The sequence below is a fragment of the Hyaloscypha bicolor genome (genome assembly GCF_002865645.1).
Source record: "Hyaloscypha bicolor E unplaced genomic scaffold K444scaffold_61, whole genome shotgun sequence".
NCBI classification, from domain to species: domain Eukaryota; kingdom Fungi; phylum Ascomycota; class Leotiomycetes; order Helotiales; family Hyaloscyphaceae; genus Hyaloscypha; species Hyaloscypha bicolor.
In genome coordinates this window covers 286,569-419,597 of record NW_020194563.1, presented here as the reverse complement: position 1 = coordinate 419,597, position 133,029 = coordinate 286,569, and the positions used below count along the sequence as shown (strand labels likewise).

General features: G+C 43.8%; 41 protein-coding genes across 41 annotated transcripts in view; 16 read left to right on the top strand and 25 right to left on the bottom strand.

Annotated features, from left to right (window-relative positions):
• Positions 1-1,237, bottom strand: part of K444DRAFT_629582 (uncharacterized protein) — a gene marked incomplete at both ends in the record, with an annotated part of 1,926 nt that extends 689 nt beyond the window's left edge. Inside the window, one exon of the mRNA XM_024883073.1 lies at positions 1-1,237. This exon is cut by the window's left edge and continues 689 nt beyond it. Within this exon, the coding sequence (XP_024737068.1) occupies positions 1-1,237 (1,237 nt within the window).
• A 1,859-nt stretch (positions 1,238-3,096) lies between these two features.
• On the top strand, positions 3,097-4,077 carry K444DRAFT_629581 (uncharacterized protein; the record flags this gene model as incomplete). The annotated part of the gene is made up of 1 exon (XM_024883072.1): positions 3,097-4,077. The coding sequence occupies one exon, from the start codon at positions 3,097-3,099 to the stop codon at positions 4,075-4,077; it is 981 nt and encodes a 326-aa protein (XP_024737067.1).
• A 1,847-nt stretch (positions 4,078-5,924) lies between these two features.
• K444DRAFT_528766 (Metallo-hydrolase/oxidoreductase) lies at positions 5,925-6,779 on the top strand (the record flags this gene model as incomplete). Its single annotated transcript, XM_024874751.1, has 1 exon — positions 5,925-6,779. The coding sequence occupies one exon, from the start codon at positions 5,925-5,927 to the stop codon at positions 6,777-6,779; it is 855 nt and encodes a 284-aa protein (XP_024737066.1).
• A 526-nt stretch (positions 6,780-7,305) lies between these two features.
• On the bottom strand, positions 7,306-7,760 carry K444DRAFT_652738 (uncharacterized protein; the record flags this gene model as incomplete). Its single annotated transcript, XM_024885826.1, has 2 exons — positions 7,622-7,760; positions 7,306-7,571 (listed from the first exon to the last, which is right to left on the bottom strand). Exons 1-2 carry the CDS (start codon positions 7,653-7,655, stop codon positions 7,306-7,308), a joined length of 300 nt encoding a protein of 99 aa, XP_024737065.1. The 5' UTR covers positions 7,656-7,760.
• A 1,131-nt stretch (positions 7,761-8,891) lies between these two features.
• On the bottom strand, positions 8,892-9,481 carry K444DRAFT_643130 (uncharacterized protein; the record flags this gene model as incomplete). The annotated part of the gene is made up of 2 exons (XM_024884825.1): positions 8,892-9,032; positions 9,077-9,481. The coding sequence occupies 2 exons, from the start codon at positions 9,479-9,481 to the stop codon at positions 8,892-8,894; spliced, it is 546 nt and encodes a 181-aa protein (XP_024737064.1).
• A 10,254-nt stretch (positions 9,482-19,735) lies between these two features.
• Positions 19,736-24,045, top strand: K444DRAFT_663375 (uncharacterized protein). Its single transcript, XM_024886823.1, has 3 exons — positions 19,736-20,265; positions 20,317-22,241; positions 22,287-24,045. The coding sequence occupies exons 1-3, from the start codon at positions 19,791-19,793 to the stop codon at positions 23,862-23,864; spliced, it is 3,978 nt and encodes a 1,325-aa protein (XP_024737063.1). The 5' UTR covers positions 19,736-19,790; the 3' UTR covers positions 23,865-24,045.
• Positions 24,046-24,368: 323 nt separating this feature from the next.
• K444DRAFT_643126 (alcohol dehydrogenase 1) lies at positions 24,369-25,792 on the bottom strand (the record flags this gene model as incomplete). The annotated part of the gene is made up of 7 exons (XM_024884823.1): positions 24,369-24,399; positions 24,450-24,534; positions 24,587-24,723; positions 24,770-24,833; positions 24,880-25,248; positions 25,299-25,620; positions 25,685-25,792. The coding sequence occupies 7 exons, from the start codon at positions 25,790-25,792 to the stop codon at positions 24,369-24,371; spliced, it is 1,116 nt and encodes a 371-aa protein (XP_024737062.1).
• A 2,970-nt stretch (positions 25,793-28,762) lies between these two features.
• Positions 28,763-29,649, bottom strand: K444DRAFT_398255 (uncharacterized protein). The gene is made up of 2 exons (XM_024872500.1): positions 29,172-29,649; positions 28,763-29,118 (listed from the first exon to the last, which is right to left on the bottom strand). Exons 1-2 carry the CDS (start codon positions 29,423-29,425, stop codon positions 28,881-28,883), a joined length of 492 nt encoding a protein of 163 aa, XP_024737061.1. The 5' UTR covers positions 29,426-29,649; the 3' UTR covers positions 28,763-28,880.
• Positions 29,650-31,109: 1,460 nt separating this feature from the next.
• Positions 31,110-32,788, top strand: K444DRAFT_663374 (uncharacterized protein; the record flags this gene model as incomplete). Its single annotated transcript, XM_024886822.1, has 3 exons — positions 31,110-31,614; positions 31,666-31,746; positions 31,796-32,788. The coding sequence occupies 3 exons, from the start codon at positions 31,110-31,112 to the stop codon at positions 32,773-32,775; spliced, it is 1,566 nt and encodes a 521-aa protein (XP_024737060.1). The 3' UTR covers positions 32,776-32,788.
• Positions 32,789-32,977: 189 nt separating this feature from the next.
• On the bottom strand, positions 32,978-34,514 carry K444DRAFT_561321 (uncharacterized protein). The gene is made up of 2 exons (XM_024876932.1): positions 34,173-34,514; positions 32,978-34,055 (listed from the first exon to the last, which is right to left on the bottom strand). The coding sequence occupies exons 1-2, from the start codon at positions 34,429-34,431 to the stop codon at positions 33,103-33,105; spliced, it is 1,212 nt and encodes a 403-aa protein (XP_024737059.1). The 5' UTR covers positions 34,432-34,514; the 3' UTR covers positions 32,978-33,102.
• A 415-nt stretch (positions 34,515-34,929) lies between these two features.
• K444DRAFT_589330 (NFX1-type zinc finger-containing protein 1) lies at positions 34,930-43,132 on the top strand. Its single transcript, XM_024878100.1, has 8 exons — positions 34,930-36,706; positions 36,773-38,209; positions 38,259-38,595; positions 38,647-39,419; positions 39,467-40,369; positions 40,427-41,194; positions 41,254-43,014; positions 43,061-43,132. The coding sequence occupies exons 1-7, from the start codon at positions 34,939-34,941 to the stop codon at positions 42,669-42,671; spliced, it is 7,404 nt and encodes a 2,467-aa protein (XP_024737058.1). The 5' UTR covers positions 34,930-34,938; the 3' UTR covers positions 42,672-43,014; positions 43,061-43,132.
• Positions 43,133-43,199: 67 nt separating this feature from the next.
• K444DRAFT_398226 (uncharacterized protein) lies at positions 43,200-44,666 on the top strand. The gene has a single exon (XM_024872498.1). It carries the CDS (start codon positions 43,636-43,638, stop codon positions 44,599-44,601), a length of 966 nt encoding a protein of 321 aa, XP_024737057.1. The 5' UTR covers positions 43,200-43,635; the 3' UTR covers positions 44,602-44,666.
• Positions 44,667-44,732: 66 nt separating this feature from the next.
• K444DRAFT_643123 (carboxylesteras-like protein) lies at positions 44,733-46,447 on the bottom strand (the record flags this gene model as incomplete). The annotated part of the gene is made up of 3 exons (XM_024884822.1): positions 44,733-45,967; positions 46,037-46,292; positions 46,430-46,447. The coding sequence occupies 3 exons, from the start codon at positions 46,445-46,447 to the stop codon at positions 44,733-44,735; spliced, it is 1,509 nt and encodes a 502-aa protein (XP_024737056.1).
• A 216-nt stretch (positions 46,448-46,663) lies between these two features.
• On the bottom strand, positions 46,664-48,406 carry K444DRAFT_528813 (amidase; the record flags this gene model as incomplete). Its single annotated transcript, XM_024874756.1, has 3 exons — positions 46,664-46,782; positions 46,830-46,968; positions 47,018-48,406. 3 exons carry the CDS (start codon positions 48,404-48,406, stop codon positions 46,664-46,666), a joined length of 1,647 nt encoding a protein of 548 aa, XP_024737055.1.
• A 200-nt stretch (positions 48,407-48,606) lies between these two features.
• Positions 48,607-50,159, bottom strand: K444DRAFT_398192 (uncharacterized protein). The gene is made up of 2 exons (XM_024872496.1): positions 49,511-50,159; positions 48,607-49,465 (listed from the first exon to the last, which is right to left on the bottom strand). Exons 1-2 carry the CDS (start codon positions 49,915-49,917, stop codon positions 48,793-48,795), a joined length of 1,080 nt encoding a protein of 359 aa, XP_024737054.1. The 5' UTR covers positions 49,918-50,159; the 3' UTR covers positions 48,607-48,792.
• Positions 50,160-50,401: 242 nt separating this feature from the next.
• Positions 50,402-51,564, bottom strand: K444DRAFT_528706 (uncharacterized protein; the record flags this gene model as incomplete). Its single annotated transcript, XM_024874747.1, has 2 exons — positions 50,402-50,440; positions 50,488-51,564. 2 exons carry the CDS (start codon positions 51,562-51,564, stop codon positions 50,402-50,404), a joined length of 1,116 nt encoding a protein of 371 aa, XP_024737053.1.
• Positions 51,565-52,663: 1,099 nt separating this feature from the next.
• K444DRAFT_589316 (uncharacterized protein) lies at positions 52,664-55,298 on the top strand. Its single transcript, XM_024878099.1, has 6 exons — positions 52,664-53,331; positions 53,382-53,532; positions 53,584-53,782; positions 53,829-53,897; positions 53,956-54,122; positions 54,187-55,298. Exons 1-6 carry the CDS (start codon positions 52,830-52,832, stop codon positions 54,839-54,841), a joined length of 1,743 nt encoding a protein of 580 aa, XP_024737052.1. The 5' UTR covers positions 52,664-52,829; the 3' UTR covers positions 54,842-55,298.
• On the bottom strand, positions 54,953-56,109 carry K444DRAFT_528689 (aromatic compound dioxygenase; the record flags this gene model as incomplete). Its single annotated transcript, XM_024874745.1, has 2 exons — positions 54,953-55,827; positions 55,875-56,109. The coding sequence occupies 2 exons, from the start codon at positions 56,107-56,109 to the stop codon at positions 54,953-54,955; spliced, it is 1,110 nt and encodes a 369-aa protein (XP_024737051.1).
• A 977-nt stretch (positions 56,110-57,086) lies between these two features.
• K444DRAFT_612780 (uncharacterized protein) lies at positions 57,087-58,979 on the bottom strand. The gene is made up of 5 exons (XM_024880209.1): positions 58,638-58,979; positions 57,426-58,589; positions 57,287-57,379; positions 57,227-57,233; positions 57,087-57,167 (listed from the first exon to the last, which is right to left on the bottom strand). Exons 1-2 carry the CDS (start codon positions 58,934-58,936, stop codon positions 57,545-57,547), a joined length of 1,344 nt encoding a protein of 447 aa, XP_024737050.1. The 5' UTR covers positions 58,937-58,979; the 3' UTR covers positions 57,087-57,167; positions 57,227-57,233; positions 57,287-57,379; positions 57,426-57,544.
• A 3,327-nt stretch (positions 58,980-62,306) lies between these two features.
• On the bottom strand, positions 62,307-62,972 carry K444DRAFT_497157 (uncharacterized protein; the record flags this gene model as incomplete). The annotated part of the gene is made up of 1 exon (XM_024873297.1): positions 62,307-62,972. A coding segment is annotated over one exon (666 nt), but the record flags the coding sequence as incomplete, so codon positions are not given.
• Positions 62,973-66,367: 3,395 nt separating this feature from the next.
• K444DRAFT_589304 (kinase-like protein) lies at positions 66,368-68,595 on the bottom strand (the record flags this gene model as incomplete). The annotated part of the gene is made up of 2 exons (XM_024878098.1): positions 67,681-68,595; positions 66,368-67,630 (listed from the first exon to the last, which is right to left on the bottom strand). The coding sequence occupies exons 1-2, from the start codon at positions 68,215-68,217 to the stop codon at positions 66,368-66,370; spliced, it is 1,800 nt and encodes a 599-aa protein (XP_024737048.1). The 5' UTR covers positions 68,218-68,595.
• A 663-nt stretch (positions 68,596-69,258) lies between these two features.
• K444DRAFT_528636 (uncharacterized protein) lies at positions 69,259-71,281 on the bottom strand (the record flags this gene model as incomplete). The annotated part of the gene is made up of 7 exons (XM_024874742.1): positions 69,259-69,612; positions 69,667-69,747; positions 69,825-69,887; positions 69,940-70,253; positions 70,329-70,686; positions 70,732-70,974; positions 71,081-71,281. 7 exons carry the CDS (start codon positions 71,279-71,281, stop codon positions 69,259-69,261), a joined length of 1,614 nt encoding a protein of 537 aa, XP_024737047.1.
• A 273-nt stretch (positions 71,282-71,554) lies between these two features.
• K444DRAFT_612776 (uncharacterized protein) lies at positions 71,555-72,472 on the bottom strand. Its single transcript, XM_024880208.1, has 3 exons — positions 72,215-72,472; positions 72,100-72,162; positions 71,555-72,043 (listed from the first exon to the last, which is right to left on the bottom strand). Exons 1-3 carry the CDS (start codon positions 72,347-72,349, stop codon positions 72,005-72,007), a joined length of 237 nt encoding a protein of 78 aa, XP_024737046.1. The 5' UTR covers positions 72,350-72,472; the 3' UTR covers positions 71,555-72,004.
• Positions 72,473-72,734: 262 nt separating this feature from the next.
• Positions 72,735-73,541, top strand: K444DRAFT_612774 (uncharacterized protein). Its single transcript, XM_024880207.1, has 2 exons — positions 72,735-73,174; positions 73,222-73,541. The coding sequence occupies exons 1-2, from the start codon at positions 73,062-73,064 to the stop codon at positions 73,451-73,453; spliced, it is 345 nt and encodes a 114-aa protein (XP_024737045.1). The 5' UTR covers positions 72,735-73,061; the 3' UTR covers positions 73,454-73,541.
• On the bottom strand, positions 73,530-74,775 carry K444DRAFT_722048 (uncharacterized protein; the record flags this gene model as incomplete). Its single annotated transcript, XM_024888544.1, has 2 exons — positions 73,530-74,584; positions 74,636-74,775. 2 exons carry the CDS (start codon positions 74,773-74,775, stop codon positions 73,891-73,893), a joined length of 834 nt encoding a protein of 277 aa, XP_024737044.1. The 3' UTR covers positions 73,530-73,890.
• A 2,047-nt stretch (positions 74,776-76,822) lies between these two features.
• K444DRAFT_629562 (acyl-CoA N-acyltransferase) lies at positions 76,823-78,317 on the top strand (the record flags this gene model as incomplete). Its single annotated transcript, XM_024883071.1, has 4 exons — positions 76,823-76,870; positions 76,906-77,118; positions 77,531-78,092; positions 78,148-78,317. 4 exons carry the CDS (start codon positions 76,823-76,825, stop codon positions 78,315-78,317), a joined length of 993 nt encoding a protein of 330 aa, XP_024737043.1.
• A 782-nt stretch (positions 78,318-79,099) lies between these two features.
• K444DRAFT_722036 (uncharacterized protein) lies at positions 79,100-80,648 on the bottom strand (the record flags this gene model as incomplete). The annotated part of the gene is made up of 3 exons (XM_024888543.1): positions 79,100-79,527; positions 80,097-80,419; positions 80,597-80,648. 3 exons carry the CDS (start codon positions 80,646-80,648, stop codon positions 79,108-79,110), a joined length of 795 nt encoding a protein of 264 aa, XP_024737042.1. The 3' UTR covers positions 79,100-79,107.
• Positions 80,649-81,564: 916 nt separating this feature from the next.
• Positions 81,565-83,599, bottom strand: K444DRAFT_663361 (mitochondrial outer membrane protein-like protein; the record flags this gene model as incomplete). The annotated part of the gene is made up of 4 exons (XM_024886821.1): positions 81,565-83,104; positions 83,152-83,338; positions 83,384-83,497; positions 83,570-83,599. 4 exons carry the CDS (start codon positions 83,597-83,599, stop codon positions 81,915-81,917), a joined length of 1,521 nt encoding a protein of 506 aa, XP_024737041.1. The 3' UTR covers positions 81,565-81,914.
• A 335-nt stretch (positions 83,600-83,934) lies between these two features.
• On the top strand, positions 83,935-84,858 carry K444DRAFT_528824 (putative ubiquitin-conjugating enzyme E2; the record flags this gene model as incomplete). The annotated part of the gene is made up of 3 exons (XM_024874757.1): positions 83,935-83,961; positions 84,012-84,091; positions 84,147-84,858. The coding sequence occupies 3 exons, from the start codon at positions 83,935-83,937 to the stop codon at positions 84,856-84,858; spliced, it is 819 nt and encodes a 272-aa protein (XP_024737040.1).
• Positions 84,859-85,559: 701 nt separating this feature from the next.
• On the bottom strand, positions 85,560-86,890 carry K444DRAFT_629558 (uncharacterized protein; the record flags this gene model as incomplete). The annotated part of the gene is made up of 4 exons (XM_024883070.1): positions 85,560-85,921; positions 85,951-86,434; positions 86,499-86,800; positions 86,866-86,890. 4 exons carry the CDS (start codon positions 86,888-86,890, stop codon positions 85,560-85,562), a joined length of 1,173 nt encoding a protein of 390 aa, XP_024737039.1.
• A 965-nt stretch (positions 86,891-87,855) lies between these two features.
• Positions 87,856-88,802, top strand: K444DRAFT_397865 (uncharacterized protein). The gene is made up of 2 exons (XM_024872495.1): positions 87,856-88,135; positions 88,197-88,802. The coding sequence occupies exons 1-2, from the start codon at positions 88,053-88,055 to the stop codon at positions 88,573-88,575; spliced, it is 462 nt and encodes a 153-aa protein (XP_024737038.1). The 5' UTR covers positions 87,856-88,052; the 3' UTR covers positions 88,576-88,802.
• Positions 88,803-89,028: 226 nt separating this feature from the next.
• K444DRAFT_528674 (uncharacterized protein) lies at positions 89,029-90,424 on the top strand (the record flags this gene model as incomplete). The annotated part of the gene is made up of 3 exons (XM_024874744.1): positions 89,029-89,497; positions 89,549-90,278; positions 90,328-90,424. The coding sequence occupies 3 exons, from the start codon at positions 89,029-89,031 to the stop codon at positions 90,422-90,424; spliced, it is 1,296 nt and encodes a 431-aa protein (XP_024737037.1).
• Positions 90,425-91,148: 724 nt separating this feature from the next.
• K444DRAFT_612768 (glycoside hydrolase family 76 protein) lies at positions 91,149-93,009 on the top strand. Its single transcript, XM_024880206.1, has one exon. The coding sequence runs from the start codon at positions 91,176-91,178 to the stop codon at positions 92,604-92,606; it is 1,431 nt and encodes a 476-aa protein (XP_024737036.1). The 5' UTR covers positions 91,149-91,175; the 3' UTR covers positions 92,607-93,009.
• Positions 93,010-95,794: 2,785 nt separating this feature from the next.
• K444DRAFT_397690 (uncharacterized protein) lies at positions 95,795-97,611 on the top strand. The gene is made up of 3 exons (XM_024872494.1): positions 95,795-96,009; positions 96,062-97,178; positions 97,236-97,611. The coding sequence occupies exons 1-3, from the start codon at positions 95,983-95,985 to the stop codon at positions 97,565-97,567; spliced, it is 1,476 nt and encodes a 491-aa protein (XP_024737035.1). The 5' UTR covers positions 95,795-95,982; the 3' UTR covers positions 97,568-97,611.
• Positions 97,612-98,409: 798 nt separating this feature from the next.
• K444DRAFT_589282 (uncharacterized protein) lies at positions 98,410-99,905 on the bottom strand. Its single transcript, XM_024878097.1, has 3 exons — positions 99,579-99,905; positions 99,187-99,523; positions 98,410-98,868 (listed from the first exon to the last, which is right to left on the bottom strand). Exons 1-3 carry the CDS (start codon positions 99,724-99,726, stop codon positions 98,424-98,426), a joined length of 930 nt encoding a protein of 309 aa, XP_024737034.1. The 5' UTR covers positions 99,727-99,905; the 3' UTR covers positions 98,410-98,423.
• A 2,506-nt stretch (positions 99,906-102,411) lies between these two features.
• Positions 102,412-103,045, top strand: K444DRAFT_722019 (uncharacterized protein; the record flags this gene model as incomplete). Its single annotated transcript, XM_024888542.1, has 1 exon — positions 102,412-103,045. The coding sequence occupies exon 1, from the start codon at positions 102,428-102,430 to the stop codon at positions 103,043-103,045; it is 618 nt and encodes a 205-aa protein (XP_024737033.1). The 5' UTR covers positions 102,412-102,427.
• A 1,024-nt stretch (positions 103,046-104,069) lies between these two features.
• Positions 104,070-104,873, bottom strand: K444DRAFT_643110 (uncharacterized protein; the record flags this gene model as incomplete). Its single annotated transcript, XM_024884821.1, has 2 exons — positions 104,070-104,212; positions 104,330-104,873. The coding sequence occupies 2 exons, from the start codon at positions 104,871-104,873 to the stop codon at positions 104,070-104,072; spliced, it is 687 nt and encodes a 228-aa protein (XP_024737032.1).
• Positions 104,874-107,193: 2,320 nt separating this feature from the next.
• Positions 107,194-108,087, bottom strand: K444DRAFT_643127 (uncharacterized protein; the record flags this gene model as incomplete). Its single annotated transcript, XM_024884824.1, has 1 exon — positions 107,194-108,087. One exon carries the CDS (start codon positions 108,085-108,087, stop codon positions 107,194-107,196), a length of 894 nt encoding a protein of 297 aa, XP_024737031.1.
• A 2,346-nt stretch (positions 108,088-110,433) lies between these two features.
• On the top strand, positions 110,434-111,490 carry K444DRAFT_629550 (uncharacterized protein; the record flags this gene model as incomplete). Its single annotated transcript, XM_024883069.1, has 4 exons — positions 110,434-110,786; positions 110,865-111,153; positions 111,345-111,362; positions 111,413-111,490. 4 exons carry the CDS (start codon positions 110,434-110,436, stop codon positions 111,488-111,490), a joined length of 738 nt encoding a protein of 245 aa, XP_024737030.1.
• A 635-nt stretch (positions 111,491-112,125) lies between these two features.
• K444DRAFT_663353 (uncharacterized protein) lies at positions 112,126-113,268 on the bottom strand. The gene is made up of 2 exons (XM_024886820.1): positions 112,794-113,268; positions 112,126-112,731 (listed from the first exon to the last, which is right to left on the bottom strand). The coding sequence occupies exons 1-2, from the start codon at positions 113,232-113,234 to the stop codon at positions 112,372-112,374; spliced, it is 801 nt and encodes a 266-aa protein (XP_024737029.1). The 5' UTR covers positions 113,235-113,268; the 3' UTR covers positions 112,126-112,371.
• Positions 113,269-115,475: 2,207 nt separating this feature from the next.
• Positions 115,476-117,175, bottom strand: K444DRAFT_589280 (uncharacterized protein). The gene is made up of 2 exons (XM_024878096.1): positions 116,443-117,175; positions 115,476-116,391 (listed from the first exon to the last, which is right to left on the bottom strand). Exons 1-2 carry the CDS (start codon positions 117,167-117,169, stop codon positions 115,538-115,540), a joined length of 1,581 nt encoding a protein of 526 aa, XP_024737028.1. The 5' UTR covers positions 117,170-117,175; the 3' UTR covers positions 115,476-115,537.
• Between the last annotated feature and the right edge of the window lie 15,854 nt (positions 117,176-133,029).

Sequence of the window (133,029 nt, the reverse complement as noted above, 5' to 3'; positions counted from 1 at the left end):
AAGCCACCGTCACCCATCCCACCAACTGCCCAACCAGATATTTGGCATAGAACCACTTGAACGCAATAGTCCTGGTATCAAGAGTAGGCTGATGGCTGCGCGCTACCACTACTCTATCCTTGAGCCCAGTATCGAGCCCGATATCAGTGAGCCAGCACTCCCACTCCAGGGCATTAGAATAACGCTCTCGCAATGGGACTCGAATTCGCGAGAGCCTGAAGACACCCTTGATTTGCTGCGTAATTAGACCTGCGTTTGCACTGGCAACTGCACAATTGCCGATCACTGCAATAAGGAGAAGCCAAGAGAACATTGCACCGTATGCCAGACCGTGTGCAGTCGAGGAATCTCCCATCTTCTGATAAGACTCGTAGAAAATCTGGGCAGTCGTGGCAAAATGGACGACAACGGGTAGTGCGATGGCGGTGATGAATGTCCGTCGTGCTTCCAAGATCGTACGGATCGCTTTACGGATCTTTACTGAAAAGGAGCTATCAAAGTACGTAGAAGGTGTTGGCGCTCGGCTAGACATAGTTGAGTCTCTATTTATACCTTCGAGAGCCTGAAAAGCGGTCTCTATGGCATTGCCCAAAGTCGTATGAGATCCTGATATTCTGATCCTTCCAGAAGCCGTGTACAAGAAGTTCAAAGGATCGATATTCCCTTGCATGAGATATCTGGCAAGAAGCGAAAGCTCTCGCAGTGTTGCTTCGTCATCGACATGGTCTAGAAATTGCATGTTGTCTTTTGATTCTAACAAAGCCTTCTTCAGATCAACCAGCGTGCGATCAAGAGGACTTGGAGATGGAGCTGAGTTTCCATCTCTTGAGGTCAAAACATCGACAGCTGTCATGAGAGCCTCGATGATGAGTTGCTTCGTCAGCGCAGTTCCCAAATACTTGTTCATTGCTGTCTGGCCAGCCATGACCACCACACCCAGCATTTCCTTGTCATACCAGTCAGCGACCTCGTCACCTGTAGAGTGTTTATCGACCCCTGTGGTGCCTAGGTTCGTCAATCGCTGGATAATCCACCAATCCATATTCAGCTGTGCAATGGAGCCCCAGACAGCGCTCGCAGGATCTCCGAGAATGTTCAACCATTCAAGTAACCTCTTAGTGAAGTCATGCTGCTTGAGAAGGTCATCTGCCCTGTCTTCGGGAATAGCCCCATCCTCCCCAGCTCCAACAAATATCTTCTTCGAAACGTAATCCAGCACCATTTGTAGAATGCCCATTTCAACAGCTTCCTCTTCACTGTCGCCAATGGGACAGAGGAAAAGAAGCGTAGCATATGGCACGAATCATTGTGCCAACGGATGTAGCCATTCTTCCAACCCATTTTCTGCAAAGCCAGGACAATGCTCCAGACACCATGCCAAGTTCGCCTGCACGCGGGGAAAGGGAGGATCATGATTCCATGGTTCAGAAACACCGGCTGCACAGACAGTCCATGGTGAATCATCGTACTCCACGATGAACTGCCGAGCGCGTGTCATGCAACAAGTTGCTGCGTTGAAGGCATGAGCGGGAGAGACGAGGCTCGCGATGATCGTTGGCCTAGTGAGATGTCGAATCAAAATTGATATTGAGGATGTGGGAAATATGCGGGAAGGAGCTGTTGAGTCATCGGTATCAGGCTTAAGTGCCTCGCCCACTTGATTTGGAGCAACTTCTGTCATCGTTAGTAGTAGCTCGAGCTAAAATGTAACATTAAGACAATTTGTGATGATGAGAGACGTGTTCGTAACGATATACCCAGCACACCTCAACCCCAACTCTAGCGCCCAATGCAGACATCGCTCTCCGAGACCGGAACTATCTCTATCATCCCCTCTCCCTTTTCAGCTCATTCTGCCACCATCAGAGCGGAACTCCCTTTCCCTCCCAGCAAAATTACCTCAACACTGCGACAGGAGGCACTGGAACAAATTGCAAGACACCACTTGAACAATAAGAATGGCAAGAGAATGCCTGCGGCTTCGGCCCGTCCGTGCATGCTTGAGCGAGGTTTTGCAGCGAATCATACATTCCAATTCTCGATCTAAGACTTCTGATTCGCTCAAATTTTGCGGTACAATTTATCATGGAAGTGCCCACCTAGCCGCAGCTGAACAGATTGCAAGTGATTACAGTGAAACCTCGATATAAGGATACCGAAATTGTTCCCAAAAACTAAGGATATACCGAGGTATCCTTATAACGAGGTGTGGCACACAGCAAAATTAATCCCTGCGGGGCCAGCAGATGTATCCTTATGTCGAGGATATCCTTATATTGAGTATCCTTATAGCGAGGTTTCACTGTACTGATATCTTCACCAACCAAAAACGCCTCATGTGCGTGTCATTCAGACACAGCAGCCACCTCGGCCCAAAATATCAACATCAGCAGGTGCGTCTTTCCGTGATCAAATGTACCGCAAAATTGTAGCTAATTAGAGGCTTTAAATTAACAATTCTAACAATATGATTTGTAGATAGAGCTCGCCTAAACGTGCACAGGCAGGGCGCACCTGGCAGCAGCTGAACGGATATAGACATGGGTTTGGGGAAGATTGCCGATACCTGCCAAATGGGGATCCCGCGCACTGTTGACCGACGCCACAAGGCTGTATTGACAAGGGAGGAGCGGCCCGCGCCATGCAATTGTGGGGTGGTCTAGCCCACAGCTGAACTTAAGCGAGCCCCTTGGGGGAGGAAGACCAAGCGAAGAGCGCCTCATTGCGGTTCGAGGGTAAAAGCAGCAACTCGGCGTACTGAGCGTGCTTAGAAAGTCCCGTATTTAATGTGCTGTTCACGCATTTATGGGGATAATGGATCTGCCAATGGCACTCTGCTCGATATTATTGGCTTGGGTACGGTGTCCGGAATATAAGCTTTTGAGGCGGAAATGTCACGGAGACAGTTCAAAGTCCGATTCGCGGAGCGACAAGCGATAGTAAATTGACGTGACAGCTTTATCAGACACCGCGAAGCCTTTGAGAAGGCGTCCAAACCCCAATCTATCTCTACCCGCAAATAATTTGTCTCTCCCTCTCCTTTCCAAAATAGCAAAAGGTTACGGCCAATTCTCCCTCTTGTAAAATATTTCAACCATGGCAGCATATTTTAAGCTCTGGATCATCAGCAGCTTGCTCGGGCTCACTTCATCAGACCTCCAAGCCAAACGCTCCCCTTCCTTCGAACGAAAAATCGGAGCAGCACCAACTCCCACAATAGACCTCTCTTTAATGCCCGCCTGCGTCCAAGGAAGCTGTATCAGCCCATCTGCGAAACCAATAAACTGCCCAACAGTTCCAGCACCCTGTCCCTCAGACGCAACGAACACAACTTGCGTGACCTACCCACAGGACTGTTACTGCAAACAGACAATTCCCTTAGCCTGCGCCTGGTCGTGTAGCTGGTGGAACTGGCTCCTTGCAGAAGACTGGTTTGCGCGTCCCGATGTTTGCGCCTCTGCACCGAATATCACTTTCGACGCTCTCCCACCGTGCGCGAAAGACTGTATATGGCAGAGTAGTTTTGACTACGGCTGTATCACGCATACGAAGAACTGTTTCTGTACGCACGGCTCGCTGTACGGATGCGATCGGAAATGCAAAGCTGTTGCAGATAATGGTCCCGGTGGTAAAGTGGCGAGCTGGTTTGCGGAGCAGTGCAGTGTTACTATAGAAGTGGCGAATAATGCGTTGATGGGGAGTTCGTTTGAAGAAGCGAGAGATCCGCCGTGGAAGAAGTTGAAGGGACATAAGTTGAGGTGGTATGAGATTATGGCACTTACGGTTGCAGCTGCGACGAGTGTTATGTTGGTTGCGGTTTGGGGGCTGTTAAATGTCGAGAAGGCTGCGAAAGAGAGGAATAGGCCGAGGAGGACAAGGGGTACTACCAGCAACCAGAATTCTAAGGTGGTTTTTGAAAAGATGCCAGGAGATCGCGGCCCTGCTGAGGATCCCAAGAACTTGAAAGACAAGCTCAAAAAAATTGATAGGGGGTTAAGATCGCGAATTGAGCGAGTAATAAAAGAGGATCCGGGCCAAAATCAACAAGGAAACACACCTACAGATGGAGAAAAATAAGGACCTTTGAATATCGACGTATTTTCTGTTTATTTCGGAGAGACTATATAGCGAAAAGTAATTATGGGGCAATATATAACTATAATATTAACCTTTCAAGCAATGCAACCATTTTCAAAGCCAGAATTTGATTTCTATTCTACTTGTGACGGCTGGCGTAAGGGCATGATCTGCCAAGGACAGGATATCGGAAACAGGCACAAAACGAAGCTAAGCCGGAATTGCTTGGGCGGAACAATACTAAAGGTCGAGGCATCCTCCCTACTTTGTTCTACAGCTTAGTATTTTCCAATACATGAGATTCTTTGAACTTTGAGCCTCCGACTATTGCATTGATCCCGCCGTCACACTACTTTCTTATATTTATTCTATTATTCTTCTTTTAGTAATTCCAAGAAACGAAAAGATTTTATTTCTTAATTCCTCTATTTACTAACTCCCTAACCTCTAGTCCCGAATTCCCGGAACTTCTTCCGACTATACTAAAAGTTATAATATAACTCTATTATTTTGCCCACGCGCTATTGACGCTTCAAAAATTCGGCTATTACTTCCTATTAAATTCTACTTCAACTACAACAAGACTCACAAGGCATGGCATTTAAGTAGGGCCAATATTATCTCATTGATATAAATACGAAGTTGCATGATACTTTATCCTTGTTCGACTTCTTCAGTATAGTAACCGAAGTTGAACAGCCTAGTTGTCTCACTTAAAGAGATACACGTGACTAATTACATGGCTTGTAATTGTCTCGGGTTTAGAAAGAATCTAAAATATATTGGCTCTTCTATTCTTGTTGCATAGATGAAGAAATTTCCATTTGTGTGCTAACGAACGAAGAGAACTGCTAGTAGACCGTTTTAAGATCAGCCCGCCATAGGCTACTTCCCTCCGACTAATTTAAATCCACACACCCCTCAAAACAAAACTCCTCTCTCCCCTACCTCCTTCCTCACTCTCAGGCATTAACATATCCAACCTAACTTCATACTCTCCCTCCGGCAGCGGCTAAACATATCCTCACTATTTCATCCCAGACTCTGTAGCAGGCATTGCGAAGTACTTAAAATGATGTCGAGATGTCTGAGAGAAGAGATGAGGTACAGACAATGCAAATTCTTTTCCGGATGTTCCCATTCATATTTGACTGTGTATACCTGCCAAGATACAACGATACAAAGTTGGGTGGTCATAGAGCCTGAGCCCAGGATCTTCCTCCTTTAAACTTCGACTGTTCCAAAAATCAAGCGATGTTTTTTGCAACTTGCAAAGTCAAGGAATATATACTCGTTGATCTTTCTGCGTGTTTCTAATTAAATTTGACGTTCTCTTGATTTCACGGATAAGGATCCTATCGGTCCCGAATAGTCGGATCACTAATCAGAACTAGTGACAGACAACACAAGTTCCAAGCTATAGTAATCATGAGTATTGGACCGAGGGGTACTATTCTTGTTACTTATTAACCATGCACTCTGATCTCACCCCCCAGTGGAATATTCAATTGTTGCCATGGGATATAAGGACCGGCCTGGCGCGAACGCAGAGACAAGTAAGCTGCTTTCGATTTAGTGAGATGTAATTCCACGGGAAAGGGACGAGAGACTGTTGGTATGGCACTTCCTTCTTGACTCTGTTATTAACAACTGGCCACATGCACTGGTCCCTGGTTGTAAGCAGTGGATTTAATTCGGGGGGGTGGATCGCTTAATTTAGCGTCGATATTAGGCCTGAACGTGAAGGCATCGGCACGTGCGAGCTGAATCAAAGCCTCACCTCGGCCAAAGAAACTTCTTCTCAACTCCCTCATCATCCTTCATCAACGATCTCAATACCATCAATCATGCCTATCTCCATCAGCATTATCCAGACAGGCAAGATAAAGTGTCGCCCCTCAATGCTCCAGCAACCAGCAGACCGACCAATCTGGCTTCGTCGCCTGCACGTCCTCACAGACCGGTCCTGGGCTGAACCCATCCCAGTCCAAGTCTTCCTTATCTCCCACCCTGAAGGCTACATTCTTTTCGATACCGGATTATCTCCTCACACCAAAGACAGAGATTACTTTCCCTCATGGATGCCCACATTTCATCTCACGAGCAAATTCGATATCAATGAAAGCCAGGGGATCGGCGTTCAGCTGCAGGAAAAGGGCATCGAACCAAAAGATTTGAAAGCAGTCGTTATATCACATCTCCATTACGACCACAGCGGAGGCCTTCCTGATCTCATCGACGCCCCGATTTTCTTGCTCGAAGGCGATTACGAAGCATTCAAAGAGCCAGTTCACGCCACGTTCGAAGGAGCAACCCCGCGTCAATGGCCAAAGAACTTCCACCCTTCTTTCCTAAAAGAAAGCAATTCACATATCGGGCCGTTCGAGCAAAGCTACCCTATCACTGCTGATGGGAGAGTAGTAGCTGTTCAAACTCCAGGACATGTACCTAGCCACTGTTCGCTCGTGGTTTTCGCCGAGGATGCGACATACTTCCTGACTGGCGATGCGACGTATAGCCAAGAATATCTGGATAACGAGCTTACCGATGGTGTAAATGAGACTCCGATGCAGGCTATCGAGACACTCAAGAAGATCAAGGAGCTTGCGAGGCAAATGCCACTCGTCATTCTTCCGGCACATGATAAGAACAGTCCCAAGCGATTGCAAGAGAGGGTTGCCTATAAGCCAACGGCAATTTGAGATAATCTAGCTTGGAGATGATTGTTCAAGTCAGAATCGCTGGTAGCTGGGGACAACTTTGGTCTAAACGAGTCCTGCTTAAAAAATCTCAGTCATCCAAGTATATGCCACCGCCCGCAAATGAACGTCGGTGTAGTATTTTGTCGGCTCCTCGATACGGTTCCCTTCGAAGCATTATTCTTCCTAAAAGAGAGTGTGTTGTTGAGGCTGCAGTGCAACAGCTCGATCAATTTTCTCATTCTGCCCTAGTCAATTCTCCGCTGTGCACAACTTGGCAAATTCTCTGATTCTCGACCATGTCCATCTCGGCTTTTGGCTTGGAGTGCAACAACTAGAGAGCACCTACAACAACCCCCACGTTAGCTCATTTGGTAAAGAGGACATTATTTGTGGAAGGTCATTTGGATTGCAGATGATCCTCTCGCCCATCTAAAAACAGGAGCCAGTTATCCTCCAAGCTTCCCAACAACACAACCGTCTTTAATCCCCAAACTCCATCCCGCCTCCCCCATGCATCTTTTCGAATTTAAAAACCTTGCTTCTTCACCTGCGCCTTGGCGGCAGCGATGGTTGCAGCGGCATTGGGGTCAACAAATCCACATCCAGTCTTGCCGGCTTGTAGGGCGGCGGCCTCAGCAGAGCATACACCGACAGTTGGGTTGCCGGCGCAGCAGGCGGAGCTGCAATCTGCATTTGAGGTGCACCCTCCGGTGATGAATTGTTGACCATTGGCTTGGCCCACGTTCTTTGCACCAGCATTGTTCGGGGTGACGGCGAATGCGGTCAACGCAACTGGGTGCGCAAGTCAGTACAGCAGTAATGATAATAGAGACCGGACTTACAAGCAAGCGCAGTGAGGATAGAAATGCGAACCATAACTACGGTTGTGAGGGAATGAATGAACGAATGTATATTAAAAATGATAGTATAAGACGACTCCGGGTCGCCTGGTAATGACAGAAGATGATGATTTGGTAGAGGATGTTCGATAAACTCCCGGATCTGGGAGGCTCTTAAATACGCATCTTCTGCACCTCTCATCTGACTATGACCCCAACCTGTTTCATTCAAGCATTACTTCCATAACATCAAACGTCAATCTTCAGACCATTGACAGATTTTCGGCGTTGGAAACGGGAAGGAAGTCCTGGTGTCAGATAATTTCGGCGATCACTTGATTCACTTCTCGGCAGATTCTGCCGGTGTTATCACCGTTTGATCAGCCCCCGGAGCCGGATTCTGCCTCTCTCGGGTAAATGAAACGCCATCTGAGCGACATCATGCATGTTACCAGATCTAGTAACTTCTGACATGCACGATTTTGGACGATCTGACCAGCTAACCGGTACTCCCACCCTGATTACTTGCAATTGTGGGTCCTCTTGACCGGAGTGTTTTGTATGGTAGAATGTCTGTGCTCTGTGGACCCACTGTTAGAAGTAATAAAGGGGGGTAGTAATCCTTCCCTACTACAGCCATTGACTGGGTTTGAGAATAGGCCCTGGCACAGCGCCTCCACTCGGGCTTCAGTGTGAAATAGCTCTCAACATCCAATGATGAAGAAACTAGATGCCACCGTACACAGTTACACCACTAAATTTGATTCCAGGAGGATGTGGGAGGGAAAAGCTAGAATGTCATGCCCCCATCCTGGTCCCAACTCGAATTTCGAGCCGGAGACAAGCCTTGAAAGTACGAGCGTTGAGAAAGTTGCTGCGCTTGTGGACTGGATGGTGTGCAATGCAGATCGAGAACGATCGACAGTTTTCACAGTAAAGGTCCACATCGAAGTCAAGTGGATGGTGAAGAGAGAACACTGGAATCCTGTGACTTCAGCTACATTGAACTTGATGCGACTATAAGTTGCATACAGAACCTTGGAAAGGCTTTCAAGACGGTAAGCTGCAAGTGGGATAACGAGACGATCCAAAAGTAGAACAGAAAGAAAATTCAACGGCTAGCGCAATAAGAAAGAAACTCCGATATAAGATCTGTTCAGTTTGGTTGTCACGTACTCGAATATCGTCAGGTTGAACCGCCAGTCACAATATACGACAGCTTCAAGCTTCCCTTTGCAAGATTAATCAACTACTCTAACGCATTATTCCCCCTTCAAATTCTCGATTTTGCTACTAATGCAGAATTTACAGCTGCAGCACTCACGACAGCACTTGGGGACCCCGGAATAACCATATCAACACAACTCTCATAAGTCTGGTCAGCCGCTGTCCCGAACCAAAACCATTGCAATACCTAAATTATCAGCAGAGCTCCTCAGAAGATCCAGAGACACTCACACAAGTTCCAGCAACCGAACAGGTGCTTCCCAAAGTCGTGGGAATAGTAACATTGAAATTAGTGTTATTCGCAGGCAGGGCTGGCAAAGACTCATCGGCGTAGCTGACGAAGCTGATCAACGGATTTCCAATGGCAGTATTCGTTTTTGTATCGACGACACTGACGTTCATCGGCCCCTCGTGAGGGATTGGAATGCTCGCAAGCATGTTGACAACCTGTCCAGGCTGGAAAGTTTGGACATTCGCGGTGTTGTCAGCAAACTGCAGGCCTTTGCACATGAAAACATTGCAGGCCGTGCTGTTGAAATTTGGAATTGCCGCCGCTGTTTCCGGCATTCCTTCGACATGACTTGTGTTGTCGGCAGTAACAAGGGCGGCAACTGAGGAGCCACATGCGGATATCATAGCCGGTCCAACAGCACGAACTGGGGGTGAAGTGATTATTCCGTGCCCGAGGACGGTGCTGGCAAAGAGAAGAGCATAAAAGGAGAGCATAGTGAGTTTATTAGTGAAGGTAGTGACCGGCACGAATTGAGAAATCAAGAGTGAAATGTTTGACAGGACGGAAAACGGATTACTCACACACTTATAGGAGAATGTAAGATTATCACCCCAAAAAAAACGCTGCCGCACCTGCGCCCCAGATGCGGCTAGCGCGCACATCCCTCACCGCCCGAGTAAAGCGTGCGCCCGATCGCAAGGCCCCTTTAATTAATTATTATGATAATAACGAGCATTTGTCTTATAGAAAAAATTAGTAGAGTTATAGTATAATATACTAATAGTAGCTTCTCGTTCTCCGTTCAAGGAAATACCTCGTTACAGGCAAGCTATCTCAAATAATAATAATAAACTACTACTTACCCCGCTATTAAAAACATTACCGCTAGCGGTAGCGTTTTTTTTGCCCTATAAAGACCGAACTTTTAATATTCGCGAGGTAAAATAAACACTACCGCTTGCGGCAGCGTTTTCAAGAAAATTACCCCTTATTTAGAAAATTTGGGTAGTAGGAAAGGGCTAACTAATAAGAATCCCGTATACTTAATTAATTACTTACTAATTAATTACTTATTAAGTAGCTTCCTTACTTCCGTTACTAGTAATCTTTATATAGCCTTTCTAAATATATTCTTTTACCTAGTAAAGAATATGGCTATTCGCGTATAGTATCTCCTAGTAAGGAATATATGGCCATTCCCAAATAGCCTATACTAGTAGGAAATATATGACCATTTTTTAAATAAGCTATGCTAGTGGGAAATATATAGCTATTCCCAAATAGCCTATACTAGTAAGGAATATGGCCATTCTCTAAATAAGCTATACTAGTGAGAAATATGGCTATTCTTTAAATAAGCTATACTAATGGGAAATATATAGCTATTCCCAAATAGCCTATACTAGTGGGAAATATATGGCTATTCCTAAATAGGATATGCTAGTAATATAATGGCGGGATTAATATAATAGTTAAAGGCTTAAAGTTTAAAGAATCTCATGTATTAGAAAATACTAAGCTATGGAATAAAGTAGGGAGAATGCCTTGACCTTTAGTATTATTCCGTCTAAGTAATTCTGGCTTAGCTTTATTTTGTACCTATTTCTAATATCCTATCCTTGGCAGATTATGCCCTTACGTCAGCCATTATATTACCCCCTCCTCCCCCCCCCTAAAGAGAAGTCTAAATGCCCTCATTTAGGGAATTATTTAGCCATAATATAGAAAAGAAAGAAAAAAAAGGGAAATAATAGCTATTAATCCTATTCCGTCTAATTCCCATAGCTTATTTATAATTAAAGTATGGTCTTAACTCTGCTAGAATAACCTAGTTCCTAGTATATTCTGGCTAGTCCTTAGTATCTATTACTTGTATTATGCCTATACCTATATTAATAATATAGTCTGGGAATACCATATAGGCTATGGCTAATATTAGGACTATTATTATCGGGCGGTCTTTAAATAGGGGTAATAGATTAAGTCTATCCGTTAATATAGGCTTTAATATAGTAGCTTGCTTGCCTTTCTTTTTAGTTAGGATAGTGGTATTTGGCTTAATTATACCGTTTTTGAGCTATTTAATTAATTTCTAGGCCTTCTTAAGCTTAATATATATATCCTCAAGTTATTTCTTTATAGTAAAGACTTATATATTAAGGGCAATTACTTGAGCTACTTTATTATTAAATCCTTGGGCCTTAAGCTATATAATTTTAGTTTTATAAAAGCTTCTAAAGGGTTTTCCGACTTCTTAAATAGTATTATTTACTAATTTATTAATATCTATAGGATATTACTTCTTTAATTTAGTATTTAGGATTATTTTCTAGCTCTTGGTTTTAGACTAGTACTTTATATAATAACTAGTATTTAGTACCGCGTATTTTCTAGTTATAATAGGTATCTTAATACTAGTTTAGTTACCTTTATTATAGTTAAAGTCTTCTTTATTACTAGAAGTCTCTTTATTCTTAGTTTTTTTATTATTGGAATTCTTATTATTATCTAATACCTTATACTTCTTAGATAAGCTAGCCTTACTCTTTTTAACTTTCTTAGTATTTAGCTTTATAAGGTTAATAAGAAAGCCCTTATTAGTACTATTTATTCCGTTTATTAAATTATTAGGCTTATTATTACTAGTAACTAAAACTTTTATTTTATTATTCTTAGAATCTTTTACTAAGATATTCTCTATAGTAATTTCAGGTATATTTTTAAGAATAATATAGGCTATATTCTATATATTAACCTATTCTTAGGTAAGGAAATTACTATTTTCGTTTATAAAAGTAATTTAGCTAGTAATTATATTAATAATAGTAATAGCTACTAAACTTAAGATACTATTACTATTACTTAAATTATTTAGGATCTAGTAAGCTACCTTATTTAGTCCGGCTATAGATAATATATTACCGGAATTTCTTATCTATTTCGTCTTTATTAATGGTTCTATTAAGGTAGTAATAGTAATATAAATAGTTAAGGTTATAAAGGTTAAAGTAATTAAGAAGATTTCGAACTAATATAGGCAAGTATTTATCTTTAGCTTAGCTTTAAGAATTTACTTTTTTTATTTTTTATAATTTGCTTAGATAATAGAATATAATCTAGTATAGTAAAAGAAGATATTTTGCCTAGATTTCTAGAAAAGAAAATAGATACTAATATAATAAAATAAAGAAAATATATTAGAATTTAGATAAAACCCGGGAAATATCTAGGTTTTTCTTTTTTTTCTCTAGTTATAAAGACTTTATTATTAAGGTTTATTATTATCTAAGTAATTTTTATTAAACTTATTTTCTTTAGTATATTAAATCTATTTATTTAGCTAAATAAAAGATCCTGCTTTACCGGGATTCTATTTATAGAATTTATATAGTTTAAGTACTAAGTTCTTAAAGTTTAATATAAGGTACTATTTATTATTTATATCTTATTTCTTCTATTTAATTTTATAATAAAGCTTATTATAAAGTACCTTGGAAAAAAGAATCTTTTTAATTTCCTATTTAAGTTTATTATTAACTTTAGTAGAACTAGGCTCTTTATTAGTTTAGCCGGATAATAGATTAGTAGAATTCTTATAAAGCCTATTTATATAGAAAATTAGTTAAATCCTATATAATAGGAAAAAGTCTAATTAATATAAATAGCTAATTATTTTATTAATCTTAAATAGTCTAGTAAAAAAATAATCCAATTTATTAAATAAATAGTCTATTTTCTATATCTTTTTAATTATATAAACTATATTTCCTAGATTAAAGTCTAGTTCTTACTATTTCTTATTAGCTTACTTGGCTTAATATTCCTGAATTATTATTATATATTCTCGGGTATAATTAATAGTAATATTAATTCTTTTAGCCTACTATTATACTTCTTTCTAATTAAGTTTCTTTTTTAGTATTTTAAACTCTATTATTAATAGTATTTAATTAAAGTTTAGCCTAAATTTATATTTATAATTAATTATTAAGGGAAAAAAGCCAGTTAATTTATATAAGTAGGTAGTACCTATAATATTAAATACTAGAAATAAATTTACTTAATTATCCTAGAAATAATTAATAAAGAAGTAAAGTTAAATATTAATAATCTAGTTAATAATTTCTATTTATTTATTAGTTTAAATATATTCTATAGTTAAGAGCTTTAGCTTAGTTTTAGTTAATCTTAATAATTTATTTATAAAGTCTGAAATGAATTAGGATTTTTAGTTACTTATAATAATAAGGGAAGATTCTCGGAATTACTAGATATAATAATAAAATAGGCTAGTAATAATTCTAGCTATAGTATTTTTAGTTATTAGTAAGCTTATATATTATTTAGATAATTAATTAATTATAATAAATATATTATTATATTTTTTACTTATAAAACCGGAAATATAAAAGTCTATAAATAAATTATCCCATATTCTTAAAAGAACTAGTAATAGATATAATAGGCCTAGTATTTTATTTCTTAGCTTATAAGATCTTTAATATTTATAATAGTTTACTATAAAGTAATTAGTATTTATAGAGAGAATAGATTACTAGTAAAGTCTCTAAACTAGGATTTTTATTTTATTTTAACCGGGATATATAATAGTTATTATATTATAAATTTATTATAAGAGCCTAGTTTATAAATTATTATATTTATCTAATATAATAAGTTTTTTATTATAAAATATATAGCTATTTAATATTTCCTATAAATCTATATTCTTCCGGACTTTCTTATATTTATTTTCTAGAGCTAGATTTATCTAATTAGCTTATAGGACTTTAACTATAACTAATAGCTTATTTATTTCTTTTATCTTAATAAAAATATAAACTATATCTTTTATTTTAGTAAAAGCAAGAATTAGATCTAATAAAATAACTTATCTAGTTCTCTTAACTTTCTTAGTCTATTTCTGGGTTAATATAAGCTTGTTTTTTCGGAATAAAATATTAGTAATAATATTATCTTTATCTAGCTAATAGGTAATCTAGTAATAAAATTATAATAAGAAATTCATTTATTAGATTTATTATTTATTTAAGGGCCTCTTAATACTAAAATATTCGAGAGCTTTATAGTTAGTAATAATTAGAAAATTAGGTAAGCTAATTAGTTCTATTTATTATTTCCGGAATTTTTAGATAATAATAAGAAGTTCCTTATTATGAATTTCGTAATAGTTTTCGGCTCTTTAAAAAGCTTTAGAATAGAATAAAACTAGGTATTATTATTTATTCTCTAAACTTTTTTAAGAAAATATACCTATAATAGCTAGGTTTAAATAATTAGTTTCTAGGCGAGTTTTCCTATTATATTTAAAATAAAAAAGTATAAAGGTAAAGAAAAATAAATTCTTAAGCTAATTAAAAGCATCTAGCTAGATTTTATTAAATATAAATTTTAGTAAAATATTTTTTTTGATTAGATAGTTTAGGAAATAGGAAATATATCTATAGACTTAAATAAATTTATAATAGAAGTTATAGAAGCCTAAAAATAACTATATTTTCTTTTTTATTATAAATTAATACTAGTTTTGGATAATAAAGATTTTAGTAAAATCTATTTATATATTCTAATCCGAAATAATAAATCCTAAGAATATTATCTTAGAAATTTCAAATTCGTATTTATAAATATTAATTTATAATCCGGTATTCCAGAGCTTTTATAGGACTATTCTAATATACTATTAATACTTTTTCTTATTTTTAGAAAATATTAGTATATTATTAATATAGGCTAAATAAAAGTCATCTAAATAGTTTATTAGAATAGTATTAATATATTACTAGAAAGTTACTAGTTTATTATAGAATTCAAATAATAGAACTACTAGTTTAAAGAATCTATATCTTATTCTAAAAACTACTTATATTATAGAAGCTAGTTCTATATAAATTCGATTAAAAATATATTAAATATCTAATTTAGTAAATACTAATAATTTAATTAATTAATTAAAAGTCTTAATAATAAATAATAAAAGATAGTAATTCTTTTTTATTATAGTATTTAGCTATTAATAGTTAATATAAAATTATAGGCTATTATCTTTCTTTTTAATAAATAAAACTAGTAATAAAAAGAGAAATTCGAATAGCTTAATAAAATACTTTTTTATTTTTTCGAATTTACTAAAGCTTATCTTATAGAAATAGGCTATTCTTATTAAGGAATCTGGTTTATTAAAGTAAAGCTTATAATTAAAAGATTAAGACTAGGGAAGCTTATTTATTACTTTTTTAAAAAATATCTTAACTATATTATATAGTTATATAGGAAGAAATATCCGGAGCTCTTAAAGTTCTTTAGAATTAAAAAATAGTATATTACTAAGGGTATTAGGTTCATTTATATCTAGGGAATATATTAGATTACTAATTTAAGTATAATATCTAGCGAGCTATAGTATTAGTTATTTAATTATTACGGGTAATAATAGATATTTCTTTAATTTATAATTCTATTTCTTAAATATATAATTAATCTCATTAATAATAACTAATCTAATTAAGTTACTAGAGTTTTTAGTATTTAATTAGAAAGCAGCCATTTTAATAAAATAGTAAAAATAGTCTAGTAACTTAACTATTTTGAGAATATTAAGGTCTAGCTTTTCTTTTCTTATTTAGTATTCGGCTTTCCTTATAAAAAGGTCTTATAAAAAAATAAGAAGTATATTCTTTTACTTTTTGAGTCTAGTTTTACTAGTTCTTTTTAGAATTCTAATTAGAATATTTTCGGAATAGTTATCTTTTTAATATTTCTTATTAAAATATTAGATTTTCTAAATAAGATCTAGCTAATTTGTCTTATAATTCTCTAACTAATAAAGTTAATTCTATTAATAGTCTAATAAAATATTATATTTTACTAGTTATTTCCTTTCTAGAATTATATTATAAGAGCCGAGGTTAGTAATAAGCAGGTATTATTAAGTTTAAAAGTACTAATTAATAGCTAGATCTATAATAACTAAATATTAAATAGCTTTACTAGATTATTTATTAAAACCTTATAAGGAAATAGAGGTTTTAAGTTTATATAAGGGTATTTATAATACTTTTATTAAGAGGCAAATATACTTTTAATTAATTAGAATATATATATTTATTCTAGTATTTACTAAATACTAGAAAGTTATAGTTTTACCTTTCTAGTATATTTAATAATTAATAAGGAACTAGTTCCTACTAATTAGCTAAATAAGATCTATAAGTTCTTAATAAAGTTTTTATTTTAGAAAAGCTACTTTTATATCTAGAGCTAAACTTTTCCTAACTTATTAATATTATATTTCTTATTAAATAATAAATAGAAGTCGGTATTTTTATTATTTATCTTTAAATAATTAGCTCTCTCTAAATAATTCTCTTTAATAAATATAATCTTATTAAAATTAGAATAAATACTTTTTATATATTTAGGCTTTTTATAACTATAATAATAAAGGCTCTCTAGCTAGTCTAATTTCTTCTCAAATTCTTAGTAAATTACTTTCTTTAGTTATAAAAATACTAGCTACTAAAATTAATTTATTAGATATAGGATTACTATAGCTTCTTAGATTCCAATAGGCTTTCTAGCCCAAGGTAATATTTAGTAATAAGTAATTTCTACTAGTTATTTCTTCTAGAATTACTAATTTTTAATTAAGAGAAACTTATTCTCTTATTCTATATATTACTTAGTAAGGTTTCTAGAAATATTAAACTTCTTATTACTTAAGCTCTTAAGTAATTCGAGGTTTATTTTATCTATTAAGTTATTATATTAGTTATCTAGTAACTTCTCTAGTTTTATTATTAAGTAAGTAAACTTTACTTAGAATACTAGGAATAACTTATTTCCTTATTTCAGGTACTAGTATACTTCTTTTATTTTCTAGTATTTTATTTCTTTACTTTTACTATAAGCTTACTAGAAAATCTTAAAAATCTATTTAGTAATTAAAATCTGTCTAACTAATCCAGGTTCTAGTTAATTATAAATAAAGTTACGAGTATTTCCGGTAACTAGTTATATTATATAAGTAATCTTTAATAATTTACTATTAAATTCAGAGGAGTTCTATATTAGTTTATTTCTTATATTAAATATCTAGTTATTAATCTAGTAATTATTCTTATTTATAAATAAGGCAGAATCCTTAATTCTAATAAGCTATAATTAATTACTATAAATAGAAAGCGAGAGAAAGCCTTAGTATTAGCTCCTAAATAGTTCTTCTAATAGGGATCTATAATATTCCTAAATATTTACTTACTTAAATCTTTATTTTATTATTTTTTCTTATATTAGTTTTTTTCTTATATAAAGTTAACTAGTAATTACCTTTAGCTTATTAACTTTCTTAGTAAGTTAGTTAATATATAAGTAGAATTTCTAGTAGTATTTTGCTTATTTATTAGCTATAAAATAGTATTTATTAATAAGGTTATCCCATATAAGTAATCTTTACTAGACCTTATTTATTTTCGGAATATTTATATTAATTTTGAGTTTCAAGTTAGCTAGTTATTTCTTAATATCTTTTTCCGAAATAGTATTATAATAGCTTTTCTAGTAATATAGGTTTATAATATTAAAGTTTGGCTTCTCTATTTTATTATATTAGGGCCTCTTATCTAATATACCTATAGTAGTAGTACTTAGCTCCGGGCTATTTATAATAGCTTTAGAAAAGATATTAGCTATAGAGGTAAATACTAAGTAAGTTCTTCTTATTTAATATTAGTAAACTATAACCGATTATTATCTTATCTAGTTTTAAGTTAGTAGACTAAAACTAACTATTATCTTTTCTTATTTTAAATTAGTAGACTATTACTAATTCTTCCTATATTAGGGAAAAGGGCTAGTTCTTTTACTCTTATTAGTATTAAGGAAATATTATCTACTCTAGTTAAGAATTAGGCTCCGAGATTAACCGGGTTATAAAAGACAATATCTTTCTTCTTTTATATTAGTAAAGGACTAATTACTAGGAGAGAAATATTATTTACTCTAGTTAAGGGTCAGGCTCCAAAATTAACTAGGTTATAGAGGATATTATACTTCTAGTTAAGCTCTCTAGTTCTTTATAGTTCAAGGAGATTATTAAATATTAAAAGCGGTATTCTGTCTTTGCTTTCTAAGAATAAATACGGGTCCTTTGCTAGTAGTATTATATTGCCTCTATAGGCCGAGTCAAGTAAGCTTAGTATTATGTAATGGCGGGATTAATATAATAGTCAAAGGCTCAAAGTTTAAAGAATCTTATATATTAGAAAATACTAAGCTATGGAACAAAGTAGGGAGAATGCCTCGACCTTTAGTATTATTCCGTCCAAGTAATTCTGGCTTAGCTTCGTTTTGTGCCTGTTTCCGATATCCTATCCTTGGCAGATCATGCCCTTACGCCAGCCGTCACAAGTGGGGAATATAGCCATTCCCAAATAGCCTATACCAGTAAGGAATATGGCCATTCTCCAAATAAGCTATGCCAGTGGGGAATATGGCCATTCTTCAAATAAGCTATGCCAGTGGGGAATATATGGCCATTCCCAAATGGCCTATGCCAGTGAGGAATATAGCTATTCGCGTGTGGCACATGCAGGTCACGTGCACCGGCAGAAAAAAACGCTGCGTCCTGGCAGCGTTTATTTTCGGAATGAATGTGCCGTTTCATTCCCACCGCAATCATCAGGCCATGCATAAAAGTAATACTAAATTGATGGTGCCAAGGAACATTACCTTCGCAATCTGATCGTCTGAGTGGCTCATTAAGAAAAAACTCCATTGTAAAAAGCTTGACCCTCGGGATGAGACAGCCATTATTCAATGGTGGCGCGCCAAGACGTGTCAGTCCCACACTAGGCACCCTTCAAACAGGTCCGAAAAACAAGATTTTTTAGAGGATTCGAAGGGGATGAAATACAGTATAAAGAAATTGAACTCCAAGCTCTCGAAATCTTCCGGTGACTGGTACAAGTTAGGAGGAAACCTGGCAAAGAGCCAGAAATTGACACGTGACTTTTTCATTTCTTCTCGATTGAGATTTGGCAAGAAGGAAGATAGTGTCTTCAAATTTGTTCCTATTCGTAGAACTTCTGAATTTAGTGCTGGGTTGCAGTTTATATGTCCTCTACAGCAGGTCCAGAACGGACAGGGAGGAGTCATATCACATGACCGTCACGTGTCTACCAGGCAGCCATTAATGTTGAAACATAGTTCTCCCACCCAGCTCAAGTCTACCACGTTTTCATTTGTCATCGGGCAACTGCTATTGTATAGTAATGAATATTGCGTGTCGGCATAAATACTACCTAGCATGTCTCTTTCTGTTTACAGACCAACATAGCTCATGATGGCTAGGAGAAAACAGTAGGCATGTCTCGTAGTTTATTAAAGCATGCGGTTTCTCGCCAGACAATGAGTTTCTCCCGTCGAAATACCAAATCAACAAGCCTGGCGACTCCCAAAGCTTGAAAACGGTATCTATGTGGCTTATGCATACTCGCTTAGCACTCCAATTGGCCCCTGAATTGGCACTGAAGGTTGCGAAAGCCTTGCACTTTGCCTTGAAAAGGTGGCTTGCTCAGCCTCATTTGCTTCGGTGAACCTCAAATACCCCAACGTTCTCTCACTGCCTGATTTCACCCAAAGATCATTTATATTCATTCCATCACTAGATATTGCAATTACTCGTGCGCGAACATGGGTTTCACAGCGAGCCAAGCGAAGCAACTAGCCGAGCTGAGCAGGCGCCATCTTAATGCTCATGAAACCCATCTTGCTTCGGTCACCAGGACAAAGTATCGGCCCAACCATGGCGATGCTGTGTTGGTGCAATTCATGCCCGGTGGTGAACATTCTGATATTGCACGCGACGCAGGAGATGAGCCTGGAAATTCCATCGAATTCGACGAGGAATTGAAGTCAATACAAGACTCAAAACTAGCCTCAATGGAAGCCTCAGCACAAGCTTCCTTCAATACGGAAGATAGGAAATTGGATTATAGCAAGGCCAAGAAGATTTCGCTGAGAGTTACGGACCATTCCACCAATACGACAGACTCATACGATATCAGTCAGGCAATTCCAGACGAAGGAGCCACCGAAATGCAGGCAAGAACTTCGTGTAAGAATTGCGTGCGACTAAAACACAGGTGTGACCAGACTTTGCCCAAGTGTAAGTCGCATCATCAAGAAAGTTCCTCTTCAAGAAGATAACCTGTAACAGGTTTGAGATGCGTCAAGTATGGGCGTGTCTGTGGGGGGTACGGTCCTAACAGCACGAACTGGTGGGGAGCAGATGGAGACAATCCAGAAACTTTGGGACCAGACAACGAGATTGCCGAGCACAGCCAAGGACCTACACCCATCTCATCAACCTCCTTTCGTCCAAGTAAATGGGAATGGGACGCTGCAGTAGAGACTGACTCACTGGTCGACATGCAGACGAGCACGTTCAGAAATGTGTACTACAATACAGCTCATTATAACAATCCCGATTTCCAGCCAGAGGAGTGGACCCCAGAGCTGGAGGATACTGAAATAAGAAAAGGCAGAAAGAAAACAAATACGCCCTTGCCATTCGCCTTTCCAATATCACCAACGCCAAAGATATACCGATCAAATGTTGATGGTCAAATTGGCGGGACATCAGATGCTCCTGTGGTCCAAGGAGCCAATTTGGGAGATCGGTTTGAGTTTGAGGAGATGTCTTCAGAGCTAGATGGGCCACTACCGGAGTTCACGTCGCCGTGGGAAACTCAAGGCATCGAGGAACACACTGCCGAAGATGTAGGTGAAGATGCCATGTACAGTGAAGATGTATCTGTGGGCGTCAGAGGTCGAGCAGCGCCCCCGGGCGGTTGTCACAGCTGCAATCGCCAGGAAAGTTTTGAATGGAGACGAGGTCCAGACGGTAATCGTACCCTCTGCCAAGAGTGCGGAGCCCATTATGAGCACTTTATGAGCAAACACATCCCCAAGCCGGTTTCCCGATGCTCTTCAATTGATTCCATCGCCGACAGCCTCTGGTCTTCGATGACGGGTTCGTCCATGTCGTCAGTAGCTGGATCTCAAGCAACGAGTGAGCGTCTTGTCGCGCTCCTTCTGGCCGATAGCATCTTGAAAGACATGTTTGCTGAAGCGCTGGAGGTCTTTGACCGTGATAAGTTCGAGCGCAACCTGCGGCGGTTGTTAAAGGATTTTGCAAGTGAACTGCGAAAAGAAGCGGGAACAGCATCGCAACGACAGGCGGCCCAGTTTGTTCGCCTTCGGGCGAGAAACTCGGCATATATGATTTGCAACAGTATCTTCAAACAGGGAAAGCCGAGACCGAAAATTGTGGTGGAGCAGGAAGACTCAGAAGAGACAGATTCAGATGACAATGATGATGATCTGGACGATATGCGCCCACTTGAACTGTTTATTAAAACGTCAGAGTCGATTTCACAACTGCGGGAAAACCTCCGAAACTTTATTCATCCACTTGACCACCAAGCAGAACAGGAGCAACGAACGAGGGAGAAAGAAGTTGGTCTAGAGCAAATCAAACTTGAGTCGTCCGAAGAAAAGAGAGACTCCCAAGCCGACCACCAAAGATTGATTGAACATAGTAGCCTAGACGCAAAGTTCAGCTCAAAGGTTGGCGATCTGTCCGTCGAAGGTGATCTTAGAGATGAAGTTAGTCCCCAAGGCACAGAAGAAAGAGTAGCAGCTCAAATAGAAAATATGACGAACCAGGTTGAAGACAGATTTGCGAATTCGCAAGGTCAATCGAACCACGAAGTGTCTGAACTTGAGGACCACTCTAGAAAGGCAATTTCGAGATCTTCATCATTGGGCTCCGTTGCTGACAGTACATTCTCGGAGGCGAGAGGATCGATCGCGCGCTCTGGGCACACCACGGGTGCAACAGCTGATGATGATGACGAGATGATCGAACTGGGCAACGGCGAATCTGATAGTGATGGCGAGCACTTGTTATCAGAAAATGAATCCAGAGAACAGACTGAAGACACCTCAGAGTTCAGTCCTGCGAAAAGTCCGCAAAAGTCCTGGACCTGGGTCGAGTCGTTCCAAATCGTGATTGGCAAATTCTTCGTGCTGAACAAGACAACAATTCCCAAGGGGAAAAAGAGAATTGAATGGACATGTGTAAGTTCCACTGCTTGACTCGTAGAATGGGGCTGAAAGTTGTAGCAATGCGGCCATGAAGTTTGGGATGACTTCAAAGAAATCGTTCCTGGAGCTGCTCAGCAATACCGGAACCTGCTCGACAGCGGCAAGCCCGCGAGGAACCATAAACGAGGGCCCCGGTTGTCTCTACAGACCTGGAGTGGCGACTTGCCCTTCGCTGCACAGACAGCGGTATTAATAGTATGTACTGGCCTCTCCTGGTTGACTAGTCACGGTGGCGAGTTTGCAAAGGCAAGGAAGGCGCAGTGGTCCCTTAACGCGATATTCACCATGTTGCTTCTCGACTGCGCCCCAATGGTGCTGCTTTTCTGGTTCTGCTTCCTGGAGCGGAGGAGAGTCCCGAGTAGTCGTGGCGAGGTTCTGGAACATCCCGCCGGTGTCAAGAGTGAACCACAGGAGCTTTTGAATGAATGCTCTTCGACTTTGGCCACAGCTCAGCCCCCGAAAAAGACCACAAGAGAAGATGTAGCAGCATGGCTATTTTTTGGCCTCGGTTTATGCGGAGTCTTGATTTCGCTATTCCCGGTGTTGGTTACAGTATGCCAGCTGTGGATGACCTTGGGCTTTGACCTCGGGCGAGGCTACATCACACCACAGAACGAACTGGTCCTGCGAGCTGTCAAAATGTGGCTTAATCTGATGATTACCGTCTATGGACTAGTTGCGATTTTGGGTATTCTATGCGCATGGACTAAAACCCCAATTCGATTGCCTATTGTCGTATCAGCTTTAGGCAGGAAGGCTTGGACAAGCAGCACCGCGACCTTTGGAAAACTCACCCGGTCCCTATCAAGCGGCCTGGGGAGCATCAAAAGCGCGCTGTCATTCAGTTCATTCGGCTCACCCAGATCCACAAGTATCGATCTTGAACGACAGCCGCGAGCCTTCGACGTCGAAGCAGCTACCCAGACGGCCACGCCAGCTGGGCCACCGCGAGAGCTCCTGTTCCTCCTCCTCTGCTACAGCGAAGGCCGCTACGCAACTAGACTCATGCAGCTGGACTTGGCAACGTTGAATGCGACATCTGACCGGGCATTATTCCAGATCCTCCAGGACAACTACTACTCCATGCGCGGACGATGGCTTTCCAAGTTCTCAATCCGAACGCTCGCTTCAATCAAATTTGTGAACTTCGAAATGTATCCTAGCGAGCCAGAAACCGTCGATGTGAGAAAGGTTGACGATATCCCACCTCCAGAGAACGAGCAGTACAGATACGCTCCAGTTCCTATCGATGTAATACCACCTGTCGGCGACAACCACCTCATGCACTTCTTCCACAATCCAACCTGCGCAGCAAATAACCCCATATACCTCCCACGTTTCCCGAAGAAGCTAAAAGAGAAACTCCTCTGCAATGGCGGCATCAATCCAGGCTGGGGCTTGCAGTTCGTTGAATATTGGGATATGAGTCGACTGTGGCTGCCAGCTTTGCTCGTCTTCGGGTTAGGGAGTCTGGTATTTGGCATAACTTGGGCGGTGATGCAGCGTAGTATTCAGGACGCCTTTTCGGTGGCAGGGTATATCGTTGCGTTTGCGACGTTGAGCTTAGGGAGTTTACAAGCGAGTTTGGTTATGTGAACATGACGATGAAATGGGGCGGGCCCTTAATTTAATTTTATTCGATTCTCTATGTATATACTTCTTGGTACCTGCTCCCCGGAAAGCAGGGTTGCTATGCTCTAGCCCCGGCGCTTGCAATAGGCCTGTAATTGGTTGCTATTCTTTTATGAGTTTAATTAAGTATAATAATAGTCTTGCCTTTTAAGAATATAATTTCTTTAATTCTTAAATCCCTTCATAATGCTTTATATATATACTTCTTGAAGACCTCTAAATACTTTATAAGTTTTTATTAAAAGTATTTAAGAAAATCGAAATATCTATAAAGTATTCAAGTTTTATTAAATGCTTTTTATAAAGAACTAGTTTAGGCCGATTTTAAAGCTATTTTTATTAAGACCGGTCTCATATAAGCCAAATTATTAAGAATTAAAGATAAAAAGTACTTGAAAACTAAATTAATTTATAATTTCATGCTTACAAAATCCTTCCAATTCAATGCACTCCCCGAATTTCGGGATATTATGGCCTGTTGAAATCAACAACAATACGACTGTAGTAGAAATTAGCCAATTTGTGGTACAATACCAGCAAGAGACCTACCCCGCAACTTGGCCATTCCTTAGTTTCTGAACAGACTCATTGAATTGGGAGAGTCCAACAACGGTCGGCTCAAGCTTCAAGAGTCCTGGATAACATGTCAGCTATATCTCACTTGTAATCTTCGTTCCGCGACTGACCTCTCCTTGCAAAGTCCAAGGTCTCATCAACATCACCCAATCCTGCAACTAAAGTTCCTTTCACAGACTGATTTTTGAATACCAGAGCAGAAGGATTAACATCAAGGTTAAATCTGCCGGCTGGTGGAAGACCGATACTTGCAAGAGTCAACAACTGCCTAAATTGATTTCTCATCGACTGACCACATGACTTGACCCCCAATCCGGCCACCAAGATACCCCAGAGCTGCTGGGTACGACTGGACAGCTAGATTTCGTCAGCTAACTGTGTTCGAACTAGGAGAAAACCCCACCCGTGACAAAAACGGCATGCGCTCCTCCATTCGTCAACCTGACGACCTCTGCAGCTGTGTCTTTGGTTTCTTTAAAGTCAACAAAATGCTCAGCGCCGTACTTTTCACCCAAAGCCTTCCTCTCAGCTCCGGTGTCAACAATAGCTACTCTCAATCCCATGGCTACAGCCAACTGAACTCCCTGAATTCCGACTCCTCCCCCTCCACCAGGGAACACTGCCCACTGTCCGGGCCTCAACCCTGACTCTTTGATCGAGCTGTAAGCTGTGGACGCAGAACACATAATCGGACCGGCAACATAGTCTGAAACTCCATCTGGAATCAAGGAAGTGTACCTCTCAGGAGAGACAACGTACTCCTTGTATGAACCTGTTCTTTTTCAGCTCGGAGCGTTTTCTGATCGGAGACTAAACACATACCATCAGCCATCAATCCAGTGAAAATAACACCCTGGCAATAAGTCTCCTTTCCTCCTCTGCAGGCGTCGCAAGTATGGCAAACATCGACAATGGGCTTGAAGCCAGCTCTCTGGCCAACCTTCAAGTGCTTCACTCGCTCTCCCACCTGAACAATCACACCAGCGCCTTCGTGGCCTGCACATCGAGTTCCAAATTGAGACATTGGTGGTAATGCCCAGTCATTCATCATGAAATGGATGTCGCTCATGCAGAGTCCGGTTGCATTAAGCTTGATCAGGACATCCTCAGGACCCGGGGTTGGGACAGGGACATCTTGAACCTCCTGGAGTGAAGTCAATCATTGTACAAGGAAGAACGGATGGAGTCTGGGCGAGGCCAAGGCATACAACGCGGAAGTCAGGTCCCTCATTCACAACAACTCCAGCCTTGCATTGCTTCGGGACATGGAAGGACGGAAGAGTGTGCGTTGCGGTCTCGGTTGCTGTGTAAGACATGATGAAGGGCGAATCCTGATTTGGAGATTAATGAACAGCTCGATGGATGAAGGAACTACATAATTTATACTTACCAGTGAAAGTTTGCTACTCCGCATTAAGATGGTCCTAGTAATCCCCGCACTTGGGTAGCATTCGATAGTCGGTTGGAAACCTTGCCTTCCGGAAAGTGACCAATCACACGAAAGTAAAAGGGTGTCTGATGAAGCCATCTTCAGTCGAGAGCCACATTTGCTAGCATACGAGTGGTTATAAAAGGCGCCTTGGAAAGGAGAGACGATCTAGCAGACTTTAGTTGTTTGCTTGAGTGCGGGGTAGATCCGCAGAACCGAATGAATACGCAAGCTACTCAACTAGCTTTCGTACTACATGACATGCATCCATAATGATCTGCCGTCTCTCACTTGCCGGGAGCTACTTAGATCATGCAGAATACATTCATAATTGAAAATAATCAGGTCATTTATAGGGCCGTGGGTCAAGCTTTACTCTTGGACTGATTTCACGTCAGAGAGTTAGTCGTTTGTAACCTCGGGCCACCACATCAATGCTAGGATTATAAGCCCCCTGTCTTAGCAAAGTCGTACTAGTCCTGCCACTCCAAGTGAAAAGAACGAATTCGTGGTTGTCGTCATGAGGGGGGGTCGTCTGGGCGAGAGGCGGACCGAGGAAAGAGGAAAAGGGGGCGGGGTAATAGATCCGCTTAAAACACGTGAGTGCTGAGGCCAACACGGGGGTTGCTGATCTCGAACGCATCCAATATTTTCGCATCCTTTCTTTCCTCTTCACTCTCCTCGGGAAATTTGTCAAATGAATACACGGGCGTCTGTGCGGCAAAGGACCGAACTCAAAGCGGAGAGGAAGGTGGATGCATGCCAAGTTATTGTTCCTCATTGGCGCTGGGAGATGGCAATCTTTAAAAACATAGCAGTAACGTTATGCAACATATTTAAACGAGTCACGGATAAAGTACTGTGCAGTAGAGTAAACAGTGCGACTCCGACCTCCAATGAAATGGTTGGAGCCAACTCTGAAAACACGAATATCAATTCGAAATAATGGAACACGCCTGGGGCATGAAGCCTGCCCCAGGAATGCTTCATCACACTCCGTGTTGAGCCATTTAGCAAATATGCCCACGCAGATGCGGATTTGGTGATTTGAAGAGCGTAGAGGGCTGGGAGTCTAAGAAGTGGACAAGGCATGTGTACTCCGTACAACAGTGGCCCCTTTGACCTCACAAATTTATCACACTGCTCATTGCCAAATCTCCCAATTACTCTATCAACGCTAACATTTGCTATGCTAACTTGCCGGATAATGAATTAAAACAGATTAACTTGACCAGAATCATGTGAGTCATTCGCGATAGACCCATTCCCATCAAAAGAGATTTGCACCATGATTGGTGGTTTCACATGCAGGGATAGATCCATTTTCTGTTTGCGGCGGCTCTTGCAGGTTGCTTCCTGGGCTCTTGTTGGCTCAGTTATGTGCTAGCGGGTAAGAAAATGATTTTCTTAATAGGGAGTAGCTAGCCTTCATCCAATACAATCCGAGCGAGTGACTCCATATCTATGAAAGCATGACACAACGCATCACACAAGACTGCATATGTCGAGACAACGATATTAACGCTGAATAACATAGCATCATAAACAGACTTCTCCGTCCAACTACTAACATTATCAAGTGAAGTAAATGGCTTGATCCTTACCAAAGATATTTGAGACTGCAGAACGGAAAGCTGCTGCAAGCAGAGAGCCACAATTGGAGTTAAGAACCATATGAGCTAATTTGGTTAGTTACGACTAGTGTTTATGGGAAAGACACTACCTTTCCAGGCTTCGAAACTTCTAGTTCCTTCTTGATACGGAGCACCGCTCTATCGGACAGAGTTTGTCCAGATTATGCCAAATATAGGGAGAGGTAAATGGTCAGAGAATTATTCTGGCTTACATATGCGTTTTGTCGCTTCCAGTATCCATCTAAGAGCGTGTTATTATTTATTGCCATGGTAGTGCGCAAAGAGGTAAACATACTGCGATGATGACATTTCTTTTCAAACTCTCTTCTAGCATTTCCTTCTGATAGGCTCTTGAATGAACAAGTACACCCTGCTTACTCCTTTTTAAGGCGACGGTTGCAGTTGCGGAAGCCATGTCACGTCTAAGGGAATCAGTAGGCTTGCGAAGTAAACGGAAGATCAAGTTTGGTTTTCTATGAACCAAATTATTTGTAATATGAGTTCGAAGTGTGGTAATAGTATTGAGCACGTGCAATTCCAGAGAGGTTCTTACCTATTAACAATAATAAGCAAAGTCAATTCAATGATGCCAGGTAAGGCCGCGAGAGTTAACAAATGTGATATGATGTAATACCTCAAGTTACAGATTAATATTGTTGACTTGCACCCTAGTTTTGGCAGCAGGATCGGTCCACCGTGGCGTCTTTTCTGGACGAGGTGAAATAGTGGTAAATTCATGCATGCTGCTAGAGAGTCAACCTTCGAGAAACACAATGCTACAAAGCCAACAAACACAGCCAGATACTGCAAGGCTCGCCATTCGCACTCCGCCACACGAGAGCATGTCAGCCTCGTAAATGCAAGAGGCCTCATGCAGCAGCGTGTCCTGCCTGCAGGAGGCCGAACAAATGCAGTCGGCCTCACCCCCGCTCTTGACACGTGTTAGCGAGAATATCCTCCTCGTTGACAGATTGGGGTGCGATTTCCACGCCACTTTGAGAGAATCGGATACACTGGCTGTCTCGGAAATCTACTCCGTGAGTCTAACAATTTTCACATTTCCGGTGACTCCTAGCGAAATAAAGCAGAAGCTAGTCATCCCATAAAATTTAACCAATAATGCAGTATCACTAGAAACATGATATCCAGCACGTTGCATTCGATGGAATCCAGCAATTAGAAACCCAAAAGTAATATAAGGAAAACCAGAATATAAGAAAGGCATAAACTGGATGTGAGCTAAACATTAATAAAAGAAAATCCGCTACCGCGATCCTGAATTCCTGAAAAGACCAATGGAAAGACCAATGGAAAGACAAACGAAAATAATAATGGGATCTCTTAGGTCCTGTCTCGATATTCTCCATGCTTTGCGTTTCGTTGATGCCGTTTCAAATTGTCGCTCCTGAACTTCCGCCTACAATCCTCACATTCTTTCAAGTTTTCTGGTATATTTTGTGACTGCGCATATGACGGATGATAGACCAAGAGGTGTCGGTCCAAGTCTTTCTTCTGAGCTGTTTCAAAATTCCAGCAGATTTCGCAACTTAAAGGCTTTGTATGGATGCGTATGTGTTTACTGTAAATGGTAAGTTGCATTCAATTTTCTGAGAAATTTAAAAGGAAACTAACGTCAATTCGTATTGTTTCGAGAATCCCCTTTCGCAATATTCACACGGAAAATCTGCACTTGAAAGTCTGTCTTCTTGCTGTGGAGTATTTTCGAGTGGGCCAGGGTCTCCGACGTCATAACTCAATGCCGTTGATGGGGTAGAAGAGAATGGATATGACATTGTGTTTTGATCCTGAAAGTTTTGGTCATGGCTACCTCCAAATGACTGGTCAACATAGGTTCCAGGGCCTGGGTTACTTTGGTATGAGTCCATACTAAAGCTTGTGGAGTAGTCTTGGACCTGGTGTCCATATCCGGTCGGTGCAATGCTTGCAATGTTTGAGCCCTACAGGCCCTGATTCTGGTAACTCGAGGAGACGTTTGTCCCCGGGGTATCCAAATTGCTGCTGTTGTACTGACTGTCATTGGGGGTGTAGATGTTGGAACCCATGGAAGGCGTGGAAATGGAATTTCCGGAGTAAGACGATTGTCCAGGATATTCTGTGGCTGCCATATCGTTGTACCCAGTGTAGCCTTGATAGTTTGGTTGAAGATCCGAAGGAAAATCTGACTCGTCACCTGGGTAATTGGGGGTGAAGGACCATCCTGAGCCCGAATTCGAATGAGACATGATACTTCTTTCGATCGAGTACAACCAAAGAGAAGCTGGGGGGTGCAAAAATCCACACCGCTGGATATACCGTGCTACAACGAGCCAGGGATATGAACCGTGGGTTGCACAATGAGGGCTTTTGTGAGTTAGAATCCCAGCATCCATGATACACGAGTTGTAAATGAACTTACTGATATCCAGTGCCACCTCAATGTCCAGCACCTCTTAGTTACACCACCATCTCTTCTCTGCTCACTACTCCTAATCCGCCGAACTGACCCAATTGAGAATGTGAGTTTTACTGATAGAGCAACTACTGTTGCTAGTCCGTTCTCGCGATAAGCTTCGGTTCCGAACCTGGAGGTTGCACTAGAGGCAAAGGACGGGATTGAATTTGGCACGGCAAACCTTGGTAAAATTCAACTTCAAACCAGGTGCTGGTACAGTTTTGCTCTCAGGGTAAGAAAAGGGTTAATATCCCCATGTCACAATCTCACTTTACATAATCGTGGTGTGATAGTTTACACAACCTCGCATGCATTTTGTCGTGTAGCCCGCCTATTGCATCTTGCCGAAGTCAACTTGTGAGGCCAACTGCAGAGTGGCGCTCAATCTGCCTGGCGGCCTGTTGGAGGCCTACCGGAGGCCTACTGGAACCGGTCCCGAGGCCAACTGTGTTGCAAGGCCGACTGAGTCCACGAAATCAGAAGAAACTGCCTTACGCATGATATATTTCTCATTATGCAAGTCTGGCTAGAATTTCCCTGCTATTTTGAGTTCACTCACCGGGGCAGGTTGGCTGTGTATACGTGGTTCGTTTGAAGGCATTCCTAACTTCAGCCCGCACACTCGGTGAGGAACATATGCATGCGTAAACTGCCCTGATTGGCCGCCTCACTCCCATATAAAATTTTGTCATCGTATTCCGGCACGGTGCAGTTGGAGATCTGCGCTCGTTAGTTTCCATGCATGGGCCGTCTCAGTTCCGTTGGCTTTCGCAGAAGATGACAAGTATCCGGTTATGGAATCGCGAGTCAAAGCACTTCAAGAAGTGTGCGGATGCAGACAGAACTCTGTGGAGCCTGTTGAGCCTTTCGTCAGCTTCATATATTTACAAAGGCCCCGTCAATATTCTTTTCACCCAACCCCTCGATTCTCGGAACCTAACTATATAGCAGCTATAGCAGCTCCCTCGCTCAATCTTTCGAAAATCACCTTCTCATAAACAATTAAACAGATATCCCTATCAACTCACCCATTACTTGGAAGACACAACCTCTTACAAGTTAGTAAAGAGAATGGCCTGACTGTTTGTTACGATTAGGGCTAACATGTGGTCCATAGGATGAATGCAAATCCTCGTGTCCCTGTTCAGCTCAGCTATAGTCTTACCAATAGATTCTACGGGCCCATCATCCTTCTTTCCGCACTCAATGATGCATGCATTGGCAATCTCCCTGTAAATTTTCCCGATCTATCCTTGGATGCAGAACAATCTCCTGAACGCGCCTTCCACGATTTCGTGAACAAGTTCGCCCAGTTGTGTGATACTGAGCGGGGTGGGAACACAATTACTGCCTTGACTGTGTTACAATATCCAGACCACATTCAGTATCGATTCACTTCAAATCAACGAGACAGGGAGGAACTTGATCGCACTCAGATTTTCATTGTTTCTATTCTTAACGCTCTGGGCAAGGCAGAAAGGCGTGACTTGCTGAGTATAACCTCAAACATATTACGGAAATCGATATCTTTCACCAGACCTCGGGTCCAGTATTACGTGAACGCGCTGAAGGGACAAGTGGCCTCTTGCATCAGCGGGTGTCAGACAGAAAACACGGATGAATGTAAGTGCAACGACATCAATCTGATTTCAAAAATCCTTACTTCTTCCTCAGCTAGATTAGTACTCAGAGAGCTTCAGAGCTTGCAAGAAAAATTGCTCTTCTCCAACTCTGCGGGGCTGAAAGATGATGATTGTGAGTGCTTCGACTCTATTTTAATGTTCTATACTGAGTGGTCGATTAGTTTCTCAGCACTGCGAAAGCTTACTGAAACATATTGACCGCCTCTACAAGTCTGAGATTGAGGTCCTTATTCGCCGTAGAGCCAGAGAGGGTAGAATGAATAGATCTGAGTGCTGGAGCGAACTTCGGCATCTCGCGGGGCGGCTACTTTCTTATCTACGAGCTGCCAAAACTCTTGTATCGACGAGCAAGCTATGGCCCGAACTCTTCGACAACTACACGGTCCGTTACATTGCCTCGAGTGTCCCCGGGAGATATATATTCAAAGGCAAACACTCTCCAGAGAAAATGTCAGCGCATCGTATCATCGGGTGCATGACCTCTGACGCGCGGAAGCTAGAGGAGTACAGAGAACATGCACAAGAACTACAGAAGTTTGAACTGGATAAATCCATCCGAGCCAAGACCAGCAAACAGAAGTTTCGACCTATTGTACACGCCGAGGTCCTTCTCCTGGACTGGCTTGAGAGTGATGACGGTACTCGCCCCTCCAGGTTCTTCAATGGTTACAAATACATCGGCTGCAGCAAACCTACTTGCCGATTGTGCGAACACTACTTTTCGGTTCATGCAAGTGGTGTTGAAATTCGGTCACCACATCGGAATCTTTACCCGAATTGGAGGATGCCGGATGTCTACGAAGGCAATGGTCCACAGGCTAAGAAAGATACGGAGAAACTAATGGGCAAGATCTTGGAACTAGTTAGAAAGGACACTTTCAGAGTATTGGTTGAGAAAGTGCCAGAAGGAAAGCGTCACGATTCAAATACAGATCCGACCTATCTGATCGCCAGTATCTCTGCTGGAAGGACTGAAAATATAGAGCATTTGGAGGAAAGTTTGAAGAGTCTTGATTTGAGCTCTTCTGGCTATGAGGCGCTAGATAGCCCTACAAAGCCCGAGTGTTTTGGTGAGAGTGAGGAATTAACGTCTAAGAGCGATGATGGTGATGCTGATGATGATGGCGCTGTGAAGCTTTAGCAAATTATTTGGCTCCGTAAAAGTGCTTCCAAGTCTGATTATTTCCCAAGCGTGCCCCATTTCTTAGCCTGAACCATCCGTTTCAATTTCGGGGATTGAATTGACTACCATATAAACTAACCATCTTCAAATTCTAGAGCTTGACACTGCAAATGCTGTTGCAATTTCCCGTCGTGGTACTCACACAGGCATATCAACACAACTGCCATGTTCTATTATATCAGACTACTACATTTATTTTTCAAATCTCATCACCCGCTATTATAGATTACTCAAGGGAAACAACATAGATAAAACCTCAACATTCTATCACTAAAGTTGGAATGACTATATAACATCAGACGGAAGGGCTTTCCTTCCTTCTCCAATCTGCTTTGTGATGCGTAGTAGTCCTTCACCATCCCAGCTAACTTCGCATTGCTGATCCTTAGAGTCGCGAACGACATCCACAATCCGCTTGACGATGGCGTGGAGCCGTGCTAACAGATCTGAATTGCGACTCTCCCAGTCAAGAACCTGTCGTCCGACGTCCTCAACTTTGGGGTTCTCGAAGACTCCATATTTGTGATAAGCGATGAGAAACTTCGAAGTTTGATTGACCCAAAGTCTCGGAAGGATTTCGTCCATGTCAAATTGTCTGTAGCTCGCTCGTGTTTTCAGATCAAAGATCAGACTTTGTGGGATCTTCCTGCCCTGCAATCTAACTTCTAGCTTCTGGCCTGCATCGACAACGCTTTGACCCAGAGCAACACTTCCCAGTGCATCTTCCAGGTTTTGTGGCTCTGTAGCCTGGGCCATTTTCAAAAGGTCCAATCCGGGATCTTTCACATAGCCATCGGTTTCCGAGCGGACGAGGAACTTCAACCCACCGAAATCGTAGAGTACAAGCCGTTGGTGAGAACACGAATTCCGAACATCTGAGTCCCAGGCTGTATATGCCTCTGGGAATGTGTGGCCATAACCTTGGAGGCCCGTGATCAACTCCGTCGGGGGGTTTTCCCTGCGGACGAAGAGCACGGTGTCTCCGACAACATCGACATCAAATCGAAAGGGCTTGGATTGAGAGCCAGCGAATCTCAGCAGATTCCCTATCGTGCTGCCGCATCCAACAACATCCACAGATTGCAGGTGGAATTGTGGTTCCATGGCTTTCAAGGCGCGGAAAGCTGGCTCGAGAGGATACAAGGCGTGTCGAGCCGCGTTGACATCTCGGAATACATCTCCGCTGTCTGGCTTCAGCTTCGTATCTTCTACTGGCGGGGCCCACGCCGGTGGGGAACCTACATTGTTCGATGGATTAGCCAGGGAGGCGGCTCGTGGGTAAGAGGAGAGGGCAGAACGGTGGAGGAAGGCAACACAAGTTCAGATACAGATACAGATGCGGAAACAGTACTGACCTGGCACAAGAATAATGGGGGATTTTCCTTGAAGCCAGTTGTAGGAGGCAATATACTCCGCGTCTTGAATTGTGGGAGCATCTTCCTCCACCAGCACGGCCCTGCTGCTGATGCTGTCAATCGTGGGACCGAACGGCGGGGGCGGCGGCGGCGGAGTTTCGGCTCGGCTTCGGACAGTCGAAGTCAGGTTCCGAGTAAGGTCAGGACGCCGGGAGCCTCTGCTCCCGAATCCTCGCGACATTCCGCGGCGGGAAGACATTCTGAAATTGCAGGTGAAGGTAAAGGCGAAGTTGAATTGAAGTTGACGATGACTGTTTGGCTGAAAGCAACACGGCCGTACACCTATGCGCAGTTTCTGTCCACGATTTGATCACAGCCCAGCACCCAGCACCCAGGCTGCAACCATTTCGACCATTTCGGCCATTTCGACCATTCGACCATTCGACCATTCGACCATTCGACCATTCGACCATTCGACCATTCGACCATTCGACCATTCCGACCACTCGGCCACGTCGGCCACTTCCTCAGCCACCCACCAGATGCAGTAGTGCAGTAGGCCTCAAGCATGTACCGCCTTGGACGCAGCTTCATGTACGGCAGCCAGCCAGTTCAACCGCCATTGATAGGCTGCCAGCCAACAGTCACATGCAACTCATTCCGAGCCTGGAAAGATGAACGGCAACAACCAGCGAGATGAGGCTCTCACTATCGACACCGCCAGCGAGAGTCTGCCACGCCAGGTGAGAGCCCCCCTGCGTGCAGCATGCAGTCACAGAGCCTGAGAGAATCGGCTCGAACTGCCTTGGTCTCTCACTCGGTGTGGCCAGGTAAACTTGTTTCTACCTGGATGGAAAGACAGAGAGGGGATCGGTACCGCCCAAGTGGTCGAGTAGCAACGACGTTGATGTTTTTCCGAGTCCCATTCAAATCCGCAAGTTTCGAGAACCGAAGGCCGCTCTGCATCAAGATACAAAGTTACAAAGATACAAAGCCAAGATTTTGGTCCTTCCGACTCCTTCGCACTTTAACCCCAACCTCTCTCTCACTTGAAGCAATGGCAGCACCAAGTTCGGACGTCCAACGGATCGCAAAGCTCTCATTGTACTTCAACAAGGTCACACACGGCCAGAGAGATTTATCCTCATCTCGTGATGGGAAACTGTTCCTCGAGGCTCTGTGTGCTCAACCAGACCCACCTGCATGCGCCCACAAACTCATCTCAGCTCCGTCCGGGCTTTCTTCCTTACAGGCATCTGTGAGATTAGACACATCAGTATCCTTTGTCAACAGTCATGCTACACCACTGCTTCAATACCTGCAAAGCCCAGCTCTCAAGTCCATTGGATCTGGTTCCGTTCTCACTCAGTTGCTACTTCCTCTGGTTGATCCGCCATTCTTCTGGGAGACTTTCACCAAGTTGTTTATTGGCGGACTTCTGATTCCGGAAGCATGTCACGCCTTTGCATGGTTACTGCTAGAGCTTGTATCTCAACCTGGCAAGGAATCCTCGCCTTACGTGGCATTGGCTGACTCCCCGCCCATCCTCGACTTGATTCTAAACTCTCCAGATGGACAAACTCGAATCCTGGGTCAAAAAATCAAACACGCCTTGCCTTTAGATTCGTCAGAGCTTCATATCGATGCAGAAACAAGACCTGGCGGCAGACATGATAATGACCACTCTAGCCACCGGGAGATCTCTATCATGCCCACCGCAGATGAACTACTTTCTAAGGACCGACCATTCTTCCGCACCGCAGATTTCATCGAAGACCGTGAACTTGAGGCCTCCCGAGCTGCTATCCATATCGACAATCAGTTTCGTCTTCTTCGTGAAGATATGCTAGGTGAAATTCGAGAAGAGTTAAAAGTTCTCACTGGCACAAAGCCAGGGCGTCACAGAGGTATCACCATAAATGATCTATCGATCTCTGGAGCGAACATGGGAACCGACCGTAAACGTTTGCCATTGGGCATTGTCTTCAAGATTAAGGAAGAACTCCCACAGCTGAAGAAAATCCAGTCCAACCAGAAAAGGCAGTTTCTGAACGATAATCGCCATATTTTGCGTCAAGGGAGCATGGCTTGTCTTCTCATAGACAATGAACTGGTGGCGTTCCCAACCATCCATCGAGATGAGGAAGAGCTCTCTAAGATTCCAGCCACGATAACGCTACAATTTAATGACGACGCAAGAATGTCGAAGGCTCTGGCTAAGACGAAAATTTCCAACAACATCCAGTTGGTCCAATTGGATGCCGCAATTTTTGCGTTTGAGCCGTTTTTGAGACGGCTGCAAGACATTATTGATTTGCCATTGAAGGAAGAGATCCTTCACTGGGAAGAAGGCAAAGATATTGAAGGACCCTCTTTTCAGCCAACAAAAGTCGTTAGAGAGCTGAAAGAGAAGTCAGGGAAAGACTTGAAGAACTTTTTAGGATTGGAGAAATCCGTCACCTTGGATAAATCACAGATGAAGTCTCTTTGTACATGCTTGACGCAACGAGTAAGCTTGGTGCAAGGTCCACCAGGTCAGTCCTCAATTTTTAACAACCCCACCCGCTCCCCTAACATTTGATCCGCGCTAACTAAAATAGGGACTGGAAAATCATTCATTGGCGCTCTCGTAGCAAAGATCCTGTATGATTCTACATCCCAGGCGATTCTTGTTGTCTGTTTCACAAATCATGCCCTTGACCAATTTCTTGAGGACCTGATGGATATTGGTATTCCATCATCCGATATGATCCGTCTGGGAGGCAAATCTACCGATCGAACAAAGCCGCTAATGGTGCGAGAGCAAACAGGCGTAAAGCTCACTCCAAACCATTGGACTCGAATCGATAAGCTCAAGCAACGACTCCAGCATCACGAGACAAGGATTCGAGATCTACTTAAACGCTTCCAGAACTCAAACATGCAGAAAAATCAACTCATGGATTATCTCGAGTTTCTGTTCGAAGAGCCGCCTTTCTTCGAATCATTCACTATTCCGAATGGCGGCGAGGATGGCATGATTAGGATTGGGAAGAGGGGGAAGGAGATGAGCCCCTTCTACCTACTCGACCGGTGGATAACAGGCAAGACCGATTCAGGATCACTTCAACACGTTCAACCGAAAGGCGCAGCTGAAGTCTGGAGGATGTCGCCTGAAGCAAGGCTGGCTGCTCTTGAACGATGGCAAAAAGCGATTGAAGACGATCTAATCAATGAAATTCGGGACACTGGAAAACAATTCAATGCTGACCAGGGTGAGCTAGATCGCATCTTTGGCGAAAGAGATGGAAGCATCATTAAGGCAAAGAGAATCATTGCATGCACAACCAACGGCGCTGCCAAATACTCGGCAGCAATTCAAGCCGCTTCCCCAGGAGTTGTACTTGTCGAAGAGGCTGGTGAGATATTGGAAGCCCATATTTTGACCTCTCTAGGACCCCATACTCAGCAATTAATCATGATCGGAGATCACAAGCAGCTTCGACCAAAGTGTTCATACGAGCTGAGCGTGGAGCAGGGGGATGGTTTCGACCTGAATCGGTCCCTTTTTGAACGTCTCGTCTTGAAAGGCTTCCCACACACCACCCTTACACAACAACACAGGATGAGGCCGGAAATCTCTTCGCTCATTCGTCACTTGACATATCCGGAACTCACCGACGCAAACTCAACGCTGAATCGAGCGGATCTTCGCGGTTTCCGTGACAATGTTGTCTTCGTCACCCATTCCTATCCGGAGCTTGAACTGAGCAATTCCCACGAGTTGCACGATGGTCGAACATCTTCCAAACAAAACGAGTTTGAGGGCCAGATGATACTGAAATGCGTTCGATATCTGGCACAACAAGGCTATGGATCCGACAAATTAGTCGTGATCACGCCGTACCTCGGGCAACTGAAGCTACTCAGAGACCGATTGGCTAGTGAAAATGATCCTATTCTCAACGACCTCGACAAATGGGACTTGGTGCGAGCTGGTCTGTTGACAGACCTCGGTTCGAAGACTTCAAAGCCTTCCCTACGGATATCAACGATAGGAAAGTTTGTTGCAATCATCCAAGATTATCGTATTAATTTTTGGGTCAGATAACTACCAAGGAGAAGAGAGCGACATCGTCCTGGTCTCAATGACGCGAAGTAATAAATCACATAACATCGGTTTCATGGCGGCGCCTGAGCGAATTAACGTCCTGCTTTCTCGGGCTCGCGATGGTCTGATCATGATTGGAAACTCCGACACCTTTTTGAATGCACATAAAGGCAAGGAAGTGTGGCGGAAGCTCTTCGATCTTCTGAAAGAGAACAACCATGTCTATGAAGGCTTTCCGATCAAGTGTGAAAAACACCCCGATCGAACTGGATTGCTATCTTCCCCCGAAGATTTCGAGAGAGAGTGTCCCGACGGTGGATGTAAAGAACCATGGTATGTGGATAACTAAAATCTATCAACAAGAATAAATCTGACATTCTCAAGTGGTGTTTTACTCAAATGCGACTTGCACAAATGCCCAAGCAGTTGCCATCAGCTTTTTGATCACTCGAAAGTTCCCTGCAAATTTATTATAACACGAAAGTGCTCCAATGGCCACAATCAACAGTGGCAATGCCATGCTGGAGCCCCACCGGTGTGTGCCAAGTGCGAAAATGACAGAAAGCAGGCAGTGAAGAAAGCTCAACGCGACCTCGCTACAAAAATAAAGAGAGAAGCAAAAGTGCTGGCGCACCTCAACGAATTAGCAAAGCTCGATGAACAAATGGCCCAATTTACCCAGAGGATGGAGGACTTGCGTCTTGACAATGAACAACAGGCCGTCCTTGCGCAAAAAAGAAAGGATTTTGAGGCTACCAAGGAGCGTGCGAACAAGACACAGAACCCACTTCCAGGGGATCCTCTGGGTATCTACCATGATGACTGTCCTAAACCCCGAAGCCAACCAGTCAAAAAGGTCCCAAATACATCAACCAAACCCTTCAAGTCAGCCCCTAATCAACAGTCCAATCTTCGAAAGCATATCAAGGCCGCGGTGGAGCACAACAAATCACGATCAAAGGCTGACTGGCAACGGCAGAAAGACCAAGAAAATGCGAGCAATCCTGCCATTGATGATATTATGGAGATGATTGGTCTGGAAGATGTCAAAAGTCAAGTTTTGCGGATCAAGGCGAAGGTCGATACCTCCGTCCGCCAGGACACCGACCTCAAGAAGGAACGTCTCGGGCTTGTGCTATTGGGAAATCCAGGCACTGGTACGTCACTCGTTCGATCTAGAGAATAAATTGCTAACATCTTGCGGGCAAAACTACAGTTGCACGACACTATGCGAAGGTTTTGACATCCCTGAAGGTCCTTCCTGGGGATGGATTCATCGAGACAACTGGATCGCGTCTCGGGCATGGTGGAGTCGCTGAGGTCAAAGCCCACCTCCAGGAGCTTGAAAAGACTGAAGGTGGAGTATATTTCATTGATGAGGCATACCAACTCACAGAAGGACACACCTTCGGTGGGAAAACTGTGCTCGACTTTCTCCTCGCAGAGATTGAAAACCTGACCGGAAAGGTGGTCTTTGTCTTCGCTGGGTATCGGAAGGAAATGGAAAAGTTCTTCGAGCATAATCCAGGTCTTCCAAGTCGCATTCCATATACTCTCCATTTCGAGGACTACACGGACGGAGAACTTCTGGAGATGCTTGAGTTCCGCATGAATCAATTCTACAAGTCTGGAATTGATGTTGAGGATGGGTTTGATGGGCTTTATATGAAGATTGCTGTTGGACGTTTGGGGAGAGGTCGAGGACGGGACGGCTTTGGTAATGCTCGGGCACTTGAAAACATGTTTTCCAGGATTCGGGAAAGACAATCTGATCGACTTACCAAAGAGAGAAGACTTGGGCTGTTTCCTGACGATTACGTCATGACGAAAGAAGACCTCATCGGACCAGATCCGTCAAAGGCCATCTTAACAAGCGATGCCTATGCCAAACTCCAACAACTCATTGGTTTAAAAGATGTCAAGAATTCAATCGACTATATGACCAGCCTCATCAAAACAAATTATGAGAGGGAGCTGAAGGAGCAGCAACCAATTGACGTTTCACTTAATCGTGTATTTCTCGGCTCTCCAGGCACCGGCAAGACAACAGTTGCCAAGTTGTATGGGAGGATACTGGCTGATATTGGAATGCTCAGCAACGGTGAAGGTAAGTTGTCTCTGAAACCCGGCCTCTGCGCAACTGGCTAACACATAACGTCCAAAGTGGTCACCAAGAACCCCGCAGACTTCATTGGCAACGTTATTGGAGCATCTGAAGCGAATACGAAAGCCATCTTGGCTACAACAGTCGGCAAGGTCTTGATTATCGACGAAGCATACATGCTCTACTCTAGTTCTAGTTCTGGGGGTGGAACCGGAGTCGATATATACAAAACAGCCGTCATCGACACGATAGTTGCGGAAGTTCAGAGTGTGCCTGGCGACGATCGGTGTGTTCTTCTACTTGGATACGAAGAGCAGATGAGCGACATGTTTCAGAACGTCAATCCAGGCCTTGGCCGGCGATTCCAATTCTCGACCCCCATCCGTTTCAAAGATTTCAATGATCAGGAATTGGAACAAATCCTTCGCTACAAGCTCAAAGCCAAGCATTTATCGGCTACTGAACCGGCTGTGTCTACAGCTATTGGTGTGCTAAGCCGCCTTAGGAATGGCCTTAACTTTGGAAATGGAGGGGAAGTGGAAAATCAGATTGAACATGCTCAAGCCAACTACCAGGCTCGACAACTAGGTTTACCTGCTGAGCAACAGTCAACCGACTTTCTTTTCGAGCCTCAAGACTTCGACTTGGATTATAATCGGGCATCTAGTGCTGAAACCAATCTGCAAGAGCTATTCGCGGGAGTGATTGGCTGTGAAGAGATCGTCAGTAAACTAAGTGAGTTATTGACACTTGCCAAGACGATGCGAGCTCGCGGCCTGGATCCACTTAGACAGATACCTACGAACTACATTTTCAAAGGGCCTCCAGGTAAGTGCAACCTTCCCATATCCTTTTGCTCCCTGTTACGCGCTGATACCCGTCTCTAGGAACAGGGAAGACAACCACTGCTCGCAAATTTGGTCAAGTTTACTATGATCTCGGATTACTATCCCAAGTCGAGGTGGTTGAATGCTCTGCAGGTGATCTTACTGGCGAATACGTTGGTCAAACTTCTCCGAAAACAATTCGACAGCTCGAGCGAGCCCTGGGCAAAGTCCTGTTCATTGATGAAGCCTACAAGCTAGCACAAGGGCCATACGGTCACGAGGCGATTAACGAAGTTGTCGATGCAATTACCAAGCCCCGATTTGCAGGGAAACTAGTCATTATTCTTGCAGGCTATAGCAACGACATGAATAGGCTGCTTCAAATCAACGAGGGCTTAAGCAGTCGTTTTGCAGACGAAGTCGTGTTCTCGTCTCTGACCGCCAGTCACTGTCTGCAGCTGCTCGAGAAAAAACTTAATCAAAGCACGATTGCATTCCCTTCAATGCATGAACCTGCTATGCATGCTCACCTTCTCAGTCAGGTACAGGAGTTGTCCAAACTACCAGCCTGGGGAAATGCGAGGGATGTCGAGACGCTGGCAAAGTCCATGGTGCGCAAGGCATTTGCCCACGCCGGGAACGGGGTTGATGCCATTATTCTGAATGCTGAGGATGCCAAGGACTGCCTCGAGATCATGCTTGAGAAATGCCGCGGGAGAACCAGTGATGAGCTCACATCTCAACCGTCGTTCCCTGGCCAAGCCCAAGCATCGAGAGACCCTCCCTCGGTCCCGCAAGTCACCTCTAGCGCTTCCACTGCCACGGAAACTGGTACCGAACTAGATATTCGCGAGGATATGGCGCAAACCCCGAGCCCCTCAGACGAACACATCAGGGATCCAGGAGTCTCTGATGCCGTTTGGCATAGGTTACAATTCTATAAGAAACTCGCTGAGCACAGAGCTGGACAGGCCAAGCAAGCCATTCGCAAGCATGAAGAAGCACATCTTCTGGCCGAGAAAGAAGAGAGGAAAGCCAAGGAGAACACCGCCGCTCTTCTTGAGCTCGAAGCAAAAAATCAAACCAAAGCTGATGAGCTCTTACTAAAACGAGAGGAAGCTCGCATTCGTGAGATCGAAGCAGAAACCGGAGAAGCACAAGAAGAAAGCAGAAGAGTTGTAGCTGCTCTACTTGAAAGGCAGGCTAGGATTGTAGCTGAAGCTTATGAGCTTCTCCGCAAGCGCGAGCAAGCTCGTATCCGTGAAGCAGAAGCAAAAGCTGAGAGGGAAAGAGCTCATAGAGAGATGGAAAGGACGAGACTGGAGGAGATGGCGAGGAGAAAAAAAGAGGAACGGGTCCAGGCAAAGCTGCGGGAGATGGGAATTTGTCCAATGGGTTACAGGTGGATTAAACAAAGTGGCGGTTATCGATGTTCTGCTGGCGGGCATTGGGTTAGTGACGCGAGTTTGGGTCTTTGAAATATTCGCACTCAGACCAAGAAGGTGTGCGTGGGGTCAACAAAAATTGCATTTATTCGCCTTATCATTATATCTTCCACGTTGTGCAATTATTTCCTACCTCGAACACGGCAGCAGTCTTCTTTCGTATTTCACCGATGCTTGTAAGCGGATTACACTTCCTCAGCACCAAATCTTTCTCGTGATCCACATCAAACATAGCTAAATCGGTGACGGTAGTGTAAAGACCCCTCGCTCACGTGATTGGAAGATCGCATTTCTTCTTGCTCTTCGACTTCCCATATTTATCAACGCGGGTTTGGACAACGAGCACTTTCGTCTTTTCAAGATTGGAAACGAGGTTCTGTCATAGGTTAGAGCTTACCCCCAATTTAGAAGCGAAGTCTTACCATTGCTCCTCCCATCCCTTTCACCATCTTCGCTGGGATCATAAAATTTGCCATATTACTATACTGACTGCGCTCGAGGGCCTGCTCAGGTCAACATGAAGTATTTTGTGTAATTGAACTTGCGTACCCCCAAGACTGATAAGTCCAAGTGTCCTCCCCGAATCTGCCTAAGCTCTCATTACTTCTAAGTATGCTCACACCCGGAAGTGCTGCAACCGTTCCCTTTCAGCATTGATCCAATCCGAATCTTCTCGGTCCTTCTCTGGGTATGTTCCGCAGCCAGTCATTCCATTTTCACTTTGCATGCTCAAGATTGTGATAGGCCCAAAGTCCCATGGTTGCTTATACCAGCCGCAAAGGAGGGCATTTCACGTGATGTGCAGCTGACATCGATGCCCCTTTACGTGTGTGTCGCTTATGTGCGGACCGGGATTAAGATCCTTCTCCCATAGTTGCACAGTAGGCAGCAACCATAAAGGCAAGTGAAGCCCCCCCTCCCTAGAACCTTGAACCGTGCACACTCGATCCTCAGAAATCCCATCACACCACTTCAAACAAACAGAGAGCTCGGCATCATGACAACACGAACATTGACTGCGATCGAGAAGACGATATCACTCCCCGCCCCAGATGGCAGAGTTTACGACTTTACAAAGACCGCAGAGGAAGCTCCTCACACCGTACAGATCAGCGTTCCACCAAACAGCTCCTTCAAGGGGCCTTTGCCGTACTGGAATGAACAATTCAAGCTCCTCTTCACCTGTATCAGTGGCAGAGTCCATACATTCTGGGGAACAGGCCCGTACAGCAATGTAGACAGTTTCTTTGGTGCAGGGAGTAGTGAAACGTACGACGCTTTCACGCTACACTTTTGGCAACGGCCAGAACAGTGGCAGACGAACAAATCATATTCCCACTCTGGCCCACAAAACCACCAAGGGGATGAGCATGAGCATCTCTCGGGCTTGGATCGCGACTTGGAAAAGGGCATCGACCAGCAAGGAGTTACTGATCCGCAAGATATTCTCACCGTCGCTATATCCCCGAGCCCAAATTACTGGGACCAAGCACACTGTCGCCGGCATGAGCTTCTCCACCGAAACTGGGCGTCAATGGAGCTAGATGCGGCGCTCTACCCCTCCCTACCAACGACACCACTCCTCATACGTCTCCTGTTCAAATTACCACGCTTCCTGTTTCCTGATCTCCTGCGCAACTGGTTGATAGCCTACTTCCTCTCTATCCAAATGCTCGTCTTGTTTTCGGTGTTTGACCACCATCCCAATCTCGGAGCCTGGCCACTGATGAGTCTCTACGCTTTGATAAAATTTCCTCGATACTTTGGTCCTTGGCCGCCACAGATCCCGCAGTGGGTGTGTCGTTGTCAGTGGGCCAGTATGCTCTTTGTTAGTCATTGGAAGGTGTGGTTATGGTCAGGAATCGGAACACGGGTGTTGGGGATGCAGGCAGTCTATGAGGAGTACACGCCGGAGAGATTGAGAGATGCTCTAGATTTAATACCTGGTGAGCCATCTCCCTAGAGATTTAATTATCAGAAAGCCAGGGATGTGTCGTCTGAAGGATCTCAGCAATTCGCGAAGTGTGCGTAATGGGAAATAGTATTTCTTTCAAGCCAACCCATTTCCATTTGGATAATCGTGACGCACTGATATTAAAGTTTTGATCGTGGCTTTCTGTTCCTTGTTATCCGTTTCGTCAAATCCCACAGCGGAAGCTTGCTGTCCCAGGCCTCGTCATCCTTGATTTCGATCTCTCCCTCGGATGTAAGATATCGAACTTGTTGCACAAACGAGGTCCCCCAGTTGACCTTTTCACCTCGAATGAAAGATGCAACTGGCTTCAACCACTCTCGAATGAGAATCTTCTCCCTGTTTGTGAGTGTGTCTCCATTCCCAAATAGCCAGATGGAGAGATCCGTGCCATGCGTAGCACCAAATTCTGGCGGCTGTCTCTTATCAACACTTTTCGTGCGCCAGTCGATTCTGTATCTGAGGATATGAGAAAGCGTAAGAGCCGGCATAAGAGATTGGATGAGGCCTCGCATCGTAGAATGTATTTGCATGTCCGCGTATAGCTTGCCGAATATTGTTTTCCATTCTTCCTCTGTCCTGGCAGCTGGGGTCCGGTACGGCAAACAGATCGCGGTCGCAATGTCGCGTGGATAATCCCAAGAGAGCCGATTGACCAAGCTCTGGTAAGAATTTGGGGGGAATACATTTTCATAGCCATGGAACTCTTGCGTTAGATCCCCAATGATCGTTTGAATGTTGAGCTCGTGTAGACGTTGTCCGAATTTGCCACTGAAAATATTCTCAAACAAATCCTCAGACACGAAGTTTCCATCGAGGATCGGTCGAAAGAACTTCTGTTTCATCGACCCAACAGCATCCACCAACTCGTCAGATGTCTTCTCCCGAAGAGCCTCGAGCTTTGCAGAATCGCCCCACGATGCTCGGATTTGCAGAACCGAAAGTAGATCATCAAATTGGTCCTGAACTTCCGGCAATCGCTTAGGCTCAACACCACAACCGTTAGACCATTGAAAGACTCTTCGGATGATCTGATTATTCGAGTTTGGGCCGATATCATATGCAAGTTGGTGAAATGTGGCGTACGAGCCGGCCGAGAGTCCCCCAACCGTGATATTGTTCTTGTCACCTCTAAAATGCTCGATATTCTCATACGTCCACTCGAGAGCTAGGCGTTGGTCCCAGAAGCCAAAGTTTGCTGCCAGCGGGGAGTTCTCCCAAAGTTCTCTCGAAGCCAGAAATCCAAAAATGCCGAGGCGGTAACCCGGCACCACAAATATACATTTCACATCAGTGTCTGCTAACAGTGCGGAAGGATCGTCATAATTGTTCGATCCAAATTGCAAGAATCCGCCATCTAAATATTGTTAGCTTGGAATATCAACATGGAAAGGGAGCTCACGTATGTAAAAGATGACAGGCCAACCACTGGGTGGCGGTGTTCCGATTGGTGCATAAATATTAGATTGAAGACAATCTTCGTCGTGTGTGACACCAGACACGCGAGGTTGAGGACAAACTCCACCACGTCTGATGTATCCTTTTGCACCATAAGAGAATGTCGGAGGCAGAGGGTCTGGTTTGCGCCACCTTCGATTCCCGGTGGGAGGAAGTGCATACGGCACGGCAGAGAATCGATGGCATTTGGGAGTCTTGGTTGGAGAATCTAGCAGTGTCGAGCCCTGAAGGGTTCCTTTACCAGGAATTGAGACCCACGTTACAAAGAAGGAGGGTTGGGCGTATATGGAAGGGTTACACGATCAGGATAAGAATGGGACGTCGCCTCTCAGCGGGTGTGTGGAAGGTGGGCCCGAGGCACGTGACAGAGGTGGATCATTTCAGACACTTTCTATATTGATATCTCATCGAGCTGTAGCGCATTTAAAGTATCCCCTTCCACTATCTCCCAGATTCTGAAATAGTGAAAAAACCGAAACTCTCTGATGCAGCTTAATGTGCAGCCTCAGCTTGAGACATTAGATTCCTCTCCTGCTAAATTAAAAAGTCCAATACATCAATCAACCATGACCTTGTTCATCCGAAACAATGACTGCTATTCTCTGAGAGATTTAGCGATGACGGCCAGCATCGCCACAACTTTTTCTTCTTCCAAGCGGCGCCCGATGACCACTAGGCCAACTGGCGCGTTTTCGTGTTCCTGAGGACCGCCATCTCCACAGTTGTTAGTTTTATCTCAAGCAGGTTTCCAAGTGCCTTACAATGATCCATCACTTTCTTGTCTAAATCCGAGATTGGTTTCCAGTCCCCTGGAACAATATCCATCTCCAAATCAACCTTGGTAACAGGAAACACACCCGTAGTTAGATCAAGTAGAGGAGACAGAGCTCCCCAATGATGCTGCTGCAATTAGACTCTCGCTCTTCCATTCACATACAATTCAACTCACAGGATACCCCGCATTATGTTTAATGGCCGGAAACGGCGTACTCGGCATGATGAGCCCATCAATCGGTCTCCCCGTTCCCGTAACGCTCTTCGTCCCTTCCCACCTCTCGTGCCAAGCCGTCGCGAGAACTGCCCTTTTCTGTTGGTTCTGCCAAGTTTCAAAGACTGTGGGCTTTGGCTTTGCGTCCATCCAATCGATCCATTTCTTCATCTCTGGATGGAAGGGCTCGCCTGAGGCATGGATATCTTGCTTGAAATCCTCGCCGGCATCTGCAGACCACATGTTCGTGATGATTTCCTGGGCTTCGATGTGTTCGTAGGGAATGTAGTTGATCACTTCGTGTCCAGCCGCAAGTAGAGCCTTCTTCGTCATCTCCATCGCGCGGCGGAGAGGTGGAGTCGGCGTCACGGTGCCATCTCCCATGCCGAAACCAAAGCACAATCGCTTAGGAAGTGATTCCTCTTCTATCCTCCATGGAATGGGTAGGCACTGAGGATCGTAACGCCATGGTTGTTCTGCTGTGAGAGAAGAAAAGAAAAGCAGAATGTCGGATGGCGATCTACACATCGGCCCCGCACATGACCGAACGGCTTCTTGACCCATGTATGTGTTCGCTACACGCTGATAGCTCACACGGCTGTGAGATGGTCGCAAACCGTAGAGGCCGGTGAAGGAGCAAGGGTGCCGGATGCTGCCTCCGATGTCTGTCCCCACGCCTAAGAAGCTGCCTCGGAAGCTGACGAGTGCGGACTCTCCGCCTGAGGAGCCTCCTGATGTGAGCTTACGGTTCCGAGGATTACACGTTGTGCCGAATACATTGTTGACAGTCTCGCCGCGCATCAAGGTCGCTGGAACATTCGTCTTGGCATATAGAATCGCACCTGCGTTCAGAAGCAGGGTGACGAGTGTGGATTCTTCTGACACCGGCTTGTTGGCTCTCGATATGTAGCCGATGGTGGTATCCAAGCCCTTGATGTTGAACTGATCTTTCAAACTTATGGGTAGGCCATGCAGTGTGCCGATTGTTTTTCCTTCTCTCGCAAAGTAGGCGTCCAACTCTTCAGCACGCTGGATGGCTTCATCGAAGCAGATCTCAGTGATACAATTGACCAACTGCTGAGCAACGGAAGCTCTCTTGCAAATCGCTTCCACAACATCCTTTGCTTTCCATTCTCCACTCGCGATCTTTGTCACCACTTCAGTGGCTGTGGACTCTGTGATGATGAGCTCCTGAGCTGTGAAGAATCCTGATGTCTCTGGCCAATCCTGCACATCTTCACAATCCTCATATGGTTTGAAGCTTGGTGGTATCCTCCACTTTTCAGGAATCTTCTGTGCTCGTTCGTCCCGTTTCTGGGCCGCGATTTGTTGCCAAGGTGGGGTTGCCATTTTGTTGGAGGAGTTGACGACTTGGACCGGAATCTTCAAAACAGCCGAATCAACGGCAGGGTAATTGAATTCGAACAACAGCAAAAAGAAGATCAAGACGAAATAGCGAATAAATGGATTGCACGCCACTCGGCTTCGTAGCATGATTCCGATAGCCCAAAAGTGGGGTGCATACATCTGCGGGTCACTAAAATTGTCAGTAGCTTAAGTGAAAGTAGCTAGATTCTTTGGTATCATTTCCAACACTCCGAGCGAATAAATAATACAGCTGAAGAGGATATCTCAAAAACCCTGCTCTAGGACATCCCTCAAATGCCGGGAACGCCTGCTCCGTGACACCAAGAAAACAATATGTACAGTCATGAAAGAGGCACCTTCGGTCGATCCTAAGGTGACTTCAGGTCCTTCGGCAGGTCTGGTAGTTGTTTCGTCTTCGTGACTGGTAATGGCGCAGCTTCCATCTCATACACAGTCCTCGGTCTCGGAGCTTCCAGTTCTACCTGAACCTTCTTGTGATTAAGCCCTTCCTTGCCCGAGTAAAATACAGTGTCTGGAGAGCTCCTCTCGTTCCTATCCATGTACATCATCGGCATCGGAGAACCAGCAAGGCGAATGTGCGAGTTGTAGAACGAGAATTGCATTCTCCTGTCTGTGAGTCGCTTATGTCTGTGGTTCAGTACGAACACAACGAGTGCGACGAGGAGGAGCACAGTCATGATGCATCCGAGGACCAAGCCGGCAACTTCTCCATGTGTCATTCCTCCTGAGCGCGTATTGGACTCTTCAAATGTTGTAGATGTTTTTGTCGAGGTTTCAGAAGCTTGCGATGATCGTGTTGTGCTTGCTAACACAGCAACCCCTAGCGCAAACCCTTCATATGGGTATGCGAATGCTTGATCTGAAGTACCGGTCGCTGTGAATATAGAGGAGGCTTTAATGGCTGATTCATCATATGATGTTATTTGGATCGGTACATTGTATATATTTGTGAAGCATGTTCCACCGAAAGCTGGTCGGTCAGAAGGAGCATTTGACGCTGGAGCGAGGCCATCCCAACCACTGCAATACTGTTAGATTATTCGAGAAGATGGTGCAAGAACAAACCTCGGACAACAGGCAATGTAATTAGAAGTGTACGGGCCTTGGGTCTCGTATCCATCGGGGCACACCAAAGGCCGAAAAGGGGCTTGAGAAATGCCACCCGTTTGAAGAAGGAAACTGGACATAAATTGGTCCGGGTAACATGATGATATAGTAGTTCCTGGCACGGGAAGAGGTGCATTCAACCATATTCTAAACCCGTCATTCTCCAGCATTGTCAGTCCTCCGATTGATTGCGCGCATTGTGTAGGTGCTGTAAATGTTGTGGTGATGGCAAAGGAGGGGAGAGTTGCACTCGCAGTTGTTAAAGCCGCTGGCGACATTGTGTATAACCTTTGAATGGGATGATTGTAGAACTTTAAGCTGGTCACAAGGGAGAGATTGGAAATTTCGAGGGATTGGGAGGACATGGCTTGGAGCTAGACTTCGAAGGAACCATCGGAGGTGAACTGCACCCGGCGCCTAACTCATCTGCAGCATTTCATGCATCCAAGCAATGGCCTTGAAACTTGGCTTGGCTGAGCATGAAAGGATGGCAGTGCGTTGTGAACATGTTCAAGCGTTCAAGCCTTGTAAGTAAGGGGGTGGCAAGAAGTAAGCGCGCGTCTCAGGTTCGATGCGTCCACTCAGAAAAACATTGATAAATGGCGGGGTTACTGCCGAGCCTCTTCATTCCATAAATGCTCGCGCAGGTTTCCAAGCGTCACTCGCGCCTAATCCTGCTTGCTGACACACAACGCGTGTGAGCCTGTTGAAGCGAATTCAGAGTTGTTCGGGCTGTATGATCGTCGGCCAGCATCTCCTCAAATGCACTCAGCTCGGGATCTGGTTCGACGGCAATCTCCCCAGCACGTTTTTGAGTTCCTCGGGCGCTCGTAAAATCCGACGGCACGGTCACCATCCCTTCTTCATCGCAAGCTGGAATTTTGCGGCCTGCATCTGTCAGCTTGATTCATGCCCAGCGACAGGGCTACACATACCCAAGTACTGAACTCATCATTTTGACCCTCCCAATTCTTGACCAGTAACTCAGTGACCGCGAATCCCGTGAAGAAACATTGATCCATCCGTTTGTCAATCTCCTCGGCGTCCAGCTCGTAAAATGCACTCGCCAATTCGTCCGTGATATCAGGAATCTTATTCATGACGTCTAACACCTCGTCCAAACGATTGGCAATTCCAGGATCTTCAGCCGATTTCTCATTAAGCTCTGGTGGTAATTCAGGGTGGGGAAGTGGAGGCAATGTTTTGAATCGGCGTTTGGTGGCAGCTTGGTACATCAGAATAAGGAGCCGTAATCGTTTGATCGAAGACTCGAGCCTCGGGCGAATACTTTCCGGGTCATCGGGTGGAATGTGTCGTTGAGAACCAAAAATATTGTCCACCTCAGCTTGTGCAGCATCCTCCACCCCATCAACAGCTTCCTCGTCTTCCCCATCACTGTCCTCCTCTGCCCATTCTTGTAGCTCCTCCAACGCATCCTTCAAGAGATCTCGATATCCCTCTGCCTTTTGAATGACCAGCCCTGCCACACCTAGCTTCTTCAACTCAATTATACCGTCGCAAGCCTCCCATATCGTTCCTGTAACTGCCAGAATCCCCTTCCCCTTCTCGGGGCCAGTCCCATTCTTCGCATCGTCGTTCAATATCTCCCCATCAAGGGGAATAGCTTGAACTAGTGTCCCCAAGTCCGCTAAAACTTTTTTCGTCCTATATTGCAGCTCCGTGCTCATTACCTTTGTATATCTATCGGCCGTACACAGTTCAGTAGCGGATGCTAGACCGGGCAGCGGCCCATCTACCAATTCGCGCAGGACAGTGGAGATCGCGGAGGCAGTGAATGGCTTGTTGAGAATAAGGAGGGAGAGCTTGGTCGTATGCGCGCGTATAAGGGAAGCAGCATCGTATGCAAGGTCGAGGGCGTTGACGTCGTTCTGACTCTTTGATTGAGCTGCTGGAGCTGTAGGTTGGAGCTGTGCGATCAGCGTGCGCGCGGTAGAGACAGCCACCTCAAGAGCCGCAAGGCCCTGCTCTTCCTTGGTACTGGTTCCAGCCATCCTGGGGAAGGGGGCAAAAGGGGGCGGTCGATGAAGTTGGAAGAGGATGATGCTGCGCCAAAAATATTTTGGCGGGGAATTTTCCCCCAATTGAACCGAACAGACCATCATCAATAGAACTAACCCCCGTCTTCACCATCAAACCACGAAGTAAGTTTTCTTCAAGACAACGTCATATGAGGAGTCTCAGTCGCCCAAAATCTTTTCAAGTTACAAACTGGATGTTGATTCTTACCCTTCCTTCGCCACAAGCGCATCAGGCTCCTGCTTTGGCAGATCCCCTAAGAGGGCCTGTTCCTCCTCTCCTGCCGAACTTCCAACCCTCCTCGGTCGAGGATTGCCATTATTGCCGCTGAAATAATTCCAGGTAGCATCTTGATGAGGCTAGATCGTGCCATCACTCATCATCCCCATCATTATATTGACGGCAGCTCCGCCTAGAAATCCTTCGTGCAGTCAAATTTCAAAGCTCACACACTTGAAATGGTTACTTAGGACAGTTTAGTACTGGATGAATAGACGGCTTTCCGTGGCGATACCGAACCCGGATTCCCACAGTATGAAGGGCAAGTCATGCCCGATTTGCTCGTAGACTTCGTCGGCGCGAGATGTTTTGAAAGTGCTCTGCCTGGGATTGGTGTATCGTGAGAGCAAGTCCAGATCTCATGTCAGCGAAATGATCTGCATTGTAGATTCCATGTCGAAGTACTCTGAATCCCATCCATTGTTATCATATGCTTTCACTTGTTTTTGATTGGTTGTGGTTCCCCCTTGAAAGTCAAGCCTTGGGGGCTGCATTTCGGCTGCGTAAACGTATTCGCCCCCGCGTTTTCGGCGAATAACGACAAACGAGCATGAATAAATAAGCTTATGGCTGATAAGAGGATAGTTCCTCGCAGATCATATATATTTGTCTGGCCAATTGAATCCCGAGCGACTGTCGGCCGCATATCAAGGCAGGCTGTGCCGCTTCCTTCACGTTGTGATGCTGACACAGCCACCATCAGCAATTGCAACGCAGAGTCGATCCTTTATTGGTCAACCCGTGTGCAATGCCATCTCAAATCGATTCTTATACTTCTCAATCATCCTATATCTCCAAAGGTCTTGAGGCTCCTGAATCTACCTACTCAGATGCTCTTTTTCGTTTTGCTAATTATCCTCGTTTTGGTTTGTTCCCTACTATCCCACCATTTCTTGTCTCCTCAAACCCCGCGCCTTAATCGCCTTCTCAAACGGCCTTTAAAAGGCTCGTCGGTTATAGAATGAGTCGTCACGAGGAACGTAGACGCTCGTCTGTCTTGAAATTGTCTGCGAATCCTTTGGTCGTTCGCGAGACAAGCATATCGGCCGCACTCGGGAGCCAGACAAAAAATGTGTTCGGGTTGAAAACCAGAGATGTTGAAGGTCAAGAAAACTATCTCCCGGTCGAGGGGCTAGACTATACCGGACTCCCCGAGTTCCAGAGGCACACGGAAACTACGAATATCGAGCTCTTCTATGACCTCTTCTTCGTTGCGAACCTCACCACCTTCTCTGGTATTCACGAGATCAACGATCGGAAAACGCTCACTTCATACATCGGCTTCTTCTGTGTTCTGTGGTTCACTTGGTGTCAAGTCAGTTTGTTCGATGTCAGATTTGTTGCAGACAGTGTTCTCGAGCGGGCGGCCAAAGGCGTGCATCTTGGGGTAATGGTTGGATTGGCGATCGTTGCGCCAAATTTTCAGCCAGAGGATCAACAGAAGCAAGTCTTCCAAACAATGTGTAAGTTATCGTTGATTAATATGCTTCGTAGTGGCTAACTTCCAAGGCAGCCTTAATTTTGATGGTATCGAGGATAGTGCTAGGACTTCAGTACCTCCTTGTTATGTGGCACGTTAGGAAATATCAGAACACCAAAGTCCCGTTCCTTCTGATTGCGGCGTCAAACTTTGTTGCAGCAGCAGTCTATCTAGGAGTCACGTTGTTTGTCACCATTATCCTTATTCCTCTTTCAACCTGCTCATATGCCTCTAGTGCTTTCGGAGATAAAAATAGTACAGCTTATCGAAGCTTCTACGTGATTGCTATTTTTGAAATCGCTACAAATATTATGGTTTCGTCCAACTGGAAGGCTGTCACATTCAAAGGCACACACCTGGTGCAGCGAATGAGCTTGCTCACACTCATTATTCTCGGCGAAGGCGTCATGACCACTGTGCAAAAGATAACCACGGCACGTCGATTTCCCTTCTCCTGAAGCCAGATCTAACATGCTGCAGATCGTCTACAATGAGCATGCGTGGGATGGTCCAACTATTGGAACCATCATTGCCGCTATATCCATCGTTGTGAGCCTCTCTTCATTCCTTGATATCCAATCATCATCTCTCGCTCATCAAAATAAAGTACCTTCTCTACATGCTCTACTTCGATGCCCTGCCCGACTACCACTTTGGCTCCATTCGCCAACAGTTCTGGGCATTCCTCCACTTCCCATTCCATCTATTCCTAGTTTTGTTGGTGGAAGGAATAGCCCAATTCGTAATCTGGTTCAAAATGAACGAAGTAGCTACGTACGCCTAAAGCCCCCGCGCTCTGGAGCCCACTCATTACAGCTGCTAATCTCGTATTACTCAGTTCATTACTCGTCTTCCTCGACATCCCCGAGATTCAGGACGGCCTCGAAACCAACAACTGGGGCGCGTTAGCTTCCGCAATCAACGACACCGTACAACAGATTTTTGATTCCTACCCCCCAACTGACTTCAACACCTACGAGATGATCAACAGCTCTCTAACCACCCTGCAAGAGAGTACAACTAAACAACAAGCTGAAGACACCCTCCTCGAGCTCATCTATGGCGTCATCCACTCCATTTACCAAACCTACGGGTTTGCAGCCCCCGAGTCAAACGCTGGGAGTACAACTCTAACCGCCGCGGACGAGCTGCAAAACGATTACAACGTCATTGGGCTCGTGTTCGTATATTTCTTTGTCGCTGCGGGACTGACCTTGATGTTGATGGGCGTGTTAAACTTGTTGACTCTGCCAAGAAGCTGCTTCAGTAAACAAGGACTGAGGAGCCCAGGATTATGGGCGAGGCACGGGATTTTCTTTGTCGTGGGGGCTGCAATTGCGGGGTTGGCGGGGCTGATCAACGGGGAAGCGGGGTATAATTTGAGTATCAGTCCTTGGTTGTTGCCCGTTGTTGTATTGGGGCTTGTTATTGTATTGGTGGCACAGTATGTTCGGTGGCCTCAAAAGACGCTAACGGGTGAGGGAAAGGAATGAAGTTGCTCAAGCACCGCAGTTTTGTAGCAATCGTAACCACAAATCCTCCATTTTATATATACGGTAAAGACTGACTACCTGCCACCAATCCCTTTACTCCTCCTTCACCACCTAAGAAGGCGGCACACCACTTGGCATAGCCCCACCACCAGTGCTATTCCCGCCGGGTCCTCCGCTGCCTGATGAAGAATCCTCGACACCGCCCTCAGCATACAAACTGGCAGCAGGAGTAACTGTAAACTCATTCGTCAAATCAATACCAAAAGCAACCCATCCAAAAATACCACTGCTAACATCGTCACCAAGAAGCGAGTATTCTACAACTGGGTCGGAGCTTGCAGCTTCCTCGGAGAATATCGAGTCATCCGCATTTTCTGTTGCGGTCTGGGTGTTGGTGCTGTATGGAGAAGTAGCTTCAACTTGCGTAATCAAGTCTTGATCAAAGAACAGCTGGCCCACATGGCTGACGTAGCCACCTCCATAAGTACCATTCGCATAGGTGGTGCCGTTGAAGTGAGTCAGGACGTGGATATGCGTTGCTCTACCAGTGTAGTGACCTGGGAACAGGGTCGCGAATTTCGCCACACCGTCCGCATCAGTGGGCTGCAAACCGCGAAGGAAGGTGTTGTTGATGTTCGTTGCGTCGGATGAGTCGCCATTCCCGGATGCAATGATGCCAGAGTAGACTCCTGTGGAGTTACAGTGCCAGATTTCGATCATTGCGTTAGGCACTGGGTCGCAGGTCTCCATGTCGATGACTTGGGTATCAAGGATAAGCTCCACGCCTTCTTGACCTTCGGTGACGTTGTCGCGGACGTATTCGCCGGAGACGTAGTAAGGACCTTGGGTCACTTCAGGGCTCAAAACGCAAGAATTGTTGCCGGCGAAGAGGATTGCCTCGTCGGTTGCGCTGGTGTAACTCTCGGATGACAAGTGAGTGGTGTTCAGGACTGTGTCGAAATCACGAGCCTTGAGGAAAGGTGCATCTAAAATATGTTAGAGCGAGGCCTTGTGTGCAAGGCTGTTGACTTACTAGCAGGAATGCTCCTCTTCTTGCGTGCAGTCTTTGCCATGGAGGCACGCCGAGCAATGCTCCTCGTGTCCATGCCACGAGCCTTCATCTTTGCAGCGCAGTGGCTGAGATCACGCTTGCTGGTTTGCATAAAGGCGGCTCGTTCAACCATCTCTGCTCGGATATCATGCCCTGGATGAGCAACGACATTGTTTGCAAGAAAAGCCGCCGCAATGAGGGAAGTGATGAGCTTCATATTGAACTTGACTTTCAAACGAGGAAATTGGAGAATTGGGTGTTGACAGGAAATGAAGGAGACGAGGAAGATTAGATGAAAAGATGGTGGTGGTGAAAAAAGACCATTATGCTGCCGGAGAGTGTGAATATATACACAATTGAATGCAAACATACACTGCCAGCGGACCTGCCAAGAGTGAAGGTCGTGGACTACACGTACTCTCGTCCACCTTCAAGCACCTTCCAGGCGTGTGCTAAATTGTTGTTGCCCACGAGCAATGGCAAAGGTGACGTCTCGTCCGAAGTTGAAGGGTGGATGGATCTCTTCTCCTCCACATCCCGAAATATGACAATTCCCAACACTCCCATTGGACCAGAAAGGAGAAAACGAAATAATGATCGACTGACTGGTGATGACTATCGCAGATAATAATTATACATTGGTCTGTGCGTTCGTCCGACGCGCAGTACTTGCGCCTTCAACTCTATGGCTGTTAAAGATGTTAGGGGAGTGGGGTTGTGGACTTGACGCGCGTTGGGAGTGGACTTAGGTCTTGGCGGAGGAAAACCACAATGAAAGGGTATAACCCCTGGATCCCCATCGCAATGCATTATGAATTGATGTTTCAACTTGGAGATCATTGTTGGGAGGGGCAAAGTCCACAAATAGAGACTTGGCACGACTGGCTGCGGCTTGGCCTCCATGATTGAGCCTCGATTCGAAAAGTTCCGCCACATCTCTCGTCAGGACATGATTGCTGATTAGAGCAACTGAAAAAATGTTGATCTCTGAATCCTCACGAGATGAGTATTTATGGATAGTTTCCGCGAATTTCTTCACATAACTCTTCCTTGCCTTACCGACTTCCATCGACCCAGTGCCATCTAGAGTATCTTGGGATTCTACACCCTGAACCCCCTAGGATCGTTTCTCGAATCCTCTCCAGTTCTGAAGCCTCACGACCATGGAGCGGAGTCGTTGATCTTCGGAGGAGGGCATGTATTGAGTGGGGTGTTACACTGGCAGGGTTGGTTTCTAGTATAGCTCTCTAGTTCGACGACCACTATTTGCGCACCCTGTAAAACTCGTCAGCTCTAGATCGGAGATTATTTCAAGCACGCTGGGCACTCCGTACAATCGCACTAAGGCTCGTCAGCACTCAGCACCTACAACCATCGATTGCATGGCGACCTGCAGTAGTCAAGGTGGATCCTTCGTTGTGGACCGTACAGTATCCTCCCCCGCAAACTTTGCACATCAGCTGAGTGCGTTTGATGCATTCGAAGCACTATAATGGTCAGCGTCATCGGGCAGAAGACTTTCGAGCACCTCACAATCAGACCGCATTCAAAACAGCTTCGAACGACGCCGAACTAGGATAGTCAGCTGGGCCAACAAACTCGAGACGGAAAGAAATCGAAGCTATCCTATACGTTTCCTCTGTGAAGTTTGATCAACCCCACATGCCATTACTGCCAGCTCCAGGCATCATTTCCGCGACGAGGCAATTGTCAACACAAAGACCCATATGTACCTTGAGGTGTTTCTCGGGGTGGCCACCTATCGACGGACCACCATTTCCCCATTGATGTGGTGAGCCTGCTCCTTGGCCAGGTTCCGGAATTTCATAGCAATCTTCACACCACCACTTGTTACAGCTTTCACAAAAGCGATTGCGGAGACAATCAATACATCGTAGTAAAAGCTTGCCCCCAGAAGCCATAAATGGTGCTTTCGCTGCTTTCGCTGTTGAGGAGTGCAGTGGAGGAGGGGCAAGCATCGGAAATCGTTCCAGAGGCGATGATCCAAATCTTGACATACCCTCTGGGGCTCTGCCGCAATTGAAACAACCTCCGATGGAATGAGTTGCAACTCGAGGAGTAAGGTGATACCTTGGCTTCTGATACCAAGGGCCAGACCTCTCACTGCTCGGTAGGAGAGAATGACGAGGGCCATGGCATAGAACGACATCAAAACTGATGATACCTTGACAAGCAAGAATCGTGTTATCCCAATCTGTTGTCGGGGACTTTGCCAGCACTCTCCCAGTTGAGTACCACTTGTCACCGCTGTGTGCCATTTCCTCCGCCAAGGTATCTCCAGACTTCTGGTTCCATTGTGCTCCGATCTGTGCTCCCTGAGAATGTACCAATACTCCATGTGAAGGTGTAGTATCGGTGCAGGAAATGCTACGGTCGGATCGTGGGAGTGGAGTCGTATCTTTGGAACCAAAGAAGTACAGGCCTTTGAGTTTCGGCGTGCCAGCAGGCCGAGAAGGGCGCACAGAATATCTCAATGCCTGTTGCAACTTTCGTGGATGGAGGTTTTGGACCTCGCGTATAGATAGTATTCGCACATTGAAATGGTCTTGGGTTATAATATCGGATATCAAATCGGAGGTGACAGACAACCCATCGAGGATGAGGGTTTGGACGTCTTGTAGGATGTGCCTCTTTCGTAGAGTGTTAAATATATATAGAAGAGGTCCGCCATAGAAGCTAGGATTGGATTAACATGCGCTGTTTGGGATCAAGGACGCAACCGACTCGTCTTCTGTGACATTCTCGTCCAGCTGGACGTTTCTCCACACTTCGCCCCCATTATCGATGTTGGCGATATCAAACTGTGCTGATTTAACGTTGCTCAGATCGAGATGTCGAAATACATTGGGGGTGCGATGCACCAGGTCCTTAAAGGACTTCGAGGTGGCCCCAAGTGCAAGAAGAGATGAGACCGGAAGATACGCAACTATCTGATCGAGGACAAGAGAGTTGGAGAGAGGATGCAGAAGCGATGCTGGAAGATAAGAAGAGTGAGATGGCGCACTTGGCCCAGCTTCCATCATTCTGCTCAGCGCCTGTGGTTGGAGCTGTAGACGTGTGTGAGGCTGTTGGGGAGGTTGATGAGAGTGAGTCAACATAATGGCTATCCGTCCCAAAAGGGAAAGCCGAAAGCGGTGAACGCTCCCTGTTCTGCCGTCACCTGAGATTCGTCAATCTAAGCTTATTTCTTATCGATCTTATCTCGAGTTGCTGCCTTAACTTTCGGGCTGCCATTTCGTCGATGCTTCTCGAAATTCTGACAAACCTCCTCATCACCATTCACCACGACATCTCCGGATATTTGCCTCACGTGTTCCTATTTCTCGTAATGTTTCTAGTATTAACGGCATATCAAGAGTCTTTCTTTACAGCATAATGGCAGCGCCAGAGATATCCCTTTCATGGACCGGCGTCTTCAAGGTGGCGCCGAGGTCCAAGACTTTACCTGGAGACAAGATCCTCCTTCCTCAGTCTGCCCTCGAGCAACTATTGGCAGCATCGACAGTAACGACAACATCGAATCGCCCACCCAACGCCCTCCCCTTCGACCCCTTCAACCCCTACTCCCTCGCCGCAGCACGAGCTGAACAATCCGAATGGCGAGATACGCAACAGCAACTACCACATCCTCTCACATTCCGCCTGGTAAATACGAAGAATGGTTGTGTGGTACATGCGGGCATACGAGAGTTCTCTGCAGAGGAGGGAGAAGTGGAACTAAGTCCGTTTCTTCTGGAAGCGCTGGGTGTATCACCTCCACCCTCAAGATCTAAAGCCTCATCTATACACTCGACTAACAGTTCACCTGATGCGCCGATCGATCTCACAGATGATGAAACACAAGAAGAAGTTGCTCGGATTACAATACACGCAAAGCAATTACCGAAAGGGACATATGTTCGATTACGGCCACTGGAAGCTGGATACAACCCTGATGATTGGAAGTCATTGCTGGAACGCCATCTGAGGGAGAACTTTACAACTTTGACGAATGGAGAAATCTTGACAGTTCGGGGCCTGAAGGGGGAAGAGTTCCGGTTCTTGATCGACAAGTTTAGCCCCGAAGGAGATGGAATCTGTGTGGTGGATACCGACCTGGAGGTGGATATTGAAGCTTTGAACGAAGAGCAGGCCCGGGAGACAGTGAAGCAGATATTGGCGAAATCACAAAACGCCCCAGGAACAGCGGAGGGAAGTTCTGTAGGTGGAGATCTCGATATTTGGAAGCCCTCGACTGGCCAGGTTCTGGATGGAGATTACGTTGATTTCCGGTTACCGTCGTGGGACCGGTCACAAGGTATTGACATCGAGTTGACTACCGAAGATGGAGAAGATGTAGAGCTATTCATCAGCCCATACTCGCCACATCAACGGTCTCGACCACGAGAAGATGAGCATATCTGGGGCGATTTCAGCAACGCGAATACAAAGCATATCAAGATCCAGCCTTCAAATGTGGAACTAGAAAATTCAGAAGCTCTGTTTATTTCAGTCCACTCCCGAGAAGTCGCAGAATTCGAAGCTCCCACATTACACAAATTTTCCCTCCGATTCAAGTCACTTCAAAAGGGGTTTGTGAATGGGTCATCGAAGAAACCCTTGGTGATTGATGAAGATGCTGAGATGCACGGCCCTGATGAGGAGCAGTGTAAAAACTGTCATCAATGGGTACCTAAACGGACTATGATGCTCCACGAGAATTTCTGTTTGAGAAACAACATTCTCTGCCCACAGTGCGAGAACGTCTTCCAGAAGAAGTCCCAGGAATGGCAAGGTCACTGGCACTGCCCCCACGATTCAGCGCACGGCAACACGTCAGCCAGCAAAACAAAACACGACGAAATCTCCCACACTCCTATGCAATGTCCCAACTGCCCTGTTCTAGCAGTGAATCTACGAGATCTAGCAGCACACCGAGCCTCCATCTGCCCTGGAAAGCTGATCCTATGCCAATTCTGCCACCTCGAAGTCCCTCAAGAAGGCGATCCTTTCGACCCCTCCCCGGAAGCGCTGATCTCCGGCCTGACAGCCCACGAACTCGCAGATGGAGCAAGAACCACAGAATGTCATCTCTGCTCTAAGATTGTGCGACTCCGCGACATGGCCACTCACCTAAAACACCACGAGCTCGAAAAAGTCTCGCGTCCCAAGCCGGAGGTCTGTAGGAACGTGAATTGTGGCCGCACACTTCACGGCGTAGGGAAGAACGGCGAAATCGGAGCTGGAAGCAGAATGGGACAGGGACCAGGAAATGACCTCGGTCTCTGCAGCATCTGCTACGGCCCTCTTTACGTCAACGTCTACGATCCCGACGGCAAAGCCATGAAACGGCGAGTCGAAAGACGGTATCTTTCCCAGCTGATATCCGGATGTGGAAAAGCATGGTGCAAGAACGAGTACTGTAAGACGGCAAAGGCGAAAGCTGGGAAGGCCGGGGTTGCAATGACTGCTCAGACTGCGTTGCCGATGGTGAAGCCACTTATGGATAAAATCAGCAACAAGACTGCACCGATGTACTTTTGCGTCGATGAAGGGAGCCAGAAGAGAAGGATGCTTGCGGAGATGCTTGCTGGCGAGGGTGTATTTGATTTTGAGTGGTGTGCGGCGGCATTTGAGGCCGAGGGGAGTAATTTGGAGGGCGCGAGGACTTGGCTGCAGAACTGGGCACCGATGAGATGATTGCACTGTGTATTATTATTATTTCATGAGCATGGCGCTGGTGTTGCATAGTTGCATTTAAGACAGGTAATACCAAATAGATTGCGATGCCAAAAAGGCCGCAGATTCTCACCTGTGTTTACGTTCCGTTGATCGTCCAATAAATAGGAGGTTCGAGCTGCATTACGTGGGCATAGTGAATCGCGCACACAGGAAAACCAAAGCGGCTCCGTTAACACAAGTAAACTTCGTACCGAGTAATAAATATCAGACCCGCCCTTTTCTGTATCCACAAACTGTTGGAATCTCTTCTATTATCTTGTCTTTTTTGTCCAGTCTAATGTTCTTGAATTCTTACTCTCCACGAGAAATCTGTTGCCACAACTTGCTAATCAACTCTCCCCCCTTTCACCTCGCTTAGCAGTTCGCTAATTTTACTCTACCCGGCTACGTGGCCTTCTTTTATTCTGAAGCCTACATTGACTTTTAAGCTGACCACAATTCATTTATATGCCTCGACCTGAATGATTGCGGCCATAAGCTGCCCCGAGCGCCCCGCGCGCAGAAGTATTATGCTAAGAATCCGGGGACCACTTCCGGTCGATCCCTTGCAGAAAATTCATTTGCACAGACATACAGTGCTTGCGCATCGAGAGGGAAGCTGGAAGGTAATGCTTTCAATGGTATGTTGGTATCTATTACAAGATGATTCGAAATTCAAAGTTTAGCCCTGGTTTGCTTGTCCTGGTGCCGTTGCGAACTATGATACATGGCCATTGGAAACGGCTTATCCTCCGCATCCCAGAATCCATTATCACCACCTATCACACGTTTTCGAAGTCCCTGCACAAAACGTCTGGATAATGATTCGGCTTCATTCCATCCTGCACTGCGTTTAGGCCATTTGACTCGGAGCGCATCAAAATCGTCTCCGATGAAATAATTAAGGGACCCAGTTGCGAAAAAGAGTTGATATGCCTCCAGCGTTAGAAACGGACAGTATACAAGTGTCGACTCGTTTATATATTGCGCTGCTTCCCCCAATTCAGTAGCCGAGGGCGTGGAAAGGATGTTTACTCCTAGGCTTTGCAGGAATGCTTCATCAACCTTGGAAAATGATGGATCCTGAGCGTAGAGCATGATTTTGGGTTCACGCTGTCGAAGTTGCTCGCCTATAGCGAGAAATATTGTTAATTGTTTTATCCTTCGTGCTTGGTCTACGGATTTTAGGCTGCCCATGCCAAGGGAAACTATTCTTGTGACTGTAGGGTTGTTTTTCGATACAAGGAGGTGGCTTATTGAGAGGGAGAGATCTGAATCAATGTAGCGAGTTCTGGTTTCGTTGTATAGAGTGTGCAGTTGCCGATGCTCCCGGGATGAAGATGCTTTGGTTTTGGAGGTCCGTGTTGATTGGGTGGGTCGCTCGGCTTGGACTGCGTGAGGCATCGCTAGCAGTAATGGTTGATGAAAGTGGTGTGGTCTTCCATCTTGAGAACCGCCCGACAGCTTATAATTATACTCCTTCACAAAGGATTCTACTATGTGCGATTCCTTTTCGTACAATGACGTATCTTTCTCTTGTTGCTATTCTGGTTCCCTGCTGTTTTGTCTAATCATGACTCCGGCCACAGGGGATTACAAATGCGTTGTGCTTAGAAATTCAACGTCAGGGGTCCGCATGCGAAGTAAGCGACCACCTCCACGGACGTACCACAGAGACGTACTTTCCTTTCAACGTATCAATGGTACTATCAAGCAGATGAGATGAATTCTGCGATCGCTACAGATTGGAAGATCTTATATTTCGTGAATATCTTCCTAACACCATGCAAGTAAATATAAATCACGTGACCTCCGCTGAAACATCGCCATATACAAAGAGGATAATATGAGACCAGCTTACAAGTCCCGTTTAATGGAATGCGCGAGATACTCCAGGCTTGAGTGCAAGGAGTGAGACATCGGGTCGGAATTTGGCGCATTCCACACGGAAACATGCTTCTTGTATATTTACAATTGTTCATGCCTTGAAGCAACGAACTCCTTCTCTACACGACCCACTTCCCATATATACTGTAAGTTCAGGATTCACGACCTTGGCACTCTAGAGTCTATCTACTACTGTTAATGCCTGCAGTTCATTTGATACTCACTGCAGGAGTCCTCCCGGTATGTTTCTTGAATCAATTCTTCTTGAGTGAGGACGTTGATGGAGTTCAAAATGCACAGGATCTCCAGAAACCACCCCAAAATACTACATTGCATTAATCTTCAACGTTAGGAAGTCTTTGGGGATGGGATTTGGGCCAGAAACTAAGGGTACATCGTCAAAGGAACCCACCTCAAATGACACTACTTCAGCAAAATCCCCTTCCAAAAATCCACACTCAGTCGGGCAGGTACTTAACCGTTCGGAGCTAACGGTCAAAGAGCAGGGTATCATCTCAAGGCAACAATGTGACCCATTGTCTGAAGAGCACCAGACATGGCACGAAAAAATTCGCAAGATAATATTTGAGAAGCTCAAGACGATTGACTTTCGATATAACGGTTTCGAGAAATTTGATAATGCGAGACAAGTTCAGTACAAGGACTACAAGAAGATAATATTTTCTTTAACGCTGTGGGATATGGCTAGGTTTCGGTTCCCTGTCGTTCCAAAAGACTACATGTCAATGAACACCATGTCGTCGGCGGTCACGGATAACTATATCCGACTTAATTCGTGAGTACGACAATCAAGTCAGAAGATCTGCCCGAAACCGTGAAAGTGCCGGAGAAGCTACAACACATCGCCTGAAGAGCGGCCACCCCGGAGCAGACAACTACAATAGCTGTGCCGTGATTCTCGACTCATCCACCCTAGATGATGAGCTCCAGGACGAAAACAGTTTTGACGATAAGGTAGATGTGCTCGCAAATTCTTTCGATGAGATGAATATGACCAGGGAAGACTTCGTGAATCTTGACTGCCTCATCATACCATATCTCGTTCAAGAATCTCATTTCGCGCTATTAGGATTTGCTCCCAAGCAGAATTTTACGTTTGCCATTGACTCTGGGAACCGGAACTGGGGCTTGAAAGATGCATTACTGCATCCAATATTGCTTCATTTTGCACCATCGGGATACAAAAAGTAGGATAAGAAAGTAAAGGAAAGCAAGTCTATTTACTATACCTCAGACGAGGAAAAAGATGAAGAGGATAGAGGGGAAGATGATGGGGGGCCAACGGATGAAGGGGGAAAGGACAGAGTGGGAGAGGACAAAGGAGGAGAGGGTGGCGAGGACGAAGACTCATTCCAGACGAAAAATGATTGGGCAGATGAGGAGTGGGACTTCTTTTCGCAATGTCAACGTCGAATTAAGAAAGAAGATGGCAGTCCAGATGCAGCTACATCTGGGGCATGTTCACTTTGACGAATGCGTTTTGTCTGGCATTCGGGTGCGATTTGATGTGTTTTGGACGGGAAGACATTGATACTCTCAAAAGACCTAGGATTGCTGCAGTGCTTAACAATGAGGGTTTCTCGGGAGAGTTCCCGTACGGCATGTTTGATCTGCCAGACAGTCGAGCTGATCGATTTGGTCTTCCATGGCCGCGTTGCCCTGACAGTAGAGAGGACAATTCAACCAGCTCCAAAACTTCCGGCTCCAATTACACTGCCGCCAGAGCTACCCGCCCCAAGATACCACGAGTGCCGAATGATGAGTCTGACGGCGGGGAGGAAGCTTATGCATTTCACCCAAAGGGAGGTATAACCTTGAGTCTTTGATAAGGGTAAAATACGAGATGCTGCAGCAGCTCTTGCCTGCGAAAAGCTGTGCCCCCCCAGGAGCAATTCAGCCTCGACATGTTCGAACAAAGGGGTCTCTTGTATTCCGCTCCAAAAATGGTCAACTACGATCCAAATAGGGACTACCCTGAGCTTAAGGAGGCCTGGAGGCTTGCCGTAGGTTTCCACTCCAGGGATGGGAAAAGCTGCGCAAGCAACCAAAACAAATATTTCAAAAATAGATGCTGAATGAGATGGGAGCCTTCATGTCATTGGCGCGTGGCGATCCTCTCAATCCGGCAGAATTCATGGGATAAGGATTTGACAAGTGGAAGAGGGAGCAAGTTGCGAACTTGTACAAGAAGCGGATGATTGAGCTGTCGGGGGCTGAGCCGGAAGCAAATGTCTGACCAAACTGTCAAGAAGCTACAAGAAGTAGAGAAAGGGGAGGCAGGATGCTATATTTTTGTGGCTGCTAAGGACGTGGGCGGAGTGGGAAGTGACGGCAAAGATTTGAAGCGGTGCAAAAGGAAGTGTTTCTTGGAGGATTATATTACAGCAATTTATTACTTCTGGATCGTTCGTTCTTCTTGACTTCCCACCCCCAAAGTCTTCATATTTGGTCTTTCACATCCTTTTATTCCTATGTTGATCTCCCTTCGAGGCTCGCATTCTTGGCTGCATAGCTGGCAGCTCAAGCCCAACAGATGCCAACAGTTTGGGCTTATAAATCCACTACGAGTATCTTTTGCTTTGCAAAAGATAGAGTTGGGCTAGGTAGACTTTGATTCATCTCCTTTCGGACTCTCGTTCTGGGCTCATGAGTTGGCAAGGTTAGGGGAAGACCAACTTCGGAAAGCGAGCTGAGGAGTGTTAGTTAAAGCATGTATCAAATTCAAAGTGGTCAGAAAACATACCGATGCAGGATCAACTCTGTGTTGAAGTGCTGTGATTCCTCATAGAAAACTGATAGGCTCTAGTAGGAATCAATAGTGTCGCCATTGGACTCTCTGTCATGATTCAGCCATGCGCAGTTTGTTGGCGCTGAGGCAGTGGCCAAGTAGTTGTCTTGCCAACATTCTTGGCCTTGAAGCTTGGAGTTCCCAAGTTTCTCAACACCAAATCTCTTGGAATCTCAGTATTGTGAACCTTAAACTGCGTCTTCGAGAAGCTAGGTTTCTCTTGCTCTAAGAAGGTTACTGAATTTCGCTTCCCATCTGCCTTTGGAGGGTCGAGATGAGGAGCCGAGTTCGAGCGCCCACTGACTGGCTTTCGGGGAACAGGTTTTAAACAGTACTCGGAATTCGTCTCCGCTTGGTTGAGCAGTTTTTGAAACCGGATGCATAGCCAATTTGCCTTGCTGCGCTTTTCGCTCTCGATGACAAGAAGCTCCGACATTGTCAAGTCCAGAAGATCATGAATGAGTTTGGAACAGTTCTTGTCAGAATGTAACTGCTCGCTCCACGCTGAAACTTGTTCGCGGACAGTTGCCTTTGGCATTCCTTCTTCCGTGGTAATAGTAAAAAAATTGTCGTCATTGATCCCAGTGTCTGTGGCGTATCGTCCTCGAAAATCAGCAAACCCATCGATCGCCGCAGATCCGCGCAAGAGCCAGGTGATGAATTCCAGATAGATGCACCCCAGGCTCCAGATATCGTATGCTCGCGATACAGGGAGCTTCATCTTGCACTCGGGTGGCTCGTATGTTGGGGAAGATTTAACTGTCTCTGGGTTAACACCTGATCGGGAGTCTCGGCCGTGAAAACGTCCCAGCCCGAAATCGGCAATCTGCAAGACGCCCATATGGTGCGGGTAAGGGGAGTAGTGATCTTCGGCAAACCAAAGAACATTTTCGGGTTTGATATCGCCGTGACGTCCGAACCATTGTTCCCCCTTTTCGACTTTGAGTTGCCCCAAGCCTTTTCCTTTCCCCAATCGGATGTCAATAGTTCCCGCGCCAGGAACAGACAATGGAACTGTGACTCGAAAATCATGTATGAGTTGAAGTCCCTTGGCAATGCCGCTCATCTGCTTCAAGGACCAAAGCACCGTATCTCCATCGAAGCTGGGGAACGGGTGGTCTTCCCAGTACTTGCGCAGATTGGCGTTTGCGTAGGGAAACATCAAGTGATATTTCTTGCCCATCTCATAGGTTGTCAAAAGCTTAATGAGATGAGGGTGGTTCTTGGGACCGAGGGCTTTTAAAATGGTGGATTCTTTCCGAAATTCCGTCTCGTCAGAAGAGAAAAGCTGTTTCACGGCCACCAAAGGCCCATTTTCCTGCTTTTATTAAATCATGAACTTAAACAAGGAACCTGCATGCGATTTCATACCTGTGCTGTGCTTTTCCAGAAGTTATGATGGGCTGGATGAATGCGAACCGGATAAACCTCACTATAACCTCCTTGCTTCGTGCCCAGAGACGCCTCATTAGCATCGAGGGGAACAAAGGGCAAAACCGCCTTCTCGTCCAACGAATAATGCTCCCCGTACTCGAATACCGGGGAAGTCATCCACCATTGAACGCGATCGAAGTTCTCTCGATATTTGGGTCTCCAAGTTGTCATTGTCTGGACATGTTTCCCGCACCGTAGATACAGAGGTGCATTGCGATCGTTCGGCTTTCTAACAAGAGGCAGGTCTTTGTCGGTGATCCCCTCGTTTAGCAAAGCACAAATGTCGGCACCGCGCTTGATATAGGCAAGTGTTGCGTACAAACAACGGGCATGTTGACAAGCTTTCTTGGCAAAGTCCGCCGCCTCCTTCTCACCAATATCGCCGTTGTGTGCCTGTATATCGCCCGCAATCGTCGACTCGGTGATCAGCCTTTCTTGCACATCTTTCGGAACGATAAATGAGTGAGCGCGCATGGGACATTCCAGCCGCGTACTATCCAATTGTTCCTTCAGCCAGTGCCCCGATTTTGACTCTCCACTATCTGACCGGCTCAGGTTTGAAGAAGAAGACTCTCCGGAGTTCCGTCGCGAGTGGTGTGGGGTTGCCAATGACTTGGTCGGAGTTGTTTCGGTGACGCCGTCATGAACAGGTTCAGATTGGGGGATTGCCAGAATTAAATTTTGTGCAGCTTCTTTATTTGACAGATTGAGATCAACTGTCGATTTTCGAATTACGATTGAAGGGACAGCTTCCGAAAGAGGCGGCCGCGTTGCTTCAGTGGGGCCTGCGGGCTCAGCAGCTACAGGATGCTCATAGTGAGGTGCCTGCAGCCTCGGCGGAACGTCTTGAGTCTGAAGAACTATTAGAAGGTCCAATCTTTTCCAGTCGATGCGCTTTACTTACTGTAGACTGTGCGACTGACTCTTCTTCGGTGCTAGCCTCCGCACTGTTGTCTTTGGAACGTTTGAGGTGCAATAATAACTTTGCGAAGCAATTGACGATGGAAGTCATTGCAGATCGAGAATCAGTGCCTGGGTTAATCAGGCCATGTGGCGATTGAGAGGGCCATTGGGTATATAGGAGACCCAACAGGACAACAATACATGCAGGCGCGCCAGGTTCTCGGAGGAGAAACACACCAACAAAGATAATTGTGTGGTCAGCACGAGGCTCGAAGAAAGAAAGAGGGAGGGGAGGGCGTATGTGGACACAGCCTCAGCGCATAAGCATTCAGATCGGGACTAATTATTCAGCCCTGCCGCCCCAACTCACTACCTCAGCCTATCTGATTATTGGAGACTGCAAGTAAGCGCTGAAGTTCCCTATTGGAGTCGCATATGGCGGGGCTGAGTTAATGGTGTGGGTGGGCATTGCGCCCGCCGAATTTGAAAGCCCGCGGGAACGCCTGCACAGTGTTATTATGCATGGTCCCGTTCTTCCCCTTCCTGAAAGACCAAGCCATCGCACAAGCCGGGCTAACAACAAACATGGCAGAAAACAAGGCTGACATTAATCTACTCGGCTTTCACTGTGGTTGCATCAGAAGACCAGGTGGGAACATTCGCTGCGTGACGAAAGGTGGTTGCTCGGGAGCTTTGCGTTGGAAATGATAGCCCGCTTTCGAGATCCTTCTGCTTTTTCTTCGCTGAGACGATGGAGCGGAAACTGTGTGCCCGCTGCAGTGTAACAATACCCGGTTGCTCTGGGTCGACTGTTGGTTCGACTTTGGTGAAGTGCACCCAACCCCACCAGAGCAGGATAGTGAAGAAGGTCATGGGAACTGAGATTGCCGCGAGAAGCCAAACTTTGTTTGAGACTCGCATCCGTCCATCTGAACCCGTTTGAACGAATTGGGTCGAGAAGAAATTCTTTGGTGTTTCTTCAGCTTCAGGTTTTGAGGGAAAGTAATTCGAGGGACTCACTGCAACAATCGTTGTTGGGAGATATATTAGTGTGATCACAGTCAAAATCTTCACCGCTGCAGCATCCTTTGTGCTCCTCTCCTGGGTTATATTAGCGTTGAGGAATGAAATTCACAAGGAGTGCTTGCCGTGAATTGACACATTGATCTGCTCTCTACTTGGGTTTCCGTGGCTAAGCCTTTCAATGCAACATTCTCTTCGTAGCTAAGTAGATCAGAGAGCTACGAGAATTGGTCAAGTCTGAAGATTCCAAGCGGGAAGGGTACGTCTTACCAACTGTGCTGTTGCTTTTGCTTTGTCTTTCAGATTCTTGGCTCTTTCAATATGCATCGTAACTTCTCCGATGTATTCATTCAATTCTCCCAAAATAGCCTCCATTTCATGCCCCTCCTCGCCTCTGTGGTCAGACGACAAGAGATGTGCTCTGCATTGGTTACGGACTCCTGTAATTGAATCCAACACGCCCGGGAGAATGACTTGAAGATCGAGGATGTAATCTTCTATTATCTTCAGCTCCTGTCTATCCTCGAAGTCGATCTTGAAGTCTGTTAGTGGAGAAAAGTTGACTTTGTCAACGCCGACAGTAGCTAGGACGATTTCGTCAGACTATTAGATGAACCAAAATCAGTCACTCATTTATCTTCAAGCGCCGTTGTATTAACTTGCCTGGTGCTTTAGGCGTTGCTCCAAGTAAGCCATATAATCCATCCACCCTCTCAAGCTATCCGCAACTAGAATCCTATGTGTGTTCCAAACAGAGAGTAGGGCTTCTCCAGCTGATGTGGTTTGCTTAAGGCATTCCGCAAATTGAAGGTCAACGTTCTCAGAGGGTGAAATGAGTAGAAACGTTGATCTACACTCCACTGGACTGGTTTTGTTCTGCTCTTGTTGAAGGGTCTCGCAGACATTAGTCTTGGGTTCAAGTCTATAATAGACTCCTGTCTGGCGGATTGACCACGGAGAGTCTCCCTCCGCAACCTCCCGATTTTTTAGTTCTACCCGACGGAGCATGTAGGAAAACTCTGGTTAATCTTAGATCTTGCTCCGCTGAGTTTTTGACCAAACGAAATTGAACCGACCTTGAATGATGCTATTCGACTTTGGATTTCTGCTCTGTCGCTGGCCAAACCTGGGAAACTCAAACTCGTTCTCTTCCGATTTACGTCCGAACGTGAACATGTATCTCCAGAATGGAGGCATTATCTCGTACGTCGACATAAAGCTTTCGAATATTTCACGAGAAGTGTTCAAGGTTGTCCAGGATCGGTCTTGGTTAATTGTGAAGATTTGGGACACATCTTTACTTTCCTATTTCAAGATGTTAGTAATGAACTTCACAACTAGTCCTCACGGTAATCACTTCACGAGTCCGATGGAATCGGAAAGAGCGGACACAATGGGGGAGACTTCTCACATTTCGGAGCCTCTTAATATCGGAAAGATTCAAGACTTTTCTGTCCTTCTCAAATGGTTTCGCATTTGCCTCCTGGGAATTGAGGATTCTCGTGACTGTCAATGGGGCCTGCCCGGGCTTTTCTTTGAAGAGATCATGAGCTTTCTCATCAACCTTCATTCGAATAGTTCTCATGTCATCGAGACTCGAAAAGGAAATCATTTCGATGTAATTGGTGGTCGTCGAGAGGTAGTTGAGATCCGGCTCTAGGGTGCGTGGTGGACTTAGTCTCTTGATCCGGTCGATGCCGAACGTAGTTGCTGATTGAATCCTTGAGTTCTGCATTGATGATATCTTCGAAGTGAGGCATCCATGCATTGCACGAGGCCGAGGTGCAGCAGTGTTCGTGTTCTTCGATTGGACGTGAGCTGCGAGCCAGCGAGTCTGCCTCGTTGCACTGCCCCGCCAGCCTCCTGCAGCCAGTCGCCAGGGCTGTGCAAATGAGACATTACACCAAATTGATTGAAGGCGAATGAAAACCAAACCTGGTGACAGGATTTTGATTCTGTTGGAATCCATGATAAGAACTGGAGAATCAACATGCAATCCGAACTGTGGTGGTTCGCACTGAGGGTTCATGGGAACAGCCTCATCACAGAATGTAAGAGGAGGCTACAGCCTTGGGGTTCCGCTGAAGCTCAAGTGATCAGAATGAAGTTACTGCAAACGAAGTGAAGCATTCGAAACATTTAAGCGCTCGTAAAGGAGGGCCAGGTTCTTTTCCAGCACCAACAGCTGTACCAGACTCCAACGCTCCACCCAGAATGCAACCTGTTAACAAATGCTCGCTGACCAGACAAAAAAATATGCCATGCTCCCCCAGTACGCCTCTCTAACCAAGTCCTTGGTGAATCGTGGATGCTTTTCCTGGTGATCTCATTTATATTACCGTCTTCTGTACGCTCGGCAGTCCTGTATCTGGACCTGAACAGGTAGTCAGTACATTGCTTGATGGAAGTATATGGCCTTGGACTGGGTACCTCCGTGAGAGTTGCGTTACGAACATGCTCTGAGGGGTATATCTTGTACCGGTTGAGCCTGAGCTGTATTTGAGATGTCAGCAAGTGTCCATAAAGAAGGGATCAACTGGTTTACCTCAACCCGGAAGTTGTTCTTGCCTTCTTCAGACGTGCCATAGACATTCTTTAGCAGAGCCATCAGCTTCTGCTGATCCAGGTATTGCCCCTCAATAACCTGTACGGGTGTTGCTGGCAATGCGTTGTTACACATAGCGGGGGCAGTTTGAGAAAGGGTGATCGGGATGAGAAAGGGCTAGGGTTGTCTGCCTGAAATACTGAAACTCGGAGAACTGAATGTATGAGGGATATCTTTGAATTGGGATGTAAGAAATTGGTCTTCAGGCTAAGTGGCAATATTGAAAGCTGAAATTTAAGAAGGGTGTGCCCCCATATTACTTTCTCGAACACACCCCGGACTCCGGCGCGTGTACGGCAACGAACGGACTCACTTCAACCGGGGGTCGGACCGCTTGGGACCCAAGGCATCCTGCAAAATGGAGACAATGATTAGCCTGTACGTTTCAAGCGTGATCTCAACCTTATGCCAGTAGTGTGCCTGTTTAGATGAGTTGGATTTCGCCCCTTGTGTCCGACCTCCCCTTGCTCATTTTTGCCCCTCAAAGGAGAAACCAGGCAGCCTATTAAAACCGAACGAAAGAACGCCAAGAAGACAGGAAAATGCCGGGAAAACTCGAACCGAAAGCAAACTATCAATGTAGATAGGCAGACGAGGCAGATTTTTCAGCTCGGGGTGCCCAAACGGCTGGGTCGTGGAGTGGGGGGGGATCGGCCTGACTCAGCCACAACACAAACCCGATCCTCCCTTTTACGATTTCTCACCAACGCACTTATCGACAAGAATCAATCTCTTCCTGGGTCACGGACGAGAGGTTAGCGAAGATATCATAAAAACTGTCAGAGGGATGGACATCGTAACGGACTTGAGTCAAAAGTCGTGGAGCAGAGACAATGAATCTTCCCCGTCGGACCTGTCCGCCCAGTCAGTCACTTTCGCGCTCAAGAATGCCTTGCCAATGTCAGGGTCCACATTAGCACTGTCCCACTTACGCTGACCTCGCATAGTTGTGATTGCCCAGGAAAAAGCCTCGCTAGAAGTTCCTTCAGCGCTGGACCAATGTCATACCGAGAATCAATGATTTGGGTCATGTTTGGTCTCGTTGAATCGGTGATCGAACTGTTGGTGCCCGAGGTCAGTATTCACGACAGGAAAGCCTTTGTGAATCAAATCGGGTGGTTTGAGAAACACATGAGAGTCTGCTCATGTGAGTCAGATACAGCAAAAGTGAGGCTGTAGATATTCTCGTTTCATTTTCGATCGATCTTGGTGTAACTATGTCACCCCATTCAAGGTAGTATGGCAAAATATCACGTGTTTCAGAAAGCTCCTCTATTCAATTACAATTGAGTCTACCATCTCACTTAAGTGGGCTGAGTTAGCTGGAAGTATCAAGTCTCCACGTGTTTTGAAATCTCAAATTGCAAACTTTCAGCCATAATGCGTTGGTAATTGAAGCATGCAGGTATCTTGCCGATATCTGCAGGTAGATGACAAGGCAGTTTCGAAAGTCTGCACCTCATCATCTGCCTCATAGTCATTAGAACATGGCGCCCGTAAGTCAAAACAAGTGAGGCAGTCAAGTCATGGGATAGTAATGCTGGTTGACAGTTGTGGGCAGAATTTTATACTCCGAAAGGGGGGGAAGGGGTGAGGTCACGTGAGATGACAGAAAGTCAAGCAGCCGGAAAGCCGGGAATCTGGTTAAATCGGCGGTCACTGTTCACTGCCGGACTATTGGGTGATATAATTTTATTACGAACATATATTTGCAAAACTGGACACGCCAGTGGAGTGAAAATTTTACGGTCCAGCGGACTGCAAGCCGGTGAGTATTCAGAGCGTCCAGCCCTATCAGTCTTCACATGGCCAAAAACAACACCCAAAAATAACAATCCAACACTTGGAAAATTCTTCCACCCGCTACTCTTGGTAGATGTTGTTGGGGTCGCCGATGCTATACTAGACGCCCCCAATGTGCCACTTGTCCCCGAGACATTCGTCACAGAACCCGCGCTCGCTCCTAGTGTTGTAGCGCCAGCACCAGTCCAACTTGTCACTGTGGTATTGGCGGTTGTCACACCGCCTTCATACAAACTCCAAGTAAACACAGCTCCACTAATAGGTGTCGCTAGACCTCCAGGATTGTTCGTCAATGGATTAGTTCGGTTCTTGGGAATCGTGGCAGCATTGAAGAACTGGTCATTTGATCCAGAGCCCGGGGAGATTGTGAAGTTGTAAGGGGCGGACGAGCAGCTAGGTTTAGGTCCTAGCGACGAAGTGCATTCTGCTGAGATAAGATGATTGTATCCGAGGACTGGGAAGAAGTAAATATCTGCAGGGTTTGTCGCGGGGCAAGTGTTGATGAATCTGAAGATAAAGTAAGTACTTGCAGATTAGAAGAATAACGAAAAAGCTTACGTGGACATTGCACTGCTATCAGCGCAGCAGCGGCATATCTTCTCCTCATTTTCACAGTTTGACTGGCAAGTTTCTGCAGCCTTGAAGCCGTCGATGGCCTTTGTACCTTGAAACTGCTCTCCGGCACCAGGACGATTCATATTCAAACGATCCGCGAATATGAAACCGATGTTGCAAGAGCAGGATCTAGAGGCACCAACGGGTGCTGGAATATAGGGAGGGAGTTGGTCGGCGATTGGACAATTTCTCATAGCTCTAATGGCTAAGTGTTGGTACTCGCAGCTGTACACCTCGGTTTGTCAGATATCGACATGGGAAAAGGACAAGATACTCACTCGATTCCAGCAGTGATTAAGGGCACAGTTAATCCATTCCGTGTAAGCGATACAGGTCGTAATCTTAGCACAGGTCTCGTCGGGGGTGAAGCAATCATCAGCATCCGTGCAAATTCCGTTTGTACAATATTTCTTGAAGATGGATATCGCATCCGAGTTTGCTTTATTCCAGCATGAGTCATATCCAGTAGGGTCCACACAAACACTGGAATTAAATGCAAAAGCAGACACAGCGCTGCGGAAGGCAAATTGGAGCGCAAGGGCGCGGAGCAGAATTGTTCTGAACATCTTCAGAAGTTCTATGTGAGAATCTGGGTGAGGATTCGGGTCTGAAATTGTCTCTTGGTTCAAGTATACAGCAATAGCTCTCGTGCAGTATAACACTGATGTACTCCTCCAGCTACCAGTTCAGCAAGGAGATAAGCTTGTTGAAGATGTAATGCCATGCCTTCATCACACGAGAGTACGCGGCCCACAGTCTCAAAGCGGGAACTTGGTTTTGTACTAATCTGTGACACATGCAATCACTCGGCGGTGTTTGAAAGGTAGGAGATTCTCAGACTTGATAAGAAGACAAGCTCTTTTTCATCGCCATACTACTTCCCTTTCGCATATCTTAAAATATAATCACCAAATTCGACCTTAGTCTCGTACTAAGTTTCCCCTTCTTCCGCTCTTAACGTGCTTAGGTCGGGGTATGAGCTATTTCATTTCCTCCATTGGATTGCCTGTTTGTATTTCTTCGTTGGAACTTCCGTCTTCCCAGAGAGCCTCCCCTTACCGAACTAGTACCGGCCTTTATCATCATGGACGTCATGTCAAAACACGCCTAGTTGATGGTAGGGCTGCACAGTGGCCACAGTTCATGTGCACATATGTCACAATAGAGTCCTCCTTGGTCGAGCAAAATCGGGACCAACAGAGGTGGCACTATTGCAAATCTGGCTTGTCTTTAAGCTATAAAATTCAGTCTTCGATGTATGGACGTTTTTGAATTTCCGAGTCAAGTGTTTGCATTAAAACAGGTCTATTGGTAGAGTGATATTACAACCCTCTTCACAATTTGAGAAAAACCCGGAGTCTCTGGGCGCCCTCTACGCTCGCAGCCAAGATGGGCAACAGCAGCCGGCGAGGGACACTCTTAAATCGAACTGTTCGTGAATCATTAGCGCTCGGCTATGGACGCAGGTGTGGGAAGACATAGTAATCACTACTTTGGTTGAACTCATTACTAGTTTCCCTCAAATCTGTGAAGCTTTGTATTAGTATTTGGTCTCCCTAAATAAAGAATAACTAAGGGGTAGTAGAAAAGGAGACTTACCCGATATATCTTCTGCTTGATCTCTCCTTTAATCTTCTCACCAGTCGCTCTCTCGTGTACTGGTCGGAAGCCTTTCTAGTATGTCCCGAGAGTGTTGGCTGACCAGACACCGCGAACTATCCCTCCTCCCTTGCCTCGACGTTAATTGAGCAACCAGTCGAAGGACGTGTGAATGATACGGCGCGAGGTGTCCCTCATGGTTTGTTCGAGATCCTTGTGTATGTATATACAATATCTAGAAGCTAGTTAGATTAATCTAATATAGGGGCGACTGCGGATAGGTAGAAGCATGCAACACTTACTAAGAAAATATCTCTTCAATGAAGTCCAGGAGGGGGCTATTATCGCTATAATCCTCTGCCATGTATAAAAATAAATATATTAATAGCGTAGGCTTTTGTTTCCCTGCTCTAACGAACTTCCTCTTTCTTTCTTCGGATAGTGTTCGTAGACGCCAACATCGAGAAGAATCTTGGCGCTGGCAAGTGCCCATTGCCATATTTCGAGGCCGTGAAGGCGAATGTGGATTATATGACTGCAACAGGGCTTGCAGTCAATAGTGTGCTCTCTAGGGAAGAGGTTGGTATTGTTATGAAGCTGCTTGCGGAGCCCAGGGAGCAAGCTACGACTGCCGCGGAGCAAAGGGATACCCGGGTGATCCTCCGGTTCTTGCCGTGAAGAAACACTTTGAGAAGAAGATTCTTGGTAACCTCCCGATCAGTGTTATCAGAACCAATACGCCGAGGGATTTCCAGAGGTTGTATGATGCTGGAGTTACACTGGGGAATGGGACTGAGGAGGGGAGAGAGAAGTCTCGGGAATTCCTTGTAAGTTTCGCTATGGATGATCAGAAGAACCAAGAGGAGATTCTCACCTTACCAACTGTTAATCATTATGTTAGAGCGACGAGAGGGCATAATGGTGCAGGTGGTGCAGCCTGACCTCATTCATTGCTGAGAAGGTACGATGGGTTCTGGATCGTGTAGGATGATGTGGAAAGGGAACGTTTCATGAAAGAAATTTCGAATCTCTAGAATTATAGGTTGTCTATAATATCTTCCATGTATATTTGGATATTTTTCTGAATCAATTCTACCTCTATCGTCATGTCTGACTGGGTCATCGTCGGCCTAGCAGCCACGTGACTACGGGTTGACAATTTCCCGAACTCTTTTCTCCACACCCATCTCTACCTCCTTCGCCCCAACATCATAAAATCTTAATATCTCTGCTTTGAAGATGGCAACCACTCTTATAACTCCCACAGCCACACCACCAGACCCCTCACAGAGCTTCAAAATCTCACAACTCACCAACCCCGAAGAAGTCCTGACTCACCTCCCCCAACTTTGTCAAATATTGCAAGACTGTGTCGATGAAGGCTCTTCTATTGGTTTCCTGTCTCCACTATCGATTGAGAATGCAGAGATATACTGGAAACAGGTCTCCGAGCTCATAACGAAAGGGAATCTTCACCTCTTCATCCTGACTTCTGAGCCCTCGTTCCAGAACAACGTTTCATCTCCTGTTGAGTCACCTTCAACATCGGCAACACAGCCAACACTATTTGGAACAGTACAACTTGTTACGATACCCAAAGTCACGCACTTCCATCGGGCCGAGGTCATCAAACTGCTCGTCTCACCATCAGCACGACGGCTAGGTATCGCGAGGAAATTAATGAAGCATGTTGAGGATTTTGCGAGAGGTACAGGGAGGGATATGCTGACACTTGATACGGCGACAGAGAGTCCTGCTGTGGCGATGTATAGAAGGCTGGGCTGGGAGGAGTGGGGGACGTGTAAGGACTATGCATCGTGGCCCGATGGAAGCAGGTGTGATGCTACTTTCTTCAGGGGGGAGTTGTGAATGGGAATCTTTAAAGTTGCAAGATAGAAGAGTGGAGAAGGATCAAGAAATTTCTCAGGTGTGGGTAGACGTCTCCCTCAATGCGTCTCGAGCAGCAAGCTACTCAATCCACATGCCCACGACTCCAACTCCAATCCGAGCTCAACCCTACGTTTAGAGAGAGCAATAAATTTCAACGGCGCCTGCCTGAACAAAACATCCGCATTCATAGTACAAAGCACAAAACTCCAAACGCAGTCTATACCTCCCAATGGCCTGACCCCGCTGCCTGCGGCTCCTCTCTGAAGGTTTTATCAAACGGGACTCTAAGCGGAGTTCTTGAGACTTGGAAATACTCAAATAAGTCAAGAGTTCAGGGACTGGCGTTTGGTGCCCAAGGGAAGAATTTGCATTCTGCTGATCTGAGTGGTGATGGGGGTTGGACTCATGAGATGGGCAGTGATGGGGAGGTGCCTGCTGTTGCTACGCTCCCGATGTAGACACGGCGGCGGCGAAGACTCAGGTCAATTCCTATTCTTTGATTCCAACTGGTAGGTTACAGTCTTTCCAGAATGGAGAAGGTAGATTGGTGCTGATAATAAGGTTCAAGGGGCGAATACGATAAAGTACTGGTCCGCCGAAGTGATGCTCCCTCAGCTGAAAAGTATCTATGGGTCACAGCACGAGTAAAAACGAAAAGCAACCTAATTAAATATATTTCTTACTTTAGGTTAAATGACACTGGTGCTATTCAACGGAAGCTGTTTATGGTTCATGTGGCTGCTGTTTCTCCTTCCTCATTCGATGATCAGTACGTTGCTTTGGCGGACACAGGGCATGTACAGAATTGGCAGATGAAGAATGGGACCCTTTTGTACAAGAATCCAGCGACTTACTGCAATATACATGCCTCATTCTCATCTCCGCTTAAATGTTTCTCAAACAGTAAACACTCGCTTCGCCACCCCCTATTTCCTCAACCTCGGAAACAACGCGAACGCATTCTCGTACGTAATTTTCTTCCCAACCTGCTCACTACTATGCCCCTCCAACTGCTCAGTATAATATTTAATCGCCTCGTTCGGCGAATTTGGAAAATCACTACCAAACAGCACATGTCCCTTCTTCGCAAACTTGAGCAACAAATCCAGCACTCCCGAATTCGAAGACAGCACTGTATCAAAGTAAAACAATTTAGCCAATTCAATGATCTCGCTCGTAATTTTGTTGACAACAAAAGGCGTATGAGGTAGCATTCCTGCGACGCGGTCGTTGAGATATGGGAGTGTGCCGCCAGCATGCGAGAGGATGATTTCGCAATCCTGGGCTAGGGAGAGTATGTCGGAGAGGAGCATGTCGATTGCTGTACGGCCGGTCTCGTGCGGACACTCGAACATGGGTTGTGGGAGGTGGCCAATCAGTGTGTCAAATGATTAGATTAGATTAGATTAATGGCCATTAATCTAATCTAATCACGAAATATACTCATTAATCATATTCTATTCACGTATTAATTAGATTAATCATGATTAATCTGATTAATCCGATTAATACACACGTGATCCTACACGTGACCGTGCTAGCCTAATCTGGTAACGCTCCTGCCCGCTCTAGCTCTAGCGCTACACTAATCAGGGGCGGTAACGCTTAGTAAGCGACCCGAAGCTAAATTAAAAAAGGGGGAATGTAGGAGAATAACTAGTTTATTATTATTAAAAGCTAGTATATAGCTACTATTATATAAGCCCTAGCTTAGTTTAACTAGGGCTACCTGATAGGTGCCTTAGTTATTTAATACTTAGTAAGTAAACCGTGATTTACTATAGTCACGTGACAGATTAATCAGATTAATTATTCTAATCTAATCAAAAAAAATCCGAATTACATTAATCATAATCTAATCACATTAATTGATTAATTGATTGATTAATTTGATTAATGTGATTAATCCTTTGACACACTGTGGCCAATTATGAGGTGGGTGTCGACGGGGTGGGTTGGTAGGGTGGATGAAAACTACGGCTTTGTGGCGATTCGGCTCTTGCCAGATGGGACGAAAGTATTCATGCGTTAGATAGTGGTTGTCATCTCCGTAGCGGGCAAAGAGGATAATGTTGTCTGCTTTCAAGGTATCAAGAGCGTATGCTATTTCTTCCAGGGTTTCTTTTGTGTCGAGTAGGTTGGGCAGAAAGGCGGAGAATTCGTACGAGGTAGGATGTTGGTCGGGAAGAGACGCCGCGGCCTTATTGCACCGGCATGCAAGTGCGCTGCTTTGGGGTCCTTCTCAATGCATGCCCTCATGGTTGTCATTGTGAGAGACGCCAATGCTTCTCGACAGTTCTTGATCTGCTCAGAATGTCCATTGTGGCACAAACCAGCCTGGTGGGTCTCCGCCAGCACGCTGAAGAGCTGTTTTCTGTCAGCTTATGAGTTGGAAAGATCTGTCTTTGAACTTACCTTCTGTAAACTTCCGGGTAGAAGTGGTGACGGACGCGGTTTTGTTAGACATGAGTAGGTCTTGATAGGCGATCAGATAAGAAGTCGATACTATCGTTTTGAAAATTCGTGTTTAAATAAACCCTGCTTTTTGACAAGAATTAGAAGGATATATCTCTGTGCCTTCTACTTCAACCGATCGCTCACAGCCTCCATCGATGCCGATGCAAGCGGCGACGAAGTGGTGAATGATCTCCTCCAGCACTCGGTTCAGCGTCCGATCCGTCCGGGCCGTCCTCGGTATCCAACGGTCCGGGTTTTCAGCAGAGACATGACTCCTCCAGTGAACTCTGAGTGGTGGGGATGTTGGTTGGAAATCTTGTTTGGCGATCATTCAAGAAACCTCCCTAACAAACATCGCTGGATTCGCCACCTTAATACTACCTGATTGCTTAAATATATTCTAGTCCAACCACGAATATTCTGATTCGCGAAGGGCGCCCTTCGCGAATAGAACCTGCCAGTCAAGAAGGAGTACGCTAATGTGAGGCCATTCGCGAAGGGCCTATGCCAGTCGGAATGCCTTTACTATCCTACTTAGTCTAATTAGTACGTAAACCACGAAGTGGCAGTAAAGCGTTCCTAATACTTTCCATCTCCCATATTGATTGCAAGCTTGATTTTTCCATCCCTTGCTATTTTCCTGGCGTTACTGTCCAGTTTTGCATACCAAATACACTTCACTATGTCGTTAGTTTAGCCTGAAGGGGGTGCTTCTCTTTTAGTTACATTAGAGCCAGCTGAGAGTAGCCTCATATTCGCCATTGGCATATGCTACTCAGGAATAGACTAGATTTCTTTACTAGAGAAGCAGATGCTATTCGTGAATAGCATATGCCAACCGGGAATAATAGAGCATTCTTAATTGGCATATGCCCCTCGCGAAGGGGTCCATTCCTAACTGGACTAGAACAAATATAACGCTATACCACCAGTACCACCGTGTCGGTATCAACAAGACCGATACCGAGGCATTGCTTCCTTATCCACCGAAAATCTTCAATCCAGCGATCAACAGAAGACTTGCCAATTCCAATCTTCCAGGTGCTTGGCATTTCACTTCCTCAGACTTTCGGGAGAGTAGGCTTTTCTTTCACTCCAATTTCGGAACAGCTTGAACTTTTCAAGGCCGCGTCACCATATATCCCTGACACATACTTCCTAGGCTACCTAGAACTTCTAAAGTTGTGTTGTTAATTGATATCTCTACTCTTCTCATCATGCGTGAATCGTACAATGTACATATATACACTTCACACCTTTTGCCCTCCATTTTCATCTACAGGAAATTAATCCCCACCCCAAACTGCAGCCCCTTCCTACCCTCCTCTCCCCTCCTCATCACAAGCGGCAAGCTAAAGTTCAACTCAAATCTAGCCACCGGATGTGCGTACACAATACCCACTCCAGCCGCCATACTGGGTATTCCCTCACCTAGCTGTGCAACCGTGCTATAAACGCTGTCGCTCGTGGTCTTCTTATCCTTGAAAGCCAACAACCTTCCTGCATTTGCGAAAAGCTGGAAGCGGAGAGGGGTATCTTTTCCAATTCTCGGGAACGGAATTAAAAGGTTTGCAGATCCCGCAGCGTAGACATCGCCTCCCACAGCATCGGGTCCGTCCCGAGGCCCTAGACCGGAAATCTTGAAACCACGAACATCTGTGGGTCCACCAAGCTGGAATCGGTCGTTGATCCGACTATGCTTCGTTTCTGATCCAAAACCCACAGCAAGAGGATATAACATTCCGGCTCTTAGACCCGCCGTGAAGCTCACCCCACTATCGCCTTTGATTCCAGGGATGGGAATCGGTACCGCGCCAGAAGTTTCCACTTCACTCTTCCAGAATGCAACATCTCCCTGTAACGGGCCCCAACCAGCAATCTCTGAGACCGTTTTTAGAAAATAGCCACGGTTGGGCAGAAGTGGGTGGTTTCTTCGATCTGCAAGCCAGGTATGTGTAATGCTGCTCTTCACTGTGTCTCCCGCATCATGCCGAACAGTCGGTGATGCATTTCCTTCTAATCCAGTGATCTGTCTCCAAACGCCGGTATATCCTACTTGATGCCTCGTTCCCGATTTCGTCGCCCAGCTAAATTTTGCGCCTGCTCCTTTCAGCACTTCTTCGTGACTTGCCCAAGGTTTCAGCGTGCTGCTGGCCAGCACATCGATCGTTGCTCTTGTATCTGGATCACTAAGGACTGGGGCGTCGAATGTTGCCTGGTATGCTGATCTTGTACGAGTTCCAGCCGATGCATTTAGAGTGAGCGATTCCGCGCCTCCGAAGATGTTCCGCCATGTAAGGTTTCCGTATGCTGAGCCCTCCACATTGCCTAGATCTGTGCCGGTTTTCAAGGATATCCGGCCGCGCTCTCGAGCTTGGAGAAAGATGTCGATGTCGGTAACTGTGGAGTTAGGGTCGGTAGGAGAGGGACGGTCGATGAAGGTGTGGATTCCGGGGTGGTAGATATCTGGGACCGTTAGATGGAGCTGGCCTGGTAGGAAGCGGGGGAAGTACCAAATCTTTGGAGCTTGCTTGCTACGCTGCCAACTTCGTTCAATGCCTCTGTTAATGTGTATGGTCTATCTCTATTCGCACTGAGGAGGGGATTGATGAGTCGGTCGAGGAATGAACGCCGAGTGTGGGCGCCACCAATAAATCGGATGGAGGAGATGGTGACTGGGAGTGTTGAATTGATGCCAATCTGCTGCTTTTAGCACAACTTTGTTTCTAAAAGAAGAAAACATACCAGCTCCGCCAGTCTCTGCTGCGCTTTTGCATCGTGAGCAGCCTCTCGTTCAGCAAGCTCTTTCGCTTTCTCTTCCACCTTCTTCGGATCGACTTTACGGAGACTCTCGAAGAGCTGTACGTGTAGAAATTAGCCATTGATCTCCCGTCAGCCCGGATATCCTAATTATGAAATAATGAGACTCACCTCGTCTCCGGAATCCACGGGATCGGCCATGGTGAGCTCGTTGTCATCGATCTCGTGAATCTGTCGAGCGGCTTCCCAAATGGGCTGAGAAATTCGCTGATGCCTGATGAGCTTTTAAGGCTGCCACTTTTATCGTGGCTCAGCCTTTGGGGCTTGACCGAATCATCGACCAAGGACATTCAATTTCCTACAAGTCCACAGCGCACGACAGCAAAATCTTCAATCTCGGGGCCTCTTTTCTTCGTACATTCATTCAATATCTTCCTGTACTCTGTCGACGACTTCGCGCGCCGCAACCACGCCACAACCACGATCTCTACATCAAACACTTCGATAATCATTGTAGCCTTGGCCACGACTTCACGATGGCTAGTCGAGCTGCCAACAAGCGGGTACGTTCTTCTGGCCCCTAAAGAACGAAGAAGATACTGACAGGAAGCAGTTAACCCGCGAATACAAAACCATCTCCGAGAATCCGCCACCATACATCATCGCCCACCCCTCTGAGTCCAACATCCTCGAGTGCGTCCTCCCTCTTCTGCCCCCTCCCTCAAGCCAACTAACACTTCTTCCCTAGATGGCACTACATCCTCACCGGACCCCCAGACACTCCATACCACAACGGCCAATACTGGGGCACCCTGATCTTCCCTCCAAACTACCCCTTTGCTCCCCCCGCAATCCGAATGCACACCCCCTCCGGCCGTTTCCAGCCCTCAACCCGACTCTGCCTCTCAATCTCCGACTTCCACCCCAAGTCCTTCAACCCTGCATGGGAAGTCTCCACGATCCTAATCGGCCTGCTCTCCTTCATGACGAGCGAAGAGATGACGACCGGATCCGTCGGTGCTTCCGAGGCCGAGCGAAAGTGGGCTGCTGGTCGAACAAGGTGGTGGAACTCGACGGGTGGGGGCAGCTATAAGGATGGCAAGACGGTGCAGAAGGGGAATGTGAAGGCTGGGGATGGAGGCGCGAAGTTTAGGGCTGAGTGGCCGGAACTCGACAAGGAGAATTGGAAGTGGATGAAGGAGAACAGGATTGACTCGGCGACGGGGAATGTTATACAAGAAGCTGGGGCGAGTGGGCAGAACTGTACACCAGGAATGGCGTTGAGGCGGCCAAGTGGGAGTCAGGCAGTTGTTGGGGCTGTGGTCGAAGGGGGAAGAGCCGTGGGTGAGGAGGGCAGGGGCTGGATTCGGAGGAATAAGTTATTGGTTGCGGGTGCGGTGGTCTTCACGTATGTGTTGATTGCGAGGTTACTTGGTGATGGGAAGGGTGTTGGATCGTGAAGGGGAAGCGGAGTACTTTATGGGGGAGCGACTTCGAGCCGGGAACGGACCACGTTTTATTGGGATGGGTTCTGGACTCGAGTAATTGAATAATCTGGAATCAGGGGAAGATCACATTGAGGGATGGCAGGCAATACCTCATTGTATGAATAGCGTCTTCTTTCACCTCTTGTGTAGGGTAAGCATGGCGTCTGGCAGGGAGACAAAGGCATAGAAATACGAGATTCAATTCTGACTTCCTCGTCTTGACGATATTATTGCATTCTGTCACTACCTGTAATCTCAAAAAGCGGGTGCTGCAAACCCTTCATCACCTCACTGGCTTCTGTACCTGGCGGATAGTTCAACGATCACCTCGACCACAATCGGCCAATGAATTGGCGCCTTCAACTCCCCCACCCAATCCACAATCTCATGGCGACATTGGATCGGCGCAGCTCCTTCGGACTTGAACTCTCTACCTGAGGCCGGCATCCCTTCTGCTCAATTGGGTCTTCGACAAGGGGTTGGCTTGAGTAAAGGTATTATGGGCACGTAGTCACACGCCCTTTCTGGAGTAGTGAAGGTGAGAACTACTTTCCGTTTTGTCGAAGGCAAGAACCTTATCTCGTCCTTCCAGGGTGCTGACAACATCTTCATGGGTCGCGCGGAACGATGCGGAGTAAGCTGGCATTGCCCCAACACGGCGCGGATGGAGAGCTTTACCGAACGGTTTGCGCCTGAGCCTGAGATCCTCGAGACCGAAGGCCCCAGCTGCCCTGATTTTTTGGCTTGATGTTCGCTGCTTTACTGTCGCTCCCGGTCGAGTGAGAGCTTTCGTCGGTTGCAGGCACGTTGTTCTTCGCCGTTGATGCTTTTTGGAGATTCTGCGAATTGACACTGGCGTCGTAATCGGTCAGGGCCTTTCTCGCGGCAGTTAATGACTTCTTAGCCGCGGCCAGATCACTTTCGGTTTTTGTAGTGTCCTCCCCGTCTCTGACCTCCTGATTCTTTTGTTCTTGCAAATCGTTGACCCGCTCGTCGGCGTTGTGCACCTGTTTCTTGAGCTCCGTTTTCACGGAGTCTAATCGCGCCGTTAGCATTGAGACTGACGACCAGTAAACATGGAATCTGTCACACCTTCTGGCTTGCCCTGGTTGACTGCTGATCTTCCAATATTGCCAGGGCCCCTGGCCATCAAGTTCGGCACATCGAGTAACTGGTGCTCTCGAATGGAACGGGCACCAATGATAAGATCATAGTGCTGATATGGGGATATGAGGAACCGCATGTCACGGAAAACCCGTGTGCTCTTCTTGTGATACCACGTCAGGTAAATTGCGGCCACTGGAATGAATTTGTGGTCAGTGATGCCGATGGCGCCTTTCTCTTCCTCTTTGGTCAGCTGCTTAAAGGTTGCTTCGGGCAGCTGGAGGACGTTGAGGACGAATTCCCGAGACACGATATTCCCTTGGTGGTTGCCAGTATCGATGGTACATTTTCCTTCCTTGGGGACCTGCTGCTTATTGCTATCCTTTCTGCTGGACAACACGTACACCGGCAGAATCCAGGGTGAGTCGGTTTCGTCTACAGACATCTGTGCGGGTGAAAGTTAGCCAAGGTCTGTAGATCAAAATTTGCGCCCATTAAAGTCGGCCTACCTTCTTGTTCTCAGGCTCCTCAATTCTCACGATGGGCTCCTTCCGCGCTGCCACGTTGATGCAGAACAGTCCAAGTAGGTGCTCGAACCAAGTATACCTCGGGGCGTAGACTTTTGTCGTGGTTTTGTTATAGGGTTCGTCGGTGTCTGGGCCATAATAGCTGGCTAGCTCGGGGTTTTCTTCGACGAGTGTGATTCGCGATCTGCTGGATCCGACCGACGGAGTGACCGAAGCCGAGCGGCGACGTGCAGAAGGCGAATTCGCGCCATCTGCAGAACTCACAGACAAAAAACCGTTGCGTACTATAGGAATGTGAGCCAAGAGTCGTTGTCAAGTGTTGCAGACATTAATGAGAGGCAAGCCATACCATTTGCTGCTGGTGGACTCGACATGATGGCGCGTGTTGTGGCAAAGTTTCTGCGTTTTCACAGGTACACGTAGTGCTGCAAGTAATAGCTGAGGAGTGATTGATTTGATAGGAGCCACAGTTTCGGGCAGGATGGCCTCTCTTATACGGTGCCTTGCACTGGGATGGACCGCCAGCAGTATGAGCCTCGCTAGAGGCCTGCGCGAAGCATTGTCATCTCTGGGGGCTGCGCAAATCGAGCAGATCATCTCCCCTCACTTTTAAGCCGCATGGGAGCCATTTTCCCGCCTTAGGGTTGCACGAATGGCCGGCTTACTAGGAGATGCCAGGGTGAAACCTAGATCTCTTGATCATGCTCTCCCCCGGTGAGCGAAAAGGTCCATGGGCGCTTATCCCGTAATTGCTTTTCTTCAGGCAGTCGACGAGGCTCCGCGAGGCAATTGCCCAAGGTGCCACTGTCTCTCCTCTTGTGGCAATGTTTGAAGCGAAGATGGTTGCTCAGCTGTGGCGGTGTGATGGGTTGGTCAGCGGCGACGACACTTCGAGCGCTCGTGAATGGCTCACAACTCGGCAAGCCGACGGTGACGAGGTGGTGTTGTGTGGAGTGGAATGATGCAGATGTCAACACCATCCCCCCTTGAGGAATGGTTCCCAGATGAAGACCCCTATTCCTACGCGCCGACGCCCATATTATCGGTGCACGGTGTGCGAGGCGCACCAAGCGTGGCGTGACTTTGGGGTCTGCCCGTATAGATAGTCTGCGGGATCCTTCGAGGTCTTTCCTCCCCATCATCGCTCAAGCGTCGTTCTGAATATATTTTCACTCAGGCTCGACAAAAGCTGCTGGCAAGTTCCGCAGCAAGCCAAGCCGCTTTGGATGTTTGCTAATTGTTCGACTGAGGGTGAGCGGGGCAGGGGTGAGAGAGAGGCTGAGAGCATCGCGCGGTGAAGTATCATCATATTGGCATTTGGGCCGCAGAGAAGAGAATGATTGAGGTAGTCGAGGGACAGCGCTCTATTCATGTAGTCGCAGATCAGGCTGCCGCCTGCAAGCCATTAATCAGTCCCGTCAGGCATCCCAGATGCCTTGCAGGATTGGAACCTCTCCCATCACCGGTTCCCTCATACTTGCATGGGGGCTGCATTGCCCTACATGAGCTCTTCCCAATCTGCGTAGATGGGACGCAATGCCAGCGCATTCTCACTCGATTTCCCTCGCAATCATGTACTACGATTCTTTCCCCAGGGCTTGCTTCCCCGGGTCTCTTCGGTGAAACTTCCTCGGTCGACCGGTATTCCACAACCTGAATCTAATACAAAACTATCACCAGTTTGCCACCAAGCCTAATTCATACCGTACTGCACAGCAAGACCAACGGAAGCTACGCCGCCCTTCTGTTCCAGGACCATCCACTGATGGGGCCCCCCGGTCGCACCGCCACCATGCGTTCGAGGGGGGAAATTGAGATGCACAACGCCGCCGATTCGACAATCGCTACGATTTCTCGGTCGCACAACAATTACTTTTTGAATCGGCGCACCTATATACTAGGCCTCTGCGCTCTGCTGCGCAAGCAGGACCGGAGGGAATACCAGAGAATTAGTTTGCGAGACGGTACATGGCAATGGGCGAGATGGAGATTTATCACACTGCTTCACCACCATCAAGCACACCATCAAGCAACAACTGATCCCCCCCTTGAGTTCTGAGATGCTTTCTTCAACATGGCTGTGCAGAGCTAGTGCGGAAGGGAGCCAGTCGGTCAGCCGCCCCAGCGAATGGAATGGCCGGGCCATCACGAGGCGAACGGGTGATCTTTCACTTTCATGCAGCCACCTTCTGCTTCGCCTGAGAGCCTGAGGAGTGTGAGCTGTCTCCGCATCTGCTGGGTCGCCAGGCCAATGACTGTTCGAAGCACTGAAGTAGTGGACCTCAAGGCTCGACAACACTGGACGGAGTTGCAGATAAGGCTTCTCTGAGGCTGCGGCTCAAGGTTGCACCACGAGAGAGTCTGGAGCTGCGCCCCTTACACGACTTACCTTCTTATAGCTGAGGCTACTTGGAATTCCACTCTGGAGAGCGCTCTCTGTAAAGTTATCCCAATCCATTAGACGATTTTCATCCAACCAAACAACGAAGATCACCTGAGGAATCGCTTTGAAATGACGCTGAATCTCAATTTGCCACCAAACAACTCTCAGAGCCCCACTTTATCATCATCCGAAACAGAAATAGCATCGGCTCCGTCCACCGCTGGCCGGATTCCACCTGATGAGTATACTCACGGAGAGTTCGAAAACCAGCCCGACGTTGAGAACGATCTCAATCGCCCCGTGCAAGGGTACCCTGAATTGGCCAAGCTGATTGTGGACTACCCCGACTTTGAAGCGTTTCAATCCTTCAAAGATCTGAGTATCAAAAGCCTGCTTTACCACCAAGCCGAGCTAGATAAGCTGAGAAAAGACCTCCATAAGCTGGAATGGAGAGACTTCCAGAATGAACCATTTCCCGACGCAAAAAAGTGTTGTGTGAGAGCAAGCACCATATTACTTGGCAAGGATTCAGAAAATGTGAATGCTAGAAAGCAGTATAACCTAATTAAGAGAATACGAGAGGTTTTGAAGGAATACCGTGCGTAAATGACACGCTCCAACTCGGTCATTCTGCTAACCGTTATGACAGATGAGGAACTGCTCCGATATTCACAGATCACAGCCCTGCCAGAAGCTGACAGTTTCAACGTGAATAGTCTCCGCACCTGGCTGAGCAAACGCGACTTAGAAGAACAAATTCAAGGGCCGGGCTCAAAGAGCTGGGAAGCTCTGGACAGTGAAGCCACTCCACAGCGAAATTCTCTCTGGTCCAGAACCTGGGGAATTATTCGCAGCCCATTCTGGACGCCAACGCCAGAGAAGTCCAAATTTGATCTCGTCGTTCCTCGTGCTGGCACCAAAGTAGATGGCCTTGCTCGATGGGTTGCCAACGAGTTCGTACCGTATTACCAGTACTTGAAGGATCGCAAGGAGAATCTAAAACAGGCTTCAGTTGATGAAGAGAGTGGAACCGATAAAGTGAAGGAGAAGGAACGCTGTGCTTCTTCGACCAAGGGAAATAGAACTTTTGGAGTCTTCCCAAGTTTTAAGCTCAAGAGCTCAGCACAGAAAGCAGCAGACCCCGAGAAGCCGACTATAACCTCATACAGAGAAGGTCCCATGCTACGCTTCACCTCCTTCATAGCCACCATCGTAGCCTGCCTTCTTCCTACCGTTGCAATCGCAGTTCTCGCTCAACTGCATACTATAGGAGAGCTACTTGGCATCATTGCCGTGTTCACCGCTGTTTTTGCCGGTGGGCTAATGATGCTTGTGGATTCGGGGACGTCGAGAGTCGAAATCTTCACTGCAACTGCTGCGTAAGTATATTCCCCAGGCTGTCGATATAAGGGTCTAACGATCAACTAGATTCTCTGCGGTGATGGTCGTCTTTGTTCAGAACCAGAATGGTGGGGCAAATACTTCAGGTGGCACTTCGCTGGCTCTGAATGGAACGCATGTCTAGGTTCCCAAATTCTCGATTGTCGATAATGGAAAACGCGGATTGAGGGTCATGGAGGGCATAGTCTTTAACGAACGATTTTATTCTATTGCTTTCTCTACTTAGTGGTCTTTGTTTCACTCATGAGTATCCTGAACTGAATCGGCAGATTGGCCTAAATAGCCGCAAAATTGCCGATGAATATCATGGGCTGATCTCGAAACCTAATAAATAACCTCCTCGGTCTCAAATAAGCTTAAGGTTGGAAAGAGAGCTCACGAGATCTAAAGGTTTCGGGGTGGACTATTCATTATCCATCTTTTCCGAACACAACGTTGCGTAAGTTCACAGAAGTGACGGCTCACTGTCTTTGTGCAGATCTTTGCAATGAGGTACGATAGAAGTGTTCAATGACGTCGAGTAAAAGTCAGCTGCCAGCGTGAAGGCCAGACTTTGGTGCTCACTTAGACAGGCTTACTCGAAGCACAGTACTTAGAGAAGGGTGGAGAATATGTCAATCACGACATCTCGGGGTATTTAATTGGTTCGACCCGGACCGCAGCAACCGGAGTAAAAATAGACAATCCTCATAGGTCGTCCCAGGGACCCTTGTGGCTGGCAAGTGCTGAAGCGAGTCCTAATTCCGAGCCTGACAGGCGGCGCCATCCCTTTTTTAGCGGCCACGTCGCTTACCTCTCGGCTCCGCTTCTCCCGGTCAAACCTCGAAACAACCTACAATGTGAAAGGAGTTCATCTCTGACTCCTTTTGCATGAAATGCCAGCCAGACGAACCAGCCAGGGAACGGATGCCAGTGTCAATCAGCACGCGTTTCGCCTGCCGGCGACCGTCAGTGCATCCGGCGACGCTGGAGGGCAGTGCTTACTGACCCACTCCCTTCGTACATGTTTCGACTCAGATTCCTATATCTGGACTGCTCCTTCACCATGGCTACCTTTGCCCTCCGGATGTGTGTCTGTGTCGGTGTTCCCAGAGTCAGTTGTTTGGCTGTACATCATGTTATGTCGTTCGTTTTATGTCATTTTCCTTCTCTCTTTTGGTGCGGCTTCAATATCCGCTGCGAATCAGAACTACATAGGCAACGCAGAAGCAGCTTTCAAAGTCCTCCAAAACTGGTATAATACCAACACCGGCATCTGGAACACTACCGGCTGGTGGAACAGTGCCAACTGCCTGACTGTAATTGGAGACCTCGCTGCTGTCGATCCATCGGTCAAGACACAAGTCAGCGCTGTGTATGCCAACAGCATAGTCGCCGCCCCAAACCTTAACCTAGGCGTTACCAAAATCGTCACTTCAGACTTCAACATTGAAACCTTCTATACCAATTCTCCGCCGGGCGTTGTCAAGAGACAGGTGAACCCAAAGGGATTCCTCAACGACTTCTATGATGATGAAGGCTGGTGGGCGTTGGGATGGATCCAAGCATACGACATCACGGGAACGGCAGAGTACCTCAACACGGCAATCGACATCTTCACTGACATGAAAAACGGCAGCTCCACGCCTTGCAAAGGCGGTATCTGGTGGGACAAAACGGAAACCTATGTAAATGCCATCGCCAACGAACTTTACCTCTCCGTCGCAGCCCACCTCGCCAACCGTGTGGTCCAAAACAAACAGTTCTACCTCTCAATTGCTCAAGATCAGTGGACCTGGTTCCAGCAGAGCGGAATGATCAACTCCAAATCACTTATCAATGACGGCCTTACTGGAGCGTGCAAAAACAACAACGGGACAGTCTGGTCTTACAACCAAGGCGTGGTCCTCGGTGGGCTGGTAGAACTCAATAAAGCGTCACCGAACGCCACTTACATCTCTTCCGCCAAGTCCATCGCAACAGCAGCAATCGAAGCACTCTCTGATTCCAACGGCGTATTGCACGATCCATGCGAGCCAAACTGCGGCGCCGATGGCTCGCAATTCAAGGGCATCTTCATGCGCAACCTTCAAATCCTTCAGGCCGCAAGCCCAGACAATTCTTACCTCAGCTTCATTGCTACGAATGCAGTTAGTATCTGGGCAAAGGATAGGAATACGCAGAACCAACTGAGTGTAGGCTGGGCGGGCCCATTTGTGAATCCCGCGAACGCAAGTACCCAAAGCAGCGCTTTGGATGCGCTGGTTGCAGCTGTGGCGTTCCAGGGCCAGCTTGGGAATGGGATTGCGAGTCGACATCGTCGATAGCAATTATGACATTCGATTTAGTCTGTGACCTTTAATGTGCATTTGTAGAGTTTTAGAATAATGGGCAACAGATTTTGGATACTGTTTGCAGTTTGAGTTGTGATTGAAAGTGGAACTTAAGGCTCGTCCCGTTTCTTGGCTGTCTGATGCGCGGTCCGTCGTTGAGCGGGCAAGGTTTGATCCTGGATAAATGGCCGAGAGTTGGAGGGGTCATGCTGTGAGGGGCGACTATGTCGGCTCCAGTGACTTGGTGCCGGTAACCTCACCGCCAATGAAACATCATGCTTGCAAGGTCCGTCTTTTGAATCATCCCAACATTGGGTCACGGTTTCAAGTCATTCCTGCTGTCATATAATGGAGCTGCCTCGCATGTCTACCAGTTGCCCAATCTTCATTTCCAAAAGGCCACCGATGAAGCTTATCTAGGAGCGTAAAGTTATTGGAACAAAATCTTCTCGCCCTCACTACACCTTTGTATCCATTACGGCGACTCAAAGTGCGAGGACCCGCTTGACAAAGTCTTTGGGCTACAAGCTTTTACTCTGCGATGCTGTAAGAATGCCGTCTCAATCAATTACTCGTCAACTCTGTATGACATTTCCTCGAAACTTCTTTCTCATCAAGTGGACGCCGATTCCTAAGGTGAACACCTCGATCCTTGCCCTATTGACCACCAGACTAGGAGCGAACGCACGCCCAAAACTTCCACCTACCTTTGCATCCCACCAAAAAAGATGTGGATGGACAAGCATCTTCATTGGAACTCTCATCTCAGGAAGTAAAGGCACAAAATGGTGGACTGGTGGATGCATATGCTAATGCTCATGGGCTAATAACCTACGTTAGTCCACCATGGCATGAGATTTCTGACGCACGGAACGTAAAGCCGCCCGATGTGGCTTTCCCAAAGACTTTGCAGCCACACCTGCCGGTTGCTCTCACGAAACAACACTAAAAGGAGACCTATGTAATGCAGGCAAACTCGAAATCTGTTTTTCTCTCTCCGGTGACCCTCTCGTTCCACTGGCAAAATGTCAGCACAAAACCCGATTTCCACATCGACAAGAGAGCTTTTGGGTCAGAGCGATAAGAGTAGTTCGGAGGATAAAATTGAAACTGATGGATCAGCTAGAGCTTTCGAGAGGCTTTGGGTCTTGCGAAGGCTGCCGTCTGCGCTGCGGGTATGAGTAACTCTCGGCTGGCAGTTGATGAATTTGGCATGATATTCTTTGCGCCCATCGAAACGGGAGTCGACGGTTTTGTTTGCCAAGTCACCGATTCCGATATCTTGCTCATTTGTAGAGACGATTTGGCTGCTAACTCGTCAGCGCAACCGCAATTTAGTGTGTTGAGGCGTGGGCCTCTTCCAAACACTTCGACTGAAGGAGAGCGGAATAAATTGTTATTGTGACGAGGTACTAGCGTATACACAAAAACTTGTTTTATTTTACCATGGGCGTGTCCACGCTTCAACGACCTACTTTGGCGTCATGACAAGCATTTTTGTCTGATAATGCAGTCAAACGCATGGAGTGGGTACTGAATACGCCACCAGAACGCCCTTTATTTCCTTCCAGCGAGGCAAGCCGTATGGATTGAAAAAATTCGTTGATAGGTAACTGAAGTTTAAAATGTATTATCGAGGGTTATAATGCTGTCACGTGCTGCGCACAGGCGTATATATAGCTTCTTCACCGCCCTTAGGGCACCATCATTCATACATATTTACACCAAAACATACCACATTCCACTTCCACAGCTTGTCCAGGCCGTGACAAATGTCAAGGTCTGCGAAGCCAAATAAACGATTATACAGTGGTTTATCAGTCGTCTTTAATATCATCATTGCTTTTATTGCCCTCGCTGGTAGAACGAACAGCTGCTTGCTCCCATGCATAAATGGAGCTCTTCTTCTTTCATACTTAGGTTAAGTATCTTCTTCGTGTTACGACCTCTGAATTTTGCCCGCTCGAGATGCGCATACTCTGTGATTAAAGGGCCATAAAGGCTTCTTCCGCTTCAATTCCCAAACTCATTCGTTGAGCAGATTTTATATCCTTAAATGATCACAACAGGCAGTGAATGAACTATTTATGTATTGGTTCTCCCCAGTCAATCCGCCAACCAAGAAAAGTGACGTGTTTGTGCAACCATACTTTTGACCCCGCCCCCTTTTCCTTCTCTTCCTGCTCTCGGGCAGCCGAAACTAGTTAGACCCATTCCACCCCACTTTTTGCATGCCTCTCGGCAATCGGAACATGATCTGTTTGCAGTCATTGCTTCCTCTAATTATAGTAAGAGTGTGGTCACTTATTCTTCCGCGCTTCGACCCCATTCTTCTTTGGCGTTGCGTTACCTCTGCTCGAATCGTCTATGTAAAAGAGCCATCTGTGGAATTCCCCAGTATTCATCGCTAATTGAGAAAAGCAACAAGAATACGACAAGAACGGGAAGCTCTTAGCTCCGTCCAGGCAATCTTAACAGAACAGAGTTAATGAATATCACGTGCAACAATTTGTTCCAAAAGTCCTAGTTAGGCCTAGCGTAGCCCCTTTTCTGGCACAGAATATCTCGCCCCCAGATCTCATCAACTTCATGCCTCAATCACTCAGATCAGTAACATACCGCTGCATCGCTTGCAGTCTACTCCGTAGAACTGACAAGAAGACCTCCGTTCTGGCTTAACCTTAATCTTACCTCAGTCCAGCGCCCCCAACCCCGACTGCTGGGTGGAGACGATGTTCTCAACCTCGAAACGCTCGTATCATAGAGCCCCATTCGCCACCAGAACTAAATTCTCAACGCTTGTATTGTGGGAAATCTCCGCAGCCCATTGTATCAATTCCAGCCTTGCTTCCTTCTGCATAGAGGTCCATGATCCACTCCAACAACTCTGCCACCCAGAGTGGGACGAGACTCCTTTTCAGGAGCGCAGGCAACGACCACAAATTCCCAATTCGTCTTTGAGTCCCGATGTTCCATTTATCTATCGTCTTTGATTTGTTGTCAAAAATGAAGTTTTTGTTAGGCAGTGCTGCCCCACCGCGCGGCATTATCGTGGAGTGTAGTTCTGTAACGTTGACACGCGTCTTCGAGCTGGGGAACCTGGACCTCGCCTCAGAACTCAGGGGACTATTATTTCTTGGCGTTTTCCGGTTCCTTGCATCTTCGAGCGGCTGTTCTCGACCTGCATCTCCTGGAATTCTTTACGCACTCTCATTGATCATTCATGGTTTTGTTCCGTCATTCATTCGTTTGTTTGTTTGGTGCTTCGGCGTTTCGTCCCATTACGAATACTCTCGCTCGCTAATTATTCGCCAAAATACGCCATTCATTGAGACCCCAACCTTCTGATATCCTTTCATTTTCTTGTAAGATGAGAAAGTCCTTTTACTCCTTCTCGGTGGGCATCAACACCCTCACTTTCCCATGGCTCCGCATTAATTTCGTTCTAGTCCGATGACGAGCACCTGAGCCTGGCCCCTAGAGAACATCTACAACACCCTCCACCTTCATACACCATGGACGACAGCTATAGATTGTCGATGCCGCAATTGACAACGCAATCGGCTACTTCAAAAGCCGTCCCGGGATATGTAATGAGAGACGACGAACGATATCCAACGCCCGTAGAAGAGGATCCCGGATTGCACCCATATACCCCACCATTCTCTCCAGCCACAGCTTTCTCACGCGATACCTTATCTCCATCAACAGTATCTCCCATTAGCAGGAATTTGACCGCCGTCACCACTCCGGGCTCACCTCTTCAGAAATTAGAAGTCGAAGGAAATCGAAAAAATCGATCATCCCGTCAACAATGCTGCGGGGTACGGCGTCGAATATTCATTGCCCTGGTTGTTGGATTGGTATTACTAGTTATCGTTGGAATTGTAGTGGGAGTCGTCGTTGCACTAAAGATCAAAGAAGCATCGGAGGATACGACACGACTGCCAGCCCTTACCTCCTCTGGCCTGTTCATTGGAACGAATTACACAAATTGGAACTCCCAAATCGCCTACACAAACACGACCTCAGGTAAAGTCACGTTCAGACTCAACAGCGGAGCAGCCAATTTTACAGCCGCCCAAACAATGGATCTGACCATAGTGCCTTCAATAAATGCACCGATGTCCATGGTCAGCATGCTTGGAACAGATGGCAATATTTACATCAACCTCTTTTACATCTATGATTCGAAAATCGTTCTCGCCAATGTGAGCTGTGATCCGACAACTGTTCCCACGGCCTGCACAACAATATATAACGACGCCATATCTGATGGCCTCTCGTTCCCAGTCTATGAGTACTCGGGTCTGGCTGCCCTCTACCTTGGGACCCGGGATCTCGGTTTCCGAGTCTTCTATCACAATTCGGACCGCTACATAACGCAACTCTCGATGGACGGACGAGGAATGTGGGACCACGGAGCAACGGTTTCTGGGAAGGCGCCGAGTGGAAGTAGTATCTCTGCTGCCCAAGTTGGAAATACTTCTTCGCTCACTTTGTTTTATGTTGACGATAAGAGTAAGGATCTCTACTATATCTCATATAACAAGACATGGGAAGCTGGTAAACCATCCACACTCTACACTTTACAGTACCACTTAGACTAACAAAGGAATCTAGCTAATCCCGTGGTTACCTCGGAGGGGTCGAAATGGAGCTCTCTGACCGATTTCTCTACCTGTTGGCAACCGTCAAGTGATACATTGTACGCCTTTTTCACGGGATCCGACAAGTCGATATACCAAGTAGCGGCGACCAATGCTTCAAATTCTGGTCCACTGGAATGGTCAAGCACAAGTCATGATTTATCATGGGTGCCAAGTGATTCTATGAGAGCAGGGATTGGGGCTGTCGCCTGGGGACAGGATCAAGTGAGATTTTTCAGGCTGGTTGCTGGGAAACTGGCGCAGAGTGCAATGAGTAACGGGGTCTGGAGTGCAAAATATATTTGAGAAATGAGGAGTATTGCGCACAATGATTATATGAGGCTGGGTTTGGAGTTACCATATGGATTTGTTATAATTACGTACATAATGTTATTAAAATGAGCCGGGTGCGTTCAAATTTCCTGGGAAAATGCATACCTTCCTCATCTCGAAGAACCTAAATTCTACGAAGCGGCTCTGTACAAGTTTGCAGCAGGCTTGCTCTGCTTGCAAACATGGATCTGCGAGAAATCTTTCTCTCTTGCCAGAAAAGACATTCTCCCATGTGTACGCATAACTCAAACTCGTTGGTTGTCTCCCCACTTCCTGTAACTTTCCCCGAGTGGGGGAAACTAAATTCTATATATTTGTTGTCAGACGGGCGCCGCGTGGATGAAACCCGGGAAGCCCCACCTTACTTCCGCAAACGTCATGAAACGTCATGCGCCGAAGGCTTCTTGCTTGCCAGGACTGAGGCGAGGAAGAACTAGGACTCGGCCAAACCCCTGAGTGAAAGCCCAAGGAAGACGTGTTCACCTTTTTTCTCTCACTCTTGCATCGATTCATACTGTCAGTCAGCCCTGCTATTATTTGAAACACCAGAAACATGGATACCAGGACCGGGAAGCGACTAATGAATCAAACCAGGCAAGTCAAGTAGTCGATACCGTCTTGTATTAGGTACAGTATTCTACAAAACTTTGGTAATAAAACGAAGGAGCATGTTGAATGCCCGAGGAAACAAGTGTTTGTAGCGACAGGAAAATTGCAAGACAAACCCCAAAAACGAGCGCAAACCAGCCAACCATCTAACCAACACTCCATCACTTTTCTTCACAAAAGAAACCGTTCATCCTCGAATGAGGGACCTCGTTCAAACTTTCTATTCGTAAAGCTTGCAGACACCAGACTCGAACACGTACGCGATGCAGGCAGGGTTTCCTTTGCAGGCATCGAGGCAGGCGGTCAGGTCATCAACGGCAGGGGTGGCGATTGGTGTTGGGGAACCGGCAGGAACTGCGTTGATGGGGTTCGCGTGAGTTCCTTGGTTCGTAGGGGCAGGTGTCGGGGAAGGACCAGTCTGTGGGTTCTGGGCTCCTTGACCGCTGGCAGAACCACCTGCGGCACCTTGTTGCTGTCTGCGTCTGACTGGAGTAGGACCGAACAGCTTGCAAACGCCAGACTCAAACGTATACGCAATGCAAGATGGGTTACCTTTGCACGCTGCCAGACAGGCAGACAGGTCATCAACGACGGGCTCGGCGATTGGGTTTGGTGAGCCAGCGGGGACAGTGTTCGCAGGGTTGGCGTGAGTTCCAACTGCTTGTCTGCGTGTAGTGGCAGGACCGAACAGCTTGCAGACACCAGATTCAAAGGTATAGGCAATGCAACCTGGGTCGCCTTTGCAAGCCGCGAGGCAAGCACTGAGATTATCAACGACCGGCTCGGCGATTGGGTTTGGTGAGCCAGCGGGGACAGAGTTGGCAGGGTTGGCGTGAGTTCCAACTGCTTGTCTGCGTGTAGTGGCAGGACCGAACAGCTTGCAGACACCAGATTCAAAGGTATAGGCAATGCAACCTGGGTCGCCTTTGCAAGCTGCGAGGCAAGCACTGAGATCATCAACGACCGGCTCAGCGATGGGTGACGGCGAGCCAGCTGGGATAGCGTTGACGGGATTGGCGTGAGTTCCGACTGTCTGAGTACCTGAGCCTGTTGTGGTGCCCGAGGCACCTTGAGCAGGGTTTGAGACTTGAGCTCCAGTAGCTTGACGGCTGCGAAGTCCACCTGGGTTGGCCGCAGTGGGAACAACAGATGGGATTGAGGTGCATGCGATGTCATAAGCGACAAGGTTGGTTTGAGGGGGGACTGAAGCAGCTGGAACAGAGTAGAGGAGGCATTTATCGACACCATCGACGAGGCCAAAGAGGAAGGAAAGACATGCTGGGTTGCCTTTGCACTTAGCAGCACAGTCTGCAGCGGTATCTAAAAGGATATTAGAACATTCCCAGAATTAGAAAGTAGGAGGGCGGTGACTCACTGATTCCAGTGGGCTGCGAGAGAGGCGTTTGGGCTACAGTTCCGGCGGGGGCTACACCACAGATGTCACGGGCTGCAATTGGGCCTGCAGAGGCGATGGAGATGATGCTGAAAGCAGCCAGAACGGTGTTGGAGAATGAGCAGTGCATTTTGGAAGTAGCCGAAGGTGAAAGCTTTGGATTAAGGTGAGTGAAGTTGTCAAATTAAGAAACTGAGGGAAAATGAGTGTTGTGCTGGATGATACTGTTGAAGATACTGTTGAAGATGCTGTTGAGATGAGGATGAGAAGACAATCTGGGAGGAATTGCTCTCTTTAATACTTTTCCTGTTACTCACTGAGGGACCCAAGTAGTGAGTGAGACAGCCTTACAAGTTCTCCTCGCCTTGAAGATGACTTTCCATGGGTCTCCACAGACGAAAGTTTAATTCGTTTGCCAAGACTGAATGTCTGAGATTTTCCTCCCTATTTTCTAAAAATACATAATCAAATAACAAGCGCCGAGACAATCTAACCTGGCAAGTCAGACGAACCACTTCATGAACATCCAAACTCTGCAGAGCTAATATTCCTGTGTCATGGATCATACTAGTAAGAATCGCAAGTCTAGATGTAGCAACGTAGTCTGGAGTACGTAGCCCTGGCTCTGAGGCTGACAGAGTCAGTGCTTCGACGTCCGCGTAATTGGAGAGACGATCTGTATTCCAATAATAGACATTCTTAATTCACAACTCATATAATCGAAACTGTATTTCCGAGCCAGTTGTTTAATTCTTGAGAACTTGCGTGTTTTGCATCTGAGCCTTCTGGGATACTTGAAAGTGTCCACTATTTTGAGGTAACGCGCAATTGCTGGCGACCAACCTCTATCCCTTTAGATATTGTCCACTCAAAACCGTACCTACCCATGATCTCATTAGAAATAATGGTATTATTGAACTTTTATAGTGACTCCAATCTCGTTGCTTAACTCGCGCAAATAACTCCACAGCAGCGGTTATTCAAGCATGCTCCTGCTACTTCTAAGCCTGCTCGACAGGTGGTTTTCCCCGGAGGAAAGGGGTTTGGAGAGTGAAGAATTTGGCCACTTTCGACCCGAAACAATCTTCTATATTTGGGACTGCAGATTTTTGAATTCTTCTCGCCTATACTGAGTTATGGTGAAGTGTTGGTCAGCCTTCGTGGTGGGGCCGATTGGAGCAACCCACTGACGAAGAAGGCACTGCGAGTTCAGGATCACTCTTCCATAGGTCTAGGACAACTTCCTGGTATAATCGTACGAATTATTTAGTCGCTTAATCACTCGTTGTAGTAGATTCTCGTTGGTATGGGCAAGTAGAGCGAGTGACCAGCTCCACAATTGCTATTTTCAAACTGTTATGACAAGCTTTCTTCATGGCGGTTAGAATTTTTTGAACGAAATTAACTTCCTGACGACCAACAAGTACAATAGGTGACGCGTCCAGATTCAAGATCTGCAGTCAGGAACTTTCCGTTTTTGTTTACATTGTTCTAGATTTAGAAACAGGTGTTGAGTCATCTCCTGATGAATAGCTCTATTACGTATTGGGATAGCAGAATCCCTTACGCCGTCGGTGCGTAGCTTCAAGAGGCAGCAGACAATGGTGGCTCTCGAGCAGTCGAGATTTTCGCGGATACCAACCGCCCAGGGAAGCTACTCAACATCACCGTCAAGCTGTTTATCGATGCCATCTCTTGCTCAGCGGACGCAATCGCGAACAGCGACTGTCACACTCACTGTGAGCTACTGTGAGCTACTGTGAGCCGCTGTCTTTTCTTCCTGTTACTTTCTGTTACCAGAATTCAGCTGCCCTGACCATCGGTATCCCCTCCTCTTGTCATAACTGACAATGACCAGTATCACCAAAATTCCATGAGAGCTCTTATATCTTCTCTCAAACTTCCCCCAGGCCCCGTGCGCTCTTTCTCGACTCGCATTTAAAGCACCTCTCCAGCTTCACGAACCCGAGAATGATTCCAGTTTTCAGTTTCAGCGATGCCCTGGAGTTAGATGTGAAGGACTGGGAATTCATAGCTGAAGGTCTCATATATTCATCCGCGGCGCGGTGGCGGTTTTGGTCCATAACCGTTCGACATGGGAGAACAAATGTGAGACTAAAGGCGAATCTTGGGTAGAGCTGTTTTCAAGTCGTGGCCTGTTGTCAAACCATCGCGAAGCATGTCGCTGACGATCTCGCTCTTTAGAAACTCATAACCATATCTCCCTCCAGTGTCTCAAAGGTGGAGAAAGACTCGCCGCCCGAGAAGGTTAATTAAGTCACAGCAGATGGCCAGGCAGATCACTTAATCTGGACTCAATCTGGACCTTCATTAAAGTGAGGTCCTTTGCTCAAGGCGAGCCTTATAAACTACAGGTTTCCAGGCATGGCGGCATCTCTTACAAATCAGCCAGCGCAGCAGCCGGCGGATGCTCTTCAGTGGTGATCCTTCCTGCACTTGAGTGAGTGTTGTGAGTATATTATTTGCCTAAGTATTAATTTCTTTTTGTGATGAGAAAACAAGGGACTAACTATCCTAATTAAATGGCGGCCTGGGCAATCGAAGTGAATGGGTTGAATAAACTACAGTCAGTGTATTTAACTTGATGCAGTCGGTACAGTCTTTCTGGCTTCCCCAGGAAAGAATTTAACATTACATTGACCAAAATTTAGTAAATCAGCTTTCCAGGGCAACTTCTCAACTGGAGCTCGGTATAAATTCTCGCCTTCGTTGCAGACACCGAATTCTACTTAGAACATCAACAAACACCAACATATCTGCCGAACTGACTAGCCAATCCGAGGTATTCTTGCCTTGGTCTCCCTCTTGCAATGTTATTCTTGCAATGTTATTCTTGCAATGTTATTCTTGCAATTGGATATCACGACAACATGCCCGACAACATCTCAACCTCTTCAATATCTTTCCCAAGCCAGGAACGTGTCCCAAAATACATCACAGAGGGAAAGTCCACCCTGCTAAATGGTAGTAACACTATTCACCTGGCCTCTTCTAGCAGCATGGGCAAGAGAGCTAACGTTTATCGCAGCTACCTCAACACAGCCAAACCAGTCACTTTGTCGTCCCTCCCACCCGAACTCCCCATCGAGATTTTCAAACACTTTCATACCACAGATACCGTATGCTTGGCTCTCACCACCACGAACTCATGGGCAATCTTCAAGGGCGCTTTCTCAGGACTCTTCCCCATCCGTTTTCGTGCAATGAACGAGGGAATTTTACAACAACCTGCTTTCCAAAACCTTCTCTCCTGGATAGAGCCAACCGTCTTCGGTTTCGACTCCCCAATCTTCGTCCTCACAAAAGAACGACATGACAAGTTTTTTCGATTGCAGAAAGCATGGGAGATAAACCAGCAGGTTTGTCGTGAGGTACAGGAGACGATGGGATGGATTGGGAAGCAGGTTTCAGGGGTTCGGTGGCGCTAGAACGGGCTGCAATCTGGTGTCTAAAGGTGCTCTCAGCGTATCATGGTCATGAATCTAGGAAACGTTGCCTCCTTTTCTCGCATTGCCGTCTTCTAATTGCAAGATCTGGGTTTACGATAATACCTCTTTGTAACTGCCAGGAAGGTTTCTGGGTCTCTCACGATGTAGCCAATTACTAGACTCGATGGAGATCGTATAGGTCTCTGTGTCTCAGAGAAGCAACAACTTTCAAGAAAGATTGCCTCTTCCCAAATCCTTCTGGTTTCATGCAGTGACAAATTACATTTTCTTAATCTCTTCCTGTAAGAGTGAAATTGTCTACTGGCCCTCCGGAATGAAGCTGCCTTAACTCGAGGACGGTTTCGGTCGGTTATTGGGCGATTCGATCATTGCAACATAGCTGCATGGGTGCTCTATAGAAATAGATGATCGGTTTTGTGGTCTGCAGAGCCTCGTGGCCTCTAGAGGGCGGGGCAAAGTTGGGAGAGGGGGTATTGGGCCCTGAACCTAGTGCTGACGTGGGTGGCTTGGGCGACGCTTGTCACTGGAACTGCCCGAGATTGCGTGCAAGTGCAGGGTATTTAGCGTAGTTCGGGGGCTGCATAGTGGCTTTCTCAGGTTAAAGTTTTTCGGGTCTTTACTTTGCCCTGTACTTGAATTGCGCGTTCACTGTTTCAGGGTCGTCTTCACTAAAGGGTGCAGCAACCCGTTATAAATCCCTTGCTACTCAAGCTATCCCAGAGCAGTGGAGAATTCGTAACGGAAGCAATAGCAATCTTCTGGTTCGACTAGCAACAAAGAATAAGGTTCGAAAAGCACAGCAATAACAAATGAAAAGCCCCACTAGACTCAACCCTCAAAGATAATCTACTCAAACCTTGTTGACGAAAAGCGGCGGCAAAGTCGTGTACTTCTTAATATCCTCCATAGTCTCATTCTAAAGTTTCTTTGAGAATTCTTGCCCTGCGGGTGAGGCCAGATATTAAACTCTGTTAAAATGACAGTTAGCACACCCGAATTCCAATCATGAGAGTAATTCGCTGGTTGCGTTGTCATCCTTGTTAGTTAAGAATCGGCCATTAGAAGATGAGTCTACGACCGATGCAGCATGCGACAACACCCACGCTCCCTCCTTCACCGAACGGTCCTTGATGGCCTGCACGATACCTATGTAAATACGAATAGGGCGCATTGGACCCCATAGCCGTAGTGGCCGTTGTAGGGCACATCATATTGAAGAAGACTTTCTCAGAGTTGGGTTTCGATGCCAGCTGGTACAAGAACAATGGCACAGAGTCCTGGTATCGCCACATTCGGTCGTAAAGCCAAAGTTCTTCGGATCGTCCATGTGATTCAAGATGCTCTCGTCCTTCTTGACATGTTTCTCGGAAGCCCAAGTCGGAGACTCATGGCGACGACTTCCAACCCAGGAGATGCGGGAAGCACGACCAGTGTTTCCGGCGCTTGCTTCTAGGCCTGGGAGGAGTGCAGCGAGAATCAGATAATCAACGACGGGTATCTCTGCAACCACCGCATTTGCAAACTCAACCATGCTGTGTGGATCCTCCATGTCGACCTTCATGACCTTTATAATTGCTTTGGCGTTGTTCTTCTTGACACTCGGATCGGCAGCGAGCTCGGATATGCAGGCTTCGGCTTTGGAGGGGTTCCTCACGGCGAGGATGACAGTGGAGATCTTGAGGACAAGATGCTGGCGGGCTGTTTCCAAGCCCAGGTCGGAACTTGCACCTGTGACGAGAGCAACTCTTTCAGTGAGGTTGATCCCCGCTGGCAAAGGGCGTAACTTGGGATGTGTGAATGCCGACATTATGCTTTCGTTTTGTGGTAGGATCCGTGGAAAGGGTTTTCGAGAGACTGCTTGAATTTGCCGTTAATGGACTGTTCACAAATAACTCTGAGTTGCAAATGACTGAAGATGGTAATGGAGAGAAAAGAGACGGGGAGCAAACTTGAGGTTAGGTATAGGTGAGTTGCAAGCGTGAGTGTGTCTTCAATATTGTGACTTCTGGAGTTGCGGAAATTAAGTTGAATGGCGCAATGTGGAGCTTGAATAAATCGAAAGCGGCTTGGATGGAGCGGCGGGGCAGAATGGAATGCAACGAACGCATTTCGAGATTTCCTAAGAATGAGCAGGTCTTGCTCTAGTATTGATTGATAAAGATCCTTGGAATTGTTGTGTTGCAGGGATATGTATATCACAAAATGAAAACTGAACCCCTTTAATTCGTGATATGTCAAGGGATAAGCGAGCCAGAAAAGACGAGGAAAAAGTATAGTGATAACATCTCACAAACAAACATACAAGAATTACGAAGTTCTGATCACATGCTGTCTGGGGACACTGTACACAAGATCTCAACGTGTATTTCAAATATAAATTGGTCTTCCCAGGATATTGCAGAACTTCGGGAAACAAGAAATCAACATTGGCAGGGCAACTTCATTGGCAGAGGAGCAACGATAATGGCACATCGGAAGACATCTACATGGGGATCCGGTAATGGAAAGCCTTTCCCCAGATTCATGGAGGCTCGCTTGCTAGGGCATAGAATTGAGATGCGTTTGCAGGGGCTGTTGTCACTTGAGATAGTGCAGTCATCAATTATCATCTTATCAACAACCAGTATCGCCTGTAATTCGTACCTGAGAAGCCAATAATGCCGACGACGAAATAAGGAAGGCTAAAGGGGACAAATACTCATTACCAGAGTTGGCAATGTGTTGATTCACATGAGGACGCTCGACGGAGTCATTCATATTTTCATTGTTCTTGCCCTCTGCGAGGGTACGGGTGTAATATTTATGCACAGATGAGGAGAGAACACAAGTTCAAAGCAAGCCGTAAACTGGAGTCCATCGAGAATAAAAACAAGCGTCTACTCAAGGAGAGGTTGGAACAAAGTCGCATTCGAAAGATTGATTGGATCCTGTTTAGACATAATCTTTGCTCACGAAGATGCGAAGTCTCGGTACGAGAGTGCGATCCGATGTAAAAGCGCTCTAATTGACTGCTCACAGAAACATCACGTAGTTGGGTTCTTGCCCGGTACTATAGTCTACCGAACAGCGGCTCCGACTGAACGAAGTCCTCCCCAGCCACGCCCTAAGTGAACTTCCTCTCTGGCAAAGAAGTGCCTTGACCGTTTGAACTCTGAAAATGAGATGAGGGTCGTTACTGACAAGGATTTATTTATTGTCACCAGCACGTTGCTATCATGGGATCTTGCCTTTTAGCAAATCAAAACTCTTTAACTCGTACAAGCAGCAGAGGATACTTATCAGGATAGAAGACAAGAGAAAAGGAGATGCTCTATTGCCACGGGATCGGGCTCGAGCCATAAGGGCTCTTGCACTAGTGGGTCGCACCTGGCAATACTGAGGAATCTGTCATGCGTTTTCCAAGAGTATTAGGCCGGAAGTATGAGCTCCAACACGTTCGAGGGCATGGCCCCATGTTGATCTCGATGATTCGTTCGTTGAGGGCTGGTGATTTGCACTAGACAAGCAGATGGGAAAATATAAAGAAGATGCCTGAGAGAATTGACGTATCATGGCTGTCCAGCGACTGGTTAGAGCAATTTCCGGCCGCTGAATTCCCGCTCTTGCCACCTTTGGTTGTTCTATGGCATTCTGTACAAGAATATGTGCGTGAATGAACGGCTTTGGTAGCTTGTGGGCCTTGGGCCCACTTGGGCATTCCCATGTGGGTAGGAAGCAATCTCGTGACGACACCCTCGAGTGAAGTTGGGAGCCACCCGATGCAATGAGTGTTTCTCTGCTCTAGATACAATTTCCATCTTCTTCACCTCTCTCTCATTACCTACTCCCCTCGTGTCATCCCCTACTCTTTCCAAGACAAAAGAAAATCCCAAAACAAGAGAACCTGATATCTTCGATCAGTCTGTGGTATAAAACGCCCCAATCATGCTTCTCACTCCTATGCTCCATAAATTCCGTCTCCTCGTAAATGTAAGGGTATCATCCAAGCCATGCACTCTCTCATAAACCTCTCTCAATGCAACTCAATCAAATGCAACGCTCGCTATATATCCAATTTATCGTGACTCATTCCACCTCTTTTTGCTTCTTCTGTTCTCCCTCGTTCTTCAACCGCTCCTCATTATCACTCACCTCCCTCGTCCGGTAACTCTCCTCCACAACCCCTGCCTCCTCTCCTTCACCCCAACCTCGCCGCCCTCCTTCTCCTCCGGTAAACACAGCCGATACCGCCTCACACTGCCCGCGTCACTCGCCCCATCCTCACCCCCTTGCTCACAAAACCGCGTCCTCCGACTCGTCGGCGGTAATATACAATCCGGCACCAACCTGATAAAGAAGCCCCTGACTCCCTTCCCAGCGGCGTCGATAGCTGCATACTCCAAGCGACGGGTTTGGTCGGACGTCCAGTATTGTGTTGTTGCCGGCGGTGGGGGCGGATGTGGGGATTGAGGGGGGTCGGGGGGTGGAGTCGGGTCGGCGGCGAGGACGGGGGCGGGGAATTGGAAGAATTTGTAGGGCTGGTGGATGTTCTGGATGTCGGTGTGGGGGAAGGGGGAGGTGTGTCGACTTGATAAGCTGGGACGGGATCCGGAGGTGCTCGTTCGAATCTGGGCAGCATTCATACTTGACCTCGACGCTCTTTTTGCGTTCGGTCGACTCGAAGAGGATTTGGATTCTGTGGTTGAGCGGCGTTTTGGTTTTGAGGGGCGGGAAGAGGCGTGTGATGAATGTCGGGAGGATGTAGATGTTCGGGGGCTTGATTCTTGGTACCCCGAGTCTTGGCGGGACATTTTTATTGCATCTAACTTTTGTGAGGAGACTGGTGTGCTTTTGGTTGGTGAGGAAGGGGTTTGAGAGGAAGCGGTTTGAGAGGAGGAGAGAGGACGCATTTCCATGTGTGAAGATTGAGGATGGTCTTGTGCAGAGTGGAAGGTGCACGCATCTGAGGTTGCGGAGATGTTGGAGAGGGAGCGGTTGTGGTGGGATGTTGTGAGGGGGTGGAGGTGTTTTGAGGAGGCCATCTGGTTGAAGGACTGAGGTCGGTATTGGATGACCAAGATTGACAATGATTGATGCACTCGGGATCCCCGGAGCTGTGAGCTTCTATGATTCTTCCATATATACCTCCAAATTTAAAATATGTCGTTGTGGGAGTTTTGTTCAAGTGGAGATGTCGTTCGCTGTCACTGTCCCTTGAAGTGGGGGGACCTTGCATTTAAACCCCCCAGTCGAATCCCAATCGAATCCCCAACCCCAATGACGGAATGCAACGCCCAAGGAAGCAATTTAAAGCGCCAAGGCGGAAAGGCGGCCGTTTTCAACACGCACCAGTCTGGTCGTGATCGTGACCGACTCTTTGACTTCGAGTTTGTCCGAGTCGTTTGACTAGGGGCAATAATGGTCGCTGGAACAACGCTGGAACCACCGATAAAGGAACCCCACCGCCTGGCTGGGGCCTGGGCTGCGATCTTAGCGTGCGGCGCGCTATCGAATTTAAGCTTGTTGAGGGTTGTGCAGTGTGGGGTCGGGTCGAGGCCTGCTGACTTGCTTCTCCGATTCCTCTAAAAATATATACAGTATCTGTCTGTATCGCGAGTCGAAGACGAAGTGTCAACGGAGAAGAAAGGAGAAGGGGTGTGCGATCGTTCCCAGATCCCTTGAGCGGGGAACACCCAGACTGGGATTGTTGACAGTCCGGGTCCGTTGAATGGATTCGCTGTTGACCGCCACCTGCTGCACCGGGACTGTCCACAGTGCAGAGTGCAGCGTGCAGCTGCAGTAGTGGGATTTCTGGGTTGTCTGCGCTGGAACCGGCCCCCCTCGCCCGATGTCGCTGGACCAGACAGCCGAAGAAGAAGAAGAAGCGGTGGGCAGGGCAAAATGTTGAGGATCCAAAACTTTGAAGATGTCAAAATGGATTTAAAGGAGAAAGCTGTCGTTGGGATGTGATGCTACGTCAGTCAGGAGGCAGACGCATCCCTTTACGCGGGCGTTGATCATCTCCCCCTCGGACTATTTGCATGTGAAATTCGCTTGCCCTCCTCCTTCCGTGATGCTTCTGCTTTTTCCGGGTCGACGGTTTCGGATTCAGCTGGTGTTTGCTGTCACGCGTGGATTGGATGCCGCTGGCACGCGCCTTTCACACGCCAATCACTGGTGAGGAGAGCATGACTACTTCGCCGGCAGGAGTGAAACCTGGCCCGTCCTCACGAATGCCTATCAATATTCAGGATTGTTTGGCGGGCCGGAGGCCAAGATGGGGTTCCTGGCGGTGTGACACCCTCATTGAACCCTCCGCACGTGCATCATGCTCGTTGGCGGGTTCGGGCCGCTGCGTGCTGACGGAGATGACTGGGAGACTGACAGCAAAGTAAAATGAAGGGGGTACAAAGGCTGGCGGTGAGAACCCGCGGTGAGTTGTGTCTGGTTCTCAAGATCCGGACTGGAGCTCGGCTGGTTTGTAGGGTTCCGGAAGTGTTGTGCCCTCGGTTTTGAATTCAGCAATGGTTCGGGATTACACGTGATGATTTGGGTGAGGTTGACCATTGATATTCTCTTTTTGACAACCTTTGGTCATCTTCACCGATGTTGGGCGCATTTTCGAGTTTGACAGATAGGACTCTGTTGGATTTCCCTATCACTTTTGACATCGTCTCCCGGCATGTGATACTCTCGTTACCCCTTTTCAGCGCAAATCAGGAGTTCTCCGTACTTGGAAAGCCCCCAAGTAAAAGAGGGGAAAAGGTGCAAGGACAGAGAAAAGAAGCATCACGAACAATTTGAAGAAACAACCAGCCAGAATTGCTTGGTTCTAGTGTTCTCAATGGGATGAGTTTGGCCATGAGCATTAATTACTTGGCAAACGGACCTCAAGATTGTGCGATGTTCTGACATTCACACCTTTTCTGTTCTTCTCCAAGAGGATGGAGATAATGTTCAAATCCCATGTGATGGCCATGACCGGCACTTTCCCAAAGAAAGGCCCTCTGCATATAACTAAAGTAACGGCCTTATCATCATGCGTCTGGGCAGTGCCCGTCTTGAAAGGGAAGGGGCAGTCACGACGAAAATCCTCGTCCCTCAACCCAACAGCATATCCCATGACATCTCACCACTCTTGGTGCCGTCACAGGCTCCCACGAAGACAAGTCCAGCAACACTGATGTCCACAAATACACGTCATATGGTCGCAGCCCTCTGTCAACCAGGACACGGCGCACTCGTTCTTTCCATAAGCCTTCTCGTTGTGGTATCCTCACCCCTTGGACCGACTGTCGTTCCGGTGCTCTGCCCTGTCGTGCTGGTCGTCGTCGATTAATACGATTCTCATACTTGGCACACGTCTCGCCTTCATGCCAATCCACACCATGTCTCGTGCAAAACCGATGTCCACACTTACTACACACAAATATCACTCCACTTCCATCTCCATCTCCATCTCTATGCCTACCTCCATTACTATGCTCCTGAACACCCTCACATCTCGGATTCAGACAATCCGTAAAGTTCTCCAGAGCTCCGAGTGGGACACAAGTTACCAGGTAATCGCAGCGCTCGAACGTTTCGCGTCTTGCGAGCCGGCGGGTATCGGCGTGGGAGAGTATTTCCGGGCAGCTTGGGTGCGTGCAGCGGAGTTGGTTTGGGTTCGCTGCTGTGATGGGCGGGAAGTCATCGATGGGAAGGGGAACGAGACAGCCGATGCAGTCTTTGGTTTCTTGCTGTATGTTGGATTCTCCTCTTAAAGAAGGGTTGGATCGTTGAGGATTATCCAACGAAGTTCGAGGCGGTGCGGCTGTAGGTGTCAAGGTCTAGGACCAAGCGGATGGATTGAGGTGTCGTGGACGAGGTCTTCGAGGAAGCCGAGCACTTCGAGGTCTGGAAGTGTCGGGAGTTCTAGAGGCTGTGGAGCGCCTGGAAGGCAAAGTTGCTGGCCGCGAAGTGGCCAAATTTCAAATATCTTGTTCGTTCAAACGAGAGGGGCGGGGTCAGGTTGTGGAGGTGTGTTGCTTCGAGACGGCGTCGTTGGGGACGACGAGTTGACTCACGCGAGGGGCTTGTTGGTGGTAGAAGTCGTCAGCTATTCGGTCGTGAGCTCCGCCACTACCCCGATCAACGATACCAGGCTGGCCAAATTCTCTCTCGAAATTGTCCAACTCATAGCCATCCATAATAGCTCGAGGGCCGTAACCATGTCGTCCTCTCCCATTTCCTTCCATCCTCCCACTCTCTTGCACATCAAATAACCGCTGTCCTCTCTGGTTAACCAACCATTCGGCAGAGCAATATCGAAACGCACGTAAGTTGTTCCGAGATCAACACTAGGTGTTGAGCTAACTCGTCGCCCAGGTTCACGTTGCGACACAAGAGGAATCCGTTCTGGGACCGTGCCTGTCATATCCCATGTTGGTTGATATTTCATCGTAATGTGCCCAACCCGGAGATGACCATCGCGCCATTTGCGGAAAGTTTAAATTGCTTGGCGTCGGTGGGCGGGGAGATACCCCAGGACTGGAATCCTGAGGCTGGTGGCCGCAGATCTTACTCAATAATGAGCCCATGAGAGTGAGGAGTGAGGGGTTGTGTATAACTGCGGCGATCAAGGCTTGCGAATGTCCAAAGTTCCGTCACAAAGATTTGATGCAGGAACGTATCTGCTTTTTGTAAGATAAAAATAAAAATAAAAATAAAAATAAAAAACGGAAGTGGGTTTCCTGTAACCTTGCTTTTGAAGAATTGGGCAGAAATGTGTTGTCGTGAATAAGTTGAGTTCAGATGAGTGAAGCGGTTGGTCAATTGAGGCCGATTTGATTTGGAAGCCTGGCTAGACTCATTACAGAAGTTGGATCGTGAGTAATGAAGAGGATGAAAAATCGACACTGTGATATTCAACTACTAAGATCTATTTAATTTTGAAATGAAGTAAAACAAAAGAGTTCTTTATTATGGCACTTGATATGGAATTCAGATGAATGTAGAAGCCTGATTAATTATCTAATGCCAGGAGAGAAGGTCTCCTTAAATAGGCTGATATTAGCTAGACAAATGAAACCTCATAATCTCAACATTTAAGACCTCCATTGCTGCTCATTTGTCGCCCAAGTATTCGTCATCCCCGCTTTTGAAAATTCTAAACGAATGATTTATAACTACCCATGCCCAAACATAGCAAAGACCGTTTTTGGTAATGATAAACTTTTGTCCCACAGTAACCTTTGATGGAAATCTAGACCGGCTAGAAATTCGAATTGAGGTGAAAGTCAGAAATCTACCGTCCAAGTACCCCCTCAAACACCCATGGTGGAGAATCACCACAATTTCCATCTACTAACCGCCACCACTTCTACAGATCGTTGTTCAACAAAGCAATGAGCGCGCCACCAGCTGTCCAGTAAGCTACGAAGACATCTCGCCACCCATACTTTATCCACTTCTAATCCGCTGCAGAGCAGTCGAGACAAGAGTAACTCATGTCTCAGGGCCACGATAAGCCCAAAGGAAGCGCATAAAAAGCTCAAAGCGAGGATAAAGAGTAGCGGCGGCAGCAAGCGAATGACCATGTTCAAGAACAGGGCAGGATCCGTGAGTAAAATCGTGTATATCGACTGCACCTTGTTCTTCGCATGGATGAATAACGTGAATAACATAGCCCAAGACGAATTGATAATCTGAGCAATAGCTGGTCAGCGAGTGTAGCATGATTGAGAAACGGGAAGTGAGAAGCTCGTACCGTGTATAAATCTGTCCTTTCCATGTAGATCATTTGGTGATACGTGGTCAACGTCTGGATGAACACCTCAAGATCAAGCATGCGCTGCTTAATCTCTCCAATTCTTTCCCTCTCGTCGGATTTTCGTTTCATTTTCGCAATTCTTCCCTCCCGGTCTTTCGGCCTCAACTTTTCGAGTCTCTCGTATAGATCCGCCATGCGCCGGGAACATTCATTTAGAACTGCTCTCTGGCTCCGGATTTGTTCTTCCGTTGTTGCTTGCTTGATCTTGCGGAGGATCTCAGCTAGCAAAGGGAGTCTGAGTGTAAGGCTAGAGATGATAGCCTCAAGTTCTGCGCTGTCGTTTTTGTAGGTGACCAGAATGGCAGCAATTTCGCGAGTTTTGTCAACAATAGATATGATTGTTGCTACGAGACCGAGGACCGTGACTGGATCTATCATGGCTGGGGTTGGATAAGAACTGCGGGAGTGGTGCTCTGTCGGTGATGTGGATTGAGGAGGAGACTTAGTACTAGAACGTATGTCTTGTTGCTGATTCTTCGCGGACGTTTGTATTTTTCGTGGATTTGACAGTCGTGAATAGAGGTTGTACGTTTCTTTGTGAGAGAAAGAAGCCATAGACTATTTATTTTATTGAGAACTTTCTGGAACAAAACAAAATCCGGTGAGGCTGATACGCCAAGCGAAGGAGGCGGCGGAGCCGGAAGCTCCCTTGCTTGAGCCGCGGCGGCATGTCGAGGACGACGCTGCTTACGCATGGAGGCTGAGAAAGTTGCATCGTAATTGATCATAGGACTTGGTCGCCCAGAAATAGATGAAGCCTATGGAAATTGGACGGTAAAAGTCCATCGAATCGCTCCCTGTGTCTATCGTGAATTGTGTGAATCGCCCAAAACCTGTACTCCGTGAGACCAGAGCAGAGCGGAAATGAAACATTGGGACTGTTGGACTCAGCCTTACTGCGGTGATGTGATTGCTAAAGAAATAAAAATAAATCTTTTCATTGCATTAGCTTATCGGATTACTGTGGAGGCTGTCTGAAACCTGGTGCGCAGCCCCCACCATGTGATATGGTGGAGCCGCAGTCGATGTCTCAGCTGAACATAAACGATGCTAACAACTAATTATCTCCTAGAACAATTGTCTCTGTCTTCCATTAAATATTCCGTATTTCGTGCCATGTATTCCTTCTTCTAGATATGCAATAGCAGAAAAGTTCGGTTTCTGACGGCACGCAATGTTAGGCCCGGATCTTCGGGTGTACCAGCTTATTTCCAAGCAGGCTGCTAGAATATCAGTCTCTGCTTAAGATCATTCAAAATCCGTCGGAGAAAGCAAGCTCTTAACTATATAGTGGTAGTAACGGACAAAAAGTCAAGATCTCCACAATCATCTACTCAAGCCAGGAAAGCTGCTTGCTCTCTAGATTTTGTAATTTCATGAGAGCGCCCAATTTTGATAAGCTGCAGAATATGACACAGAACAGAACCCTTCATTTAGTCATTGTGTATTTTCAGGTATACAAAGTACTGTCTGGCTAGTTGTTTCAAGATTCGCATTGCTTGTCAAAGTGCACGGTATCTCTCGGTGAAGGAGAAATAGGGGCTTAAGCGAGAACTTGTTGTCAAACATCAAACAGGTTCAACAAGCTTCAAAATGGGGATACCTTCATATTTGTTGCCCCTCAACCTCTCAGTCTACGCTACTCTTGTTCTTCCTTCGTCTCCGCCACTCTATTCAATTATAAAGTATGCTTGGATTCGTTTATAGGCAGTCACGTGAAGTTACCTTTTTATCGAGAAGGCTCCCAGACGTGGAAGCCTTTCTCCTAGAATGCCCATCCTACCAGATTGCTCATACTAAAACAGTTGGTCTTCTCGTATGATTGGGCAATTGCTGAAAATTCAGCTCTGGAATCATTGCACTGCCACCACCATGCAGGTGCAATCGCAGCCGCAACCCACTTCTTAGCTGAACTCCAACCATTGCTCTGATACGTTGGTACCTTGATGAGCCCCACGCAAGTCGAAACTCCGTCCTATCCCCTTCTTTTGTCACTTGAGTGTTCATCTAGCCTTGCCCGACCATTATCCACATGATGGCGACAACGTATTCCTCCCCGGTTTACACCTATCAGTTCAGGATCACGAACTCAACACCGAAGGAGCAGACCTACATCATTAAGCCACCTAATATGCCTTCTCCAGTTCCATTACCGGCAGACCGTGTCTTCCCAGTGCTGTACACGTGTACCCTAGCTCCATCAGCCTCTCAAACATTCACGACAGAAATCGCCAGCAACAGCCAAGGTACATTTCATCCCTGAAACATCATCTCCGATGGCCCAATACACCGCTGTTATCACGCTTCAGTAATTGTTGTCAACTAATGCCCCCTAGAAGCGCATTTATTTCTCTTAAGAGGGACAATGATGGTAATATCAAAAGAAGGCTTCCTGCCACAAAGCTCCGATGTCTTGATTGATTTCTGGAAAGACGAGGGAGGCTTAAAAGGAGACTGTTGTCTTATTAAACAAGGTGCCGGATGGGAAGTGTGTTGGACCTGGAGATGGTGGAGTGAAGGAGAGGCGCGCGGCGCTGGGCCGAGCAGTGCTTCGCGATAGGCACAGGGCTGAGGATGGTGCAATTTCCGCGACTTTGACGAACATAACAGGATAAAAGGGGCGATAGATCCTACATACGGTACGATAGATATATCTGGTTCAATAACTCTCTTCTGAGGTTTCACCGCCTTCTTAATTTCAGAGTCCTCACCATTCTCCCTAGGATGGAAACCCCAATCCCGTAGTACAACGCACTCAGAACAAGTATCAAGCACGTCAATGGAATTGCAATTGCCCAAAATAGCCAAAACATTCCTTCCCCAGGTCCATACCCTCCCTGAATACTAAAAATCGTCGCCACGGTAGAAAACGGCAAGAACACTGTCGCTAACAAACTCAACCTCGCTAATGCATGATTCTCATCGAGCGCTTGTTTACCTTCTCCGATGGAGACGAGGGCAGTGAGGAGGTCGATGTTCTTCTCAGTTCGGCGAGATGTGGCGAGAACCTTGTCTTGCAGGTAGATGAAGTCTGCTTCCATGTCTTGGGCATGTTCAAGCGAGATCGGTGAGATTTGATCGCGTGACCAACTAACCTGACCTCTCGTTGTACACTGCTCTTTCGCTTGGGTTATAAGTTCGTGATATCTTGTAACCCTTCTCCTATAGATATATAAATCCTTCAAATAGATCTCCAGATCTCGGAAAGTAGGCTCCTCCTTCTCCAGGATATATTCTATTGTTGCGAGCTCGCGGTTCACATACTCGTTGATTACAATCCAGTTCGAAGCCACGAGGCGGTAAACATCTCCGAGTATGAAGAAACAATCTGATTTTGCACTTTCGAGAAGTGAGGGGTTGTTGGAAAATCGTTCGTTGAGATGGCCTGCAAGTGCCTCGCGGTTTGAAGTTGGCGGAATGGTGTCTTCTGCCTCGTCAAGTAGACTTGCTCGTCGGTTAAAGCTGCGGTGGCCAGCTGGCTCGCAATAGATATTTCCTGGCGGGAGCGTGAACGGGGGATCAAGAAGTATTACTCCTGAACATTATCAGCAGTTACCGAGAGCTAACGGGTGAAGGGTTAAAGTACCGGTCCACCCCTTTGATCCTCCTTCAGTCTTCTTGAACCAAACGGTAATCACTTGTCTTGTGCATAATAATGGCTCAAACTCTCTCCCTTTTCGAACTCTCGGTGTCAACTTCCCAGCCTTTCTAGGTATCCTCGTTGTAGTCTCATCAGGTTTCATAAAACTCTTCGCATCTGAAGCGACAGACTCATCATCTGGTATGTCCGCATTTTCTTTGTGTACAACAAAAGGGTGGTTTCCATGAAACAAGTCTGGGTGATTCGAGACTTGCCTTGGCTCAATATACCGCAATTGAAGAAAGTCGTGGCTTTTCTGAGTAGATGGGAGGGCCGGGATTCGTTCTGCGACATTCGCAATCCGGTACCAAGGCTCATTATTCAAGTGGTCTGCAAAGAACTGGGGATCGATGTCAAACTTCTCGCCTAAGATATTTATTGCCTGAGCGCACACATTCTCGACAATGAATAGCCGGCACGACTCTTTTCCTTCTGGTTGTTCTAGCTCTTGTGCTAAATTTGCAGTCCCTTCAAATTGGTCGAATTGGATCCCAGGAGAGATTGGGAGTCCCGAGGGGATATGCACAACTGTGAATTTGGCTGGGGTCTGAGAAGAATGGTCGGTTGCCTTTCCTAAAAACTCGTCGAGAGCTTTGTAATTTGTGGATGTTTTGGCCAGGCGTTGGAGAAGTGTAGAGTAAGTGGCTGTAACCTTTTCAAGTGAATTTGCCATTTTCGGGTTGAAAATTGAAATGGATGTTCAAACACAAAATTAAGGTTCTTCGAGGGTCATTTATAGAAAGAGGGCACGCGAGCAAGGCTGCGCTGGGTAAGGGGGCTGAGTCTCGGGCACTGGCGGAACACTGGGGTGGGATGGCCTCCGTGAGGCTGACTGGCTGATAAGCAAACCAGCGTAATGGGGGATCCGTTTGCGGGGAAACCTTGAACTATTATTTAATTTAGGCAGCCGTGCTTGTACCTGGATTTCTCGGGCCCAAATTGCCATCCCTGCTTTTGAGTTGAGGTTAGGCCAAAGTTGATTGGCTCCATTTGGCATGGCAGACAGGAGACAAGCCCACGGAGGAAGCGCAGTCTGCGTTATTTCTTCATCTTGTCTGGTAACTAGTTTGCATAGCCAGGAATCGTAGAACATGCGTCAAAACCTCGCTCATCGAGTCTCGGCTGTTTTTATTTCACGCGCGGTTGTTAATGCTGCATAAGTAGGATGAATCATATGCAGAAGATTCGGGGGCATAGAATCGCCCACAGTAGACAGATAGATGATCCTGGAACTCCCAACCACCCCCTTCTTAAGCACCTCTAGCCCAAAATGTCTCCAAGAGGATTTTCAGCCGGAGGTTACGATTCTGAGCCGGATTATAAACGTAAACGACGCAGAAATTCTGAAGGAACTAGTAGAGCACAGAATTTGAGGAAAGCTTAGAATTTGAAGGACAGAAAGAAGACGAGGAAACTTACATCATGTTGTCATTGTATCCCATCATCTCCATCTCAATTATGAAAATGCGGGACGTTGAGGATCGTCCAGCAGCAGCAGCAGCAGCCGAGGAACACCAAAATCGCTTTGTTTGGAAAATTACACCAAATCTCAACGGAGTACCCGAAACCCTTTAAAAGTCTTTTGCATATTAGAAAAGAAGCAGATCTAACTTCTGCGAAAATCTCACGATAATTAAATATAAGGGGGAATTGTGAGAATTTCTGTATTGCGAGGATGAAAATTGCGCCCGTCGCTTAGAGACCCAAGGGGCAGAGCGGCGGAGTGTTTTACCCCACCACGAAGCGAATTTACCCCGTACCCCTTGAAAAGGCCCAGCATGACTTCGATTTTCAACCAAAAAAAAATCGCAATGAATGCACTAAGTACTGGTCGAAGAATATATATTTGGGAGAAAGTCCTTTCTAATACGTTGAAATCGATACCTCGAGCTTTTCTAAAGAACACGTTACCTTCTGAATTCGGTAACAAAATCTTGTTTCCTCCAGGCAGCATGAAATCACTTGCTGTCTCTCCACTCTCAGCTTCACGCCTGGCAAAATCCAATCGAGACTTCTCAAACCAATGCCCTAAAGCAGATCTTGAATTGATTGAGCTGCCACTGACTGTGTTCGAAAGGTGAAAAGACTCTCCCGGGGCCAACTTTGGCTCTGTATCACCGGGCATACATTTCGTGGCCCGTTCTATAGTCGGTCCGATCCAAAAGCAACAAATAAAAATAAAAATCACCATAATACTAGTTAATATAAATCGTATTAATTAAAATGATACTATATACTCTAGGGATTAATTCTATACTCTCGAAATTATAATATCTTTATTATTAAGGGAGTTATAATATATGTAATTAAGCAAGCAAATATATTCGCGTTTTATATAGTTATTTTTTTACTTTATTATTACGTAACTGCCTTCCTCTATTAACCGCTCTTCCACGATTATATTAATATCTTAATAACTATAAATATAATTAAGTGCCCCTCTTAAATACTTCTAATGGCTACCTCTATAAACCTTTAGAAACGCAAGCGAGCTAATTTAACTCTTGATTCAATTATAGTTCTTACTATAGCTAAAGAAGCTATAATCCAAGTAACTATTAATGAATAATATGGGAAATCCTCTAATATAGAGGATAATTCTAATAATTCAGATATTAAACCAAGTAATAAAGAGCTTGAAGATTCGATCCTTTTTTGGGTTTAGCGGAAGCTTCTTATTAGTAGAAATAAGACGATTATTTTAGAGAAGCCTATAGTTATATAGTAAGATTAGAGACTTATAAAATAAACTAGTAAGTTTCTTACTTATTTACTTATTTTTATATTATAATATAAGTATACTAAGAATATTTCTAGCTTCTAGAGGCTCGTATTACTCCAAATTAATAAAGGAATTAGTAAAGCTATTAAGAACTTAATAAATATATATATATAACTAGAGAGTAAAAGATATTATGGGAGAGAAACTATAATAAGACAAAAACCCACATAAAATATACTAGAATACAAAACGTAATTTAATAGTAAAATAATAAATTAAAAGCATAAATAGTAAAGTATAAATAGTATATAGTATATAAAAGCTTAATTAATTAAATACTTATAAAGAATTATTCTCTAAGTTTATAGAAAAACTAGCTTTCTTATTTAATTTCCGCAAGTTATATATAAAAGGCCGCAGCCTTTACTATATGACCTAAACCTCAAAACCGCTAAAATAATATAATTTTTAATAAGTATGGCCTACTATACTATATCTAATTCCCTATTTATTTATACTTATTCTCTAAGTACTAAAAATAATAGAAAAATCCTATTTAGAGTCCGAAATAATAAAATATTTAGGATTCTTCTCTATTAGTTAATCTAATTTCTCCTCTATATATCTAAAATAAGACTTATTACCCTTAAGTAATCTTATTTCATATTCCCGAACTTGCTTAAAGGTAATCCGAACCCGCTTAGCCATATTTTTATACCAAATCCAATATAGTTCTTTATATTAATTAGTATCCGCCTTTAATTATTACTTAATTTCTGCCTTTACTATAGGGTATTAAGGGGGCTTATTATAGCAAATCATGTCATAAATCATACTAATATACTCTAAACGAATAGCTTTTTTAAATTTCGTATTATTTACTATATCCTTGAATTAATCTTTAATAAGAGAAGAAAGCTCTAGATAAGAGGCTTTAATAATTTTATAAGAGACTCTATTTTCGTATATTTTATCCTTAATAGTAACTAGACTTATAGGAACTATAGTAAAAGGCCTATTAAATAGCAAATTATTATTAAGCTATTTTTTAACTTATATATTATCCGAGAATTAATACTTTCCTATAATTCCAGACTTATAGATTACCTAGCTAAAGGTATTTATTTATCTAGTTAAATAAATTATATTCGAAGTCTTTTCTCCTACTATTTTTAGTAAATACTTACCTATTTCCTTAGCTATTTCTGGCTCAAATTTATTAGAAATAGAGGAGTAATTAATATCTTTAAAGAATTTCTTACTAAAAATAGTAGCCTTCTTATAGTTTATAAGAAAAATATAACTAATATTTTAATACTCTTTACTAAAATAGAATTCGCTACTTAAAGCTTTAGTAATAGCTAGATTTTTAGTATTATTTTTATACTAATTATAATTAATATTTCTAGAAGTAAAGTATTAGGCTAGCTAAGAGTAAGTAACTAGGTAAATAGGATACTTACTTAATACCTCATAAAATCCGAGCCATATTAATAGATTTGCTATTAAAAATTAAGAGACTAAAGTAAAATAGCTATTATTAAGATCTTTATATATTAATATATTATTTTTTCGGAAATAGAATTATAGTATTTCTATTTCTTTTATTAAGAGCTTTTGAATACTAAGCTTCTTAATTTACTTTAGGTAATTCTTCTTATAAATATGGCTATTTATACCTAAATTAGTAATACTAGCCTCAGGAATAGAGACTATAATATTAAATTAAAGCTATAGATTAGGGCGGAATTAATTAGAAATATAGTACTTGTATTTATATTTCTCGATTTCCTAGTTCTTAAGAAAGAAATCTCGTATTTCTTTATCTATTCAAATAACAGAAATATACTTCTTGCCTTTAGTAATTTTATAGATCTTAGTAATTACCTTTAAAGTATCCTTAATCTCTTATATATTAATAAAGAAAGTATTAGTAAGTTACTAAGTATATATTATATAGGGAGCTTTAAGGAATTCATTATTAATCTTATAGTATTCTTACTTAAAAATAGGTCCTATAATATTACTATATACCTTTTTAAAAATATACTTATCTTACTAAGTAAGTATTAATTTCTATTTAGCTAATATCTTATAGGTATACTAAATGCCTTTATTAAGTTCTCTAGACTTAATATCCTTAGTTTTTTACTTCTTAGTTCTAGGTATAATTATAGGAGTTTTCTTAGAGAATATCTTTTTCTTTAAAATAAAGGGCTTTTCCTCGCTTTTTACTATTTTACTAACTTTGTATTTAGTCTAGTATTTAGATTTCTATTATTTATTAGGAGTTTTAGGGTTAGCTTATTCTTTATTCTTACTAGGTTCTTCTTATCTAGTTATACTAGTTCTACTAGCTTTACTAGTAGTTTTCTTATTAGGTTCTACTAAATTAGCTCTATTTTTCTTAGCTAGGCCTGGTTAAATTAAAGCTAAAATTATAATAGGGGCCTATTTTTTAGGCTTATCTCGGAAAGCAGGAAAAGGCTTATTACTATAAATTCCCTTAATTAGGATTCCGGAAGTATTAAAAATATATTATTTAGCTTTAAGGTTATTAGCTAATAGTAGCTTAAACTCTAATTTTCTATATTCCGAAATAGCTTTAGTATACTTAAGTACCTTAGTAATATCTAATTTAGTAAATATACTAGTATTCTAATATTTCTTATCCTTAATATATTCTAAAATAGCTTTATTAATTAACTAAATAGCTTTATATACTAAAGCTTTTATCTTAAAAAAAGAATATAACTTCTTATAAATATTCTTACTAAGATTATTACAGATATTATTAATATATTAGCCAAAAGCTTTATTATATAGTATAATTTTATTCTATTCCTTAGTATTAAGACTATTTACTATAGTCTTAATCTTATTAAGCTTCTTTTATTTGCCTTTAGAAATACCTTTAATAATATTCTCAAATTTCCTATTATTGGCTTAATAGTTCTTTAGCTTTTTTTTAGTTAATTCTAGTCTAGTTCCGTCTCTAATAAAGGTTTTTTATTTTAAGAGCTTATTATATATACTGCTTAGCTTATCTAGAATATTTATATTAAATTCGGTAATTATAGCTATCTTTTCTAGTATTAGTAGGCCTTCTATAACTGCCTAAGCTTCTTTAATACTCTAAACTTTAATACTATTAATCTATAGGCTTTTAATAATACTACGGCTTATAAGAACTAGCTATTATACTTTACTAACTTGAGGAATCTATTCTTTAGCTATTTTATTATTCTTAATAAGTTATAAAGATATTATTAGTATAATAGTTATAGGTTATAAAGTTAAAGGTTCTTGAGGTTATAAGAATTTCTTTTAAGTATATTTCAAAATAAAAAGTAAATTAGAATAGTCTTGAATTACGTAAATATATTATATATATTCGAGTTTTTCTTTCTTTCTAGTAAGAAAATAAAGCTAAAATAGTAGTATATATAATAGGGAAAATAGGTATAATAATTAAGTATATTTAAGGTAATATAATTATAAATTAGAAATAATTATAAAAGATAAAATATAGAATTAGGCTTTTATTATAGAAAAAAATATAAATATATATACTTAAGGAAATATAATTAAGGAAATAATTAAGGCAGGTTAAACTAAATAATAATAATAGGGAAATAAGAAAGTAATATAATAGAAATATAAATATAATAGTAATATCTAAAGTATTAGAATATAAAAAATAATAATAAAAATTTTATAATATAGGTATACTTTAATTTCCTATTTATTTAGAAATGTCCTTATTAACTCAAAAAATAGTATAAAAGAAGGGAAATAATATAGGAAATATATAAAAGATAAGATATATAAATATACTAAAAATATTAGGAAAAATATAAAATAAGTATTAATAAAAAAGAAGTTAGAATAATAGAATTAAGAAATAACTTAAAATAAGGTATTACTTTTTCCGAAACTAATCCGTATTTCTTCTAAAAGCTAATTGCATTTATTTAGTATTTATTAGAATTAACTTTAAATAATATAAAACTATTTAGTTATTTGGGACTTTAAAGTAATATTTATATTAATAAAGATAATACTAAAGATATTAGAGTATATAGAAAAGAAAACTATAAGATAATATAAATAGGGTTTATAGTATTATTATTGAGTTTAAAATAATTAATATTAAAATTAATATAGAATATAGAAAGATTAGGTATTCCGAATTAATATTAAGGATATGGGAATTATTTAGATAATATTTAATAGTAAGAAATAGATTAATAATAAGAATTAGTAAATTATACTAGCTTTTTAAAGAAGTAATTAGTTCCCGGTAATAAAATAATATCTTAATTAGGAAATAGGTTTTATATAAGAGAAATTCTTTTTATATAGAAATAGGAATATATAATATACTAATTAAGCCTTAGTATAAGTTTTAAGAGTAATTACGGTTATATTAAAAAGGAAATAGGTTTTCTAATATAAGATAGGCTTTAAATAGACAGATTTAGTTTATCTAATATCTAATAGATTCCCAGAATTATATATTATTAAATATTTTCGGAAATAACTATTAGATTTAATAAGGTTTTTTTTTTCTTTTATAAGGCTTCTAGTTTAGCTATTTTATTTATATATAACTCCTAATTAGGAAGTTTATTTAGGTATTATAAGGAAACTTATAATAGTAGTTTAAGTTAAAGTCGAGATTTATAATTATTATAATCGAGCTTTAGACTAGTATAAGCCGCAAGAATAGCTAATTAAAAAGGCAAGTAAAGCCTTTAAAAGATTTCTAGTTTAGTAAAATATATATAAAAGATTTCCTTTCTTCTTTTCTTCTTTCCCTAATTCTAAATATAGTTATTATTTATTATTATAATTCGGAGTTAAGAGTCTATAAAATAATCTCTTAATTCCCTATTTATTTTTATACTAAAAGAAATTCTTTATATTTAATTTCTAAGATCTAGTAATAGAATTTCATATATTAAGAATACTATCTAGTAATAGTAATTAGATAATAATAAGAAATAAGTAATAATAAAACTTATCCGATTTCTAGAATAATAGTCTAATAATAATATTTTTTAAAGGTTATAAATATTAGTCGGAAGGAAAAAATAAAAGATATATAAGAAATTAAAAATAATAAACTTTATTCCAGGTTAAAAAGAGTTTCTATTATCGGATACTTCTTTCTAGTCTTTTATAAAAGAAATATATTTTACTTTTTTTAATTCTAGTAATTCTGGAATATATATAATAATACTAGTAGCTTTCTTGATTTCCTGAATACTATTTTACTTATAATATTTTATAACTGCTTTCTTTTCTAATTCTATATCTGTCTTGAAATATTTATTTATAAATATATACTTATTATTAACTTTATTTTTAGGAGAATACTAAAATCTATTTCTTTTAATAAATTACTTGAGTTAATTTCTAATATATATCTTTTAAAATATAGTATTATTAAGTTCTTCTAGTATATAGTATTCTTTTAGTTAATCCGTATACCTTACTTTATATAGGCTAAGCTAGTAATATAGTAGCTTTATATTTCTTGACTTGTCTTAATTTATTAATTTAATATTATATATAAGAACTAAATTCTTTTCGGAAATAGGCTTTAAATAAATCTAGTAAGTAGTATTAAATTACTTTTTTCTTTCTCGGTATTATCTGTTTTTCTTTATTCTAGCTTCTTTAATATCTTTATTTTTTATTTATATTTACTTTATCTATATCTCTAGAAATACTTCTCTATTATAGACTTTGTTTTATTTAAGTATTCTCTAGGTTAGAAAGCGTATTTCTATAAGTAATATTACTTCCCTATTATAGATTATATAAAAGGAGATAAATCTAGTTAGTCTATATATAATAACTCGGTTAGTAAATAGAATATATAATAGTAAATCTACCTAAGGCTTCTTTTTACCTATTATAAGTACTATAAGTACTTGAATAATTAGTTAATATCCTCTTTTAATTATATTATTTTCTTTGGAATTATAGGTCAAAATAATAATTCTATTAATTCCTAGCTTATTAAGTTCCTGAATTACTATTTCTTTAAATTCCAATCTGCTATTTACCTTAAGTTACCTAAATAAACTATACCTATAAATAATTTCTTTCTAAATAAACTTAATAACCTTCTTACTAGTTAGGTTCTTTAAAGGTCTAGCTTTAATTTATCCTGAGAAGTTATTTCTAGTAATAACTAATAAGTTATATTTTTTATAGTCTAGTAGTTTAATTATATTAATTCCAAAGTAATAGAAAAGAGGTATAATTTTTATTAAATATAGAGCTTCTTCTTATTTTCTTTTACTCTTATACTAATAGATCTTATAAGTATTAATATATTTCCGTATATAGTTATAGTAACTTTCCTAGTAATAGTAGCTAGCTACTAAGTAAAAAGTGCTTTCTTTTCCGGTATATCTAATTTTATTATATAGCTCTTTAATAATAATTTCCCTTTACTCTTAATTATTAATAATAAGTTAAGGTAAATATACTTTAGATATAACTCTCTATAGTAATTAATCTCTTATACTATAATTTAAAGCTTCCTTATTTAACTTTCGAAACTCGGCCCTAGATATTTCTTCTAGTCTAGAGAATATTATAAGGTATTATATAATATTCTAGTATTATTCGGAATAGCTATTATCTAAGGGATCTAGTAAAATAGTTAGGTTATTAAGTAAAGTATAGGAGTTAGTATTATTATTTACTATTTTACTAGAGGTTATATATAAAAGGCCGCGGCCTTTACTATATAACTTCCGGATTTTATTATTTTTTAATATTACTAATTTGCTTCTAGATATAATAAGGCTTTAATTATTAATCTCTAATAACTAGATACTATTATTTAAATATCTAGTAAAGGTCTTAGGAATCGGATTTCTTAAAATAATATTATATAATTAAACCGGAACTATTTCCTTTATCCGAATTTTCTGCCTAATAGGTATTATTCTAATAATATTAAGCTTTATTACTAATTATTTATTAATATTCTTATTATTTTTAGTATTACCTTCTTACTATAAATATCTTAATAATTCATTAGTAGTAGTATACTTGGTTCCTTTAATATACTTGATTTTAAAGTCAAATAATTGAATTTATACTAGCTAGTAAGTAATTAGAGCCCTAGAAAGATTTATAGCCGCTTTACTTAGCTATATAATAAGTATATTAGTATCTAGTTTAAGGATAAAGTAAACTTCATATAGCCAGAATTATATTTTCTATAAATACTTTACTAGCCCTTAGTATTCTCTCTTAGTAATATTATATTTTTATTTAGTATTATTCCAGATTCCAGACTTATACTATATAACTTTCTTTTTCTCTTTATTATTATATTAACTAAGAGTTCCGCCCTATCTATCCAGGCTAGTATTTATTACTAATATAATTATTTCCTAATTTTCTAATAGATTATAGTATAACTTATAAAGTATTAAAGTAATAATAAGCTTTTCCTAAAGGATTTATATAGCTTGCTTTTATTTATTATCCTAATTTCACGTTATATTTTTCCTTATTAAGTAGTAAATGGGTTTAGTAATAATTATAAAGCCTTTAATCCAAATATAATAGTAAATAATAATTCCGATAAATGCTTTATCTTTAGTTATATTATTATAATACTTTTATCTTAAGATCTTAGTAATTCCTAAGCTTAAAGGGCTTTTTCTAAATGTTTTATAAATAAAGCTAATAATAACTATATTATTATAATAGAACTATAATTTTTCTCTAATACTAGCTCTAGCTTATTTAACTTTATTTAGGGTTATATCTAGGTTTTAAAGGTATTCGAATATAAAATACTAAATTCCAGGTAAAATAAACTACCTATTATAGTCTATATAAGGTCTCTTAACTCTAATATTATTAATAAATAATATAGTAATTTTGGGAAATAGATTCTCTAGAATAGTTATAATAATCTATATAAACTATATAACGGAATTAGTAGCTCCCTAAGGTAATATAGTTATTCTTAATAATTCTAGAAATATTATAAATATAATTAAATCTTTACTATAAGTATCTAGTATAAGTTAATTATATCTAGAAAAGAAATTAATTAGAGAGATATAAGTATATCTAGTAAATTCCTTCGAGATCTCATTAATAGACGGGAATAGATTAGTATCTTATAAGGTTACTAAATTTATCTTTATAGTAGTATTAATTAGTCTATAAGTTCTAGTAACCTTTTTTATAACTAAGAACTATGGATTTTAGTAAGGTCTATTATATTTCTTAAGGATTTTATAATCTAGATATTCTAATAATATTTTTACTATTACTAGTACTAGAGCTTTAGGATATGAGAAATTCTTTTCTTACTAGGCTTTATACTTAATAGTTTTAATTAGAATAGGTAGGCTAATATTCTTATAAACTTTTCCTACTTCTTTCTAATTAAATATAATTATATCTTCTTAATTAATTATTAATTCTTGAAATATAGCTAGTTCTTTTTCCCAGAGCCAGTTACTAATATCTAATTATTTAAGATATTCCGGAGTAAGTTATAAATCTCTTAAAATAGCTAATATTCTTAGTAAAAGATAATTCTTATATTTTCTAGTATATTTCTATAGGTATTCTCTAGCTTTAGATCTCTTAAACTAGTCTAGATATTTACTAGGGCTTTCTCTAGTTCTATTATTAGTATTTACTAGTTAAATTTTCTTATTCTTTATTTTATATATTCCCATAACTAGGAATAAACTATAGTTATTATTCTTTTTTTTAAAAGCTATAGCTATTTTCTCTAGTACTCTTTTTATCTAATTTCCGGAATTTATAACTTTTCTATTTAGCTCTTTCCTAATTAGATATAAAGAGTACCTTTTTATCTAATATTTTAATATACTTTCTTTAAGCTTTTATATATTCCAGAATCCTTTCTAGTTTTAAGTTTAATATTCCTTAGCTTTAGGAATATATTTCTTTATTATTAGAAGATACTATTTTACTTTTTCTTTAGAAATATCTTTACTTAATATTCTTTTTACTTCTTTTTTTATTAATTCCGGAATTACTCTTAATAATACTCTAATTAGAGCCTTTTCTGCTTTAGTTTCTTTAAAAATATTATTAATTTCCTAAATTTGTTGCAGTAAATGCAGGTGTATATAATATATTATTAATAATCCGAGCTGAAGGCTCGGATGTGCTCGGTAAACTAAGTGGATACAGGTCACGTGATACCAACACGTGACAAAATTCCTAAACCTAAAATAAAAGAATCTATAAGAAATTCCGGTATCTTCCCGTTTTCTCTAATATTATTACTAGTTATAATACTAGGCTCTATTTTTCTTTTTTATCTTTAGTTTCCTGCTTTATATTACTTAATTTCTCGATTCTAGAAGCTTAGTACTCTTAAATTATTACTTTCTTTTATTTCCCGGTATTTTTTAAAGATAAAATAATTATAATAATATAGGTATTTTAGTTATTTTTAGGGTTAATAAACTTTTTATCTTATAAACTATTATTCCTATATATAATATTTATCTTTATCTTTACTAAGAATAGTTAATTAAGTAGGATCTTTAGAGCTCCTTTAACTAGAAAGAATATATTTTTATATTTTACTTTATTTATAATTTTAGCTTTAAGTTTTATTATTTCTATAAATTCAAATTCTGTCCTAGTAATAATAGATATTTAATAATCTATAGTATTATATATTACTTTACTAATACTTCTGGAAATCTTTTTAGGGAAAATATTAATTTTAGCTCTAGTATTAATTATTTCTTTATATTTAATACTTCCTTAAGGTCCTTAAAATATGAATTAGAGGTATAAAGCTCATATAATATATTTATAAGCTAGTAATATTCGAATATTAATACTATTATCTTTAAATTAAATAATTCTATTAGTATTAGATACCTGAGCTAGTATTTCTAATTCCTTAAATATTCTATTTATTATATAAGCCATAGCTACTAGTTTTATAGATTTTCTAGTATATCTAATTATACTTAATATAATAGTATTTCCTATTTATAAGATAATAAAATAAGAAGTATTATTCTTAATCTATTAGTTCTAAAATATAGTAACTAGATCTAGTATTTTTAAGATATTAATAAGTATTCTCGTTCTTTTCTAAGTCTTTAGAAGTAGGATAGTTACTTTTTTTAGTAATCTTATTAGAATATTATTAACTTTAGGAATTTTATATTTATTATAATTAAGAGTATATTAGGTTCCTAATTTGTTTTATTTATTTCCGGAAGTATTAATATTTATATTCTTAGTTAGGCTATTTCCTTATTTATTATTTCTTAAAGTAGTATTTTTCTGGCCTCTTATATAAGGTAGCTTTTCTTTTACTCTAGCTTGTCTTTAGAAAACCTCTTTAGCTATTTTTACCTCTTTTCCCTTTTTCTTTAATAAGGAACTCATTATAGTATTAATAGAAACGCTATTTATAGCCAAATCTTAGTATTATTTATTAATTCTAGAACCTGAAATATTAGTAATTCTAATATAATTTTCTCTAAAGCAAAGCGGCTATTTAGATTTCCTAGATATAACTTACTTGCTTTTATATATAAATCCCGGTTAGCTAGTTCCCTTTTCTTTTTCTTATCTAGTAAACTAGGTATTCCCTATTAATCTCTAGATATTTTTGGGTCAAGTATTTAAATTATAGTCGAATTCTTTTCCTCGGACTTAGGAAATAATTTAGTTAAACTACCGGTACTTATTAGTAAAGAAAAAGAAAATACTTTCTTATCTAGGCTTAAATAGCCCTTTATATTATTTTCTATTAAATTAGTAAATATATCTATAATTTATAAGTTCTTTTATTAGTAAGTAATAGAACTAAGAGATATAGATATATTTTGGATTAATATTATTATTCTTATTCCTATTATAGTATTTATAGCAAATTTGTTCTCTTGGTTCTAGGTTTATACTATAGGCTATATTAACTTAAATAGTATTTTCTAATTATACTTGAGACTAACTTTTTCTAGAATATAATTATCTAGACCCTTTGCCTATTTTAGCTTAATTACTATAGCTATTATAGTATTTTTTATAATCTTTATTATAACTTCTAGTATATTTTCCCTAAAGACTCGAATTATACTTACTAGGCTATTAATACTATTATACTTATTATAATTAGCTAGATTATATAAGCAGGCTATAAATATTCTCTCGAATTATAATAGTAGCTATATTAAGTTATTTTTATAAGTTCTCTTAAGTTATAGTAATAATAGATAGTTTTTCTAGACTTCTTACTAGCTAGTTAATATTATTTCCCTTAGGTTTACTACTTTTAGTAGGTTTTATATAATTAGCTATAGGCTAGGTTCTCCTCTTACTTATATCTATAGTAGCTTTAGGAAGTATAATAGAAGAAACTAGTAAGAAATAATTGTTTTCTAATTTAGGAATTATATTATAGATTATTATATCTAAATATTCTTATCTAAGTTTGAATATATTTAGGTTATTAGTAATATTAAAATAATATTTTTTCTCTTTATATTAATAGAATATTATTACCTTCTTATATATCTTACTATATTTATAGATAGAAATATTTATAGGCTCGAAATTCATATTTTTAAGAATATAATCTCTTACTAGAATAAATAATTCTCTTATAAATTCTCGGTACTAAGTAATTTTATTTATTTCTTTTCTCTTTAGTAATTTCTTTAATACTTTATTAAATATATTAATATAAGACTTAGACGAGATTTCTTTATTCTAAGCTTATATAATAATCTAATTAAGAAAGTTATAGTTAATTTTAAGTATTTCCTAATTATATTCTCGGAATTTCTTTAGTAAGGCCTTAAAGAACTTGGTTTTCTAGTAATCTCCCGGATTATTAATATAGTACTCCGGTATAGCCTTAATCTAATTCTTATAAATAGGAGAAATATAATAGATAATTCTTTTTTTTTGGTATTATTAGGAATATAATAGTTCTTATATATATTTATATACTATTCCAAAAATATAGAAATATTACTTCCCTGAAACTATAGTACTTTAGGAGCTCCCGTAAATAGCAGGTTTAAACCTAGTACTAGTATATACTTATTCTTAGCTATATTAATCTTAATAATTTTTTTTATAATTAATTATAAAGTTTCTATATCTGAGATTTCTGCTAATAAGGTTTCTAAAAGACTAACTTTTTATTTAAGTATGTCTTTTAATTTAGGAACCGGAATTAGAGAGAAATCGGTTAATAATAATAGATATAATTAAGGTTCGAGTTTTAGTATTAGTAATAATAAGATAATAGCTTTTCTAGTTTTATTTCTATTACTTATACTTTCTTTCCTATTCCTTTAGCTTAATACCTATAGTATTTTCCCTTGATTTTACCGAATTAGGTATATTTATTAATACTATTAAAAGTAATAATAAAAAGAATAAATACGATTTTATTAATTTTTCTAACTTTTCTGAATTCTCTTTTCTTTTTTTACTTAGTATTTATTTCTTTCTTTAGAAACTTCTTTAGTTTATTTATATAATTTCTTATTTCCGATTTCTTTTTAATTCTTATTTCTAATTCTAGTTTATTATTTTACTTAAATTTGAGAATATTTCTTCTTTTAGGTATCTTTTTTAGACTTAGGAATAAGCTTTATTACTAAAATTAAAGCTATTTTAATTCCGGCTTTTACTATAACTAAAAATAATATATAAATTAATAATATAACTTTATTTCCGAGTACTAAAATCTAATTCTAACTAAGGTCTGATTTATACTATCTTAATATAATATTTGTTATTCTATTTCCTTTATTTCTTTTCCTTTTATAATTAGCCTCTATTTCTATTACTCCTATATATTATACTAGTAATTATATCTTGTGGCTAACTTGTATCTAAATTACTGGATATATTGGAAATTAATATAAGATACTAAGATTAATACTCATATATCCTTAATATTTTGGCCTTAGGCTTAAGGTATTATAATAGCCCTTTTTTCCCCTAACTTATTAAGCTAATAATCCGCCTTATAGATATTTCTTAGAATTTCATAAGAGTATTACCTTAACTATAAAGTTTCTATCTTCCCTGTATTACTTACTATAAAATATATGAAAGAGAAATTATAATAAGACAAAAACCCATATAAAGTATACTAGAGTACAAAACGTGACTTAATAGCAAAATAATAAATTAAAAGCATAAATAGTAAAGTATAAATAGTATATAATATGTAAAAGCTTAATTAATTAAATACTTATAAAGAATTATTTTCTAAGTCTATAGAAAAACCAGCTTTCTTATATGATTTCTGCAAGTCACGTACAAAAGGCCATAGCCTTTACCATGTGACCTAAATCTCAAAACCGCTAAAATAACATGATTTTCGACGAGTATAGCCTGTTATATTATAATACTCAAGCTATAGCATAATCTAGTAGGCTTAAGACTCTTATAATTATATTATCTTTTAAATAAAAGAGGCTATAATTCAATATTATTAGCGGGCTAATTAATATTTCTAGAGATATATAATTAAGGGAAAAGTAAAGGCTTAAAGATAAAGATAATAAAGTAAATAAACTACTTCTGGATACCTTTATTAGAAATGCTTATAGATATAATAAAGCTCTAGATATATAAATAACTTATTAGGAAGTCCTTAATAATATGGATATAAAGCTAGTATAAATAAAAGACTCCTATACCTCCCGTATAATTACTAACTTATACTTACTCCGGTAATATATCTAATAGCTTATAAAGCCAGGATAATATTAGCTAGGAAGAATTAA

Coding starts and splice junctions, on each gene's coding strand:
- K444DRAFT_663375 (XM_024886823.1), top strand. CDS start 19,791: ATGGGTTTCACAGCGAGCCAAGCGAAGCAACTAGCCGAGCTGAGCAGG. Junction 20,266..20,316: donor TGACCAGACTTTGCCCAAGT/GTAAGTCGCATC, acceptor AACCTGTAACAG/GTTTGAGATGCGTCAAGTAT. Junction 22,242..22,286: donor AGAGAATTGAATGGACATGT/GTAAGTTCCACT, acceptor TGAAAGTTGTAG/CAATGCGGCCATGAAGTTTG.
- K444DRAFT_398255 (XM_024872500.1), bottom strand. CDS start 29,425: ATGGACTCATACCAAAGTAACCCAGGCCCTGGAACCTATGTTGACCAG. Junction 29,119..29,171: donor TCGAAACAATACGAATTGAC/GTTAGTTTCCTT, acceptor TACCATTTACAG/TAAACACATACGCATCCATA.
- K444DRAFT_561321 (XM_024876932.1), bottom strand. CDS start 34,431: ATGTCTTCCCGCCGCGGAATGTCGCGAGGATTCGGGAGCAGAGGCTCC. Junction 34,056..34,172: donor CCCCATTATTCTTGTGCCAG/GTCAGTACTGTT, acceptor CGAACAATGTAG/GTTCCCCACCGGCGTGGGCC.
- K444DRAFT_589330 (XM_024878100.1), top strand. CDS start 34,939: ATGCAGTCACAGAGCCTGAGAGAATCGGCTCGAACTGCCTTGGTCTCT. Junction 36,707..36,772: donor CTTGGTGCAAGGTCCACCAG/GTCAGTCCTCAA, acceptor TAACTAAAATAG/GGACTGGAAAATCATTCATT. Junction 38,596..38,646: donor GGTGGATGTAAAGAACCATG/GTATGTGGATAA, acceptor GACATTCTCAAG/TGGTGTTTTACTCAAATGCG.
- K444DRAFT_398226 (XM_024872498.1), top strand. CDS start 43,636: ATGACAACACGAACATTGACTGCGATCGAGAAGACGATATCACTCCCC.
- K444DRAFT_398192 (XM_024872496.1), bottom strand. CDS start 49,917: ATGTCCTCCCAATCCCTCGAAATTTCCAATCTCTCCCTTGTGACCAGC. Junction 49,466..49,510: donor TACATTGCCTGTTGTCCGAG/GTTTGTTCTTGC, acceptor ACAGTATTGCAG/TGGTTGGGATGGCCTCGCTC.
- K444DRAFT_589316 (XM_024878099.1), top strand. CDS start 52,830: ATGAGTCGTCACGAGGAACGTAGACGCTCGTCTGTCTTGAAATTGTCT. Junction 53,783..53,828: donor CTGTGCAAAAGATAACCACG/GCACGTCGATTT, acceptor AACATGCTGCAG/ATCGTCTACAATGAGCATGC. Junction 53,898..53,955: donor TTGCCGCTATATCCATCGTT/GTGAGCCTCTCT, acceptor ATCAAAATAAAG/TACCTTCTCTACATGCTCTA.
- K444DRAFT_612780 (XM_024880209.1), bottom strand. CDS start 58,936: ATGATGGAAGCTGGGCCAAGTGCGCCATCTCACTCTTCTTATCTTCCA. Junction 58,590..58,637: donor GAGAATGTCACAGAAGACGA/GTCGGTTGCGTC, acceptor ATCCAATCCTAG/CTTCTATGGCGGACCTCTTC.
- K444DRAFT_612776 (XM_024880208.1), bottom strand. CDS start 72,349: ATGTGTAACAACGCATTGCCAGCAACACCCGTACAGGTTATTGAGGGG. Junction 72,163..72,214: donor AGAACAACTTCCGGGTTGAG/GTAAACCAGTTG, acceptor TCTCAAATACAG/CTCAGGCTCAACCGGTACAA. Junction 72,044..72,099: donor GTAACGCAACTCTCACGGAG/GTACCCAGTCCA, acceptor CTACCTGTTCAG/GTCCAGATACAGGACTGCCG.
- K444DRAFT_612774 (XM_024880207.1), top strand. CDS start 73,062: ATGGACATCGTAACGGACTTGAGTCAAAAGTCGTGGAGCAGAGACAAT. Junction 73,175..73,221: donor CTCAAGAATGCCTTGCCAAT/GTCAGGGTCCAC, acceptor GACCTCGCATAG/TTGTGATTGCCCAGGAAAAA.
- K444DRAFT_397865 (XM_024872495.1), top strand. CDS start 88,053: ATGCCAGCGCATTCTCACTCGATTTCCCTCGCAATCATGTACTACGAT. Junction 88,136..88,196: donor TGCTTCCCCGGGTCTCTTCG/GTGAAACTTCCT, acceptor AACTATCACCAG/TTTGCCACCAAGCCTAATTC.
- K444DRAFT_612768 (XM_024880206.1), top strand. CDS start 91,176: ATGCCAGCCAGACGAACCAGCCAGGGAACGGATGCCAGTGTCAATCAG.
- K444DRAFT_397690 (XM_024872494.1), top strand. CDS start 95,983: ATGAGAAAGTCCTTTTACTCCTTCTCG. Junction 96,010..96,061: donor AGTCCTTTTACTCCTTCTCG/GTGGGCATCAAC, acceptor ATTTCGTTCTAG/TCCGATGACGAGCACCTGAG. Junction 97,179..97,235: donor TAACAAGACATGGGAAGCTG/GTAAACCATCCA, acceptor AAAGGAATCTAG/CTAATCCCGTGGTTACCTCG.
- K444DRAFT_589282 (XM_024878097.1), bottom strand. CDS start 99,726: ATGCACTGCTCATTCTCCAACACCGTTCTGGCTGCTTTCAGCATCATC. Junction 99,524..99,578: donor CTCGCAGCCCACTGGAATCA/GTGAGTCACCGC, acceptor ATATCCTTTTAG/ATACCGCTGCAGACTGTGCT. Junction 98,869..99,186: donor GCTATCCCAGCTGGCTCGCC/GTCACCCATCGC, acceptor CACTACACGCAG/ACAAGCAGTTGGAACTCACG.
- K444DRAFT_663353 (XM_024886820.1), bottom strand. CDS start 113,234: ATGATAGATCCAGTCACGGTCCTCGGTCTCGTAGCAACAATCATATCT. Junction 112,732..112,793: donor AAAGGACAGATTTATACACG/GTACGAGCTTCT, acceptor GCTATTGCTCAG/ATTATCAATTCGTCTTGGGC.
- K444DRAFT_589280 (XM_024878096.1), bottom strand. CDS start 117,169: ATGGCAAATTCACTTGAAAAGGTTACAGCCACTTACTCTACACTTCTC. Junction 116,392..116,442: donor AGGATCAAAGGGGTGGACCG/GTACTTTAACCC, acceptor GATAATGTTCAG/GAGTAATACTTCTTGATCCC.